General features: G+C 31.9%; 4 protein-coding genes across 9 annotated transcripts; 2 read left to right on the forward strand and 2 right to left on the reverse strand.

Moving 5' to 3' along the window:
* Positions 1-12,397: 12,397 nt before the first annotated feature.
* Positions 12,398-14,823, forward strand: LOC134707464 (myeloid differentiation primary response protein MyD88-like). 3 transcript variants are annotated; one of them, XM_063567218.1, is made up of 4 exons: positions 12,398-12,488; positions 12,803-12,997; positions 13,730-13,821; positions 14,234-14,823. In XM_063567218.1, the coding sequence occupies exons 2-4, from the start codon at positions 12,804-12,806 to the stop codon at positions 14,458-14,460; spliced, it is 513 nt and encodes a 170-aa protein (XP_063423288.1). In that variant the 5' UTR covers positions 12,398-12,488; position 12,803; the 3' UTR covers positions 14,461-14,823. The 3 variants fall into 3 exon arrangements, with proteins under 3 accessions (XP_063423288.1, XP_063423287.1, XP_063423289.1); XM_063567217.1 differs by having other exon boundaries at positions 12,425-12,563; XM_063567219.1 differs by having other exon boundaries at positions 12,486-12,521.
* Positions 14,824-21,693: 6,870 nt separating this feature from the next.
* Positions 21,694-39,826, reverse strand: LOC134707466 (C1q-related factor-like). Of its 2 annotated transcripts, none has more exons than XM_063567220.1 (4): positions 39,662-39,826; positions 23,987-24,260; positions 23,437-23,645; positions 21,694-22,373 (listed from the first exon to the last, which is right to left on the reverse strand). In XM_063567220.1, exons 2-4 carry the CDS (start codon positions 24,246-24,248, stop codon positions 22,164-22,166), a joined length of 681 nt encoding a protein of 226 aa, XP_063423290.1. In that variant the 5' UTR covers positions 24,249-24,260; positions 39,662-39,826; the 3' UTR covers positions 21,694-22,163. The 2 variants fall into 2 exon arrangements, with proteins under 2 accessions (XP_063423290.1, XP_063423291.1); XM_063567221.1 differs by lacking the exon at positions 39,662-39,826 and adding an exon at positions 32,645-32,774.
* Positions 28,267-32,354, forward strand: LOC134705823 (uncharacterized). The gene is made up of 2 exons (XM_063564538.1): positions 28,267-29,317; positions 32,207-32,354. The coding sequence occupies exon 1, from the start codon at positions 28,267-28,269 to the stop codon at positions 29,311-29,313; it is 1,047 nt and encodes a 348-aa protein (XP_063420608.1). The 3' UTR covers positions 29,314-29,317; positions 32,207-32,354.
* A 6,853-nt stretch (positions 39,827-46,679) lies between the features above and the next one.
* Positions 46,680-112,390, reverse strand: LOC134707467 (dual oxidase-like). 3 transcript variants are annotated; one of them, XM_063567223.1, is made up of 34 exons: positions 112,168-112,390; positions 100,328-100,431; positions 99,988-100,065; positions 96,255-96,425; positions 91,440-91,627; positions 87,402-87,606; positions 86,586-86,752; positions 86,155-86,215; positions 84,534-84,630; positions 83,126-83,201; positions 82,073-82,175; positions 81,357-81,529; positions 80,582-80,757; positions 77,925-78,043; positions 75,442-75,576; positions 71,821-71,943; positions 71,183-71,406; positions 70,557-70,742; positions 69,880-69,969; positions 68,637-68,772; positions 67,722-67,815; positions 66,845-67,020; positions 63,946-63,985; positions 63,011-63,127; positions 56,562-56,842; positions 55,071-55,301; positions 54,084-54,174; positions 53,319-53,368; positions 52,412-52,693; positions 51,638-51,867; positions 51,092-51,256; positions 49,802-49,957; positions 48,701-48,832; positions 46,680-47,002 (listed from the first exon to the last, which is right to left on the reverse strand). In XM_063567223.1, the coding sequence occupies exons 2-34, from the start codon at positions 100,374-100,376 to the stop codon at positions 46,880-46,882; spliced, it is 4,725 nt and encodes a 1,574-aa protein (XP_063423293.1). In that variant the 5' UTR covers positions 100,377-100,431; positions 112,168-112,390; the 3' UTR covers positions 46,680-46,879. The 3 variants fall into 3 exon arrangements, with proteins under 3 accessions (XP_063423293.1, XP_063423294.1, XP_063423295.1); XM_063567224.1 differs by lacking the exon at positions 63,011-63,127 and having other exon boundaries at positions 112,168-112,388; XM_063567225.1 differs by lacking the exons at positions 91,440-91,627; positions 96,255-96,425; positions 99,988-100,065; positions 100,328-100,431; positions 112,168-112,390 and adding an exon at positions 89,764-89,850.
* Positions 112,391-144,179: the final 31,789 nt, after the last annotated feature.

Below are 144,179 nucleotides of genomic sequence, written 5' to 3' on the forward strand. Positions count from 1 at the left end.
AATATTTCGCATATATTCGTACATTGTGTAAAATAGAAAGAAATACAATAACTGTTTTATCTGATTTAAGGTCATACGATACACTATGATTCTCCACGGTAAATGTTTGAACTAGGTATTGAAACAAGCAATTTTTCACTCAGAAAACTCAAATATGTAATAGAATAGGTACCTCATGTGTCTCTATTAGAAATAAATAGGGTGCAAATGTTTTGCTGTTTATTCATCCAATTTACCAAAAAAAATAATTGAAAATTTGTTAATTAAAATTGGTACAAATATTCTTCATATATAATCAAGCAAAATTTCTTTTTTTAAGGAAGGGTTCATGTACTCCTTTTTTTAAAATTACTCGAAAATACATCTTTTCCAATATGTCGCATTTTGACGCCGCGAAAAATTACATTTTATTACATTTTACGTTTGCATCGTCATAACCTCCTCTTTAACTGTAATATGGCCTTAAGAATCAAAGCAAAACAATATTCCATGTTAAGTTTGAAGTAATTGTGTCAGACCACATTTATATTGTTAGAAATATATTTTTGAAATTAATATATAACAACAGTGAGTACTGGTTGGTTGCTTATTGGTGTGACTTACACTCTTATGGTTTGGTGGAATTATAAAATTGGGGACATGTAAGGCATGGGAGAAGCAACTCTATACTGCTATTATGACATTAAGGACATGATAGATGAATATGTTGCTAAAGGATTACACATTGTTGGAAAAGCGCTGACAGTCGAACAAAATCGATACGTTATTATTAATCATTTCCTTAGGTGTAATCTGTGCAACAAAATTAGTTTTATTCAAATCATTTCCTTGTGTGATGTGTATGGGTTTAATATCATATCATCAGTCATTATATGTAATTTACGAAAGTGGTAGCTTTGTACACTGATTCGTTTTACTTTACCATGACCGATATGTCTTTATAAGATATCTAGTATCTGCCTCGCCAACTGATAAAGCAGGTTAAGTAACCACTGAACTGCGTCATTCCGTCTGTCCAAATAATCTTTGGTAAACAAATTTGATTTCTATGAAAGGGAGTGCTTCAATTTTATGTTTGGTATAAAGCTGAATTGTAGCTTGAAAGAATATTTGACATCTGCCTTATTAAGCTTGCAGCCACTTCCTGTTTGCCGATTCAAAATTTAAAAACACTAAGTGTGCAAGGAAATTATTTGTCAAATTTTGTTGGCTTTTAGCGAGATGTTTCATTGGCAATCAAATCACATCTTATTTTTATATTCAATACAAGTGATTGATTGTGTTTATAGTTAAATACCTTTCATTTAAAATAAGACTGCAAAGTTCTGTTATATAAAAATTACAAAACTATGGTCAACAACAGCCGATTGCAGTAATGGAAAATAAATGACTTTGGTTTATTTGTGAGACAATTTAAACAGTACTACAATTTATGTTAATTTTATCAACAGAAATAAGAGGATGTAGTGTAACGTGTTTGGCTTATGAACTATTTTGGGGCCCTTTATAGCTTGTTGTTTGGTGTGAGCCAAGGCTCCGTGTTGAAGGCCGTACTTTAACCTATAATGGTTTAATTTTTAAATTGTTATTTGGATGGAGAGTTGTCTCATTGGCACTCACACCACATCTTCCTATATCTATATGTTCGTATCCGTTTTCACAGAATCTGAGATACTCAAATATCAATCTTTTAATTAACTCAAAAACCTAACTACAACTTGGAGGCTTTCCTTAAAAACTACAAGACCAACTTTGAAACTTAATAAAGAAATAACAATATTTACACTTGTATCAAAAAGTAGTATGAAAACTAGAACCTCAATTTATCCTTGATCCTTTCACTGACTCCGAGGTCCCATACTGATTTGACAAACAATTATATTAAACAAGCTTCAAAATTCCTAGGTTCCTGAAACACCTAGTTCTGAGACACTGAGACAACTAGTTTTGAAGCATCTAGTCTCCGGAGCACCTAAGTGGCCAGATTATTACAAGCTATCTATTCGAGGGACTGCGACCATTCCCGAGAGAAATTACAGTTCGGAACAACGCGGTAGCTTGAAATAATTATAATTCTTAGTCTCCGAAGCACCAAAGTCACCAGACTTTTACAAACCACCTGTTCGAGGGACTGCGACCATTCCCGAGGGAAATTACAGTATCGGAACAACCCGGTAGCTTGCAACACTTGTAAAGACTCCAAAACACGCTTGCTTCAAAACCACAAGCTTTCAACTCATACTAGGTTTACAAACTTTCCTTTTAAACTAGTACTTTATTGGCTGGTATTCACTTTCCGATGTTTATCCGTCGACGGCCAATTAATAAATGAGTGAACTTGCAACAAATGACTGAACTTGCAACAAATGGAAGTTTCTAACGACCTTGACTGGCTATACAGCCCTTGCACGGTCGGATATGATCTTGCACTACGAATCAGTGTCTTTATATACAAAGAGCGCGGACCTCGAAGAGAGCACCCTAGCAACAATTAACGCGTTTCGTAACAACCAAGGATAAAAGGATGGTTTTATATGCATTTATCGTTAACGAATTGTTCAAATGGGTAATTTATCATAGATTACAATTAAACGATAAATTACAAATACTGTCTTATGTCTAACCTGCGTTTTTGTCACAGTAGTATGAGTGCAATGAGACAACCCTACATCAAAGTCAAAATGTGTGAAAAGTAAACCATTATAGCTCAAAATACGGCTTTCAACAACTAGCTGTGGCTTACTTTAAACAAATCTATTTATAGTGGATTGTGAAACTAGTTTTTCAACCTATATTGATCCCTTTCCACTTTGCGGGTGCGAGTGCTTTATTGTAGCGGTGTTAGCCTACTCTTTTTCGAAATCTAGAAGGGTGTATTTAACTTGCAAGAGATTTCGGAAAAGAGTAGGCTGACCCGCACCACATGAACAACCAAAAACCACTGAACAACAGGAGCCTTAGTACCCATGTACCCAGTCATTTAAGTATGAGTAAACAGTGATTAAGATAAGATTAATTATAAACCTGAACAAATAGAAACATGTCTTATCAAAAAGCACCCAATAACACTTGGAGGGAAAAACAATCATTTGTTCTCTATGACATTTATTTGCATTCATTTTATAGATTATTTGTTGACGCTTGAAGAAGGCAATTCGTTACCTTAGTCTTGCGTCCTTCAAATGTTAGTAGACATTTCATAGAGGAAGTCATTTATCTTGTAAATGATAATTGTTTACATTCTTCAATTATGATAGTCGATTTTAAAATGTATTTCTAACTTATCTTCCCTATTCGTATAACATTTGTAAATAATGTGTCCGGGTAAGAGATCCTAGCTGTAATTTCACACAGATGCTTGGTATGATAATCAATCAGCAGAAAAGAGAGATGAACAATTGAGAGTGTTATCAGTCTATTTTTGATTTATGAGTTTGACTGTCCCTCTGGTATCTTTCGTCCCTCTTTTAGAGGGAAAACAAAAGCAACAAAACATGACAAACACCTTATTGTGGCTAAATATCTTAAATAAAACTTTAATACTACATGTTTATGTAAACAGTTCATACTGACAGTACATGAATCAAGTCTACATAAAGTATGAATTACATGCATAATTAAATCCAAAAGTAAATTTGTACAATGTATAAAGATATTTTTAAACAATATTATCTTGTTAATAATTATTTTGCATTTGAATGCAATCTCAAGTGACCAATGAACATAACATATTATGTGGTTTAATACATCTTAACACTGCATAATACATGTAGTCGAAATTTAACTTAGATACATTGTGTTACACATGGTGGAAAATAATGTTAAATAAGTACAGTTATAAATGTATATACATTATGTTTATCAAATGCAAATGAACACATTTAGGTGTAAAAGTTTTTTCACGTAATGTTAGACTTTCATAATTTCTCTAAATCCTTTTATTTTGTACAAATGTACCAACAAATAGTTGCTATATTATCAATAGTAGCTTACTTACTTACGAATTTGACATACACGGTCATCAAAGTACCAGAATCTATGACAGACGAGACGAATTTATTTTTGAAATTATCAATTTCCCCCACCTGTGTAGAAAATAGACCAACTTCACCTCCATATGGGATATACATTTCTCAACTTAATCGGTATTCAAGGATCTGCACCTGCTACTCAGACTTTGTACAGTGTAACCAGTGTCTGAGCAGAGAGTTGATGAACCAGGGATATGCCAAAGAACGACTCGTCCTTTTTCTAAAAAAAAAATCATCAGAGGATCCCAAGACTTTGATGATATGGTTTTGCAGTATAGAGTCTGTGTACTGACACTGTTTATCATCTTTATCACGTTTTATAGAATTCTTTTATTTGTCTTTTTGAATATTATTTTACTGTTTTAATTATTCTATTTCTGGTGATATCAATGCGACGGGCCTCTGTACTTATACATCCCGTCATTGTGTTACTGTGCTATGATAAATTTTTGTATTCTTGTCTTTCCTTTTTTGCTAATGTGCTTTGTTTATATGCCTTTTTCTGTTTCTTTGTTACATATTTGTTTATTTTTGTAGTGACTGAGTGTAGTGATTAGGATTATATACTATGTTGACTGCTGCACCTCAAATTAGAACATTTTTACTTATTGCGTATGTTTGATTCACACATCGTTGTCAATATGATAGAATTTTTTGCGATGTCATACAAGTTATAAGTGTGAGAGCCGTGGTGTAGTGGTTAGTGCTTCGGACTACTATCACAAAGGTTCCTGGTTCGATTCCCGTATGGGATGAAAATTTCAGGGACTTAATTTTCGGCTCTCCCTCGACACCATTTGCGAGTATAGTCTTGAGGAAACGATGATAGTCCGTCGGACGGGGACGATAAATGGCTGACCCGTGTTAAGAGAGAGTCATATCTCTTGCACGATAAAGACACCCTTGAAGATTTCGAAAAAGAGCAAGCTAATGCCGCTACAAGGCAGCTATATAAGTTGCAAAACTTGTTTCCCAATCCACTATAAATAAATATGTTTAAACTAAGTTAAAGATTTGGCTTGCTATAGTACCAGGTTTAATCCGCCATTTTCTACATAAGAAAATGTCTCGGAATTAATTGTGATTATACATTTTACTTAACTGAAGTTAATATCATTCATTATTGTGTTTCTAAAGTGTTTGTATATATTCGGTTGAAAGCTGTTTTGAATCTATGTTTTGTAGTTCTGTCTAAATAGTAAGAAATAAGATAATTGTATTTGTGTGACCTAAGTCTCAAAGTAAACAAAACATTTCAAACGTAGTTTGAAACAATTTACTATATCATCAATTAAATATGTGCTGCAGTATCTGCGTACCATTCCGGAGCATCCCTAGTTTTTGGTTCGTGTTGCTTAGTCTTTAGTTTTCTGTGTTGTTTCCTTCTGTACTATTATTTGTCTGTTTGTCTTTAATAACATATAAGAAACGAAAATTGTAGCTTTGTACACTTATTCGTTTACACGGCCCTCACTGGTATGTCATTATTTGATATTTATGATTCTTGTTTGTTTTTTCGAAAGAGCTTGTCAGAGTAGGTAACTGTTTCAAAGATTTCTTAACTGATATGCAAGGGCGTGCCTTTAAATGTGGTCTGCTGCTTGATAATGATTATTGTAGCAATTTCCAAATACGTACTGCTTGCCGATAATTTGAAACTTACTGCACAAGGAAAATGTTCGTGAAACGTTTCGTATCGGCTATCGTACATGTAACGGGTGTCACCAATTCCTGTTTGCTGGTTTAATCTTAAGATTTATAACGATACTAATTGTGAAAGAATAGTTTTCGTCAAACTTGCTCACTTTACATATTATGAGAGCAGCTTGATCATGATAATGTTGAGTTTTAGCGTGTCAGAAATTTGTACGCCGACCGTGTTCCCTATTCCTGTTATCCGAAAGTTTGAAGTGACAACACTCGTTGTCCAAGAGAAATGTTCATCAACGTTTTCTTGGATTCAATGGATTAAGAGTATGATCATTAGTTAAATATGTACGATACAGCATATATTTACCTTAATCGATAACATGCATCGAGACAAAGCTGGACATGGTTTCAAATGCCTCTTTCAAAAAGTATAACGTCAACATAGTAGTAAATGTTAAATTTAAATTATTAATGTATGGATTACTCTCGCTGTGTAACTTAGACGAGGGCGATGTCAACAGTATCAATTGCTTTCATCGTACACAAAGAGTTCATAATAGAGAGTAAAGATAGTTAAGCTACTCAGTCAAAATGAAGGATGTTAAGTGTCAGTGTAATCAAAGAGATCGAATACAATCTCCTATGTTTAAAGTAACTATTATGTGACCCTCATAACGGATCATATTCTCTTGTCACATTTGATAGTTATAATGAAATCTAAATCATAAAAAGTATCTGAAAATTAGAAAAATAACAATTGTGTGAAGAAAAAGAAAAAGTATGGTTTTCTCTAAAAACTTTATCACAAAAACAAAAGATGACGTTAATTAAAAAAAATGCGAACCACTCCGTACATGTTTACATAGGCTAAACTTGTACACATTAGGTTTTGTGAAACCTCCCATGTTTATATTGCTATATACATGCATATATTGACATAACAAATGTATGTTTATGACCGTTAAACATTTCTAGGAAAGTGTTAAAAACAGTCAACAAGTAAAAGAACATCTTTTTCTATTTAATTTTATAAGTTGCTTATTCACTTCCTTATTGGAATTTAAGTCGGTCTTTAAAGGACATTCCGTTCACTAATATCATTTCACCTATTTTGATAATGTAAAAATTGGATCATTAACTAAATATAAAACCATATATAATAATTTATAATCTCTTTTATATGCAGATGTATGAATTCATTTCCGTAATATTCCTATATTATCTTTGCTCCCCTGAAGTGGTGATAATGGTTGTACAATTTATTGAATATTTATTATTTAAAGTTCGTATTGAAGGTATACGAACCTTTCAGCAATATATAATCATCCCTTCAACGTTTTTAACAATGTTGATCATTTTCAAATAGTGGCTTTCAGCATCACTAGAGAGAGATGTATTGTCGAAGTGCGTATTTGTTGCAGTAAAATTGTTACCGTTAATCTCATTTCTACCACTGCATTGAACCTTTGCTGTTAGTTCTTTAAGTTATCATCATACGAATATAAGGAACTTCGGTATTAGCATGAAAGTACGGGCATTTTTCGAGGGAAATTTGCCGTAATAAAACTTTGGAAATAATTTTGATTTAAGGAATGTATCTCCTTCATGCAGAGCTCTCTTTTCTTGTCCTGGTTTAGCAATCGTTTAGTCCTATTTGTTTTTATCAACTCTTCAATGTTCATATCAGGATTTAGATTATCAAATAGCCTAGCCTTAAGCACCACATCAAAGATATTACTGAGTAATTGTCTAATTGCGCATTGAAATAGGTATCTTAAATGTCACGAAAAAGCTTTAGAAATTACTAACTAAAAGAGAGGTGTTCCTCCTAAATGATTTACATATTTGTTTTCATGTCATTCCTAAAAGTTTCAACATTAATCTGCACCTTTTGTGCATAAATTGTTTAATCATTTATATATGAAAATAACATATCATAGTTAACAACGGAGGGTTAAACATAACTATCCCCAAAATAAAAATAAAAACATACATGTACGATTACGTTGATAATTTATGATAATGTTGAATAGGATCATAATTTTAAATCTTTGAATATTGATTTGAAATCAAGATGTTCATTCGTACCTTTTTTGGATTTTCAAAGGAGCAGACATGATGAGGTCATTAAGTTGGACCTCCAATCAGAACATAAAAAAGTACCTTAAGGGGACGACCATTAGACTCTAGCAGAGAGGGTTCGGGGAAGAATTTTTTTCTCGTATTTTTGTGCGGTTTTGCAAATTTGATTTGACTTTTGTTCATACTAATATCTTTGCTTTCAAGTTGATTAATTTAATGTTATTTTGTTTTTGCTGAATTTTCTTTGAAGCTTACAAGCACATGCCTTATTTTTAGGTCGTGTTATTGATATGAACGTTTAGGGTAGACAATTGTATCCGGCCTTGTCAATCAAACCATATCTCCTTTTTTATGACATTGTACGCTGAAAATTGGTCAAACGCCAAGTAAGAGGATGTTCAAAAGGGGAAAGATAATGTATTTGTTGCTATACATTAGGAGAATAAAACGGTTCGTAACAATGACAAATGGAACAAATCCACTGTCATCTTTGTCAAAAAAAATTCCACAGCTCTACCACAAAAATCCTTATTGCAATAGCATCATTCAAATACTCACTAGTAAATAAAATTTAGGCCTAAAACGATAATTTTGATATTAATGACTGATGAAAAGTCTGAACAATAATTTTTTCAGTCATAGTCATTTTTTCAGTCAATTTTAATACTTTCTCATAGCAGTATAAGCATTTGCTCTGACAATTTCAATTGCGGTAAATTCAGAACTGGGCAGTTGCTTTTTAGAAAATTCAGGATGATGTTTATTTGCACTAGTACGGGTAAATGAGAACTATGGAACTGTCCGAACAGATCTTAATCTAATTCATACGAATTATTGTCTGAACAAAACTGAATCTACCACAGTGGATGTCTGAAAATGGATTTGAAGTCTGAAAATTACCTTAAATCGATGTTTCAGGCTATCAAGTAGATATAGGAAGATGTGGTGTGAGTGCCAATGAGACAACTCTCCGTCCAAATAACAATTTAAAAAGTAAAAGCTGTTTAGATAAAAATAACCGCTTCCCATCCAAACTAGTTTACTTATGTGAATGTGAATGTAGACAAACAACAGTTAATACATAGAAACTAAAAGCTAAGCAAAAAACAACTGAAAGGATTGTCGTAATTTCTGTGAAAGGGTAAGCAGATCATTCTCATACGAGGCGTTTCTCCTGTTGTTTGTGGTATGTACAAATCGGTAAGCCTCATTTGTTGACGAACAATCGATGAAAAAAAGACGGAATTGTTGTAACAACAAATTGAACATATCCGTGAGCATATGTAATACAGATATAACATTATGATCAACTACTGGTAAAGATGTTCTAACAAAATATGTGCTTAGAATGTTTGTAGGAATTGAATTTTATGTTATGAAAAAAGTAAAATCACAAAAATACTAAACTCCTAGGACAATCCAATCGGAAAGTCCCTTATCACATGGCAAAATCAAATGACAAAAACACATCAAAGGAGTGGACAACAACTGCCATATTCCTGACTTGGTACAGGCATTTTCAAATGTAGAAAATGGTGGATTGAATCTGGTTTTATGGGTCTCACTATAACGACAGTCTCACCAAATTCCGTTATATAGTATGACGTTTCAACTTAATTCAGTAACTTTCAATACTTAAGATCTAGAGAAGCGAAAGATACCAAATAGACAGTAAAATGCGTCGAAGATAAACTGACAACGCCATTGCTAACAACGAACAAAGACCAAAAACCAGTACACAAAACATACAATATAAAACTCAAGATGGGCAACACGAACCCTATCTTAGTGCTATCTAATGGGGTGTTTCTTGAGGGTGAGCAAATCTTGCTTTGCAAGTAACAACCGTTGTGTTGCAAAAATTACAAACCCGTTGATGAATATAGGTCACATTTAGGATAAGAGAAACGGTATTGTAGTTACGACAATTGGAACATTCTCGTTGTCATCTGCAAATAATTGCTAATTCGTTTGTAAATCATACATGCTTAGCTTGCTTGTATTCTACACTTTTGTGCCCTTTTTCTGATCAAAAGTGATAAAAATAACACATTTGGATGTTGACAAAAACAATATTTGTAGTTTGTGTTTATCTATGAAAGAGGGGCGAATTATACCAGAGGAACAGTCAAACTCATAAACTGAGAATAAACTGACAATGCCAGGTCTACAAAATAAAAATAAAAAACCAAACAGACAAATATTAGTTCACAAGACATAACATAGAAAACTTAAAACTAAGCAACAACAAAAACCTGGGGTGATCTCAGGTGCTCCGGAAGCGTAAGCAGATCCTGCTCCACATGTGGCACCCGTCGTGTTACTTATGCTATTACAAATCCGGTAAATGGTCTTATTCGGTAGGTCACATCCGTGATTTATGAGTTGAACAAATTATCATTTATGGATACGTTGCCGTGTAGTTTCATTTTATTTCAGTTCCCTTCATTGCAAAGAGTTAGTAATATGGTTATAGGTTGTAAATATGGTGAGCATTGTTTTCATTACTTTTTGGGCCTTTTCAGTTGTTTTATTTCATCACATCGGTTGTTGCAAAACACATTGCAAAAGAGTATCATGGTTAAAACAAGCTTGGTAGAATTAGATTACCTTAGCCGTATTTGGCACAACTTTTTGGAATTTTGGGTCCTCAATGCCCTTCAACTTTGTATTTGTTTGGCTTTTTAACTGTTTTGATCTTAGCGTAATTGATAAGTCTTATGTAGACGAAACGCGTGTCTGGCGTATTAGATTATAATCCTGGTACCTTTGATAACTATCAACACCACTGGGTCAATGCCACTGCTGGTGGACGTTTCGTCCCCGAGGGTATCACCAGCCCAGTAGTCAGCATTTCGGTGTTGACATGAATATCAATTATATGGTCATTTTTATAAATTTCCTGTTTAAAAAACTTTTAATTTTTCGAAAAAAAACTAAGGATTTGTTAACAATCTAACTATTATGATTTGTGTTTATATCTTTAAAATAAAATGTGTCAAGGTTCAAAGCTCTTGTGTATTAGTTTCTTTTTCGAACTTGCCTCCTTTTCACAATAAAAGGAATACATTTTTTGTAATTTCTGGTACTTAAATACCAGAACAAAACCGTTAACAAGTTTTAAACATGAGATCATTAAAGCCTATAGAAGGAGTCAGTTATCAATGAGTAATAAAGAAGTATGATAAAACATAACGAACAACGTCAAATATACAATAACAATGAAATACTGGCATCAGCATTGATACATTCGGTGCTGAAATCGAATATGAAATAGGGAGGTACTGACACACCTAACCAAGAGGGTCTAAATGAAGATATCTACCGCAAGTACAATAATTCAGAGCTCTAACTTAAAAGCAATCATTAATTGGTGTCTGGAGTAATTAAGATAACATCGTGTGTACAAGACAAAATTCTGTTCAGGAATATAGCAAAAATATATCAGAAAGTAAGAGTAATAAAAAATTGAAAATGGGAAAGTGGAATGTGTAAAAGAGAAAACAAGCCCATCAACGAGCAGAAACAGCCGAAGGCCACCAATGAGTTTTCATCACAGCCAAAAAATCCTGCGATCGCAGTTGGTCCTTTATATAATGTACATAAGTTCAGCGAATATGGACGTCACATCAAACTCCGAAACATATACATTAAAAAAAAAAAAAAAAAAAAAAAAAAAAACATACAAGACTTACAAAGGCTAGAGGTTCTGTACTTTGGACAGACGCAAAAATGCGACGGTCTTCAACATGTTTTGTTAGATCTGAACCCTTCTCAAACCTCTAGGAAATGTCGATAAAACGAACACATAGAAATAAGCACAGTAAGACCAGATGAAAGAAGCCAGAGTTCGATATCAGAATAAGTAATAAGTGAAAAAAAGAAATTTAGCAAAAAACGACAATAATACATAGATAATTTTTTTAATTTATAATTCATATTTAATGTGTTATATGTTATAAATTTATTCAACAAATTAAAGATGTGTTTGAAAAAAATATATTTTAATTTTAATCTTAAATTTAATAATCATAAATAAACTGAATACAATTGCAATACGTACTTTTTTAATAAAAATGTACCAAAACTCTAAAATCCGGGAATTTTCGGAAACGAAAACTTACAGTACCAGTTTCACGTATGGTAAATTTCCATAGATTTCAAAAAAAGATTTTGACCAGGAACGAATTCACAACATTAATGACACAATTTATCCGGAATATGTGAAGAGGAGTTGATATGTCAATAGTCTGCTAACGAGAAGTTCCAGGTACGAAAGTTTCACGGAAGAATCCTTGATTAAAAAATAATAAGTATCGTACTATATGCTTAAACAAATAGTTCGTCTGTTTACATTTGAGTTCGTCGACCTCATGTACTCCAAGTAAACAACATGACATTCAATTGTTTCTGCTTATTCCTCATTTATTCGATAATCGATGTAAAAGTTATTAACATTGTTAGGAATGCACAGAAACATTCATAAAGATTTTTTGATCAATGAACAAAGGGATTTAATAATGTACTTGCATGGTAGAATATTTACTGGGACTTCCGTGTTTACCTTTTATCGGTAAACAACCAATGACATTTAATCTATTATATGATAATTGGTAACGCTATTTTGATTGGATCAAATGATCCATTTAAAGTCCTTGTTAAAAATACTTCGATAAAATACCAACAGTATTTATAAGCGAGTCTTTACATCAAATAGTATATATTGTAAGTAATATCTTCGGAAATCAAGTTAGAGAAGTACGATTTATCAAACGCTAAAGTTGAATTATTATTTTGCAGGTATGTTTTAAGTCATGAGTAAAAAGGATATCATATATATAAGTGTATCTCAAAAGAACATAATGCATAAAATAAATTTAATCCTAAAATTACCAGAGACAAAATTTAATTTTCTATTTATTTAAGAAGAAGAAAAAATCAGGTCTTAAGTGTGCGATTTGTTTTTTTTAATATTTAAGACAATATGTGCAATTCTTGTTTCAATTTTTCTATAACTGATATGTCTTTCTCTTGAACAGGATGGGTATAATGGTAGAATCTTATGACGCCTTTGTAATTCATAATGAAGAAGGAAAAGATCTGGAATTTGTTCAGGAAATGGCGAAAATTTTAGAAGGACCAAAATATAACTTGAGATTATTTTTACCATGGAGAGATTTACAAACTACTGAGGACAATGAAACTGAAGTTCTTGCTAAAATTATGGTCCAAAGGTATGTATTTACAAATATTTTTCTTACTCGTATTTCAAAAATAAAACAGGAAAGCTGATTCGGGCCCCTTTTGGTTCTTAGATTAAATGAACTTAAAAATCTCTTAAATCTCATTTTTTAAGATCTTGTTTTACATTGGGAGGAGGGAGGTGGGAGGGTTAACATTTGATTGCAAAATTATGCTTCACAAGTCCGTATGAATTTAAAGCTGATAAAAAAGTTTAGCCCTTGTCAAAAATAGGAAGAATGGAAAAATTTATTAGTTCATGTATCCTTATATGTTTAAACTGTGTTAATGGTAACGTTACTGGTCTATGTTAATTCTGCAAAATGCTCCTGAAATTAGTATTTTTTTCTTGAATTTGATTGGCTATTCTAATATGAAAGTTTTAATAATATTTTGAATTTATGATATGATTTAATAACCCGAATTTCTTAAGTAAATATGCAAATTAGCCAAATAAGAAAATTTTGTTGTGTTCCTTTTTTCCTATTTTTTATAAATTTGAATTCCTTTTATTTCTGATTTGCTAGTTACTTTTTTTATTGGATGATTGTTGAATCACATGATATTTACGACTGATACTTTTTTTTATAAAGTAGCTTGATTTAAGATTGATAGCTAAAATAAAAGTACATTATAGTATTTCATGTAGTCAACAAATTCATATTTGACGTCTATATGTTTCCTGCAAATGACATTATAATTACAAGTTATTTTACTTATTTCAGATGTAGGTGTGCTGTTGTCGTAATATCTCCAAACCTTCTACAATCCGACGTCACAAGTTTTTTGCTGTCGTTTGTACATTCCAAATATCCCTGTAAGTTTTTTAAATTGATATTTATTTGTTTATTAATTATCATTTTTGCTCGTCTGTTTTGTCCGTTTTCTCCCTTAATTTTTTCTAAATCGAAATCTGCATTACAAGAGTATATACAAATAGATCCAGTTCCACTGATTATATATACTTAAGGGTGTAACTTAAATTGATACAATCGAAACATCTATAATACTCGTTAACCGTAAAAAATGATATTATGTATGAATATGCGCAAAACATTTATTGAAGGGGAAGTTTTAATTAAGACACATACTTATATTATGAAGGAAAAACAGTAATTTATCAGATTACAATGTGAAGTCAATCCTCCAGTAGTTTTCATTTATAAGAAAGTACATGTATATATATCTTGTATAAAAATTATATTTACATTTGTTTATTCATCTTTCAGCTGGAAGAAACAGTAAACTGATTCCAATACTAATAGAAAATTGTGAATTGCCTACTATTTTACAATCAGTGACTGTATGTGACTTTACCAAAAAAGATATGCGATGCTGGGTATGGCCTAGAATTGCTTCGTCCATGAGATTGACACAGACAAGAACGGCATCGGGTAGAAGACAATTTATGCCTTGCTCAACTAGAAAATCTGTACTTCCGGATATATTGCATTGAACAGTCCAGCAACAACTGTTGTAGCTGAATGAATATCTAGTCATTTAATTATTCACTTTCCGTAATAGTCATGTTCAGAAGAGAGAATGGTTAGCGATCCAGTGTGAGTGTGTTTATAATTGTGATTATCATTTTACATAATCCTCATGTGGGACAATCAACGTATTCAAAACGGCGGTATCCAATGTTGTATTTAAAAGAAAATATCAAAGTCCCGTTGTAAACTTGTTGTCTATATACAATACATGTCAGATTCTTTATGATATATGTAACCTGTGATATGTTTTCTTTATTTTCTATATTTTACAATTGTTATATTTGAAATTGATAATTCTTTATCAATTAAAATACCGTTACATCAAATGATAGTTATTTTTTTTCTCTCAGCTTTGAAGACCTGAACAATACGGCCACGTACATTCACTATGATCGATCCTTAGTTTGAAAGTAACAAAGCGAAGTAATAAAAAGTTGCTTGCGTTTTTTTAATTTTGTTACTGAAACAATTAAGGCTATTTGGATTTAAAAAGAATCGAATGAGTCACTGCTAAAATCTTTTTGGCATACAACTTGGTATTGTACCCATTAACACATGTTAAATGTTCTTTACTATTGTGTATAACTTAAATGTAACAAATATACATTGGTTATACACAGTCAAGGCTAACCCATTCTATTGTAATATGTATTATAGTAAGTTATGTAATACAAATTAGAACTGCTCAAGGTCTCCGGAGAACAGGCTCCGTTTGCATCATACCCTCTTTTCAACTAAAACTAGCTTTTAACATTGAAAACGATAAATTGATTGATGAAATTTTGACATCCCTAAAGCAACACATACAGTATATTTCCAGGCGATGTACATGGACTAGATGCCACACAAAAAAAATAGTAAACAAAACGATGTCAAAGGTGATTATAAGAAAAATAATCAAATGTTTGTTACAAAAACATATGGGAACATTATACCGACTTAGGTAAGCGCAGGACATTTAAGCACTTTGTAGTGTTGGCCCCAAATACATACATAATATTATGCTTACTTTTTTTCGTAATCTAGAGGACCTTTACTTGACTAAAATGAAGGACACACTATTCACATACACGTCTAGTCATTGACTACGGTCAGGGCTTATATATATATTGATTAACGAACTACCCCGTGGAAAAGGTCGCAGATTTAAAATATAAAATGTGTGAGTGTTTTGTTAAATGTGATCAATTTTATTGATGCAATACATGTATAAATCATATAGCTTATAAATTTAGTATTACCGCCAGTATGAACTGCGTATGAACTGGTCATGTGTACGTCAATGTTTTAATTACTCGCGAACTCGGGGTATAACAGATACTTGAAGAAATTAAATAAGTTGAGAGTCACAATCACGTTATGTAAACAACGAATATAGGTATATATGAATGTTCTAATTAAAATAAATTGGGTACTTTTATTAAGACTCTTGATGTGGTTAGCTTTCCTTCAAGTCCATATCCTAATTGACAAAAACAAATTTATCACAACGCTGAATCACTTTATATAATATCATATATATTAAAGTACACTACTTTGAATAAGTGGGATATCCTGTTTCTTTACGTAGAAACGAGAAGATGACTTTTCGTTTGCATATATTATATATACGTAAGAATTATTAATTAGCCTATCGATCAATAGAATTACACTATGACGTGGTATGGTAGCTGACAAGAAATTCTAAGCTTCAAATTACGTGACAAAAGATCCGAGTGATGACAAGTACACCACAGTTGCAATATGATGCAGCACGCCTTATTGGTTGATAAAAAAGAGCTTCAAGTTACTCAACGTCCTGGTAATATCATTAATAAAATTTTAACTTTGCTACAATTGGAAAGTTTACAATTGGGAAGCTGAAATCATCTCTTATGTCGTTTAGTTTTGTTTTAAACCGACCCTCATTGTTAATTTCTAGATGTAAGTCAAGATATGAGGCAGACATAACTGTATCTGTTGTATCCTTTATCTCTGGTTCGATGGGATAAATGCGTTCAACATAGTCACCAAATGTTGAATTTTTTAGTGAGAGAACATCATCTATATAACATAAGACATTATTCTAATTGTTGAGAAACTTATGTACAATGAGAGATCATGATCTTCACGTATATTTTTGTCGCTTTGAAATTAGTGTAAAATGCTTTGAGTCTCAAATTTAAATCCAGTCATAAGACAGCAATTTAATTAGTAATTCCAGCAACAACATTTGATTTGAATAAATTGTTGAACTAAAAGTTTTTATACAAACATAAATATAAATTTCGTCACAGTATTATTTTAGTTATATTATATTCAACGACTGGTGAAACAGTATGCACAAGTATCAATTATAAATATTTCTGAAAACAGGAATCATTCATAAGTATAGAGGCATAACAGTAACACCAATAACTTGGAAAACCTTTGAATACTCATTTCTTAACAAACTGATGATAGAGCCAAAACAGACCTCCAATTTGGATTCACCAAAGGTCTATCACCAATCATGGCAAGCTTAATTATTTCAGAAGCTAGATATGAGAAGAAAAAGGGGAATGACAATTTCTATATAAATATTGTGGATGTAAAATCAGCGTTTGATGTAGTCCAACACAATATACTGATGAATAAAATGCTTAATCAAGAAATCCATCCAATATATTGGAAAATATTAACAGAACTATATGCTGATCTAACTACAAAAGTTAAATGGCTTGATGGTATAAGTAAACCTATCCAAATTAAACAAGTTGTAAGACAGGGAGGAAAATTATCAACCCATCTATACAATTTAAAATCTTTGTCCAAGATCTCCTAGTAGAATTGGAACAAAATGCAATAGGTCTGATACCAATTAGGAAATATATATGTAGGATTACCAACTTGCGCCGACGATATAGCCTTTTTTTTCGCTATTTTGTGCATTTTTCCTTCTATCTTTTTTTGTGATAGTTTTCATATCAAGCTTCTCGCTTGAGATGGAAAAATTATCGCTAGAAACTAAGGAGGCCACGTGGCGTTGCTAACGAAATTGACATGAAATTGCGATAAACAGATTATCATTGGTCATCTCAACTCGATTGCTCGAGAAAATCAATCTCGTTGAGATGATCAACGATAATCTATAAAAATCGAATGACAAGCATGAACTTCAACTATATAATGCTAAATGTGCTCGGAAGATATGCAAATGAACACCACTACAGCATACATCCAACAAAAACCCAAATCAAGGTATGTTCAAAAACAAAAAGTGATTACAAATGGACACTTGATGGAAATGTTGTAACAATTGCTAAATCAGGTGTACACCTTGGATTAACATGAGCTGAAAACAACGAATGTCATATAAATGTACAAGAGAGAATAAAACTAGAAAGAAGAACTAAATACGCTCTTATGTGATCAGGGTGTCACGGTACGAATGGTCTAAAACCACCAACCTCATTTCAAATTTACAAAACTTATGTCATTCCAAGGTTAATTTATGGATTAGAAGTGTTACCTCTAACCAGATCTGATATTGAACAGTTGGAAAAATTTCATAGAAAAAATCTTCGCCAGTTACAATCTCTTCCAGAAAGAACTGCTAATTCTGCAGTGTTACTACTGTTAGGTGATACCAACAGAAGCAGAAATTCATAAAAGAGCTTTGTCTCTCCTACTTGCACTACTAACATGTGAAAATGAAAAAATACATCAGCTTATGGAAAGACAAATAACAACAAATTTTGATAACAAAAATAGCTTCTATTCTAAAGTTATGGATATATTAGATCTGTATGAACTTCCAACCATTATACAACTTAAAAGCAATGTTCCAAAGAAAGAACAATGGAAAAGAACTATCAAACTGAAAGTAGACAAATTTTGGAAGAACAAGACCTTAATAGAATCTGAATGAAAATCTAGCTTAAAATTCATGAAAACGGAAAACCTAGAGATCAATAAACATCACCAAGTCTGGAAAATAAAGCATTTGCCTCGTTTTGAACTTAGAAAAGCAATAATCAAGACTAGAATGATAACCGGAACATGCATACTTCAAGCAGATCAACATAAATTCACTCCAGATACAGTAGATCCAACTTGCCAATTATGTAAAACTGTCAATGAAGACGTAACTCATTTCCTGACAAGTTTACCCATACTCAGTACTACGAGAGAAAAATATTTCCTTGAAATAAGAAAAGAGATCACTGATAAAATCACTGCAGCAAAATGGAACTGCACCATCATAAACAAAACTGCAATAGTACAATTGCTAATAGACTGTTAAAAACACAAGGAGTTGTTTGATAGCTGTGAAAAAATCAAGGAAAACATTGAAAACAAAACCAGAAACATGTTATTTCAAATGCACATAGAGAGACTGAAAATTTTAGACAACAAATAGAAACGCATAATGTGCATATATATAATTATATAAAGATACATATATCATTAAAGTGGAAGAATTGACAACCAAATGAGAATAATGATTATAATAAATAACATATATATAGTACCAACACAGAGTCTGTCATTTAATAATTGTAAGACGCTAAAATATTTAATGATCACTCCTATTCTTAACTGGCCTTTACATTTATTATATGGTGCTTTTCATTTATATAACCTTTTTTAAATCTATTGATGGTGACAACACAAGTTTTATAACTTATTAAAGATTTTTATAAACATTGATCATGAAGTACATATAACATTCCGCTGAGAAAATCTGCCTTTTTAGATTTTAATTATTAAATTCTTACATCTAAACCTATTATTATTTTAATACATGTAAAGATCATCTTATTAAATGAAACCTCCTTTTAATGTACATTTTATGAATATTGAAAAGCAAATTCAAATGAAACATAATTTTAAATATAAATAAAACTAAGTCACATACTTTAGTGAATATACTTGTATGGTAGAATATTTTGTAATAAAAAGGTCCATGTAAATATGCTGTGCATGACATTTCTATCGTTTCAAGTTATTGTTTATTTACAGTGTTGTACATATGTTGGAAATTTTGTTTTATCATTTTAAAATTTTTAAGTTAAGGGAAAACTCCATATATTTGGAGGTGCTCCTAAATAAAGGAGGCTTATACTAAGAAGAAGAAGAAGATAATAGGAGTTATCAAAAGGTAATATCACAAAAAATACTAAACTCCGATGAAAATTCACGAAGAAAAGTCCATAACCAAACGGCGAAATCAAAAGCTCAAGCACATCACACGAATCGATTCATTGCATTTTGATTTTACTTAAAAATCTTGAACTTTATATTGATCCAATGCTAAACATAATTATGAAAATTTTACAGAAAATCCAAAGCCTTTCCTCTTGTACTCTCACGTTTGGTAAATCGGTGACTGATAGATACTGGATTATAGCATGCAGTGCTAGCTAGCATTGATTTCCTTAAAACAAGTTTATTAAGGTTTATGACCCCTTCTGTATCTATTTTTGTACGAACTTTTCAAACTTCAATAGTATCAAAACTACAGTTATAATGAATAATAGAGATAGGCCATTTTGTACATATACCAAGGGGTAAATTGATGCAAAGCATTATTATTTACTGTTTCATTGCATTTAATAGAAAAAGAGGACTTTGTGTCAAATAAATCAAGATTTTATAGGAAATCCACAGCCTTTAATACAGTGATTTTTGTTTAAAAATTTAAAACATAGATTACTCACCTGTTTTTCTATGATGTGCTAGCGTTTATTTTTTACAGCAGGTTCTAAGAAACCTGTAAATTCAAAAACACCTCGTGCCGAGTGTACTTGATTTGGTCCATATTTATATTTTTTCTTAACCAATTACTACATTAATTAACTTCGTTTTAAGGTAATCAATGCTAGCACGGCGTGCAATAATCCTATATCTATCAGTCAACAAATTGCCAAATATGATAGTACAAGGATAAAGGCTGTGTATTTTCTATACAATTTTCTAAATTTTAGGGTGCACTCGACAGCAGTGACATATCACAAGGTATTTTTGAAATTGCAGGTTAGTCAGAATTTTTGGTAAAATATAAACACTAGCACATCATAGAAAAGCAAGTGAGTAATCTAGATTTTAAATTTTATAACAAAAATCGCTGTATTAAAGGCTGTGGATTTTCTATAAAAATCTTGATTTATTTGACACAAAGTACTTTTTTTCTATTAAATGCAATGGAATTGTAAATGATATTAATGCTTTGTATCAAGTTTTCCCTTGGTATATGTACACAATGGTTAATGTTTATTTTTCATTATATCTGTATTTTTGATACAATTGAAGTTTTAAAATTTTGTACAAAAATGGCTACAGAAGGGGTCATAAACCTTAATTAAGTTATTAATTAAGGTTCATCATAACCTTTTGGCTAATATGGCCGTATTCACTCCACAATTTTTTCTCCGAGTACAGACAAACCTATGCACCTGCAAAGGTTTTAAAGGATGATAGGAACTAGATACATAAATTTTAAATTCATTTTATGTTTCAGAAAATTATAAACTTTACTAGATTTTGCTATCCATTTTTTTTTCGTTCCTGCAGAAGGTGCCAACATAGACTTAGTTTGGAAAGAGGTTTGAGAATTTCCCCTCATATATTACATGTTGTGAGAAGTATTGATTTAATAAAATGGACAATTAACATCTGCAGACACTTAGTGATTTAAACTGTTTAAATGAGTGGACCGTATCAACAGAAACTCGGGTGTTTGTTTATTTTGCTATCTTCTGCTGATTGGAAAAAAACTGGACAACAAAATCCAGTTAAGTTTTTTTTTGTTTTCTAAAACTTATACTACATATAACTTTTATATATCTAGTTCCTGTCATGCCTTAAAACTTTCCTAGATGTACCAGTTTGTCTGTACTCATAGTAAATTTTGAGATGTAAACACGGCCATATTTTTCAATTCCTTATGATGAACTTTAAAACAAATATAAATATGGACCAAATCAAGTACACCTTTCAGGGTTCGTTCAACTTTAGTGACTCGGCACGAGTTTTTTGGGGAATTTAAAAGTTGTTTAGAACTTTTTGTAAACAATGATTGCTAGCACATCATAGGAAAGCAAGTGGTAATCTACGTTTTAAATCATATAACGAAAATCTCTGTATAAAAGGCTGTGGATTTTCTATAAAAATCTTGGTTTATTTTCTATTGAATGTAACAAAACAGAAACTAATTTTCTTTGCACGAAGTTTCCCCTTGGTATATGTACAAAATGGCCTATCGCTATTATTTATTATATGTGTTGTTAAGATACTACTGCAGTTTGAAAAGTTCGTATTTAACTGGCTACAGAAGGGGTCATAAACCTTAAAGTTAGCGAATGTAATGACAACACAAATTGCGATGATATGCATATGCGTATATTGAATTAGATTGTTTTCTAACTGCAGTTGTATTTGGGGTTTATATCTTAATGGGACAGGACTTCTTTAATAAGAAATGAACATGTACTACAACACACTTTAATGTAAATACAGTGTAAAACTAACCTTGTCTATTATTTTCAAAAATAATTAAAAAAAATCTACATTTTATATCTATTCTGTGCATATTTAGAATTTTTCAGAATAATTGATATAATAGTGTACTGAGATTCAAATTCAATTTCAATTATGGTCAATTGAATTGAAAACTATATCTTCATCGTTCAATAAATTTAGAAGTTTAATCATTATCGTCTTGATACAAGATAAAACCAGAGAAACTCGAATACATATAACCACTGAGTGCTGACGCCTTTTGTAGGGATTGCCAAACTTGTTGCCCTTGGTTGAGATGGATTATTGCGGTGTTTGATGCTGTTGCCCATATCGGTCGACTGTCCGCCCACACTGTAATGATCATATGACCTTCGGCCATCAGCATCACAGCAGCCTGAAATTGTGGAATTTCCAATGCTTTATAATAAAATTATTAGATTTATTAGATAATAGAAAAATGTCTCTTAATTAGATAAATACAGATATTACTTCAAAATAGATACCTGATCTTTTCCCATCGTAAAAATTTAGCCATTTGAAGGTGAATATATTTCTCAAACACCTTATTTAGAGCTTTTTTCCATCATGATATCATTAAGGCAATTTGTTGTTTACAAAGGAGCTACTGAACAAAAGTTTCCTTTGAGTAAATGGAATTAATCGCTTCTGAACTTTTAAAGCTATCATTTTGGTTCGGTTTATTTCTTACTGGGAATATTTTTGTTGACATAATACTTAATATGCCCTGCTTCGCTCGTTCGTGCATTGTCATCAAATATGACTGTCTTTTATCTATCGTGTTTGTCTTATCTGTTCAAATGTATTGTTTGTTCTGTCTTTTTTTCAACTGTTTTGTTCGTGCCGAAACTGCTGGATATGCTTCTGTTGATTAATCGTTTTATGTTGCCCTCTTGGTATCTTTTAGTTTCAAAGTTTGAGATGAAAATAATGTAAAAAAATAAGGGTATTAAAAACAAAAAATCACATGATCAAATTTATAAATGTGAACACAGATCATTGATGCTAGGAATTTTTGGAAGATAATTTGTTGCTTAATTTTTAAAAATACCATTAAGATAGTGTCACTCTAATGTTTTTTAAGATTATCCTTTTCTTCTCGTTTTCCCTTTCCGTTAGATTATGGTCTTGGATTGTTACTGAAAACTTTGAAGATAATATCAAACAAACAAAAACAAATATATGTTTGTAGTAATAGAGGTTTGATGTCAAAAGCATGTAAGAGGTAAAAAAAAAAAAGATCGGAACCACCAATGATACAAAACAATATCAGCTTAGTAATGTTTTGATCATAAATAATAGAATTAGTGTCATGGAATGATTAGTGACAATTTTTCATTATAAAAATAATAGGTCCGAAATAAATTAACCGTTTTGTATTTCAAAGTGTTAAGACTCTTCGAATGACGATTTAATATATATCCTTTTTTGCCATGTACCTTATGCCTTCCTTGTGCTGCAACGACAACCGTGAAATGGTAAGTCCCATTCACTGGAGCTGTAAAACGTCCAGTCATTATATCGTACGCATGTCCATCATTTGTTATAACTCTGTCATATTTAAGTTCTTCACTAGTCTTTTTAGGACCATGGTTTTTACTCAGTCCAACGAAGAAAGAAATTTTTGGTGTACGAGATGCTGACTTACCTGAAAAGAAAATTAGTATTTTATCACCTTAAGCCTCTTATGGACATAGATTGATGAAATATACATTTACGGCAAATTGTGACTACTAGTATATTGCGATGTATGGGAGATAAATCAAAATTTATTTTCAAGTTTTACATAGGTATACACGTGTTATTTCCCTTGTATTTATCTTTGCAGCGAAAAATGTATTTTTTAAGAAATCAAAGACCATTATTCCATTATCAAGATGTACACACACCCGCGAATTATTTGCTAGCCGAAATTTCATTTAAATAACATGACAATAGCTCTGTTATTATTGATAACTGCAAAAGATACAAAATGATGAAGAGACAAACCTGGCTTTCCAGGTACCCCCGGGTTACCAGGCAAACCATTGGATCCTTTTTCACCGGGAACTCCGGGTGGACCTCGAGGGCCTTTAATTGGAAGACGGACAGGAGAGTGCACATTTCCTTTGCATGAAATTTCCAGTTCGCATGTCCCTTGGTTACTATCTGTAAATTTATCTCTCAATCCTTTGCGATTTCGAATTCTTCTAGGGGAGGTAACTGTTACGAGCGTCACTATACATATAGACACCAACTGTATAAACTCCATGGAAATCAATGACTGAAAATGATAATAAAAAAGTAAGAATAAGTATTGAATGGACATACTCTTATCAATCAAAATCTGATACATTGTAGTAGTATTGTCAATATTATATTTTCCTGGTCAGAACTTTTGACTATTTTTATATATGAAATACTCTTATTAATCAAAATTAAAATTCATTGTCGCCAAAAATACTTCGGGAGATAATAATTCATTGAAAACAGTAACCCTTCATATTTTCTAATGACTGACTAAAGTTAATTTCCGATTTATATAATATGTTATATGGGTCTGATTATTTAAAAACTTAAGACTATTTTCAAATATGAAATCAATCAAATACATTGTCGAGTAAAATACTTTGGGAAATAATAATGCATTAAAAAAGGTAACCCTTCTTGTATCAAATGTTTGACAAAAGTTAATTTCCTAATCGGTCCATGCTTGCGATAAAAGAAGTATTTGGGACATGTCTTAAATAAAAAAAAAATATAGCGAGTTTAGTTTGTGGTAGTTTATTTGAGATTTTGTAGTGCTGTCTTATCATCAGTTGCTGAAAAACATTTATTCGTCAATACAACATTCAATCACAACCCTTCTCGATTTGGCTACTTATTCATACCATATAATAACACTCAACATAAGTGTACTTCAATTATAGCTCGCCATTCAGTGCGGCGCTTCGACATCGCTTAAAATATGTAATTATAGATAAGAAAATGTGGTTTGCTTGCAGATTATACAACTTTCCACCAGTAACCACATTACATAGAAGTTAGCACTTTAGGTCACTGTACGTCATTCAACAATTAGCAAAAAACCAATACCGCATACCAAGCTATAAAATTGAGGACCCAAAATTATAATGTAAAACCATTCAAACGAGAATAATAACGGCCGGATTTATTTACAAAACAATAAATGAAAAAAATATATGTCAATTTTCCGCGTTACAAGGTGCAACACTATACATTATGTATTAATTTTAACATTACAGAAAAATTGGTAAAAGGAAACAATTGAAATAATAATGGTTATCATTTAGTTATATATATCATACCCTGGCTATGTATAATAATGATGATGATTATAACAGGTAATATGTATTGCACCAAACAAGGACAAGAAAACGATTTACGAAACTGTGAACATGAAAATGCCAAGCATAGGTCCGGGGCTTTAGAAAAAAATGATACTAATATAGTGTAAAGAGAATGAAAATAGTAAACAGTTATCAATGTCAGAAGCGCTTTTTTGAATTTACCTCCACCAAAAACTTTCTAGGCTAAACATTTCAAAGCCTGGTGGATGATAGATCGTGGAAACTGTTTTGTAAAAAAAATCACCATTCCGTTGTATTGCTGATTAAATATTCAGAGAAAGAATGTATTGTCTTTCTAAATACAATATTCTTGTCATTTGCTTTGGCCTGACATATTCTGGTTGCACATAAACAGTATACGTATTAATCATGGTTTAAGTATCAGTTCTGCAACAATTACAACAAATAACGAAAGACTGGACAATTTAAATTTAACATTTGTTGTTTTGAAATTCAAAACTGATAATGTCAGATCTGACAAAAATAATCATGCTTCCGTGATCAAATATATGTTAACAAGTGAATACATATACAAAAACCAACGCTACTAATGAGTAGACTGTAACAAATGGTTATCAAGATAAGTTTTCACTACGCTTACAATTGAAAATATACATGTGAGTTAAAGTAGATGTCGGTAATATGTAACCAAAGGTAGCAATTCTACAACAAAAATAACTAAGATAATCTAGAAAATAACATAGTCATCAGCATATATGAACGAAATGTAATATTTCAAGCTCTTAATCGTCCTAAGTTGTTTGCGTTTATCTTATGAATGTGTTATTATTTAAATGTAGAATGACTTTTTTCATATTGACCGATAAAAATTTATATCGTTCATCCATGCAAGAAATATCAAGTCGGGAAAACAGATATCTTTCATATTGATAAAATGCCAAAAACAGACCGAATTTTCAAGCCTGTAGGAATTGCAAAATTAGAACAGAAATAGTATCAAATCGGTTTACAGTTGTTCAATGGCACTGTTATCATACTCAATATTCGGTGTATGATATAATTATCAAACTCGACATTCAGTACATGACACTACTATCACACTTTACATTTGGTGTAGGACACTATGCTTGGAATCGACATGTGTTTGGTTGAGCACAGTGACAGAATGACTTGATTATTACACCAAGCATCCGGTCTATTGACCACCGAGACTCCATAACATTATTATCAAAGTTGACATTCTATTTATTATTATAGATTTCTGAAGCTGAATGACATTATTATCACACTCGACATTAGGTTTATCGAGTAGTAAGGCTTAATTACATCATCATCAAAACCAACATTTGGTTTATAAATACTGAAAACTGATGTCTCAATACGTTTTATTACATTCGACTTTTGGTTTATTGAGCGATAATTCCATTGACTGTATTCATACTTTTTTGTATCGATGAAAACATTTATGACACCTATTTCGATACATAGACATAATGGAAAATGCTATCTGTGTACGGAACAATTACATATAATGAACTACATGTATTTGTCTGTATTTAACAGTTTTTAGACAAAGGTAACATTTCAATACAATTCTTTACTACAACCTTTCATTGTATAAACATATAAAAAAACGCGAATGTCTATAGCAGTAAAATCATTGTCAAGGGAAAACGGTAGTATTAATTTTCCCCAGCATTCGGTTGGCCTTTTGTGTACCCAAGGCAGGTGAAGGAAGTCAAATTAGGAGCGTTGTGATTGGATGTAAGGGTACAATTTAATTTTTATTTATCTATGAATAACTGAAGTGTGTATATTTACAATTTAAATTTAAAACCTATTGAAATATTTTCTAGAGAATTATTCGAAAAGACTTCAATAAGACTTTCATAAATTTGGTGCAAAATGACGGTGGGCATGGATAACATAAACAAGCTCCGTTGGAAGTTGGTCATGATACTATTTGGCTTTAATTTTTAAAACGTTATAATAAAGTACTAACACAACATATAACTGTTTTATCCAGGTTTTTTATCTTAAAAAGTGGTAAATTTAGAAAATGTTATCATTGCCGCCTATGGAAGAATAAATAGTACCGTTTTCCCTCAAAGTAGGGCGTTCTTTTTGAATTTGCTAGATATTTAAATTCACAGCAGCGTCTGGTCTGAATGAGAAATGCGAAACTTCGTGTTTACATGCTTGTAAGATCACCATAATTTCACGTTAAAGAACCCATGCATCGACTATTTTATGTACCCGTACAGGTAGACTATTGTAAGTCTAAATGTGTGTTACTATTCAATGCACCCTCACTTTCTAGTGACATTCCAAATTTCCAGACTTCATCCGGTCGACCTCTTTTACAGGACATACCCTATACATTAATTGATAATTAGATTTGTTTTCTCGTCCGGAACACGAATAAAATGTATACCAGTGATCGTAAATAAAAGTATTAAAATCAATCATTTATGTTTTAACCTCCTGTAATGTCTAATTGTTTGAGCTCATGGTCTTGCTTTAGAGTTTTAATCGATCTATTGGTGCTTAAAAGTTTTTAAATTATTGAAAGAGATATTTTTTTATATGTTGGACATATAAATCGGATATTTGAATTAATTCATATGACATAAGATGATTCTTCCGTGAATATCCATACACGGCAGTTAGCCAATACAAGTCCTACATATATTGATTTACTTACTGCATGGAATCAGTTAAATTATTATCAATGGAAGCGTAATATGGAGATTAATTTTATATCATAAATTAAGGTACTTACCTGACATATGTACTTTAGGATTTCAATCTCGTTGGTATTAGACTCGACCGGAAGTTCAAAACGCGCGGGAACCAGATGTTATGCTACATCCGGTTTCCCATGAACTTATCAGTTTTCTTTCTCGGCGGCTTGAAAGATAGTCGTGTATTACGTGCTCGTAATTTCTGCCGTTTGAGATGGCAGAAGAAAATAGAAACGGAGATATTTCTCCGGTGGAAGAAGATACTTTGGAGGATTCCTCTCGTGAAGGGCAGAAGCCACCTTCATCTTCGTCTGTAGTTACGAAGAAAAAGAGGAAGTCGAGGTCTAAGTATTCGGAGTTAGAAGATAAGTGGAACACAAAGTTCGGAAACTTAAATAGTAAGTTAGATAGCATGTTTGACTTGTTAAAGGGTGAACTAACAGCTAGACATGTACAGACAAGTACCGCAAATGGTGACAATATAAATACGTCTGATAATTCACTGTCACAAAGACAGTCCAGTTCAACTTCAAGTCTGTCACAAAGACAGACGAGTAAAAGTCAGTCACAAAGACCGACACTTAGGTCTAGAGATTCAGATAATGAATCAGCTGATGATCGTGATGATGTAATGTCTTTGCAACCAGGTCAAAACGAAGTTTTGGGTTCAGGGACAGAGTCTGACAATGAAGACTCTAATGATGAACAGTTGTCAAGTAAGGCAAAGAAATGTTTATTTGATATTTTTGGTGAGGATGCCATTGCCAAGAAAACAGAGAAAAAAATTGGCATTACAATGGATGATTCTCAAAAAGAGGTTCTAATGGGTCACTGGCGTGCACTCAAACCTAATTTAGTATCAGCATTTGCTGAAGAAACTAAAGAACTATTTCCTGTTGATGAGGAAACAGAAAAATTCCTTCAGGTACCAACTTTAGATGATTTCATTGGAAATTGTTTAGTTAAAAGAAAAGACAAAGATAAAACTCTTGATGATTTGTTGCCTGATATTTTCCCAAAAGACAGGAAAAGGAAAACACCTTCAACAGAGGATTCTAGTAAAGCTAAAAAGGCTAAAATAGAGAAATCAGATCAAAACAAAGACAAGTCATCTGAGAATTTTCGTATCCCAAAACTGTCTTCCAACACAGGACCTAGAAAGTTCACCAAAAAGACAGAGGATGGAAAATTCTCCAAACCAGATACTGGTTACAAGAAGACTCCCTTTCCGGCTAGAGGAGGGAAGTCCTTTAGAAAATGACAAGGTGAGAATAGTGTTGTTTCCGGAGATACCAGTAGGTGGTCGTCTTTTTCATTTTCTTCCAAAATGGGAAGAAATTACAAAGGACAAATGGGTTTTGGCTATAATTCAAAATGGTTACAAACTGGAATTTTTACAAAAACCTCGGTTTTTAGGAATCAAAAAGACATTTGTAAATGTCACAAATTTGGAAATTCTAAAACAAGAAGTAAAAAGTTTATTAGAAAAAGACGCTGTAGAAATTGTGCAAAAAACACATGTTCAGACAGGTTTCTACAGCACACTTTTCTTAGTAGAAAAGAAAAACGGAAAATTAAGACCCGTAATAAATTTACGACCACTGAACCAGTATCTCAAGAAACAACACTTCAAAATGGATACAATGACCAAGGTTTTAAATTTAGTCAAGAAAGGAGACTGGGCTTGTTCTCTCGATTTACAAGATGCTTATTTACATGTACCAATCTTTCCAAAACATCGAAAATATCTAAGGTTTGCAATAGACGAAACAGTGTATCAGTTCAAAGTACTATGTTTCGGTCCAACAAGCTCACCTCGGGTATTTACAAAGATAGTCTCAGTTGTAGCAGCACATCTGAGAAAACTAGGTATAAGATTAGCAGTGTACCTAGACGATTGGCTTTTAGTCGATCAACAAAAATCCGCACTTGTAAAAAATCGAGACACAACCATCAGTCTCCTTACTTCTCTAGGTTTTATAATAAACACAGAAAAGTCAGAATTAATTCCTACTCAAACAATAACATACATAGGAGGACTATTCAGACTAGATCTAGGACTAGTGTATCCAACTCCAGAGAGAATCAAAAACTTAAAAATAACAATTATTCAGTTAATGAGGGGTCAAATAACAGCAAGACATTATTTGAAACTGCTGGGCATAATAGCATCCTGCCTAGAATTGATTCCCAACAGTCGTTTGTTCATGAGACCAATTCAAATGCACTTGTTACAAGTTTGGAGACCCTCCAAAATGAGTCTGGAATATCAAATTCCTTGTACACAAGAGCTGAAAGCTCATCTAGCATGGTGGTTGTGCCAAGCAAACACTATGAAAGGGCGGTCTCTATATCAAGGGTCAACAAGTGTAACAATCACAACAGATGCCTCGATGACAGGTTGGGGGGTGGGGGGGTCATTTAGGGACTCAAACTGTTCAGGGTCTGTGGTCAACAAATCAATTGAGATTGCTCAAACACATAAACAATCTGGAGTTGGAAGCAGTATTTCTAACAGTCAAACATTTCCTGCCTGTTTTGAAAAACAAACATGTACTAATTCGGTCAGACAATACAACGGTAGTACAGTACATAAACAAACAGGGGGGAACAAAATCGATTCAGCTTTGCAGTCAGACATGGAATCTCTGGAATATGGTTTTGAGACACAAAATTGTAATCAAAGCAGCCCACATTGCGGGGGTAAAAAATGTTCTAGCAGATCAACTGAGCAGGATCAAAGTAAGACCAACAGAATGGTCTCTGAACAAGGCAGTGATAAACAAGATTTTCTTGGAATGGGGATCACCAACAATAGATCTGTTTGCCTCGGCTCAGAATCACAAGTGTCCAGTGTTTTGTGCTTGGGATCAAGATCCAACAGCACTGACACATGATGCCCTAGCAATCGGATGGGACAGGATGTTTGCTTATGCTTACCCTCCTCTATCCCTAATTCCGAAAGTGTTACAACACATGATAGATTATCAATGCGAGATGATTCTAATAGCACCTTTTTGGCCAAAACAATGGTGGTATCCACAGTTACTACAACTGTTGATAGCACAACCCCTACTATTACCTCAATGGGAAAATCTGCTAGAACAAGGTCAGGGAAGATTAAAAATAGTTCATCCAAATCCAGAGATATTCAACCTGACTGCATGGCGAATATCGACAAACAATTTAAAGCAAAAGGCTTTTCAGAAAACACTAGAAAATTATTATCTGCCTCATGGAGATCTGGTACGCACAAAGACTACAAATGTAAATTTAGACAATTCAGTAGCTGGTGTAATCAATGGAAAATTCATCCATATGTTGCAACTTTAGAAGAGTGTGCAAATTTTTTAGCATCTTTATTTGATAAGGGGTTAAAATATAGAACAATTGCAGGATACCGATCAATGTTATCCTCTGTGTTGCCTCCTGTTGATAAGACACCAGTAGGACAACATCCTTACATTATCAGACTTTTAAGAGGGGTGTTTAACAGTAGACCACCTGAGCGCAAATTGCTGCCAGAATGGGATTTACCACTTGTTTTGGACATGTTCAAGAAACCTCCTTTTACTCCGATGAGATTAGCTAGCCTTAAGCATCTTACATGGAAAACTGCCTTTTTAATAGCTATTACAACTTTTCGAAGGTGTAGTGACTTACAAGCTTTAAAACTAGGCGAAGGCTCTGTCAATATTCAAGAAAAAGGAGTTACTTTTTTGAGACATGGTTTAGCTAAACAAGATAGAGCTTATCATGACATTTCAAAAATTTTCATACCAGCTTTTCCAGAGAGCAAATTATTAGATCCATAAAGAACTCTTTACATGTATCTGAAAAGAACAGATGAACTGAGACAAAATGGGGAAAAACAAGAATTTAAATTGTTTTTATCAATTAACAAGCCTCATAAACCAGTAACAGCTCAAACAATATCACATTGGATAGTGAAAACTATCAAGATGGCTTACAAGCAGAATAAAAAGCAAATAGGCAAAGTAAGAGGTCATTCAACTAGGTCAATAGGACCATCATGGGCCCTTTTTAAGGGAGTTAGTATGAAAAATGTGTTGGATAGTGCAGATTGGGCAAAATCCACAACATTTACTAAGTTCTATTTAAAAGATGTTAATGTAAATTTTTTAAATTTGTAGGATGAAGAATGAGTTCTTCCTCGGCGAGTCGCTGAGGGAGAGTGTATATATGTTTTTCGTTATGTGGGAATGGTGGTGGATTTTAAATGCACATAGATGACAGTTTGCCTGAGTGTTTAAAAACACAGGTTTTTAACGGCCAATCTGTATGATCAGATGTTTTCAACGTTGTTGAAATAAATATAAACTACGGAACTACATAGTAAGTGTACGTATTTCCATGTATAATAAGTTGTATATACTAGAGTTTATAGTTTGTGATTTATTGGAAGAAGAAGTATTTTAAGAAAACTTTTTGTCAAAACTTCCTGCTACAAATTTTTGCTTTGTAATCAATAGAAATCCTAAAGTACATATGTCAGGTAAGTACCTTAATTTATGATATAAAATTCAAAAATTTGAACTCAAATTTAAATTTTATGAATAAATTATACTTACCTGACATATGTACTAACCACCCTTCCTCCCCAGGAAGTTTTTAAGTTTTCTTAACGGGGTCTTTCAAGCCGCCGTGAGAAAACTGATAAGTTCATGGGAAACCGGATGTAGCATAACATCTGGTTCCCGCGCGTTTTGAACTTCCGGTCGAGTCTAATACCAACGAGATTGAAATCCTAAAGTACATATGTCAGGTAAGTATAATTTATTCATAAAATTTGAATTTGAGTTCAAATTTTTGAATTTTAACGCGCATTGGACATCATTACAATACCGATGATAGCGCAGTGGAACGCGACCTTAAAATCGTTTGAATTGCAGTAACATTGTATACTAGTAACTTATATTTAATATATATAGAAATATTTTAATTGATAAATTCATGAAGTTAATCAGTCGAAGGCTATTTTCATAAATATATTTCTTTCAATAAAAGTTACTAATCAAACTCATTCAACTGACAATTCATTGTCCTTGACGCCACATTTAAAATGATTCAAATGTGCTATTTTAAACAAATGAATACCCGTTATACTAGTAGTCAAATGCGTTTCTAAATACAAGATTTGTTTTCTTATTCCCAGTGTCAAGCAATTTGTCGTACTGGATTTCTTCTATAAGCGAATAACACATTCATGTAATTTTGTATTTCAACTTCAGAACACTCGAAAGAGAATTACGAATGATTGTTTAACCTATTTTCATTAAAACCAAAATCATTTTAGTTCTCCTCCTTGAGAAACAATTATTTGATCAATAACCGTTTAGAATATTAATGCATTCGTTCGCCCTTGTTGCTATTCATCACTCAATATTTAGATTAAGACGACATTCACGTAAGCGTCGAGGTACAGATCTGCTTAAAAGCAATTTCTACAAGTGGACAACGTTGTTTGTTCTCGGGAACAATGCAGCTATTAATATCCACGTCTTCGGGAGTTCAAAAACACTTGTTTGTCCTTAAGCGACTTTGAAGAGAATTAACAGTGTAAGTAGCGTGTTTCAGGTGTCAGTTCTTTCAAATTTTCTGTCATGTTCACAAAATTCAGATGATTTTTGAAGTAAAGTAGATTTGAAACCAATTATTATTAAGTCGGAAGATAAACATAAAGTTATCAGTATAAGTATTAAAAGGTAAAAGAATTCGGGAATAATATATAGAACAAAAAACACTAACTACGAAAGTAGGAAAATGAGAATAATTGATTCAATGGTTCAAAATATGCGATTTAACAAAAGGTTAAGATACAATCAATGAAATTGAAAGTTTCTATGTATGATTAGGAGCTTACCTTTTTTCCCTGCAGGGGCGGGGCTGGTCAAAATGTAGGAAGGAATTTCAAGTTCTTTTTCTTGTAGTGGAAACATTGGGTTCGATTTATTTTAAATGTATGATTGTAAATGACCAGTTATCTCTCTCAGGTAAAACAAATATAAGTGTCTTATATTCTTTTAAAGACAAAAATAATTTTCCAGTATGTTGTCTTAACTCAAAATCAGAGTATTTAATAAATATTGAATATAACTGAGCATTTAAAATAAAAAAAATGAGTTGTTTATAAACAAATGTTTGGATCGTGTTAATATCTGCAACTTTTATGTTTCTGTTCAAGTATTCTGAAAATGGCGAGAGAAAAATGTAAATAAAAAAAAACGTACTTCGAGGAAAATTCTTAACGGAGAGTTCCAACGCAAATGACAAAAGTTCAAACACACTAAAAAAATTGATAGCTACTTTCATATTTTTGACTTGGTACAGGCATATTTTTCTGTAGAAAATAGGGTATTAAAGCTAGTTTATAGCTAGCTTAACCTCTCACTTGTATGGCATCGCAAACAATTTCATTATATTGGCAGAGTTGTGTGAACTATAAAAACAATTTTTTTTATTAACAACGAAAAACAAAAAGGCATATTTACAAAGCATATTAGTAAAAAGCTAAAGACAAGAAAAAAAAATTCCGTGGCACAATAACCAAATGACGGGATGTATTAGTACCGAGTCCCGTCAAATGAATATTACGAAGTCACCTAGCTTGTATCTTATATGCATTCATGTTATTTTACTTCTTATTGCGACACATTTTAATACATACCATGCCTTTCGATACAGTTTAGAAGATAAAGTTAACCCTTTACTATTCATTCAATGCCTAATGTTAAAAAGGATATTGGTAACAGCAAGACAATTTCGACGGATGAGTTTTGAAAATTTCTCAAACACTAACCACAAGTTTGACATCCTTCTTTTTATACAAAACTTAATAATATCATTATCCGACGAAATTATACCAAATTAAGACGACTTGAACATCACTTGTATAAATTTATAATAATAGTCAGCATGAACACTTATTATTAGTGTATAATATACATCTGTTGGTTCCTTATATTTATTTCGATAAAAACTGACAAACTGGGTAGGACAGGCATACAACTTATTTTCTTTGCGAGTAAAATACTATCGAAATGTCCTAACAAATTGTTTACAATCCAACCCTACTATTAGAAACAATCTATCAATATTACACAAGAATATTAAAACTGTTAACATAATATGCATTAAGTAAAATCACCAAAAAAAATCCGAGCTAAGTTCTAAACGGAGAGTCCCTAATCAAATGACAAAATCAAAAGCTCAAACACATCAAACGAACAGATAACAACTGTCATATTCATGACTTGGTACGGGCATTTTCATTTATGTTGAAAATGGTGAATTGAACCTCGTTTTATAGCTAGCTGAAGCTCTTAATTATATGGCAGTTGCATCCAATTACTTTCTATTGACAATGATGTCAGAACAAATCAAACAGACTTAATAGGTAAAAAGGACAAGAATATTTTGCCTTCGTCATAAATGATATAGAATGAAAAGATGCACTCAAATCAAGTCATGATTTTTAACTAAATGGAAAGAAGGATTTTGGACAATTTTCTCTTCTTTTATTTTTAATAAACTATGAACATTAGAAGGAACTACCCTTGAAATTGAAAATACAAAATGTTGATACACGTACAACAACAACCAAATCAACAACTTTTAAAGTTAAACAAACCTCTCAATCTATTTTTTTGATAAATCATTTAAACCACTAGGACATTAAGACTTAAAATAGTTATAGCTGTCTACCACTTTAATACCAGTACATTATGCAAAGCAACAAGGCGTTGAATTATTATTGATCTATACAACCCATAAAATTTTGAAAAGTTCCAAGTAACTAAGAGACAACATTGTATTTTTTCTGACTGGTCCTAAGAAGTAATTTGATTTTATAGTATTTTATTATTTCTTCGAGACAGTGTCTCATACAATTTCTTAGATCTTTAATCAAGAAGTCGAAAGTAAAAAAATTGTACCAATGGGGTTACATATATTTGATTTACATGTTATCACATACTGGTATGAAGTTCAAGAAATCTCACAAGGTTATCTGAAGAACATTTTTAAGAACTGGATTGGGCTATCCCTATACAGAGTATATAGAAATAGCTTGAACTAGCTTTCCATGAAGCTTCATCTAAAATCACAAAGCATTTAAGATTCCACATACATTGTTTGGATAATTTTTAAGTTTTCTAAATTCCACTGCAGGTGATAAATACCTCCCCGAGAGGATATGACTAACCCAGTAGTCGGCACTCTGTGTTGACATAAATTTAATTGATATTGTCATATTTATAAACTAACTGTTTACACACAAAAGTTTAAAGTGTTCGAAAATTTAATTATTTTCTACCCAAGAAATGAATTACTTATGTACTATGTCCTTAATTCTTTCTACTTTTTTTAATTTTAGTTTCACTGATGAGTCTTTAGTAGACAAAACGCCCGTCTGATGTACAAAATGTTAAGCTGGTATCTTTGATGAATTCCTTTTTCATCCACTTGGTCAATGTCACTGCTGATGGGTGTTTTATCCAAGAGAGTAGTCAGCACTGGCTATGTTTCATTATCACTAATATTGTGATATCTTAAGGTTAATCATTTATAGATTTCCAATTGTGAACTTTTCATTTATAAGTAACATCATTCCAACAGCACCTGCATACGGGGTTATATGTCCTAATTGATACGATATTTCCGTGCTTGTATTTCCTATCATGATTTTCTTGGTAGATGAAAATGGTAGAGGGTTGCTGCTCACAAGAAAGCTATTAAACCAAGAGTTCCAAAGTTGAAATCATCCCTTCGTAAATTTTATGGACGCCATCACGAGTTGATTGACCGTTATGGACTAACCGTTTCACTGATAATATCGGATATGTTCCTCACGTCGTAACTACAAACCCCTTCCCTTTCATTATTGTGACCAAACGAATTAGAGTATTTACCTGATTTGTTATAACATGAGCAACACGACGTGTGCCACATGTGGAGCAGGATCTGCTTACCCTTACAGAGCACCTAATATCACTCCTAGTTTTTGGTGGGGTGTCGTATTGCTTATTCTTTAGTTTTCTTTGTTGTGTCATGTGAACTATTGTTTTTCTGTTTGTCTTTTTTATTTTATCCATGGCGTTGTCAGTTTGTTTTCGATTTATAAGTTTGACTGTCCCTCTGGTATCTTTCGTTCCTCTTTTACAAAATTTGAAATGATAATGATGTTCTACCACAGGAAGCTTTATTTAAAAAAAAAAACTTTCGTAACTCTAGGCTCTCGATTCTCTTCTTTTTTTTTTTTTTTTGCTTTTTGATAGTTGTCAAAGGTACCATGATTATAATTAAGTTCGCCAGACGCGCGTTTCGTCTACATAAGCCTCATCAGTGACGCTCATATCAAAATATTTATAAAGCCAAACAAGTACAAAGTTGAAGAGCATTGAGGATAAAAAATTTGCAACATACGGCTAAGGTAATCTATGCCTGGGATAAGAAAATCCTTACTTTTTTGAAAATTTCAAAGTTTTGTAAACAGGAAATTTATGAAAATGACCACATTATTATTGATATGTGTTGACTACTGGGCTGGTGATACCCTCGGGGACGAAACGACCACCAGCAGTGACATCGACCCAGTGGTGTAAATAGTTATCAAATGTACCAGGATTATAATTTTGTACGCCAGACGCGCGTTTCCTCTACATAAGACTCATCAGTGACGCTCATATCAGAATATTTATAAAGCCAAACAAGTAACCTTCCCAATTTGAGCGTCAGTAATGATTATTTTATAGACAAAACACCCGTCTAGCGTACAACATTATATAATGGTATAAGATATTTGATGATTAATTTTTAAAGCTACTAGGTCGATGTCACTGCTTGAAGAAGGTTCATCCTCAAGAGTATCACCAACTATGTAGTCAGCATTTCTGTGTTGACATGAATTATCAATGGTACTGTACATGGCAGATCAATAAGTTAACTGTGTACCAAATTTTGATGTTTAACATTCCTTTTTCCAGTAATAGATTATCACAGCTGTTTTTGGCAAAACCTTACTCTTAAGGATGAAACTACTACCAGCAGTGACATCGACCTAGTAGCAATAAAAATTACTCACCAAAGATCCAACTTATACTATTTCATAATGTTGTACGCTAGACGGGTGTTAGTCTATAACATAATCATAACTGACGCTCAAATCGGAAAAATTATTTGTTTGGCTTAATTAATATCATCTCTGTGATCAAAATACAAGGTATACAAGGGCAGTAAGTCAATCTTCAGTTATAATAAATTGTAATCCTGGTACCTTTGATAACTATTATAATGATACACCTCTTGTTTGCTTTGAAATAGTTGCTTAAATCAATTTTGACACCAAGATATCCAAAGCCAGTAAGTGAGACGTCAGGTATATGGAACACATCTCTTGTATTATTTAGATTCCAATATTTGCTGCGAATTCCATTTTTTTTAAATATCGACCAAAAAAAAAAATCAGAAAAAAACGTCTAATTTTAGATAAAAAATACTTTAGAATTGAATGCTTTTATTTTGTTAAAATAAAGGGAAAGTAAGATACTATCACATCTTGCATGAGGCGCTACTTGCTAAAAATGAACACGTCACTTGCTTTCATTTCTTTCTTTAAAAATACTTAAATCCAACGATAAGCACACTATCTATATACTCTGTTATACAAATATCATACATCAATTATGCAAAACAATTTTTTTTTTAAATGCAACACTCTTCATATTTTAAAGAAATAGTGAATTCGAATGGTGTACTGTTCTATTTTATTACCATTCTAATTTTAAATACCCCCTTTTGTGCAACTAGAATGTTTTCAGAAAGTGTGAATGTCCATATCGCCTTTCTAGTTCCACTAACTTTTAAAAAAAATACATAATATACATTTTGTATCCATTTTGTATCCTTTCCAAATCGAAAGCAAATTAGTGGTTTGTGTTTTATTTTAGCTCATTTAACAAACAGTATTATCAGAATGTCAACTCACAGACAAAATTGTTAACAAAATCTGTCAAAGTTGTCTAATATGTTTTGACGGGAGTCTGGTCTATTACGCTATCTGTTAAATACCAGGAAGAGATGCTTGCAGTAACAGACACGTAGTAAATTTACTAGAGATTATTTTTAAGAAATTATTCATTCGTCATTTATTGTGAGAGTATCTTTGCATGAACAGAAGAGATAATATCAAAGTTTGAATGTAACTTGCTCAAGTATTATAAATGTAATATTTAAGAAAAAAAATATAATGAAAAATAGCGTAAATTCATTTTTTCATTTTGTATAAATGACCCCTCCCTCTTTTATCGGCCAAAATCTAAGAACATAATAAAGAACACAAAAAGGACAAATAAAGAATAGCCAAATCCATCTAAAGTCAACATAGCCTGTGGGAGTTGAAACAGTACTTTTTTTATAATATATTTTAAAATTTATATAGCAAAACAATAGAACAGAGACAAGAAAACGAAAAATTCCAACATTCAAGGACATGGTGTCCGTTGGAAATTATAAGAAAATATAAACGGAATCGAATTCGATATTATTTATTTCATTAAGATTAAGAATAATACTTTAATAAATTTACTTACCTGATATAAGTTATCAAATAATTTTGTCTGCCAGAATCATCATATAATGTAAGGTCAAAGCAATTTATGGGAGCAGTTTTCTATTCTGACTTTTAAGTAACATTAATGATTCTTCCACAGAGATGCAATAAATTGTCACAAATAGTCATTGATTGCTTTGGAACATGGATACGAGCTCAATTCGTCAAAAGACAAACTTCCGATATTTCTGCGACATTGAGTGTACTCTAGTTTATAACGAGATATATTACTTAAGAAAGAATCCAATTTTCAATCGTTTTTTATTTGATGATTGGGAAATTACTATGTTGTCTAATCCGATGTACTCAGTTGAACGGTTTATAGTGTCGAAAATTACTTTCAGCTATTAAATGAACGATGTTTTAAAAAATGTTTCTTGGAAAATTACTTTAATTGCAACACGTAGCAGTTTATTAGGGTCAGACGACAAAAGTTAATTATTTTATAGCTTAACACTTATCGCTGGGTTTCAATACTTTGGTCTATTTTAGATGATTTAGTTTATTCAATTTTATATTCACATACTAGTATGTATACAAAAATCATCTTTTTACATTTTGATTAGAATGAACAAGTTTGTGCTTCATTTTCTTTTCAGTGCACAATTTTTCACTTAATATACCATTTTCAATTTAGTCAGTGAGTCGTCCATTTGCTGATTATTGCATTTGATTGTGTTCTGGTTTTGGGGTTAGTATATTTTCTCTACTGTAAATTTTCTCAACTGTTGTTGAATTTTTATGACTTCTTTTTAGTTATCTATTGAGTTGATTCAAATTGATTTGGTCATGCAACCAGTATAATCAAAAAGTCTAAACAAAAAAACTGATGAACTGGTTCGATCAACAGGACCATGGCATGTCGACAGTGATTCGTTTATCCTATCCAGCTCATCATCACAAAGTTGACGCTGATACTCGAAACGTAAAAACTGTAAATGCTGTGAATAAAATTACATAATAAAAGCAAGATGTTTTTTCCTCGTGTTTTCCAATATTTTGCAGAAGAGTACAGTATTTTGTAAACAACCAACTGGATAGAAAAAAAAACCAAATAAATTCTTAAGAAATATGTTTATAAACAAAGATTTTTAATTTTAGCGTCCAAAAACATTATTTACTTGGCCAAAAGCTTAGGAAAAACTAAGCATGAAATTATATGCTATCAGCTGAAAAAAATCAAAGATCCAGAATCAAACCAGCCAAAACATCGTAAAATATCTGATATCAGGATGGTTTCCCTAAAACACTTTATTACATATGTTCATAAACTAAGTTTGAAAAGCCTTAAGGTCTGATAGAGCTATGACTGGCAAAGTTTATTTTCCAATTGCTAGAAAAAAGATGTTTTATTCTACATATTTTGTTTCTTTAATGAACAAACGTCAGGAAATTGCCATCAATTATTCGTCTATCGTAATATTGAAATTATTTGAGAGGTTAATGAATATAAAAATGAAAATGAAGTAAAGGATGAATGAAATGTGACATTAGCTCATTGCAATGAATCCATACACAAAATATTGTCGATATGTCATTCACAGTTGTTTGGAAAACGACACATTTCTCTACAATCAACACGACGATTGAACGTGAATATACAATTACAAAATACGTCAAACTGGTTTGATTAATCTTATATAATCGGAAAACAGTTAACAAAATGGAATGCAACTTCAGTGTTAGAGAAAAGTACAGACATTGTGCTCATAAAGTATCTGAGAAATGGACTTGGATGTGAATCAATGATGCCTACAATATAGACGAGAGAGATTACTTTTTGCTGAACGTTAGTTTACTTCCCTTGAATGTATCATTAAATCAAAACTGAACAGTATATGACTGTACACTCGGAGTAGGCATACAAATAAATTAAAATCACTAGTAAACAGATTGTCAGAGCTGTGTAAAAAAAATAAAACCACATATTTTAGTTTTCTTTAAAGATGTGGTGGTGAAAAACCACGATGTAGCACCACTTTGCATGGATTTTTGTTTTCAAACATTAACATGTAAAGAAGGAGAAGCACCACTTCTGCATAGATTTTTGTTTTTAAATATTAACATGTAAAGAAAAAGTAATGATCAGAGCCATAATGTTGCCTCTAAAATTGCAGAAATATTCAAATTACAGAAGCCTTGCAAAATATATGACTTTATATGAGTTAAAGAATATTGCTAACTTCTTATCTTTCTTCCTAAGAAGTTCCTGCATGAAGTCAGCCTCATAATAATAAAGAAATAGGTCGACAAGTAGAGGGGCACAGTTTGTTTCCATTGGAATGCCGACAGTCTGTTGAAAAACACGTCTTCCGAACGTAACAAATATTTTATTTATGTTGTCAATCAAAAAATCAAGCATCTTGATAACATCAGTTTCAGAGAATTTTTTGTTTGAATCAGAGTGATCCTTTACAAAGTAGGATTTATTCCTTCCTAAGACAAGATACTTGTATCTACGTTGACCATTCTCTTTTATGAATCAAAGCTATACCAACTCTTTCAATTTGTCTTTTAGTTTGGAATGTGGAAAACTTGTGTAAAGGGTAGAAAATGTTTTAATACTGTTACAAGATGAAAGAGAGTTAGATTGTATGGACTCTAAAAGATCTTTGGATTTTTTAAGTATCCACATCTGATTCACGCCACCTATAGAATATGCAGTTTCACAATAACTTTTAAGCCCGTCTTTGATTGCTGATAAAAAAGATGTTCATAATTTAGAAAGAGGTTTCGTGGAGCACTTGGAAGACCCAGCAATATACCGTTGTTTGTAAGGACACTTATGTAGTTTAGGTATCCAATACAGTGATGGAAGATCCAGTTCTTCATCTTTGGTTGAAATTCCAAAGGAACAAAGAACAGTCCTATGATTATCCATGATTTCCTCTTTGGTAAGTGTCGTGAGGGTATATGTTGAGTTTCCAAGTGAATTGTCAATACCTAATTCGTTTATCAAGTAGTTAATGTATGACTTTTACACACAAAAACGATGTTATTTGGGGCTTTGTCTGAGGGGACAACAACATATTTATCATGGAGGTCGGATAGGTGTTTAGCAACATTTAGGTCTTTAAAGATTGACGTAGCATGGGCATTGGTGGACCCATTCAGTTTCTTAATTCTGATTTGTATCAACGACCTCACTGCCTTAATACATTCGGAAAGAGTGTCTACGTCTTCCTTCTCGCGCTTAGCCCATTGCCTGGCATAATCCTCGACTGAATCCATCCAAATTTTATAATTGTATTTCCAATTGATGGATTTAGGCTCATGATATTTTGGACCTTTCGATAACACATTTTGTAGACTTTTATAGCTGACTATATGCGGTATGGGCTTTGCTCATTGTTGAAGGCCGTACGGGGACCTATAATTGTTAATGTTTGTGTCATTTTGGTCTTTTGTGGATAGTTGTCTCATTGGCAATCATACCAAATCTTCTTTTTTTATATTATTAACAATATTGAGGTCACCGGTAATAACGTGTCCAGCAGGAATATATGTGAATTGGGTTTAGACTTGAAGTCGTCAATATCCAGATCCTGCAAAACGTGTTAGTAATTGAAAATTTTAGTTGCAATAGGTTTGGTATAGGTATAAGAAAGGATTGGTACAGACTGGTCTTTGAAATAAGGAGGTATTTTCGATTGAACAAATTTATGATGAAGGATATTGCCTAAGTTGACGCCATCGAGACCTTTGTTGGCAAAGGAAAGATTAAGGAAAGATCTTTTCTCTTTTTCATCTTTTCCAATGCGGACAGGCTTGAAAAGTCTGTGACTTGCAATATCCGAAATTATAGCTTCAAGTTTGTATTGGTCTGAATGAGGGTTTGTAACAAAGGATTCCAAACATAAATTGAACAGACAAGAAGTTTTGTAAGGGGTAATGAATCGAGTTTCGTGCTAATGTGATGAATACCTAACGGCTTTTGTATGAATCGCAGCAGGTTATTAATAGAGACATCATGCAGAGAAGGTGATGTATAATGACGATGACCATGACTGTGTCTACGTACGATATTCATCACATTCACCGAGTTACACAAAGGACTAGATAGAATACCTATATCATCAATTTTGTCATTGCAACCATCAGTTGTCGCAGTTCCCAATTGTCTAATCCAGTAGTCTTCTTTTTGTCTACGGAGAGTCGTTGAAAGATTAGGATTGTTAGAGCTATGGTATATCTTTCTCGATAATGCGAACTGTCATAGAAACGATGGAATGATCGGGCTGATTGAAATGCTGGTATTGTAGATCTGGAGACCCTGTCACAGCACCCAAGACCACCAAGGTTTTAGACAGCATAATTTCTCCCTTTCCTCATTAAGTGAGTGTCACACAATTATTAATCCTAAAAAAAATCCTAACTTTCCCTATGAAGTTTAATAAGAGATTTTTGGAAACTGGTAAGTCAGAATCAAAGATTTCGCTGGTAGCATTATACTCATAAGGTGGAATGATGCTTGGTGCTATGCTTATAGACAGACAGCGATGGCAGTAGCCATTTCTGTCAAGTAAGCTCAAAATAAGAAATATCAAGGCAATCTATTGTTCTGTATCTAGAATTCAAGACTATTTTTGATTTCATATTCTATGACTTCATGTAATTCGGTTGCTTAGCCTTGGCTGTGAATCAGGACCATAAGGGAGGGTATCAGGACCATTCGCTTTAGGTTCGTTCGGTCTGAGTTTGTTTGCCCATAGTATGGGAGAGGCATAGAGTCCTACTATAAAAATATCAATATTCAGGACATTGAAGTTGAATAAACTTATTCAGATATTTCTATGGTATAAATATCATGTATATTCTTGAATTTTATGGAAACATTGTAATATTAAAAGTTTATGGCTTGTTTACGATCATTAATTGTTCAATGATAAAATAATTCGGATCACTGATAATTGTGAAACTTTTATAACTCCTCATCTGGAAATTAATTTCAATGAGAAGGTGTTCCATAATTGGAATTTAATACGTAAAGAAGAAGATACTTGTCTTTTGATGGATTAATAATAAAAACAAATGTATGTTTTTGATAAAATATTCAGCTTGAAATTAATAAAAACAATGATGTACATGATGTACAAACTTTAAATTATGAAACGGATTTACAAGTTCAATTATTTATACTCTAAGACTAGTCATGCTGCATACATTCCTGATTGACTGAATACAAATATTTTGTTAACAAATATCAATAAAGCTAAATACATTGTATTCCAGTATTCTACTCTGCAAATCAAAGGGAAAATGATTAATTGATTGGGGCAATATAAATATTCTGTAAATTTTTCAAAAAACTTCAACATATTTTGTTCAAATACTTAAAATAATGCGACTAGACAACAATTATAAAAAAATAAAAATCAGGGCAAATGGACCCTAAGCGAACAGGTATCAGGGCCAACACGTACTAGGGCGACCATGAATCAGGGCCAACGGACCCGGATTCATAAGGGAGTTCAGAAAGTTCTTCTATAGTTGATTGAAATATTCAGATATGTTTATTCATTGAATGCAAATAAATTGATTGATCTCATTACAGCTAACTAGTAATGTCTGCATATCACATGACAGATAAGTTGTCCTCTATTCCACAAAAACTGAATCATAACAACAAACAAGAATGTACATTTTTATTCAAAACAAAACTTCCATTTTATGGTGTATATAATATTTTGATATATGTCTATCAATATCATTTTGATTAAGAATTACTGAACTGTTCAACAACCATTAATCATAGCACTGAAATGTTTTTTGAGTATAATACAAAATTTATAATAAAATATTCTCTATTTTGGCACTTTTAAAAACAGCTTTCAAAATAAATTAAAATTGTATCTCTAACTTGTGACAAAAAACAATAACAAAGCCTCTATGTCTTTCTATCTGTTAATTTTCTCCATAACAACATGACAAAAACTGTCAACTTGAAAATCTTAATAAAAATAGTTTTAGTACAGATGACAGATGGTTAGGGATATAATTGATATTTCAATCTGAACAAGAGGTTCATACCATATTTGCTTTTAAAATCAAAATCATGTTAAGATTAAGAAGTGCATCAGATAACTGTATCTCAAAATCAGAAACGAAATTTATGCCCTTCAATTTTTCATGATTTTTTTGTCATTTTTGTTTTAATCAAATTAATGAACACCATTTCTATATCTTCTCAATTAATATCTACTTTGAGTCATATTTGGCACTATCATGAGATGCAGCATACATATATATCTTGAAAGACAATGGGTTGTTTATAAAGTGTTATTTTTATTTTCTATGAGACAACAGTTCCTTTGATGTTAATGCTTTTCAGATTTAATCCAATTTCATGATTAATTATAATAAAGGGATAAATTTTCCTACTAATATAACTAGTTTTCCTGGTTTTTAAACAATTTCTTAATTTTTAACTATTTTATGTACTTTTTTGTGTAATATATAAATATGTGTGTATCTTGGTGTACGTCACCTGTTAGATCAGTACTTGTGTAAATATCACTTTGAGGTGCAATTTGTAGAATTAACAATAACACTCATTTAAAAAAGAATGCACAGTGATAGAGTAGCTGAAAAGATGAATTTGTTTATCACCAACCTGAATTTGTCACTTTTTTTTATATTTCATTTCAAGTTCATTGTTATTTAACAAAGTATCAAAATACATTGAATATGAATTAATTTTAAAATTGTTAAATAGAATTTCGACAAAATAAACATTCATATGACATTCAAAGATTGACCAATAATTTAATCTAATTCAATGGTATTTGTAACAATTTGAACTAAGGGCTGTTCCAGAAAATACTATGTCCCCCCCAGGGAAGGCAATTTTTTTTAATATTATGTGGGTGGATGTATTTGAAATACCAAAATGCAAAGGGAGTGCTGTTCTAATTAAATTTTATTTCTGTGGGTGGTGGGGGTTAAAAAAAAGTGCCGTCCCTGGGGGGGGCATAGTATTTTCTGGAACAGCCCTAATCATGTATTTAATAATTTTAATCTATTCGCCAATTGTTTAGATGAGGTATCAATAGAATAAACAGCGTCTATTGACAATCTTCCCCTCATAACAGAATAAACCATTTTTTTTTCGTCAAATGTACATGAGAATAAAATAAAAAATTGATATACAACCAAATCATTTCTTAACTAAATTGTAAATCCCCACATATATTCCAAATTAAAAGTTCTCAAAGTGGTGTTCAAACAAAGCCTTTGTTGTATTGCTGGCATCTTTTGTTGCAACTTCCACACTTTTTGTCAAACCTGGTGGCCCACAACTGAAAACACCAACTTTACGTACCTACAAAAAAAACCAGCAAATCAAAATTATGTATAACAATAAACATAGCTGAAAAATTTAGTCCAGTAATAAAAACAAAAGCAAGAATTTTCATATTTTAATTACCAAATAAAAACTCAATTACATATCAAACATATGTAAAGAGTCTATCCTGATTTTTTTTTTAGCAAGATCAAGATGATATAGCCTTAATGAAAAAGAAAATTTTAAAATAACGAGTAAACAATTGAAGGTCAATAAGTTCAACCTAATATTCTTAAAATATGTGGGACAATATGAGACTATTCTCTAAATAATAATTTTATCTTAATTAGCTTCTAGATGTTGAACAGCCATGTACTGCAGTGGTATTTGCATTTTTTTTCATTTTTTGTAATACCTGTTTTGAACTTGCAGATAAAATGACTTCATTTAAAAATCTAGATCAAGTTTTATCTTTTGTTTCAAATGAAGAGGTTTTAATGTAGCAGATTTTTTAAATAATCAGCAGATTTTTCACTTATAGGTTCAAGTGTTTTTTGATCATGAAACCTTTCCTTGGTAAATAAGATTACTTAATATCTCAGAAATTACAGACAATTTCTCACTCAAATTGATCGTTGACATTTGTTTTCATACTCAAGATTTGTTCATATTTAAAATCAATTTTTCTTTGTTATCTAAGTGCAATCATCTTTAAAGTTTATTCGTAAGATGCAACTTTCATTTTGAAATCACAAAGGTAAGAAATTAGTTGTTCAGAGATAGGTAAAAACAATTATTGTTTTTTTAAAACGTTTAGAAATTTTAAGAGTTTTTTTTTATAATCTGGTTGGAATTGTCTTTATACAAAAACAAAATTATAAAGCAGATCTAGATGACTTTGTTTCAATTAAAAGTAGATCACTTTGTTTTAAGAAAGAAAACTTTTAGTAATGCAATCATGCATTCTAAAAAAAAAATCCAGTCAGATTTGAAAGATTGCATATTTTGGCGTTAATATTGATTCACTTATAGAGTCTATGCATCGGAACTAAACACATTTATTTAAAAACCAGATGTTGGCATGACATGGGTTATGTTCTTCTCATGTATTTTATGATGGTATGATACTAAACCCCTAACAGGAAGGGTTGTGCCTGATATTCATATGTTGAAGACATAATCTTTCAATCTGTTTAATTGAAATCTAGAGCTGGAATGTCAGTTAACTGCTAGTAGTCTGTTGTTATTTATGTATTATTGTCATTTTGTTTATTTTCTTTGGTTACATCTTTTGACATCAGACTCGGACTTCTCTTGAACTGGATTTTAATGTGTGTATTGTTATGCGTTAACTATTCTACATTGGCTAGAGGTATAGGGGGGGTTGATATCTCATAAACATGTTTAACCCCGCCGCATTTTTGCGCCTGTCCCAAGTCAGGAGCCTCTGGCCTTTGTTAGTCTTGTATTATTTTTAATTTTCGTTTCTTGTGTACAATTTGGATTTAAGTATGGCGTTCATTATCACTGAACTAGTATATACCGAGTATATTTTTTTAGGGACCAGCTGAAGGAAGCCTCCGGGTGCAGGAATTTCTGGCTGCATTAAAGACCTCTTGGTGACCTTCTGCTGTTGTCTGTTCTATGGTCCGGTTGTTGTCTCTTTGACACATTCCCCATTTCAATTCTCAATTTTATGTTTATTCACATGACATAAAACTACAAAGATATTACCATAGGATGTGTTTTATGTACTGCTTGAAACATAGTACTGAGTTGTGGTCTGCCAAAATGAGTGGTAGCTTTCAATCCAGTAAACAGACTACGACCACCTGACAACTTCTGGAAGTGCTCCTCACAAATATACTGAAAGGTCAAATATATACATACAAGTCAATAATTATGTTGGTAATATGTAACAATAAATGATAAAAAATGTAAACTAAAGCATCTAATACAAGCTGGTTAAGCTATCTTAATCACATTGACATAAAAGGAGACTGAAAATAAAAGATCATTGAGAATTTTTTAAATACAGCAACATAATTCAGTTTAAACAGTAATACGTAGGAAGTATTTTAGCTGATAATATTAATGGAAATAGTGATAAAATTGCAAAAAATATGAACCAGGTTACGAACTGTTCAGTTTAAACAAAAAATCTTTCACATTCCATGTAACAACTTAAGCGTATATCTTAACTTTTCTTCTTTTTTAATGTTGGTATTGTCATACATGTTACTAAAATTGGTGGTTTTTGTAAAAAAATATTTATTATCTAACAGTGAACTTGAATCAGAAATTAATAAGTAGTGCTTTTTAAGAAGCGTTGAGAGCTCCAATTTACAAAACTTTAAATACTCTTTCTAAAGCGATACACAATAAATATCAAAATATTTTTATGCCCCACCTACGATAGTAGAGGGGCATTATGTTTTCTGGTCTGTGCGTCCGTTCGTCCGTCCATCCGTTCGTCGGTCCGTCTGTCCCACTTCAGGTTAAAGTTTTTGGGCAAGGTAGTTTTTGATGAAGTTGAAGTCCAATAGACTTCAAACTTAGTACACATGTTCCCTATGATATAATCTTTCTAATTTTAATGCCAAATTAGAGTTTTTACCCCAATTTCACGGTCCACTGAACATGGAAAATGATAGTGCGAGTGGGGCATTCGTGTACTGAGGACACATTCTTGTTTCTGTTTATCTTAGTTTATAGATTTCAGAAGGTGAGCCAATGAAACAACTCTGCATCCAAGTTACATGTATAGGAAAGAATATGATCTACAATGAGTTAAAGGAGAGTTTCTACATAAATAGATATATAACTGTTAATTACCAGCATACAAGTTCTGAGATCAAAGTTCTGGAAGAACTGAGTGATAAATATATCAATAGAGACAATGCCCTTCTGGTCCACCTCTTCTACTTCTCTGATGATGTCCAATAACCATTCAAAATGTCTCTGGCTGCCCGTTACCCATATAAAGTATAACTGAAAATATAGTCAATGTTTTATTAATTTACTAGTAGACTATTAAATGTAAATGGTTGGTTTTGCATGATATTTTTATGAGAATTAAAGGTTTTGTAAGTTTACTTAAGTACATTTCTAGACAATACTGTAAAAGTAGAATTTTTATGTGCATATATCATGATTGTTGATCCATGGAAACAAATATTAGATTTACCATAACACTTTCTGGGAATGTTCATAAAAAAAAAGCTTTCAATTATCTTTGGGATGTCAAATGAGAAAACAACATTTAAAATATGCATAACATATACATGATATATTACTTCAGGAACTTGTTCATCGATCACTGGACTATTTCTCATTATGTTTTGTTCAAGGCTGTGTTAAAGTCCTTAAAATTGTGGAAACATTTGCCAATTCCACACAACTATCTTGCAATTTTTTTGTTGGCAGATATGTATAATACAATGTGCTCTAATGAGTTGAAATTCAAAATGAAAAGATAAATCAAACCGTTTTCACAAGGAAAATAAAGTAGGGTGAGTAATTAAAATAAAATATAATCAGACAGTAAATTGAACATTAAAAATGACTTGTCTGGTACCGTTCAATTGTATTGAATTTCAGTTAAGATAAAATCTTTGAATGTATTATTTAAATAAGGTTAAGGTTTAATGGCAGAAAAAACTCTATCATGTATGTTGCTATTGATAGACTGCTATCATTACTACTTTATTGCCTTTCTTTATTTCATGACCATTTAGATGGCATGAAAGAGTATGAAATGGTGTTTTTTTTTTATATCTGTTTTATTTTTTCAAACTCATTGAAAAAGATTATGAAAGGTATTGAGACATTTTAGGAAAATTCATGTTTAATAAACAGGCTTATGTTAAGGAATTAAGGGTAATTGTTTGGGATTTTTAATCAGTAAAACATGTCATCCAATAAAAGATGGACGTTTTTTAAGTGCTATTGTCAATTTAGCAGTATTTATTTTTTTTATCCTGAAAACCCTGCATACATTCTAGTATCCACTTACAGGAGCACAAAACGTAGGAGGCAATGGTATGACAGCTCTTTATTTATATAAAAACAAAATATGTATTGATTTCACATATTTTCTTAAAAATATTACAAGAAAAATATTACCTTCTGACACTTCATTTTGTATGTACTTCGCATTTGTGCCATGTGAACAAAATCCTTCAAAATGGATGCATATGGGGTAACTCCAATACCTGCTCCTACTAATACAGACACTTCATACTGGTACCAGTCTTGTTGTCCAGCTCCATAGGGACCATCCAAAAATAGCTGCAAATAAAAGCATTTATTATGAGACATATATAAGATCAGCAGTTGTGAAGTCATTTAGTTCAATACTGTAGATTCAATATTATTCATTGGATACTAATTTTAGTTGATTTTTCACTTTCTATTTCACTTCATGGCAATTTTATTTCCCAACTGTTAAAAACGCTTGACAAAGTTGTGAATAAGAAAATATCCAACTTTTACCTGTTGACAATGAATTATATTCACATTATTTTTCTATTCTCAAAAGTCACATAGATATATTTTTCTACTCTTAAATTAAATGCATAAATAAATTGCTCTTGAAATATTTAGTTGGATTACAATATTTTCATAAATAGCACTAACAACCAATTTCGAAGTTATTGAGCATTTAATTACCTTTGGATATGGTCCATCTTTGAGACTTTCAGGATCAAACAGGTTCCTAATATTCCAGGTCCATGGACCAAGAGCTCTTATGTGTAGAGACAGAGTATCCTCGTGAGGGGCAGACGTGATGGTAAATGGATGGAATTCATTTCTGCCATGCGACAGACAGGCAATCCTAACCCACTGACCAGATTTGTATTCAAATTTAGATGGTCTTTTGAATTGAAGGAAAGTGATGTCTGCAAAGTATAAATATTCATTAATTAAAAGAATGTTTCTTAGATACTTTTGCAAAATTTCTATTTTTTATTGATGAAAAAAGCAGCATAAAAATCTCCATGTACAAGCTTTACTCAAATGACTGAAATGAATGGTTGATAACTATCAGAATTAGAAGCCTACAGTGAAACATGTACAATTTGATCATATAACTGAAAATACAAATAAACGAACTTCATGACTCATTACCTAGATGTGCCAGAAATCAAAGACATAAAACAATTCATTTTAATAATACTTTTGCATACAATTTGATAATTATTTAGGACTGTTCCATAAAAATCTATGGGACAAAAGTAAAGCACTTTGAAGTGTCAACTATGGGTGGGAAGCAAATATCTCTATATTTATTAAAAATGTATGAAATTCTAAAATTAACATTATCGTTGGTAATCCCACTTTGAAAGCATCTTCCCTGGAAACCATACATGTTTCAATGGAACCACCCTTTCTAAAAATTTGCTTTTTTACAAGGATTATTTTAACTATTGGTGGCTTTCTTACCTGATGGTAACTTTTCTGCTCCTAGTACTGCTATTTCTGTTTTCTTCCTACTCAAGCTAATCATTTTATCCATGGCAAAAAGAATGGCCGGTACAATGAAGTAGACAAAGAACATGGGCTTCTGTACAATCACTGATGCACCATGCAGTATAGTCAAAACATACATGATGACGATGAGTTTGTGTGTCAGCCAAAAACCATTAAATATAAATTGTCTGGCTGTCTGGGTAGCAAACACATAGATGATACAGATTACAACCACTAGCAAAACACCAGTACAACCTAGAATAAAGTAAAATAGGTCAAAATTATCAATAGCAACAGAAAATCATAAGTAGCTGTGCCATAAGCGTATAATACACCTGTCGTCTTGTGTGCGAAGTTTTATGCATTATCATATAGAGTTTTGAGATACAGCGTGACATGTGAAACTAACCCCAGGCATATAAAGATTAATGTTAACTGTGTGTCTTAAAATCAAGGTTGGGACCTATTCCCTTTTAGGGTAGAGATTGAATCTTCTTTTCTGCAACAAAGAAAATCTCAATAATCTTCCTCACTATCAAAAAGGTTTTTTTTTTAATGCAATTTAAATTCTTGATTGCTGCCAACCTAACCACCTCAAAAGCAGCTAACCTAAAAAAAAAAAAAAAAACAATTTGCTTCAAATTTGTTTAAAAAAGATTTTTCCAGCCATTTTATTGTTTTCTTGTCTAAACCTTGATACTAATATGTTGTAGGCCCCCAAATAATAAAATCCTGACATACCTACCAAACCTTAAAAGGCATTGATATGGAACATCAAACTAAGGGTGACCTAGTCTGAATAACTTATTTCAGTACTTGTAATACCATCTTTCTTACTCAATATATATCTAGATAAATTTGCTTCAATTTAATAACTTACCAGTCATATTTCCAAAGAACCAAAACTCAAAACCTGGCAAAGCTTCAGTTCTGAAAAACAGTAAAACACTATTTATATCATGTGTGTACTTTAACCTAGCTATCAAAAATTGACCATTGGATACTACAATGTGCTACTATTTAAGATACCTCAGACCAAGGAACACTTAACTGAATGTTCATCTGTGTAACATGTTGTAGGTAAAACAAGAGGAAATGGTGGCAAGTAAAAAAAAATATTCTTGTGATAAATATCTCTCTGTTATTTGATTCTTATGACAAGTTATAAGTGTATAAATATGACTTCTGGCTAGTAATGAATTTTGAAATCTGTCTTTATTTGTTAAAATAATTACATATATCTATAAACATTTCTTTATGTCTTCTGCTAATTGTAACAAGGTAAGATAATTCATTATATACCTTTATTGTTTCTTTCATTGCATGTATAAACAGGGACATATAGCTAAATGAACTACTTTGAAATGAACATATATGAAAGAAGCAGTTCTTTTTTTGATAATTTTGCCTTCAAAAGGCAATTCATTTTAACTCTAAATATGAAAATTTCCTTTTGATAAAATAATTCTATTTATAGAGTCTTCAGTTTATGTACCATACTTTTGTAATCAGTGTCCTTTTTCCATGCATACAATTAATGTTGCTCAATTATTATCATAGGTGTTGCCAGTTTTTTTTAAAACAGACTGCATAGCAATTTTTTTTCAGTGGTGTCATTTTAAACAACATTTATCATTTTACATACCTGAGAACAACAGAGTCAAATACACACAAATGTTTAGTTGGTTGTGTGGCTAGCTGGTAGAAGTTAATACTATATCCAATCACATGTAATCCTTGAAAAATAGTTTAAAAATTGCATTATTTTTAGTTATGCTTTCAATACTTTTTAAACAGATAAAGTACAAATGTTAGGCTATGTATATTTGTACTTCAATGTTGTTTTTTAATTATTCTGCATCATTATACAACAATTTTACACTTTAAAATTACATATTTTGTTTGCGAAAGCAGGGGTTAATATAGTTTTTGTCTACTGATCAATGGTGATTCCATTTTTAAGGAACAAATAATTGACTTGACTGATAAACTGTAATAGTGAACCAATGATTTTACTTTGATAAAATTCAGATTGGTTTTTCAAAGGCTAGGACTTTAAGAAGACCATAACAAAAACTTTTCAAATGACTCTTTAAACAACTTCAAAACAATTTCATGTTTCTATCCTTACAAAATAAAGCACTTCCACCTCTTATACAACAAAGCACTTAGTAATAAACATTATAAAACAGAAAGTGAATATGCTATTTATTTTTTAGTGTAATTTTATTTGCTACATAAAACTTAACATTATACAACCATTTCACTAAAAACATGTCCAAATATGTTTTGAATTGAAGAAACGGATCAATATAGGCATTTTTCTACTTCGCTTGCTGCATTTTCATGCATTTTGGGTAATGAGTGACAATGATCAGTAGCAGGCAGGGAGTTCCTATATACCTTTAATGACCCAAATAAGAGCTTTAAGGTAAGTTACAGTTCAAATGAGGATTGTTTATTCAATAACTTAAACCCAATATGAAAAGCAGTGAAGGGATTTATTTGTTTTGATTATAAATTTTCCATTTACTTAAAATCCTGCAGCAAAATATAAAGGTTTTTTTTTCTTTCTTGGTTTGCTTTTTAAAAGCTATAATCAACTCTTCTTCAAAATTTTTAATGTCCTTACCAGTAAAAAATAAAGCTGACCATGCCACAACTTTATGGAATGCCACATGAGAATCGAAGGGAATGTAGAGATTCAGGAATGTTCCACGTAACCATGTGATCATGTTCCTACACATTGTAAGTAATAGCAATGAGAAGGTAAAACTCATTGCTGCAGCAGCTCCTCTAGTGGTACTTATACCGTAACTCATTAAGGCCCGTAATCCACTGTGTTCTCTTTCAACTGTGTAATCTGTAATGAAATAGGAGTACTGTATGTCAAATTTTTTTCATTTCAATGTTAAAAAAAAAAAATCTGTTTCAATACATCAAGTATATTACATTATTTTCTTTGTAATAACAATCTTGGGGGCTGCATTATGATTGAAAATCTGTAATTTTAAATAAATTTTTGTAGGTTTAACGGGAAAAAAAGAAACTAAAGAGGACCAATGGCAAAAATGTTGTACAAAATGGATTAGTTGCTACAAAAATGTAATTTTCAGAGCAACAATGAAAGATAACAAATTATAAAAATGAAGAACAAGAATGTGTCCCCAGTACACGAATGCCCCACTAACACTATCATTTTCCATGTTCAGTGGACCCTGACATTGGGGTAAAACCTCTAATTTGGCATTAAAATTAGAAAGATCATATAATAGGTAACATGTGTACCAAGTTTGAAGTCGATTGGACTTCAACTTCATCAAAAACTACCTTGACCAAAAACTTTAACCTGAAGCGGGACAGACTGACGGACGAACAGACGAACGGATGCATAGACCAGAAAACATAATGCCCCCCAACTATCATAGGTGGGGCATAAAAATATAGATTCCAACCCTGCATATCATGCATATTGTGTGTTATGATATTATAAGCTAATTAAATTATAATATTTAAAGCGCAAGACTTGCTAAGCTTTTCAAATAATTCAAATCTAACTGTTGAGAGTGAAGAACTATTCTTATACATGTTATACAGGAGTTATAGTGGTATACTCTTTTACTCTACTAATTTTTATCTTTTCTATTCGACATGTTCAAAGATTTGCAGAAAGTTGTGTTCTTTGTATGTGACATCATCAGACATAGTCGCCTTTTTTTCATGACGACACAATAGGAAATTCAGAAACCTTGAAAATTTGACGTCATAATTAAATTTCAACCAATCATTTTACGAGAACAGATATTTCACTATTGAGGAGAAATATCTTTCTCAAACTGATCAAGAAATGTGAAAATAGGTAATAATTAAGAGAATAAAAAATCTCTGATGTCAAAAAAGTAATGATTATGTTACATGATGACTATATGGACTGTGCTTTTACATCACAAAGCCCCAAAAGTCTGCAAATAGGCCATCAGACATCAGAGCTATCATAGACTATATATAGCACTGGACCGTTTTGATAACCGAGGCACATAATCAAATTTAAAAACATATAGTTGAACTTGTATCTTACTGTAAACCCTCTAAAAATTATTCAACTGAGTATTCTCAAACTTACAGTAGAACCTTTCTGTAAACAATCCAAGACATATTCCAAAAAACAGAACAAGAAAAAAGATATGTTGTCTGTTGTTTTCAATAAAGTGTGCTACTGTTTTCAGTTTTGACTTTAGCGGTGAATATTTTTCCCTGACAGCTACAAACTTGGCATCACTTAAGTTACTGGACTTAAGACTGTTTGATCTGCTATCATCACTGCATGTTGAAGGCTGAATACTGGATTTTCTACGATTTTCAATGTTGGGTGTGCTTGATTTTCGTCTTCCAATATCAATACTCCTAAGAAAATTAAAAATGTATTAAATACATTCATTTTAAGAGGCAAGTTTTTGCTGAGATCACTCTTAGCTTGTTATATACTATCTATACATACAAGCAGCTTTATCTAATCACTTTTAGCCGAATTACCCCTCGGACTGCAAATTTAGACAAAAAGTTAATTAAAGGGTACCGTTATGTGCTAAAAATCTTTTTTTTATCAAAAGATATTTCAAATAAAAGTACATTGCGACACCACAAATGAATAAGTATCATCAAAATATAAATTTTGCATTTAAACATTATAATTGTCCATGGTCTTTCATCTTTTAATTTTACTTTGACTTACTTTTCTTCAATAGACAGTCCATTCTTAAGGATGAGATAAATTAATTGTTATCAAAAATTTGCAACACAAACAAATATTTTTAAAAGATTTGCATATTAAAGAGTTATATCTGTAGCTCTGTAAATAATTGAAGTTGTACCAGAAAATTTAATGAAGATTTGATCTCAAATACAGGTACAATGTATTCATATTGACATATATTGAGGATTCATATTGACATATATTGAGGATTCATATTGACATATATTGAGGATTCATTATTATTCTTGGATACCAATTTTCGTGGATTTCATAGGAACAAGTGAATCAAAAAATAAATTGTTCAAAGCTGGACATATTTTCTGCAAGAAAGTACACAGACTTTGGCAGAACCACAAAAATAAATATCCACGGATATGCAAGTTTTCTGTCATCCACAAAAATTTATACCCTAAAAAAAATCATGAATCCACAGTATATTATTTCATGCATTAAAATCGCATTCCATATATATAGCTTTAGTTATTCAAGTTATTCAGTAATAATGTTTTTATTTGTTATTGATAATAAATTCACATGTTATGTTCAACCATTCGATCACATCTGTTTCAAGCTCGGTTTTTCCTGGACCTAAAAGATCAAACATCCTACTCAAGTTTAAGGGGTAACGTTGTAGGATTTGGTTAAAAATAAAACACTTAAGGGGTTAATAATCTTGTTTGTTACTTTTAGAGTTCAAATCTGAAACAAAACAAAAAAAATGTGATCATCAGTATTTTCATTATCATCTGAAAACTGAGGAAAACCAACTTATGAGGTAACTAAGGGAAATAACTCTTGAATGGTAAATCTCAAATCCATCAAAAACAAATTTGATCTTATAAAAGTTATTTTATGGTTCATTGCAATGTGATCAAAATAAAGCAATACTTTATCATTTGCTAAAAAACACTTGACGGAATCACAGATGGATTTGTGTATCACTATTCCACCCTCCTTTAAGATGCATTTAATTTCTTGTGGATAAGTGTCTGATTTGAAATAATCATACCACATTTCTTTATTTTCACATACATCTACATGTATATTACTACAATCAACTGTTTTAAAACTGATATCTAGAATGTTTGATCTTCAAAGTTTAATTGGTCCTTGACAATTACACTGGCAATGTATCTTGACACAAACTGATATCACTGGTCATTATGAATGTATACTAGCTTCAGACTGGTTTGGGGACATTTTATTATTATCCTAAAAAAAAATACTGAAATATAACTCAAAAATCAATATTTGTGGCAAAGTAAGATCTCCAAATTTAACCCTCCCAATTTTTACTAATTTTTAAATAATTTGTTTCAGATTCAGTCTCACTTCTCAAAAGTGGATCCCTTCAATTTAAGAAGCTCATTTCACTGTTGGTCAAAACTACAAAATGTCTAAAAACCAGTCTTTTTTCTAAAGGATTAAAAACCTCCATTGCTGAAAGGCAGAGATGTTTAGAATAAAAGTATGGAAATGATGTTGTTCAAGCATGTTTAACAAGTCAAATAAAGCAAAGTTTATATATTTTAACAATTACCAAAATCTTTTTTTACTGAAATGAAAGCAAACACTCATGATAATAAGATACATTTTCCATTTAACAACAGCATTGGGCATGTGTTTTTGTCATATAATTTGTTTACTGCATGCAATAATAGAAAAAAACGAAAAAAATCATAATCCTCACTTTTGTTAATGTTTGAATTGCTATCTAGTTATTAAACCAATATTTTCATAGGTAGGTTCACAACTTTGCAAAAATAAAATGTAAAATACCAATGGAAATTCATAATAAATACATATCACGGCTGGTAATCTACACACGCAGAACATTTGGTTCTGCAATGAAAACCGTGAGAGGATTTTCCGGTTGTGCTTGAGTGGAGTAATTGTCACCGCTTCAAAGTGTATAGACATTTCTAAATCGCAATTTTCTTATCAACTGATCAAAATATTGAAAATCGGAGAATGCTATGCTGTGGTGAATATTCGAACGAAGAGATACATGTATAATTTACTGTTGTACGTGGAGTTGAACTCCTACAAAATCAGTTGTCCCACGATAATTTGCCTAAAAAAGTGACATTTAGATTTTGAAATGGTTCTATTAACAGACCTACAAGTTCAAATTAACTTTTTATTCGGTCAATGGGTAGGAATGTCGTTTTTGGCGGCGTGGACGCTGTCCGGTGTTGATAGACATCTTAATAAATCTAAAAACCTCATATTTTCAATTTGTCATGCGTGAGGGAATCGGTTCTGATTGAGGACATCGTAAATGCGTGAGGGGACTTGAAATCATATCTTTAACTACAAGCTATCAGTCGTAGAAAGTTGCCTAAATATGGTTAGATTGTTTATGAAAAAAAAACAAATTTGTGTGCATAAATAAAAATTATGAGAAAGAATTTTGAAATAACAATCAATGACCATGTTTTCTTTTTATGAATAAAAGTCTAACCAATAAATTTCAAATATGTGTCCAACCAATAAATTTCAAATATGTGTCCAAATTCGTGGATTTGGGCAAATAATCGGTATTATAGTTTTACTACCACAATTTGATATCAATTAATATTGTAATTTTCAGTGTTATTGATAAATGTTATAATATCAGTATTGCAAATCTAATCCTGAATTCTGTCTATCCTATTTTAGGGATATTGTTAAAGAAATTCATATATTACGTCACTTTGTGCGTTTATGGTTTTGGATTACTCGGCTGTGAATTTTTATGTGCTGGTTTAGGTAGTTTTATGTATCCGTTTTTATTGTGTGGTTAGTCACCACTTCGATTTTATCATGTACATCAAATTGATAAATCTATTATATAGTCATTTTATAAAACATCACTGGTTGCAAAATTATGAATTATTCGAAATAACAAGGATGTTCTTATTCCAGGCAGAAACCCTAGCCGTATTAGGCGCAACTTTTTGGAACTTTTGGTCCTCAATATACTTTTCTTGGCTTTCGGACTTTTCATCTGAGAGTCACTGGTACGAAAGACGCGTCTGACGTATAAGTGTTTTTTAAACCTGGTTCCTTTTGTAAGCTATAATTGGAGTGTTTATCTGTCCTATATGTTCTACCATTTATTTGTATTGTAGTCCTGTCATGTAATGTTGTCTTTGAATGATATATTTACCATCGCCGTAGAAGTAGAAGCGGATTCATCCCACCATTTTTCTTTAAATTTCCTGTGCCAAGTCAGGAAAATGGCCATTGTTAAATTGTAATTCGTTTCTGTGTGTGTTAAAGTTTAATTTTGTGTTGCTGTTGTGTCGTAGGCCACGTTTTCTCTTATATTTGATGGGTTTCCCTCAGTTTTAGTTTGTAGTCTGAATTTGTTTTTTCTCAATCAATTTATGAATTTCGACAACGGTTAACTACTGTTGCCTTTAGTGGAGAAATATTTGCAATTTATTGATTAGACTGTATATTCATATACAGAAAACTTGTGATGTATTGTATAAATCAAAATATTCCAAAAATAAATCAAAATTTGTGTTTTCACGATCCATTTGTTTTTTAAAATACGAATTACAAGGGGAGTTTACTCTTTTCGTAAAAACATATACTGGGCTGATATAGAATTTTTCAACTTTTATTTGTAGCTAGAAACAAATCGTTGACAAAATTTGTCCCTTTATTGTTCGTAAAACCTATCTTCCCACAATGTATTTCAAAATTCTATCTCATTCATTTTTTTCATGCACACAAATGTGTCTTTTCATGAACAATCTGACCACATTAAGGCAACTTTCAAAGACTCATAGTTTGGATATAATATTATGATTTGGGTCCCCTCACGCATTCAAGATGTCCTCAATCAGAACCGATCTCCTCACGCATTTCATAATGAAAATATGAGGTTTTTGGATTTATTAAGATGTCGATCAACACCGGACAGCGTACACGCTGCCCAAAACAACATTCATACCCATTGACCGAAAAAAAAGTTAATTTGAACTTGAGGGTCTGTATTAAGAACCATTTTAAAATTCAAATGTAACTTTTTTAGGCAAATTCTCGTGCGGCAACTGATTTTGTAGGAGTTTAACTCCACGTACAAAAGTAAATGATACATGTATCTCTTCGTTCAAGTATTCACCAAAGCATAGCATTCTCCGATTTTCAATATTTTGATCAGTCGAATAAGAAAATTGCGTTTTAGAAATGTATATACCTTTCGAAGCGATGACAATTGCTCCACTCAAGCACAACCGGAAAATCCTCTCACGGTTTTCATTGCAGAACCAAATGTTCTGCGTGTTTAGATTACCAGCCGTGATGTAGAGGATAAAAACATAAAGAGTCTGACATTACATGTCTGACAACTATCAACATTTTAATTTGAAGACATTTCAATTTGGATTTTTTTCTAATGAATTCTGTTATATCAAAGTTTGAACAAACAATCCAGTGCAGGAGTTTCTCGCTACATTGAAGACCCATTGGTGGCCTTTGGCTGTTGTCTGCTCTATGGTCAGATTGTTGTCATTTTGACACATTCCCATTTCCTTTCCAAATTTTATTTTAATCATACACATTTTGAGTGTTTTATGAAAATAAAATACTTGTTGTTGACATCATTTGTCATCTTGTCATTAAATGGATAGGTGACACAATATATTTGAATATTTTATGAGAACATGAAATATTTCAATCTGACATTAAAACAAAACTCCTTTTTTGATGGTCCTAAACAAAATACTTACATAAAAAAAGAAAATTCTGTATATTCAAAAAACCCATCTTTTTTCAATTTCACGAGGTAAACATCTAAGAGTATAATTATTTGAATTGAGATTTGCCATTGCAACTATTTAAAAGAATTCATTAAAATCATTGTGTCTTCAATTTGTATATAATGTAACTACAAATTGTTTAGCTATTAAAATCACAAAGAGTGTACAGAAAATACAATGATTTCATCACCTGCTAAAAATAGTACCTACATTTTTGGTCATATGAAGTACAATATATACAGATATAATCAAAGTAGTGTAGATTTCAATAGCTGAAGTTAACAAATACATGGTCTCAATAAAATGAATTCTAAATTTGTTAATTAGATAAAATGATAAAATCTTGAGACCAATTTATTCTAAAACTATGAATACTTGTATCTGCTAATATACATACAATATCTAAATCTACATGCAAAAATACTGAGGATTCGTTATTTTTCATTGGAAACAAATTGTCATGTATTTCACAGGTAAACCACCACTACTGGTTTTTATACAGATTTTGGCAAAACAAGGAATCAAATATCCACCAAACTACATTTTTTTTCTCATTTCATAAAAATTACTATCCACAAAATAAAACGAATCTACAGTATTCTCATTAAAAGGAAGCATGTCTTTATGCAGAATATATTTTTTTTTATCATCTATTGGCAAACAAGGGCTACTACTTACATAATATCTGGTACATTTAAAGTGGTATTTTGTTCACTTTATAAAATTATTGAAGCCTTTCTATGTATACAAATTTAAAGTATTTTTGTTAAAGTTTTACATTGGGTATAGTAAAAAGATGGTAATTTTTTTAAGGTAACAATTTTTCTTTAAATTGGAAAATATGGAAATTAAGGATGAGTGGAGCTTTTTGACAGTTAACTCTTTTAAACTAGTTCAAACAGTTTTAAATTATTCAAAATTTAAGATAAACTGAAACAAAAATAATCTTACACGCTAAAATATTACCTAAACTAATAAAAATATGAAAATGAAATGAAGAGACTTTTAAAATATAGAAAAACTAAATTTTTAAAGAATGGGAATGCTGTGCAGTTTTATACTTACTTGTCTGGGTAAGGTGAATTTTTCGGAGATGAATTGGGAGAAAGTTTGGATAATTCATTCAGAGATGCTTTAGGTGAAACTTTCTTAGGTTTTGGTGATGCTTTAGGGGATTTTCCTCTGGAAATAAGTAGTTACTACATGTATTATCAATTTATATTCATATTTCTCTATTTCTGAAAGCAAATAATTGAAGGCCATTTCTCTTCATGTTGTTGAAATTATATGAAAATATCATAAAAATGTGATTCACTGTTTATCATTTCATAACAACTGTTCAAGAAAGTATGTAAAAACAAGAATGTGTCCCCAGTACACGGATGCCCCACTCCCACTATCATTTTCTATGTTCAGTGGACCATGAAATTGGGATCAGAACTCTAACTAGGCATTACAATTAGAAAGATCATATCATAAGGAACATGTATACCAAGTTTCAGGTTGATTGGACTTCAACTTCGTCAAAAACTACCTTGACCAAAAACTTTAACCTGAAGCGGGACAGACGAACGAACGAGCAAACGGACAGACCAGAAAACATAATGCCCTTTTACTGTTAAAAGTGGGGCATAAAAATTATTATTAAGAAAATTTAACATGCTTTATAGTCACATGTTTTTTACATCCATATATCACCAAAATATTGATGGTACAACTGTTTAAAACCTTTAAACATTCAGAAGTCACCAAAGTGTATCGAATTTAGTGCCCTACTTGTCTTTTCATTTCTATGCAAAATTTCTTTACCATCTAAAATAAGAATATGATAGTTTTCAACCTCAAATTAGGGTTAGAACGTAGACAACAAACAAACACTATTTTGGCCTAATCTAAAACAAGAGTAGAATAATGCATCATAACAGTATCTAATACTTAAATGTGTTTCTGTTTATCATTTACTACACACATGCAATCCCTAATATTGAGCAGTTACTTACATTCTTTTCTTGTCGTTTGATGGGTAACAATTCTTTCTACCTGTTAAAAAGAAAAAAGGCAAGTTAAACTGTGAGCAGTAACTGCTACTCACTTAGAATACCCTCTTTATTCAGTTATCAGGAAGTTGATTAGTGATTGATGTCAAAATTAATCTAGAAGTACAGAATGCTTTCATGAAGCTTGAAATTTTTTAAGAAAGCCTTGAATTGTTGTTGATGAGAAAATTTAAGAATGCAGTGTGAATTCAATACTTTTTTTTTGTGGGTACTAATTGTCTAGATTAAAGAAACTAGAGGCTCTAAAGAGCCTGTGTCGCTCACCTTGGTCTATGTGAATATTAAACAAAGGAAGCAGATTGAAAATTGACTACAAAGGTCAATAACTCCTACAGGGGTCAATTGACCATTTCGTTCATGTTGACTTATTTGTAGATCTTACTTTGCTGAAAATTATTGCTGTTTATAGTTTACCTATATCTATAATAATATTCAATATAATAACCAAAAACAGCAAAATGTCCTTAAAATTACCAATTCAGGGGCCGCAACCCAAAAACAGGTTGTCCAATTCATCTGAAAATTTCAGGGCAGATAGATCTTGACCTGATTAACAATTTTACTTCATGTCAGATTTTCTCTAAATTATTTGGTTTTTGAGTTATAAGCCCAAAACTGCATTTTACCCCTATGTTCTATTTTTAGCTGTGGCGGCCATCTTGGTTTGATGGCCAGGTCACCGGACACATTTTTTAAACAAGAAACCCCAAAGATGATTGTGGCCAAGTTTGGATCAATTTGGCACAGCAGTTTCAGAGAAGAAGATTTTAGTAAAAGATATATAAAATTTACGAAAAATGGTTAAAAATTGACTTTAAAGGGCAATAACTCCTAAAGAGGTCAACTGACCATTTTGGTCATGTTGACTTATTTGTAAATCTGACCTTGCTGAACATTATTGCTGTTTACAGTTTACCTATATCTATAATAAAATTCAATATAATAACCAAAAACAGCAAAATTTCCTTAAAATTACCAATTCAGGGGCTGCAACCCAAAAACAGGTTGTCCAATTCATCTGAAAATTTCAGGGCAGATAGATCTTCACCTGATTAACAATTTTACACATGTCAGATTTGCTCTAAATGCTTTGGTTTTTGAGTTATAAGCCAAAAACTGCATTTTACCCCTATGTTCTATTTATAGCCATGGCGGTCATCTTGGTTAGTTGGCGGGGTCACCGGACACAATTTTTAAACTAGATACCCCAATGATGATTGTGGCCAAGTTTCAAATAATTTGGCCCAGCAGTTTCAGAGGAGAAGATTTTTCTAAAAGATTACTAAGATTTACGAAAAATGGTTAAAAATTGACTATAAAGGGCAATAACTCCTAAAGTGGTCAACTGATCATTTTGGTCATGTTGACTTATTTGTAGATTTTACTTTGCTGAACATTATTGCTTTTTACAGTTTATCTCTATCTAAAATAATATTCAAGATAATAACCAAAAACAACAAAATTTCCTTAAAATTACCAATTCAGGGGCAGCAACCTAACAACGGAATGTCAGATTCATCTGAAAATTTCAGAGCAGATAGATCTTAACCTGATTAACAATATTACCCCATGTCAGATTTTCTCTAAATGCTTTGGTTTTTGAGTTATAAGCCAAAAACTGCATTTTACCCCTATGTTCTATTTATAGCCATGGCGGCCATCTTGGTTAGTTGGCGGGGTCACCGGACACAATTTTTAAACTAGATACCCCAATGATGATTGTGGCCAAGTTTGGTTAAATTTGGCCTAGTAGTTTCAGAGGAGAAGATTTTTGTAAAAGTTAACCCAGGACGACGACGACGGACGCCGACGCCGGACGCCGGACGCCAAGTGATGAGAAAAGCTCACTTGGCCCTTTGGGCCAGGTGAGCTAAAAATGTACTTGGGTGAATAATAACTTTGTGGTTTTGCCTAATTTTGCATATTTCTAAGCCTGTTTTGAATATATGTTTTTTGGAACATTCATATTTGTGGCTCACCTATGATATCAAAATCCACTTATCATTAGGAATACATTGTATAAAAGTATTCAGTAAAATGGAAGTTGATGAGCAATGACACTGAAATTATCCCATGGCAGAATCTCATTAAGACTCCCAAAAATATGTTTTTTCCCTATCAATCTTTGTATCAGAAGCTAAGACAAGATAATATATCAAATTAAAGAAAGATAAACTGTTATCACAGAGAATTGTCTTGCCTTTTTGTAATTTTGATAATGCAAAGTCAATAGAACATGACTGAGGGGTCAGAGCCAAATAATGTCCATGGCAATGAGATGTGGCAATGCTTATACAACTGCATACCAAATATCATTGAAGTACCACAAGTTGATCCCAATAAACTGACCTAATCAGAAACTAATACATGTAAAGTAAGCAAACCATTCAAAGTCAATAGACCATGACTGAAGGAGCAGAGCCAAATAATCTCCATGGCAATAAGATGTGGCAATGCTAATACATCTGCATACCAATTATCATTGACCTACCACTAGTGGTTCCCCAGCAAACTGAGCTAATCACAAACTAATACATTGTTGACGCCGGGGTCACCCCCGTTGCCAGAACAGCATACCTATGTCTCGCTTTTTAACACCGTCAAGGCGAGACAAAAATGAAACAGACATTTAGCTATTTTTAAAAATCATGTCAACATATCAGTCATATGACCTTCATTGTTCCTACTTCATCTGACTTGCCAAAATAAGCTATATCGCTTAAAAAAAAAACACTGAATTTTTCGGAATAAATTGTGGAAAATAGTATAAAACAAAACTGTGGAGAAAATATTTAAGATGTACTCACAGACACCTTGCTCAATTCATAAACCCCTTGATTACCTTTCCACTCTAATCCAGCATTCCAGATTTTGTCCATCTGTGGAGATAACAACTGGCAGAAATCCTCAAAGTTGTAAGATGATTGGTCATTTAGTCCATTCTCTGAGCACATAGACTCCACCAAACTCTCTAAATCTGGTTTACTGATGTTATTATTTGCCATTTCCAACAAAGAACTATTAACATAGAATACAAATTGTAATTTACATAAAAACATTCATTTTAACTAAAGAAATATAAATATAAGTGGTTTATTTATTGTGATACTAAAGGCAAAATTTTTCTAGAATTATACATGTCAAGATATTCCATAAAATTTTGTTCATTATCAAATTATTGTTGTAATATCTTTAGTAAAACTATGACAATTTGTTTACAATTGTTATGCTTGTCATTTGATCACACTTGCAAAAAACACTGCTTATAATTCTCACATAGGTTGTTTGAGGACTGTCAAATAGTTATCACTTGTCTGCTCAACATTCAGCACTAATAATATTGTATTAGTTTGCATTCACTGATTTTCATATCTGTGTTATTCATTATTAAGCTCTCTTTAGATTTTTAGATGTTGTATTTTTGTTGTTCTAAGCTATGGGACTTGAATGAAAGGTCAAAAGGTTAGACAATCATTCTCCATTGTATGCTTCTAGAGGATTTCAATTATTAAAGTTTGGCTTATCCTGAATATTTCTTTTCATCTTTAAATAGAAATGTATTTCATATTTCTTTTAAAGCAATGTTTCCCTGGATTTTTTTTAAAATTGAATGCCATGTCATGTAAAACTTCTCATTTATAGCAGGAGTGAAGTACTGAAGAATTTTTTTTTTCTGGTGTCAGAATAAAATCAATGGCAAACACAAAGTATGAACTAACCCAAACATTCTAGATAATTCTTCCTTTTGAAGGCATCCTTTTCCATCCATATCAAACATTCTAAAGAGTAAATGTAGTTTCTCCTGGCAAGTTCCTGGAAAAAATATATCAATTTTTAACATTTGGAGTGTTGTCTTTTTTTTAACCATGATTATAATGAGCAGACAGTTTTAAATGTAGTCTGTATCAAACTTAAAACATCAAGACAAGGAATCGTGTCTATTTTTGCCTCTTATTCTGTAATTCAATGAGCACATCTGATTCATGTAGTTGATGGTTATTTTCCTATCTGATCTTGTAATTCAATGACTGCATCATGTGTTTTTTGGTTATGTTTATACTAAGTTAAAGAATTTGGATTCTGTTGAATCATTAATGTTTGTGTTGAATACCAATTTTCATGGATTTCTTGGACACACAAGAACACCGATTTAAATGTTCAACCAATTACAAATTTCCTAAATGAATATACAATGTATACAGACTTTGTTGAACCCATGAAACTAAATATCCATGTAAAATAAGTTTTCATCAACTCACGAAAAATAAATTATTCCCTAGTAGTTGAACAACACCTTGTTTGGAAATGGTAAAAAGACCAAATCAGTTGTTTTGCTAGATGTTTTATTCGAAACCTCTGCCTATGTTACATCAAATGTATTTGGCACAGTTAATAATATTGGGAAACAATGATTTCAGGTTTTTTAATGCTACATGTAATTTTTAATAATGACCAGATTTTTTTAACTCCAAAGTTAATGGGACCAACAAAAATAGCTGTAAAAGTGAATGCTATTAGCTATCCTAATCTTGGAAGGTATGACTTTGTTCAGCAATTCTGTTGCAAAGCAAAATAATTAATAACAATAATGGTCTGTTTGCAAGATAAACAGCATATTATGAGAATGTTCTTACCTTTAGAAAACAATACAACAGCATTGAGGAAATCTCTGAATGAGATGTACCCATTTCTATCAGAATCTAACAAACTAAACATGTTTTCTACAAACTCTGAATCTGGTTTACATGCCAGAGCATGAGCAAATTCTTCCTGTAAAACAAATAAATATAATCAGCATGATTTCTACAAACTCCAAATTTAGATTACATATCAGAGCTTGAGCAAATTCTTCCTGTAAAACAAATAAATATAATCAGCAAGATTTCTACAAACTCCGAATTTAGATTACATGTCAGAGCATGAGCAAATTCTTCCTGTAAAACAAATAAATATAATAAGCATGTTTACTATAGACTCCGAATCTAGTCTTTATCTGTTCTGTTATATTTCAGACACAACAAAACAATCAGAAGTCGTCTTTTGTTTTAATTACATTTATCTTTGTGCGTGTTTTTTTTAAGGGTGGGAAGGGGTTACTGTTGCAGAACTAACCTCTGTTACTTAATACTAGTAAAAACAATTAACTTGGTAAAGACATTATCTATTGTTGAAGACAATTTATTGACATGAAAATGTCTTTTGGCAGGATAAGTCTAACTATTATTTTTCATTGTGTTAATGAGTAAGATTTGAAGGCACATGCATTACTTCTAATATAAGTTGAGTTTTCCAAATAGACAATTCTGAAAAAATAAAGACACCTCTCACACCATACATATAAACATATTAAAAGTATTTGCTTTCTAAGCACACTCCTAACTTATAAATCTGCCCAACTATATTTTTAACACTTATAAAAACAATCCATCATTCAACATTTCCAGAATTACCTTAAATTATTTTAATCTTCATGGTTAAACTATTATATTACAGGTATACAATGTATACTATAGCAAATGTATGTGCTTCTATAATAATATGAATGATGACATTAAGAACTAACAGCAGTTATTAATTCTAACTGTTAAGATTGGTGGGCGCATATTTTTTTTTTAAGACAACCATTTTTTTCTTCTTCATGAAGTATACCCCTGCTGTCGATTTAGCTTCTAGGCAAACTATTTATATTCATAATAATACCTTAGTGAGTTCAATTGATAACATTTCTTTAACTTGTGCTGTCTCTATCATAATAATACCTTAGTGAGTTCAATTGATAACATTTCTTTAACTTGTGCTGTCTCTATCATAATAATACCTTAGTGAGTTCAATTGATAACATTTCTTTAACTTGTGCTGTCTCTATCATAATAATACCTTAGTGAGTTCAATTGATAACATTTCTTTAACTTGTGCTGTCTCTACTCCGTGATTCTCTAAGTTTGGATCATAATCCATATCAAATGCCTGCAAATATATTATATATCAGAAAAACTAATAACAAGTTATCCTTAAGTGTATAAAAATTGTCTTAAATCGATTAATAAAAGTGCCATATCTCGAGATAAATTTTAAAATAAACAGGGAACTTTAGAATTGTTCACAAATTCACCAAAAAAAAAAAAATTTGGTGCAAATTGATCTACACATACTGAAATTTAAATTTGTTTAGACATTTTTTTAAATTGCATTAAATTAAAGTCTTATAACTCTTGAACGACATCAGAATACTCTCAAAATCAAAAAGAAGCATATTTCAATTACTCTCTTAAAAGTTTAAGTTAATATAAAAGTTTGTATATAGAAGGTTTTGAAAACCGCAGCATACCTCAGTATCAACTCTTGACTACTCTTTCAACTTGTTAGGCGAAAAGGTGTTGGTGTACTGACCTGTAATTGTTAATGTTTGTGTCATTTTGGTCTATTGTGGTCAGTTGTCTCATTGGCAATCATACCACATCTTCTTTTTTATATGATTTAAAGTTTACTAAAGTTTGTGACATATATGCAAATTTAAAGTATATCTTGTAATATCTAGGCTTCTATTAACATACCTCTGAGAATACAGATTTAAAGAACTTTTCTAACTGCATGTTTCTTTTTTTTTGGGTAACAGCTTGGTCATATATAGTTTTGAGCCTCATCTCCATAATGGTATACTTTTTACCATACCTCTTCAGAGTGGAAGTCAGACTTGTCAAGAAAGATGATCGCATGTTGTAATTTGGAAAAACTAGGATCTACAAAGGAAGAATTCGGACCATAAGAAAAGAAACAAATTTCTTTTTTCTTTTTTAAACTTTTTTTTAATTAATTTTAACAATTTCAGTCTATTTTGATGACTGTTATCAATTAAAATACTCTGAATCATAAAATTTTATAAAAAAAACAAAACATTGATACCAGATTTCACATATAAGAGTGCAACCTGTCAAAAGTGAATACTATATTGATAAAAGTTTTTTCCTGATTTAAAGACAGATCTTCACTTAAAGAAAGTTCAAATTAAGAAGACATATTTGTGTATGTTTCGATTTCACAGGTTTTACTGTATAACTATTTTTACAATTCTATAATCTCAGAAAATGGGACAACCCTGAAATCAAATTCCAGTAAATATTAATTTGCATTAATTTGTTAACCTCAATAACCTAAATTGCTTTCACAAAACTTAGTTTACCATGTCATATTCCTTTGGCATTTTCACAACAATGGTCTTCTGTCCTTTGTTGTTACTGATCCAGATTTGAACTTCTTCAATAAAATCCATATTTATGGTCCTCAGACGTGTTCCCCTTGCACTAAGGACACTAAGCTGACATTTCAATTTCAGTTGAACAGACACTAGACGGGAATCTTCTTTTGCACCTAACCATTCCTCTGCTTGATACTGAAATTCACTCTCTATAAAAGATGTATATACTATTGATATAATCAGATTCTTTTTTTTCTTGGTACATCTGTTTGGGAATTTTTGTACTTGTTTAATTAACTGTTATGGCCTGTAGCAGTCAATAACCATGAAATTCAATGTTGATAGATTGTGATGTTTTCTAAAAATTTTAAGAAATTGATGATAAAACTAAACTCTATGCGTGCAATGGAAACTGATATGAAAGGACTTTGGACACCTTCATAAATCTATTTTTGGATTGATCAATAGCATACATTTCTCAAACATTTATCTTTCTTACTCTGCAGCAGTCTTTGTTAAACTTGGTGGTGTACCATACTTATCACTAGTTGTATTGCACAAAGATTTTAGGGAAACATTAAATAATGAAATATGTTTAACTGTAGTTTATTTTTGATACCTACCTTTATTAGTAGACAAATCATTATTTCTTTGTTGATTGCCAATGTAATGTTGCTGACGTTTAACATGGCGACTATGTTTCCACTGACGACATTTAGCTGCTATGTACGCACACAGAATACAGACTGAATAAACAGAAATACAAAGTTATATCATAAACATTTGTAATTGATTACTTCTTGTTTCTCTGCTTACAATAAAACTTGAGGATAAATGTCAGCTTGTCTATTTGAAATATTTCCGGACTAAGCTTGCTTAATCCACACATATTTCATCTAAATCTAAAAGAAATTACTACAAAAGACTCCTTAAGCTTGGCAGTTTTTAAAATATTAATGCTTAACCAATCATATTTCATTATTTCATGTTTATCCAACTCTTTCTATAAACAGACATTTATAGCAAAAGAATGATTTTGTATAAATTTCAAAAACAAACAATAATATAATCCTTATATATTTTTTTTTCTAATGGAATACATTGGCTAACTTATTTTTATAATCATGAAAAACATCCATGCCAACAGAAATAAAAGTTCATTGCTTGTAGTATCATATCTAAAAGGCACTTGTGTCATTAAGGGGGCTCGCGGGTCTAAATCATTTTTTAAAATTTAATATAGGATTTCGCTATATTTTTCTATAAATGAACTTTATCTTATACGTAATAGAAAGATGAAATAAAAAATGGGGTCACCATTCATTTACGCTCACAATCTGCCTTCTAAGCATACATTTTTGTTAATATCCTTTTTTTCTGTTGAACTAATAGGAGAAATAGCGGTAATATCGAAATAAAAAAAGAACTAAATTACAGAAATCGCTTAAATTTTAGAATTATTTAGTTTATGTTCAGCTTATTCGAAAACAACTATAAACTAGAGGCTCTCAAGAGCCTGTATCGCTCACCTGATTCTACTTGGGTTTTTGAAATCATATAAAAAAATATAAAATTTGGCTAAAAGTGACAACACAACCTCATTTATAAGAAAAGGAACATGTTTAATTTCATTCAAAAGTCCCCCACTGGCGGCCATCTTGGATGACGGATCGGCTACAAAGTAACAACACTTGGTCAGCACCTCATAAGGAACATTCATGCCATGTTTGGTTTTATTCCATTCAGTGGTTCTCTAAAAGAAGTCATTTGTATGCATTTCTCATAGGGTCCTATGTTAAACTAAGTTCCCTGCTGGCGGCCATCTTGGATGATGGATCAGCTACAAAGTAACAACACTTGGTCAGCACCTCATAAAGAACATTCATGCAATGTTTGGTTTTATTCCATTCAGTGGTTCTCTAAAAGAAGTCATTTGTATGCATTTCCTTATAGGGTCCTATGTTAAACTAAGTCCCCGCTGGCGGCAATCTTGGATAATGGATCGGCTACAAAGTAACAACACTTGGTCAGCACCACATTAGGAACATTCATGCCATGTTTGATTTCATTCCATTCAGTGGTTCTCTAAAAGAAGTCATTTGTATGCATTTCCCATAGGGTCCTATGTTAAACTAAGTCCCACGCTGGCGGCCATCTTGGATGATGGATCAGCTACAAAGTAACAACACTTGGTCAGCACCACATAAGGAACATTCATGCCATGTTTGGTTTCATTCCATTCAGTGGTTCACTAGAAGAAGTGATTTGTATGCATTTCCAATAGGGTCCTATGTTAAACTAAGTCCCCCGCTGGCTGCCTTCTTGGATAATGGATCAGCTACAAAGTAACAACACTTGGTCAGCACTCCATAAGGAACATTCATGCTATGTTTGGTTTCATTCCATTTAGTGGTTCTCTAGAAGAAGTCATTTGTATGCATTTCCCATAGGGTCCTATGTTAAACTAAGTCCCCCGCTGGCGGCCATCTTGGATGATGGATCGGCTAAAAAGTAACAACACTTGGTCAGCATCCCATAAGGAACATTCATGCTATGTTTGGTTTTATTCCATTCAGTGGTTCTCTAAAAGAAGTCATTTGTATGCATTTCCCATAGGGTCCTATGTTAAACTAAGTCCCCGGCTGGCGGCTATCTTGGATGATGGATCAGCAACAAAGTAACAACACTTGGTCAGCACCTCATAAGGAACATTCATGCCATGTTTGGTTTCATTCCATTCAGTGGTTCTCTAAAAGAAGTCATTTGTATGCATTTCCCATAGGGTCCTATGTTAAACTAAGTCCCCCGCTGGCGGCCATCTTGGATGATGGATCGGCTACAAAGTAACAACACTTGGTCAGCACCCCATAAGGAACATTCATGCTATGTTTGGTTTTATTCCATTCAGTGGTTCTCTAAAAGAAGTCATTTGTATGCATTTCCCATAGGGTCCTGTGTTAAACTAAGTCCCCTGCTGGCGGCCATCTTTGATGATGGATCGGCTACAAAGTAACAACACTTGGTCAGCACCACATAAGGAACATTCATGCCATGTTTGGTTTCATTCCATTCAGTGGTTCACTAAAAGAAGTCATTTGTATGCATTTCCCATAGGGTCCTATGTTAAACTAAGTCCCCGCTGGTGGCCATCTTGGATAATGGATCGGCTACAAAGTAACAACACTTGGTCAGCACTCCATAAGGAATGAATATTCATGCTATGTTTGGTTTCATTCCATTTAGTGGTTCTCTAGAAGAAGTCATTTGTATGCATTTCCCATAGGGTCCTATGTTAAACTAAGTCCCCCGCTGGCGGCCATCTTGGATGATGGATCGGCTACAAAGTAACAACACTTGGTCAGCACCCCATTAGGATAATTCATGCTATGTTTGGTTTAATTCCATTCAGTGGTTCTCTAAAAGAAGTCATTTGTATGCATTTCCCATAGGGTCCTATGTTAAACTAAGTCCCCGGCTGGCGGCCATCTTGGATGATGGATCGGCAACAAAGTAACAACACTTGGTCAGCACCTCATAAGGAACATTCATGCCATGTTTGGTTTCATTCCATTCAATGGTTCTCTAAAAGAAGTCATTTGTATGCATTTCCCATAGTGTCCTATGTTAAACTAAGTCCCCCGCTGGCGGCCATCTTGGATGATGGATCGGCTACAAAGTAACAACACTTGGTCAGCACCTCATAAGGAACATTCATGCCATGTTTGGTTCCATTCCATTCAGTGGTTCTCTAGAAGAAGTTCAAAATGTAAATTGTTAACGACGACGACGACGGACGCCGACGACGACGGACGCCAAGTGGTGAGAAAAGCTCACTTGGCCCTTCGGGCCAGGTGAGCTAAAAATATAGGTCACCTATGATTCAAAAAAGATATTTCAATTTAATGCCAAAAATAAAATGGCATTTTTGTACCAAAGGGAGATAATTTGGAGCTTTTTTTTAATGATATCTACATTTTAAAAGTCACCTAGGGCCAACACAGAATGATTTTTGTACCATATGATAAAATAACAACTACTGAAGGTAATTAATAAAATTTGTAATGAAAAATAAATGTTTCATTTTTTTCTGAAAATCTTATACCCGCGAGCCTCCTTAATTGAAAGAAATCTAAACATGACACAAATTTTTCAATGTAATATATACTTACCTGGAGGTATTAGTCCATATGACCATATAATGATTTTTGTTACTTCACTACCAGAATATTATAATACATACTTACCCAAAGGTATAAGTCCAAAACATGTCCATATAATAATGTATGTTACTTCACTACCAGCAAAATAATCGTAACCATGGTGACTTCCACAAGGTTCAAGTTCACTGGTACTGATTCTCAATGGTTTACATGGCATTTCTGAGGAATAAAATCTCACTTGTACAACTCCTATCTTTTTATTTTTGGTAAATTTTTAACTTATCTATACTATTAAACGAGAAGACCTCATTTTTGGTGTCGCTTCTCCTCCTTCCACAATAAATTGATCATTGTGAATGTATGTCCTATAGGTACCATGCATAGTCGCATTTGTCATCCATTCTTATGATTATTCAGTTTCGGTTATTTTGGGAGAAAAACGGAAAAAAAGAAGTCCGGATATGTGTCCGTCATCACCCCGGCTTTTATTCATAGACAACTTCCTCTTCCGTTTATATTTCCCAAAGTTTATAATTAGCAAATTTACATTACATACCCTATATTATCATGTTTTATTTAAAGATTCATTGCCTGAATCGTTATATAAGAATGTTGTCCCAAGTGTAAACAACAACCCAGGCCATGTGAAAATAAACATAATCATTTTTGTCATTCACTTATCGTAACGTAAATAACGACACATGCATAGCCTATATTATCTATACTATTAAACGAGAAGACCTCATTTTTGGTGTCGCTTCTCCTCCTTCCACAATAAATTGATCATTGTGAATGTATGTCCTATAGGTACCATGCATAGTCGCATTTGTCATCCATTCTTATGATTATTCAGTTTCGGTTATTTTGGGAGAAAAACGGAAAAAAAGAAGTCCGGATATGTGTCCGTCATCACCCCGGCTTTTATTCATAGACAACTTCCTCTTCCGTTTATATTTCCCAAAGTTTATAATTAGCAAATTTACATTACATACCCTATATTATCATGTTTTATTTAAAGATTCATTGCCTGAATCGTTATATAAGAATGTTGTCCCAAGTGTAAACAACAACCCAGGCCATGTGAAAATAAACATAATCATTTTTGTCATTCACTTATCGTAACGTAAATAACGACACATGCATAGCCTATATTATCATGTTTTATTTAAGATTCATGCAAGCCATTTTCACATTGACTGAATCGTTATATGTTGTCACAAGTGTAAGCAACGACCCAGGCTGTGTGAAAAAACACATTCATTTTTGTCATTCATTTATCGTCACGTAAATAGTCTATATTATCTATACTATACATATAAACTACAATTATATCATACTACTTTAATATATATAGATTCTCTATATTCTCTCTACTGTTTTCTTTAGTATGTTTAATATGTAAGGGGTCATACCACTTGCATATATATATAAATAAGTAAAACATGCTCAACTTCGTCTAAAACTATACATTGACCAAAAACTTTAACCTGAAGCCAGACGGACGGACGGACGGATGCACTGACTAGAAATTTAATGCCCATAAATGGGGCATACAAATTTATTGTTGAAACGGAAAATAGTGATTTTGCAAAAAAAGGAAGTAAGGTAGAGATTAGAGACAGGCAGGACCTTTTTCGAGGGCGTCGGGATCGGGTGTTTTTTAGCTCGGGATTTGGGGATTGATCCTTACGGGATCCGGGAATATATTTTTCGATTTCGGAATTTCGGGATCAGGACCCCTCCGACCACCCCTCAAATTAGCCTTAGACGGTCTGAGTCATTTATACATGATTCATATCCTACCATTGGCATGTTAATAAGGCTCTAAAAAGAAAAAGCACTGATAGGATTGTCCTAGAAGCATATTTTATTAGACTAATAATGGTCTATATATAAGCAGTTACATTTATTTCATGTTTGAAACGGTGCAAATTTTTAATTTGATTTGACTTTTACCAAAAGTAACATTGTAGCAAAGGAGAAGAATAATTGCGGGAGTCTGAGGCCAGACACGAAAATAATTGATTTTAATAGAAAGGAAACAAATATCGGACTTTGAAAAAAGGGAGTAAGCTTTTGATACCTTTTACATACATACATACATAATAACATTTACAAATAATAATCCTACAACAGTTCACAAGCTGTATATGCCCGCGATTTCGCGGGTGTGTTCTAGTAATAAATAAACTGTTGACACAGGTTTATCTCCCCTTAATGTACTTTTGACCATTCTGCTGTTGTCTGTCTATGGTCGGGTTGTTGTCTCTTTGACACATTCCCCATATCCATTCTCAATTTTATTTTGATGTTTATCTCCCCTTAATGAACATTTAATAGCTTAATGCAAATTTTTACTTCAAAATTAAAATAGTTTAAAGGGAAACTATGCATAACATTTAAGCTTAATAAACCATGAACAAAGGTGCCTGTGCCAAAACTGTTCTCCTGAGAAAATGAGAAATGCAAACATACAATTACAATGCAATCAATCCTTAATTTCTCTAGAAAAGTATTACCATCAACATGATCAACTGTATCTTATTCTAGTATTGTAAACCAATTACCTTGAGAAACAGTAAAAACATCTCTCTGTATATGGTCTGTATCTAACTTTGTAGAATTAACAATGATATCATACAAAGTTATGTTCTTTATTTGTTCAACTTGTTCCTCTGTAAACAATCTGTAATACAAGGGGTATCATAAATTCCTATGCATGTGAAGCATGAATATCTAAATAAGTACCCTTCATTTCATTATTTTGTTCCTCTGATTAGTCCATTCATCTCTTAATCATAGCGCTATTAGACACAATTATAAGAAATATGCAGCCAGTATGGTATATGTTAAAATTTGTAAAATTCTTTGAAATTTAGAGTTATTTATTTCTATTAAAAACTTTAACCACAATCTAAACTTAAATGTTGGCCACTATAGAATCTATGATCAATATGTCTCACAGTGCAATTTAGTTTTGGTTAATTCTTTATAAATATCTTTCATGAACAACTTACATTTTTCAAAGGCTTCAAAAATATATACAAAACTAGAGGCTCTTAAGAGCCCGTGTCGCTCACCTTGGTCTATGTGCATAGGCCAAAATAAAAAACATGTTTGTTTCCCCCTCGCCCCGACCGGGTCAAAAATAAGTCCCCGAGTCAAAAAATTATTTGCCCCAAAAAAATCGGATTTTTTTTTATTCCCCGAAAATAATTCGTTTCCATTCCGACATCGGAAGTCTTTCTGGAACTCTCTGGAGTTACCTATCAATTTAGCGGTATGTAACGAGGGTTGACTGTCTGCTTGAAAGATTGGCAACAAGATTGCATTGTCGTATTCTGTACTAATTAAGTACAAGGACGCGTCAAAGGTGTTCCCCATCGTGGTAAATAGATTATACAGCTTTTCAAAAAGGTGCACATGGAACGACGTGTTGAACAATTTTAACTACAGATGATGGTCACAACATAGATAAATTAGATGAAGTGACAGTTTCTGTGTCTGATAAGATGGCTAACGGTGTGACTTTTTAGCTCGATTTTGCTGAAGAAATAAGAGTTGTTCATGATTTTGACAAGAGACTCAAATATGTCCAATTTGACATGATAAGGGACCCACCACCTTCAAATGACAAAAACAATAATCAGACTAATAGTAATGCACAAAATGCATTTGACGTCCTACTGAGAAAAGCTAATACTCAGGCAAACTCAAAAGTGCCTTCCAAACTTGATGAAACAGCACCAAGATTTACTGGTAAGTATGTTAAAATTATTTAAGGTAAGAATTTTCTTTATTTTCTTGAAGGCTTGAGATGGTGTATGGTTTATGTCATTATAAATTAATCTGCCCCACACAAACTCAATTTCTATCTACATCCCAAACTTTTGGCCTTGAAAATGGTGTGGGAGGGGCTAAAATTTAACTTCCTAAGCGAAATGCTGCCTTAATTTTTTACAGGTGTGGACTTTGTCATTTTTTATACCCCGCCACACGTAGCGGCGAGGTATTGTGTGACACCCTCTGAAAAATTTGTAGGTGAAAAGGGGAAATATTATATACCAAACATGATAGTGATTAATTTTTTAGCTCATCTATGTGGGCTATTGCTATTCACTATATGTCCATCGTTGAGCACTTACAACTGATAAGTGGCCTCCAGTGGACAAGTCAAACCATCCATGACATCCAGTTGGGAAAAAAAAATTACCTGCCTGCCTGGTCTGTTTACAAAGAGAAGACCCGGGGGAGGGGAACCAGACATTCTTTTAAATGTGGCCATACATGTATTAAACAAAGGACACAGATGAATTCATGACAAAATTGTGTTTTGATGATGGTGATGTCTTTGAAGATCTTACTTTACTGAACATTCTAGCTACTTACAATGTTCTTTATCTATAATAAACTTGGCCCTTTAGAGTTTAAACAGAAAGGAAAATATTTTGTAAAAATTTACAAAACTTTACCAAATCTTAAAATGAAAATTGTTAAAAATTTACCATAAAGGTTTGGCCTAGTAGTTTCAAAGGAGAAGATTTTTGTAAAAGATTACAAAATTTACGAAAAAATTGGTAAAAAATGACTATAAAGGGCAATAACTCCTTAAGGGGTCAACTGATCATTTTGGTCATGTTGACTTATTTGTAGATCTTACTTTGCTGAACATTATTGCTGTTTACAGTTTATCTCTATCTATAATAGTATTCAAGGTAATTACCAAAAATGGCAAAATTTCCTTAAAATTACCAATTCATGGTCAGCAACCCAACAACCAGTTGTCCAATTGATCTACAAATTTCAGGGCAGATAGATCTTGACCTGATTTTACAGTTTTACCCTATGTTAGATTTGCTATAAATGCTTTGGTTGCAGAGTTATAAGCCAAAATCTACATTTTTAGTCATGGCGGCCATCTTGGTTGGTTGGCCAGGACACCGGACAAATTTTTTAAACTAGATACCTTACTGATGATTGTGGCAAAGTTTGGTTAAATTGGCCCAGTAGTTTCAGATGAGAAGATTTTTGTAAAATTTAACGACGACGCCGGACGCCAAGTGATGAGAAAAGCTCACTTGGCCCCTTGGGTCAGGTGAGCTAAAAAGTTGAGATATTTCAGCTGAGCTTAAATTTTATGAGCAATGAACTAATTCAATTCATCTTCCAAAACTTCTGCACACTTTAGGTGTTGTTTTATTAATTTATTTTAATATAGCTGTACCCATTGTCTTTGTTTTCGAACCAAAATCTGTCTCCATCTCTTATTCTATAAAACTGATCTAAGATGATAATTCTGAAAAGTTCCCCTGGTCCTGATGGTGTTGTTTCCAGCATCCCTCCAACAAATACATCCAGATGTTTCAACTCTTTATAGATATTCTCTACAGTAACAAATATCTGAAATAAAGAAACATAGCATTATGGGATATATTCTAAAACAAAGATATATCTTTACCACTGAAAATTAAAATTTAATACTCAATTATTACTGTCAGAATGATAAGTATAGATTTTTTAACTTACACCATCAAATATCAAGGCTTGGGAAATCAATACAGGAACTTAATCAGTAACTCAATATTCTACACTTATAAACCAGAAATGGATCAAAAACTTGGCAGGGTTGTGCAGAATGTTACCAAAACAAAGAATATGAATCTTTAATGAAAATGATATGATTGAATAAAAATTTAAAATTATGAGAAAAAAATTATGGAAAAAAAATTAACATCTCATTAATGGGAGGTGCACTTTAAAGATTTATCATTTATGGGATGAACACTTTATGATTTCTCATATCAATTGTTGGTACATGTTTATACTCACATATTGTTAAAACTTGCTGAAGATTGCACGCTGCCGTCCACATTTTAGTCAACTTTTATTTTCATTTTTTTGCTCAAATTTTCCACTTTTCAGTTTACAAAATTTCACATTTTGATATCTACAAACTTTTTTTTTTTAAACTTTTTTAAGTATCTATATATCAGCCTTACCTCAGGATTAGTTTTATTCAATTCTACATTGATTTCAGCCCAGGTTGACACAGGTTTCAAGCCTACAGCCTTTCTTACAGAATTGTAGTCTGGAAGACCATAATCGCGTCCTCTCATTATTGTTTGGGCTACAAAGTCATGGCGTGAGAAGTGAAGTGGACCATAAAACTTGCCTATAAAAAAGAAAAAAAGAAAATTTTATTAACAATATAAAGTTATAAATTTCGGGAACTCAAAAAGTGTGTGTATGTGACTGGAAGTTTATGAACATATAGTGACCCAATGTTCATGGGTGGGTAGACAGGGAGTCCAGTTAACAAGATGTTTTATATTCTGCTTTCATTCAGACTCCTCAGACTGATAAGGGTATAGAAATATGATAATCCCTAACAGTCAAACCCTTGATAATGTAGGATGTCAATTTGGACACAAGGGTCATTGACTGTAAGAAAGTCCTGTTACACCACAAAAAAACTGCCCTTATCTAACATCATTTTTTGACATGACATTGTTTTCCATTGGTGAGTCCAATCCTCCTGCCTTTCACCTTGCTGTCCAATCATTTAGAACCTTTCTATTGAAACTGTTGTAAAGATTAATCGTTTCCTTAGTATGCATGAAATATTTGAAACTGTACATAAAGCAAGCAATAATCACATTGAAATTGTCATTCATATTCATTTAGAGGCTTATGACATTTTACAGCTAACACATACTCTGTATATCTTCAACTATATTCAAATCTTCTTTCTCTGCTGACTCTGATACCATTCCCATTATCATTTCTTCCACTCCATCTTCTCTACTCAGTAATATGTTCTAGAAAGAAATACAATTATACTTATCGATACCCTTATTAAATATTAGTACTAAAACTTTGGGTCTAGGAAGAGAACAAGAAGAACATTTTATCTTTTTAGAGCTAGATGTTTTAGTTTAATACCCAATATTTGTTACCTCATCAAAATTATATGCAGGATGTTTCAAAAACATATACTGGACCAACAGATAAAGCACTTGAAAATCAAGGGTGTTAAATATTATTGTATACAATGAAAATATAAGTAAAATTCTAATATTGTTTCCATAGACATTGCCTAAAGTTTCAAAATGTTTTTTAGTGCCACACATTTATATGTTTTTATGACAAAGCCTAGAATCCCTTCACCTGCTGTGTGAAGACATCCATTTTTGTTGAACAAGTATATATGTCAATAAAATTGAGAAAGGAAATGGTGAATATGTCAAAGCGACAACCACCCGACCATAGAGCAGACAACAACCAAGGGCAACCAATGGGTCTTCAATGTAGCGAGAATTCCCGCACCCGTAGGTGTCCTTCAGCTGGCCCCTAAAAATATGCATAATAGTACAGTGATAATGGACGTCATACTAAACTCTGAATTATACACAAGAAACTAAAATTTAAAATCATACAAGACTAACAAAGGCCAGCATGTCTCTGAGTTTTCTAGCCGTGTTGAAGATCAATTGGTGGCCTTGAGCTGTTTTCTGCTCTTTGTTAAGGTTGTTGTTTCTTTGACACATTCCCTGTTTCCAATCTATATTCTATGCTGATATAGTTGGTAAGACAAAAGTGTATTTTGGGCAGTAAAGATCATCAATATGCATACATTTAGATCTGCAGGAAATGTACATGTACATGTACTTTAGTATACTTATTGGCTGGGGATACACCATCCATGCCATCATATCATCAAACAGGTTAATGCAAAATAAGAAACTAAATTTTTCTGTTATAAACTTACCTGTGAATTGAAATAAGAATTACACAGCCTAACTGCTTTATGATCGTCCCAACTAATAGATTTACAATTATTGTTTCTGAAATATAAAAATTAAGATTTATTTTTAGAGAGTCCATATATTTAGTTGAATATTTTACTATTGTAATAACTATACTAACTTTCAACGATTATTCTTTGAATTTTTCAATTCAAAAATAAATTAATGTTCATCTAAAAAAAATTATAAAAATCTGGAAAAAAATGTATCTATGAGAGTATTAAGAGGCCATTACCATAAATCTTATATTTCCAAGGGGCATAACTCTTTTAAAATCAAAGTGTTTATAAGCAATGAAGGGGTAAAGATTGCTTTAATTTATCAGTGGAAAGTCAAGTTAATATTGCTTTGCATATAGCTTTGTTTGTAGTTGATTAAATTACCATTATGGATAAAGGAAAACTCCAATCTTAAAGATAACTTTAACAATTTAAGACATTATTGATATTTTTAGAAAAGTATTAGATTTCTGCACCTTGTACAAATTATATAATTTTGTGCCATGTATAACCTCATTTTGTAACATGAATATCTGATCATATTTCATTGACAAATTTCTGGAAATGTTCATTGATAGAAAGTATAGAATGTCAGAATCTAAATTCCATGCACTATATTTTGTGTATATCATAGGTAGTGAAAAACCTTGCACGATCTAGATATCAAGTCAATACCATAGGGTTTTGATTGTATTTCATGCAATCTTTATATATTACCTTAACAGTTGTTCAGTAACCATTACAGAACTATTCCCAGATATTGCTGATGTTGACCTATAGTATATTTGTTTTATAGAAATCTGACAAAAATTGTACTGATGAGAGCACTTACAAGACAAAAAGGACAGAGAGACACAAGAATGTCTGGTATTTACATACTCCTTACAACACGTAACGCAGAGGAAATTAAAATCAAAATTAAGATCAATAGTGGTATACAGAATCCCTCAGACATGAACTGTATCTGCTCAATGTAGATCAAATTTTAGTCAGGTCTTTTAAAACATTTCTTTCAAAGACTAGCTGAACATTTTATTTATTTTAGAATCTACACCTCCCTTAACCAATGCATTGTAGCATAGGGGCATCAGGGATGCTTTCCACTGCTGGCCTCTTTAACATTACTTTTGGAAGACATTTTTTCTATTTTATGTCAATACAGAGAACAGCAAGCGCTTTCAAGATTGTGATTTGAAATAAGTAAAGCCAGATAAAACTTGCATATTTGATTAAATTCCGTCACAATTTTTTTTTTTTTTTAACAAAATTAGGTAATGCAAATAAAATTATTCCAGCAGCAAGTTTTTAAGTGGGTCTTGTGGCAATGCCAAAAAAAAATTGTTTAAGGCCATGATATTAAAAATAAAGTTACCTCCTGGTGATAGCTGATGGAACTAAAGTCATAATATACTTTATAGCTGCTGCATCAAATACTGATGATATTCCTGGCTCTAAAGAGGACCTGTATCCTGAAATAGTCAATTAAATGATTGATAACATTTTAAAATAACTAATTCATTAATTAAATCTGGATCCACCAACAAAATGACAACAGAAATAAATGCTCAAAGTTCTATAGTATTAAAGTATCATGATGCTGATATTTAATTTTCCTCATAAAATGAAAATCTGCAGGTTTCTTTTTTTAAAGTATGAATTTATGTGGCCTGATTATATTTGTTCTGTAACAAGCTACTTTTATGTATTTCAAAATATCTTCAGTTTTTGAGAGAAACTGTGCATAAAATTATGACATTATTAGTGCTTCATTTTACAACACATTCAGATACATGTACCAGTACTTAGGGGAGCTTAGTATACATAATAAATACTTCACAGTTCAGCTAGCAAGCAAGCTCACCAAAGATATATCCGGCGTTTTACGTTTCCGCAAATTGGCATTACTTTTCCGCGAAAAAAAGATGACGTTTCCGAAAAAAAAAGTTTACGTTTCCGCAAATAAATATCTTACTTTTCCGGAAAAAAAGTTACTATTCCGGAAAAAATAAATTACTACTTTTCCGCAAATAATTAAGGAATACCTATTGATCGAAAGCAAAGCTATAATAAAAAATGAATATGTATTAAGTTAAAGGTCATCATAACATGTAAGTAAAATACATTATTAAAATGTATGAAAACGTATGTTCAAAAATATCTTGATATGAGTTCATAAGTCAGTTCTGGCAGAATATTTGCAGCCAACACGTCGTACAAAGTTCATAGTAGCACATTCACAGTTTACAAATTTTGTATTTTGTTCAGGAAGGAAGTCCATCTTCTCCTTTTCATATTTCCAAACGGGTGCTTTTACAGTTAGAGTTCTCATTTGTATGTAAGATGTTGTCTTCAGTTTCAATAACACATCGAAAAAGACAAATGTGGCTAGCGTAAAACTGCTCGTTCAGGTAGGCAGGAAAAGACTCAACACCATTCGTTGTTCTCTTTTTCTCGGGGTCCAGGGTGATGCCCAAATGGTTGGTGGAAATCTCAATTGCCATCTATATAAAATTCCAATACATAATCGGCAGACCTCATGCATGTATCGTCAGATGGAGCATCGGTAATTAATTCAACAGAGCATTCTTCAATCATGTCAGTTGGCAAGTAAGCCAAACCAAAGATTTCTCAATGAAGTTTAACTCATCCTTACCTGAGTCAGTAGTTATATCCACAGGCACTTGTCTCAGAAAAAAAAATCCTATATACCTTATTATAAGTGCCTGTGGTTATATCTAGTAAATTGTAGCTATACTGAGATCAGAACATTTTCTTTATTAAAAATAAAAAATAAATAATTTATCATATATGTACATTCAAATCTTTATAATTTACCAGGTAAATTTGCGGAAACGTAATAAATACAAATTGCGGAAACGTATATTTTAAATTTGCGGAAACGTAGTATTGGGACTTTGAAAAATTAGCGGAAATCCAATACGCCCGATATATCCTCTACCTACACACTCAATGCATTTGGATGTTAAACTTACCTGTATATGGCTTGATACCCACTCCAAGAAGATCAGGAAGCCAATCATACATTATTATTTTCTGTGAAAGGAATAAAGTAATTAACTTTCTATTGGAAAAATTATGCAGAAAAGGTTTCCATAAAAGCATGAAATAAAACTTTTAAATTTTAAAAATATTATTTGGGTGGAAATTGCAACATTTCCTGAAATGCCACTACAGTAACTAATCTTGCCTTGTAGTCCATTGTTTAATAATCTTAATAATTTTGTTTAATCGACATTTTCCCTGCTCATGTGCTATTTTTTTTTTTAATTAAATCTTGTCTCAAATATTCACAAACAAGCATGTACATGGTGTAAGTGATGTTAAGTCATTTTAAAAAAATTATAAATGAATCTTAATGAAATTGCTGGATAAATATCTCTTCACCTATGAATTGTTAAGATACCTGTAGTGAAGCAATGACGTTCCTCCTTGTATTGTAGAAAACCTTTCTGTAATGCCAGTTTGTATGCTCTCGGTGCAGCTTGGTGGCAAGATAGTTGTGATATCTGAAGAACAGGATTCCTAAAGACAATATAGCTGGATTCTCATGGACATGATTGTCTCCCATTTCTAAAATTTATACATGGAATATATTAAAACCATCATGTGTAAAAACATATTCATCATGTTCATTATCACACAGTTGAGTAGTCACATAGAAAACAATCCCCCACTATAACTATGTTTTAATGTCAAACCGCAACATTGCCATGTCATGAACTTGCCGGATCACAAACAATTTCATAAGTATCACAACTATTAACATGATTAACTTGTATATTTTTTAGTCAGACACAAAAAAGTGGCATGATTATAATTTGTATATTTTTAAGTCAGACTCGATCCAACAAATACCATGATTATAATCTGTCATTTGTTTTTATGTCAGACCCTTAATGATGCCACGAGTACAATCGTTTTCAATCTAAATGTCAGAACATCAGCACTGGCAGGGGGACATCATTTTAAAATTTCAATTACTATAATCAAATAACCTTTCTATGAATAGAGTTTACAATGAATTAAAAATAAAATATCAACTCAGTATCTGCAGTAGCAACAAAAAGTGCATGAATAGTACATTATGGATAGACAGAATTAATGACAATTTGTGCAAATGATTTTTCCATCATTCTTATGTCTATCTATTGCTTTAGGGTAAGAGACATATATAAACATAACATTTCTGTAAACCAGCATAAGCATGAGCAAAACTTACTCCACAGTTTATCTACATTGCTCATTTTCCCATCAATACTGGGATACATCATGTATGGTAATCTATCAACATTTGGCTCTGGATATTTTCCCCAACTATCTCCAGATGCCAAGTGTCCTGTCCTATCTTGTCGCAGAAAATTGGTCCGCACAATACTTGGCCCATAGACAAAACTTCCATCAATAAAACTAGTCGCACTATTAACCTGTAAATGTGAAGAAGTTTTTTAGTCAACACACCCAGCATTCCTAATACAATCAAATTATGTGTATGCAGACCAACAAATATTTTTAAAATGATAAAAGTTATATATCGTAACAATAGCATGAAGTAACAGTAGTTATAAATATTATTGTTGAGTTTGTAACTTATTGGTTCCTATCCCAACTTAGCATTGCAGCAAATGAGTGTCCAATTATTGTAACAATTACAAGTACTAGTATACATATATGCACGTACATGTATTTTATCATTGTTACATACAAGGTAATCATAGCCTACAATGTATGCCATGTATGGCTTTCAGTAATGTCAGAAGGTAATTTGTTCCATTCTTTAATCAGTGAAGGGACTTATTTACCAAGGTAAGTAGCAAATTTGAAGTAAAGATAATATTTTCTCATTAATAAATTTGAAAAAAATGGATTTTTTTTCCTCTTTTAGTGATTAATTTGTGTTACTTATAAATAGGTGATTATTAAAGAAAGACAACTCTTTCTTCCAACCTTTATGGACATAACGTTACTTGAAACAGTGATTTAGAAAATCACTCATTAAGTATTAAAGTTCCCTGACTGTTGATGGTTGGGTCCTACTAAAATGCGCCCGGGGAAAAGAAAAAGGGCCCAGGGAAGAACAAATAGCGCCAGGGGGAAAGAAAATGCGCCCGGGGAAAATATATAAATATTTTATTGGCATGAGAGAACTTTGTGTCGATGAAATAAGTTATGTACAATGATATTTTTTTTTTAATTTTAGACAAGTAATTTGCAAATTCAGATAATAGACATTTATAATAAAGTACAACAAGAATGTGTCCAAAGTACAAAATGTACACGGATGCCCCACTGGCACTATCATTTTCCATGTTCCATGAACTGTGAAATTGGGTCAAAAGTCTAATTTGGCTTTAAAATTAGAAAGATCATATCAGAAGCAGCAAGTGTACTAAGTTTCAAGTTGATTGGACTTCAGCTTCATCAAAATTTACCTTGACCAAAAACTTTAACCTGAAACTCCCATTTTCACTTTCTGTGTTCAGTTGACCGTGAAATTGGGGTCAAAAGTCTAATTTGGCTTTAAAATTAGAAAGATCATATCATAAGCAACAAGTGTACTAAGTTTCTAGTTGATTGGAAATCAGCTTCATCAAAAACTACTTTGACCAAAAACTTTAACCTGCGGACGATTGAACGGAGCCACAGACCAGAAAACATAATGCCCCTCTTCTATCGTAGGTGGGACATAAACACAAGTATGAATGTTTCATTTTTAACAATAATATATGAATACTTTTTCGAAAGACAGATAATAATAGATCACAGTTTATGCGGAAGATTTATAAAATGTAAAACTTCAAAAGACATGTTTTTCAAAAACAATATTAAAATGAAAAATGTAATAAACAACTTGTTCACAGATAAATATTTAACAAAATATCTGATGCAACAATGGAAAAGTGATTGTTGTATGCGTCAAAAGTTCAAGCTGCTGGGTCAGCCGGCCGAGAAGGCTGATAGTGATAAGGTGTATTGTAGCTTATTTAACATTTAAACAATTTTCAACTATAAACAAATGTTACTTTATACAAATATAAGGACTTTGTTAACTAAATCTAAAAATTTTATTAGAAAATATGAATTTTTATTACAATAGATAAATATGCTACCTAATGCCTAATGGTTTGACATTTAAAACAAAAAATTGTAGCTATCTTTGGGGAGCTACCATTTGATTTTCGTAATGCCTAATGGTTTGACATAAAACAAAAAATTGTAGCTATCTTTAGGGAGCTACCATTTGATTTTATTTTATTTTTTTTTTGGGGGGGGGCTTTTTTTTTTAGTTTATCATGACTTTTTTTTTGTAAGTGTCTCATTCTGCCTTTTTTTTCTCAAAACTCCTGTCCTGCCTATTTTTTTCAAATTTCATCCTAGTTCAATGTAGTGGACTGACTCTGTTGTTATATAAAGCTTTAGTAGAGCAACTTATAGATATATAGATACAAGAATGAAAAGGGGGTGTGACTCGGGCGGCCCCACTTTTAAAACTGTTTCTGTTCGGGGGGTTACTATCCACACTGGTACTACAGTGTTTTTTCGTACGAGATTGTATATGAGCACCAACACAGAATAAGACCTACAAAAAGTCCTGTTGATATTCCACTATGCAAGTGATGGACGGCATATCAAAATGTTTTAAAAAAGAACATTTCCCGCGTTAAAGTATGATATAAACAAATATGACTAATAACCACAAAACGAAAAAAGATAATGTAAGCAAATCTAAAAGACCCTGCCTCTTTTGCCAAGTTTGTTATAAAATTAAAATTCCGATTTATACATAAAAAAACTAATAGCTGTTCTAAATTCCAAAACGGTGACAGTAGTAGAAGAACTTGTATAAGCTAGATAATGGGGCTCATGAGAGTAGACGGAAAGACAAACAACATACAAAAAAAATGGAGGCCGATACGGTGAAAGACAGAACTTGCCATGTACATTTACTGATAATCATTTGACGTTAGTATACTTAGTTTCCCAGGATTATATTAAAATATCCAATAAAAATAATATAACTTAATTTCTGGTTTAATCTACTTTCCTCTCATGTGTATTCGTATATATGCTATCATTATCATGTTATAACAGGACTAGTTACCGTTGATACTGATTGCAATTTCCAGGTTATTCAGTCAAGTATGAGTCAACTTGAGCCAGGCTTTAATTAAAACAACATCCTCCTACGTCTATAACAAATCAATTACCAGAACACCTCTAAGAGGGGATGAAGCGTTGGTGTTTATTACCGGCCAAATCCCCATGTTCCCATACTGTCCCCTTTTTCCCGGCCCAGATCCCACTTACTTTAAATAAAAAATCCTATATTCCAAGTTTTTTGCCAACTATATCACACTTCTTAAAAGCGTGTCACCACCCTTACTTGGTATAAAAACAAGGAAATCTGGTATATTGAATGTCGAAGAGACAACTGTCTACCGGAGACCAAAGAACGGTATAAGGTTCTTGAACACGAAAATGTATAATTCATATCTGTTAACAGTTTTGATTTTTTTTATACATTTATCAAAAGAAATAAAGATGCTATGTTCATGTATATGCGTATTCAAAAGAAAAGTCATTTCAAGATTCATGAAAAAATCGATGAACCTTTATGATATCTATTTATTGTCAAATGACTTGCTTGCGTTTTTTAAAGGAAAAAAAATAACAGTTTTCCATACTTCATCATATGCTTTGAAATATAGGTAGTCATAAATGATATGTATTCATCTCGGATTGATGTGAATAACCTTAAGGTGCAGTCAGAGACATACAATACAATTAGATGGTTTATATGTCTTTGTTGCAGTTAATACAAAAACCACACCTGTCTGGGACCTTCAAGGAATTTTACAACTTGATTATTGTCAATTCTAGTGGATGTTTCATTAATGCGGTCATTATTACATGTTTTAAAGTATTCGAAATACTATGGATTTTCTACCCAAGGCATACATGGAATGCCCTTTCATTTCGTATTGATTTAATTTCTTACTTTTATCTTGAGCAACATGCACTAACCAGTTCTATTTAGACCAAACAAGCGTTTGGCGCACCAAATTCTAAGCCAAGTTTCTTTCGTGAGTTTTCATTGCACGATTATCAGTTACTTACATTCATCTGACTGTATAATGTGTGTCCAAAACGAAAATAGAATCTAAGCTTACTTTGGAATTTCACTACCATGACAACATACGAAAACTCAGATTTTGGGTCATTTAAAGGAACTTTTGAGCTGATCATGTTTGAAACTAACCTGCTGTCGTGGCGTGTTAGGAGATTGTCCTGTGTGTTTGTCATACTTTATTCTCTCATATGGCATCTTTCTCGTACCAGTACATTGTGCATCGAAATCTGGATCACATTTAGGGACTGGGATTTCCAGCAATTCAATAGGACAAGTTGTGTCATCTGTATCGGAAACTTCGAACGATACAAGTTGTCCTAAAAAGTATTCATAATTGCAATATTCATTTTATATTTAAACAATATTTAATATGTCAGGTGCTACTCCAATGCAAGTGGCTGTATTTTAGTCCACTGAAGCATTGATACGTCTGGTAATACTAAAAAAATCATTTACCAAGAGCGGAATTAAATTATTGTTGTTTGCCTAAAACGTCCAGTAGCAAATATTTCATGCGTGTTCCAGAACTTGATACATATATATCATTAATGAAATATGGCGCTAAAGTCAAATATTTTGCTTGTGAGTTAATCAGGACACTGATGTATTGCTTTATGAAATATCATAAACGTTTAATAATATATCGTTTTCTGTATCAAGTACATCTGTTCTAAAATCCAGGAAAATTGATGGCTTATGTATATTGTGTAAGAATAATGTATAGGCTAGACAATACGGCTATATATAATACTGGTAATGTACTTTAATAATGTATGACCGAAATAAATATATGATAATCTTATACGCCTCTTTTTTTAATAGAATACCAAACAATTTATGAATCAATTGCTATCCTTATAGTCTTAATGCATACACAGTTTTGTTAATTATTTTACAGTCTCTCATAATCCTTAACAGAATGGTACGTGAATTTTCTTTTTGTAAATTGTCTGTTTTATATTGCGTATATACTCTGTATGTACTGTTTATATATGTTTTGCAAGTAGTGAGACTATAATAAAATATTGAATCTGAATCTGTAAAAAAAACTAGAGGCTCTACTTGACAGAGCCTGTGTCGCTCACCTTGGTATATGTGAATATTAAACAAAGGAAGCAGATGGATTCATGACAAAATTGTGTTTTGGTGATAGTGATGTGTTTGTAAATCTTACTTTACTCAACATTCTTGCTGCTTACAATTATCTCTATCTATAATGAACTTGGCCCAGTGGTATCAGTGGAAATGTTAATAAAAATTTACAAATTTTATGAAAATTGTTAAAAATTGACTATAAAGGACAATAAATCCTTAGGGGGTCAATTGACCATTTTGGTCATGTTGACTTATTTGTTAATCTTACTTTGCTGAACATTATTGCTGTTTACAGTTTATCTTTATCTATAATAATATTCAAGATAATAACCAAAAACAGCAAAATTTCCTTAAAATTACCGATTCACAGGCAGCAACCCAACATCGGGTTGTCAGATTCATCTGAAAATTACAGGGCAGATAAATATTGATTTGATTAATATTGTAATCCCCATGCCAGATTTGCTCTAAATGCTTTGGTTTTTGAGTTATAAGCCAAAAACTGCATTTTACCCCTATGTTCTATTTTTAGCCGTAGTGGCCATCTTGGTTGGTTGACCGGGTCACGCCACACATTTATAAAACAAGTTACCCCAAAGATGATTGTTGCCAAGTTTGGATTAATTTGGCCCAGTAGTATCAGAGGAGAAGATTTTTGTAAAAAATAACTAAGATTTACGAAAAATGGTTAAAAATTGACTATAAAGGGCAATAACTCCTTAAGGGGTCAACTGACCATTTCAGTCATGTTGACTTATTTGTAAATCTTACTTTGCTGAACATTATTGCTGTTTACAGTTTATCTCTATCTATAATAATATTCAAAATAATAACCAAAAACAGCAAAATTTCCTTTAAATTACCAATTCAGGGGCATCAACCCAACAACGGGTTGTCCGATTCATCTGAAAATTTTAGGGCAGATAGATCTTGACCTAATAAACATTTATACCCATGTCAGATTTGCTCTAAATGCTTTGGTTTTTGAGTTGAAAGCCAAAAACTTCATTTTACCCCTATGTTCTATTTTTAGCCATGGCGGCCATCTTGGTTGGTTTGGCGGGTCACGCCACACATTTTTTAAACAAGATACCCCAATGATGATTGTGGCCAAGTTTGGTTTGATTTGGCTCAGTAGTTTCAGAGGAGAAGATTTTGGTAAAAGCTAACGACGACGGACGACGACGGACGACGACGCCGGATGCCGGACGCCAAGTGATGGGAAAAGCTCACTTGGCCCTTTGGGCCAGGTGAGCTAAAAATCAAATCAAATCAGGATTAATTTTCTTTTACTAATTAATTTATTGTAGCAGCGCCAAGTAAGACGTGTGTCGAAATATAGTTAACTGGGTTTTCATTAACCGACAGTATAATTATTACTTATACAGCATTGCTTTCAATTTGGCTGTGCGCGATATATCATAAATACGCAGCTCCAGTTTGTCGATTCACTAAATCTCTCTCCATCTCTCTATTCCAAAGAGGAGTTCATAGGCGGATCCAGGGGGGCCGGGGGCGGACCCGGGCTCCCCCTTTCGTGGGAAAAATTTGGTTTATTATATAGGGAATCACTGATGCTTGACTGGAGCGGGCCCCCTTACAAAAGGTTCTGGATCCACCACTGGAGTTCATAAGTGTAGAAATTCCTTGACTTTATAAGTAATGTTATTGACATCATTGGCAGTCCTTCCTTCCCTCCGTTCTATTTTGGTTGACCCAACTACCTTTTTTGGCATTCTCATTTCAAATATAAGTGGAATAGTTCCATCTATACGTTAAAAAAATAACAATCAATCCCCGATTTTGAACGCAACAATTTCTATTTGATATATTTACAATCGTTTATATGATGTTTGAAAATTTGTCAGAGAAAATAATATAATCTCAACCTACAAATTTTGCGAGGTCTTTAAATACGAAATACACAATCGAAAAGTACATGTACAATTCTGATTGATATGATAGCAAGGTCAATTATGATTTATTGCATAATTATAAATATTTTTAATGCAAGGAATTTGCTCATCATTCCATTTTCGTATGCAGTGTTTTTCTCTCAATATTTATGAATAATTAAAACTTTTTTGACTACATACATTTCATGCAAAAACACTCAATAAACAATCAATGTCAAAGCTGTATAAATCTTTCGATGTTATATAAGTAGACGTGACTTGCAAATTTTACCAATAGCAATACTGAAATACGTACAATGATTGCACTTAATATTCCTCGCTATATCCGATTTTTTGGGAGTACTTTATTTGAAGCCCGAGACTGTTCAAAATATTTCTTTAGTGAGCATTCGAAATTTCTCGTGAGGTGTTGGGTTTTTTTTTCGTTGTAATCTCGAACTACATAAGTCGAGTATATAATATTCATAATTGATTCCATTGTACAGGTATTTCTGGGTTTTTGTTTTGTTTTGCTTGAAAACAATGCGGTTTGGATGGGATGAAAAGAGTTCTTCCCGTTCTAAAGCCAGGTTTTTCACACTTTGTAGAACGCGTGGATACACATCGAAATAAGCACTTAATTTTATATACACATTAGTTTTTCAAAGGTTATTCAGATGGCGAAACTGGATAATTTATAACAATTACTGTATGATACTAATTTCCGTATCGTCCTGAACACGCAAAATATTTGCCACTGGACGTTAAGGAACCAACAATCCATCAATCTGATTTCTGCATTACACCTGATTTGAAAAAAACCAGCATTTATTTGTTTTGTTTGTTTGGAAGCCTGTCCAAAGCAAAAAAAATCCATGTATTACAGCTAATTTCCAAAAGCAGGTAGAGCAAGATTTTGGTTAGCTTGCTTGCTTTGTTTTTATATTGCACAATAATTAGGATAACACCAAACTAAATTCAAATATTATATATACAGGTTAACCTATGCCAATATATATTGTTTAAAGATGTCAATCTTATTTACCAAGCTTGTATAAACAATACAAACAAAGCAAAAAGCAAGTAAACCAAAGTTTTGCTTTACATGCATTAGAAAATTAGCTGTAAAGGTCTCATAATGTGTAATAAATCCCATGAAGAGATTTCAATAAGAGCATACAACCATAACGTTTGTATATGTATAACCATGACAATGGCGATGTGCACATAACCAAGTTTACACATTCGGAAGATTTTGAGATGGCGAAACTTTGTAGTCTTCGAAGAAATTTTCAAAGATACTCTTAAAAAAAACATTGAAGATAATATGAGTAAATAAAACATGATTTCCTTTAATATTTTAAGCTTACACCAACCTTTGGTTTCAAACAACTCATAAACATTTGTGGGACATTGCCAGGTGCCGAAACGACCGCCACATATGAATTAGTCTTATTCCGTTAAAATAAAGAAATGAAACAGGTCAATTAAATATATAAAATTTGTAAGACAAGATATGTTCGTGATTTATAGACTTCTAGTTCAATATATAGACTATCAATTGATGATTAACTGCTTTCTCTTCATCTTTATGCATGCTAATAGTCTTTAAATCATATGAACAAAGAGAGAGGAGATGATTAAGACAAAGTCATATGCAGACAAGAACCACCCATCATAAATAACATATTAAGTTAAACATGAAATCCTTGCATTTAAATTTTCAAAGCATTTGCCTTTTATTCATTGCCAACATTTCTGAATACTAAGCTATAATTTAAGCCACGTCAACTGAAATTAATTGATCTGCGACAGTTTAATAAATGCCATATTAATTCTTACCTATAAATATTATCACAAGAATCAACGTAACAGACAACAATCAAGCTAAATCAAAGGGTTAACTCTGAGCTTTGAAAGTATTTCTGGTCGTATTTCACTTTTTAAAACCTACCAAAGAAAGCAAAGAAAGCTGTCCTGTTGTTATATGATCCTCCTGAATCTGTACTTGTGTTCTGTCTAAACAGAGCATTGCTCACTAGTCTGGCACTAGGTCGTCCGGAACAAGTCGGCTGATATGTATAATCTTCATAAACAGAAGATATGTTATGAACCAATTTTTCTCCTGAAATGAAAAACACGACATAAGATAAGGGTTTTGAATTAATATTTTAACATGCATTAGCAAAAGGCAGGAAATTTCTGAAAAGTGTCATTACTCGTCTGAATATGTTGTCTGTCGGGCAGATGATACTATTTGGAAAGACACAACCATCAGTTGTGATACCGACCCAGTGGTTGGTTGAACAATTAAATACAATAGGCTTACAATTTACTAAAATTTCTGCATAAAAATAATTTTTCGTCGGAATTTATAAATATGTTGATTACTTGAGCTCAGTAAAAGGAATCATCTGTATGAAATAAAAAAAAACATATTTATTAATTGTCTTCAAAATGTCGCACCATCAGAGAAACCTTTCGATTGTGTGGTCACTTTCAACAACGTTATTTTGACTCTTGAAATATTTGAATACCAAATTTTAAGAACTTTTTGACCATGTGAGTAAGAAATCTTAATGGGAAATTGACCCATCCTCTTAATGGTGTATTTTCATCTGACAATATGTAACACAGTGTTAATTTCAATGAGACTCTATATACAACGCACCAAAAGACGTCTTATGAAAAAAACAAGTTCTATAAATTCCATGCATCCAAAAAAGCTCTTCTGAATGTACCTTTATGCAACAAGAATGCATAAAGTCGAGCATTTGAAAGACAAAGATGTATCAGAACGAGACAGTCAAAGAGCTATATATGTCATCTTTATATTTATAATGAGCAGAAGCAGATCGAGTAATTTTTAAAAGGAGGGTTTTCAATTTAGGATATATGTGACGGGTTCCAACAGAATATGTTCCCACTCAAAAAGCGTATTCTAACCCAAGGCCCCAACCTCATGGATCTATGATGATAATATTTTCGCAGAATGAACTTACTTTACAAGAAGATAATTTTGTGTAAGTGGGGGTAGGACGCATTTTTAACTTGCACCTACATTTTTGTGTGCTATAGTTGTTAAAGACACATTTGATGCACATACTGTATATGATGCACAAAATGTACCACCTTTTATGGGAGTTTGACATTCTGAATCTATACATATTCATATACATGAGGTCATAAGAAACTAAGTCTTTCTGTATAATTATGCACAACTTCCGTCAGTTAAATAACCTTTAATGATACTTTATTGTACAGATTGTCACTTGAAATTGTTTGGTTTCGCACGAATATTTCTGTAGTCTTTCTTTTTAAATATAAGATATTTTTTTCTTCTTGAACCGACCACAAAAAAGGAAAGATAAGTTATTAATGTTGTAGTTAATTAAATCAAAGTTTGATATATTTTGTTTTATTAAAATGTGTTTGATGCATGTCAAGTTCAAGTTCAAAGCATTTATTTCAATTTTTGTTCTCTCTAACACGTTAAGTATCAAAATCAAAGGCTTCTATTTATTTTTTTGTTGGATAATAAAAGCGTTGATCGAGCACATTTGAATGAAGCGCCAAAGTACTTCATATTTAAATAAAAATGTGAGCGCGACCAACCCCCAACAATGATCTTTTAATTCTTATAACTTAATTATTATAATTAAACTTTTATATAAACTCATCAAATATACCAGGATTGAAAAAAATATTTACGCCAGTCGCGCGTTTCGTCTACAAAAGACTCATCAGTGACGCTCGAATAAAAAAATGTTCAAAAGGTCAAATAAAGTCCGAAGTTGCAGAGCATTGAGGACCAGAAACTCCTAAAAGTTTTGCCAAATACAGCTAAGGTAATATATTATTCCTGAGGTAGAAAAAGCCTAAGTATTAAAATTATCTTACAACCATGAAATTAAAGTGTTGTGTCAAGGTTTTTGTCAGTTTTTAAATGCCGCTGTGATTTTTAAATATTATCACGTGCCGTCATAGGCTGTTGTATTTTTTTTAACGAAAATCAAGTGCCACGCCAATGTTAATAGCAAATCAAAATTGTTGATTTTAAAAAAGCATAAAACATTTTCAGTTATTTCAAAACCTGAGAAAAGTAAGTATAATAGTCTCTGGCAAAACTAAAGAACAAGATAGTAGACGATCATTGTCCATAAAAAAGTCAATAAACGGAACAGGCAAACATCCACATTGAGCAAGTAAAAAGAATTTCTAAAGAAAAATCCTTAACTTGTTCTTCCATTTTCTATTGCCTGATTCACACGATAGGCTGAAAAGCACATTCTGTATAAATGAAATACAGACTTATCTTGAATAAGTCTTAGAGTTCATCCCCATCTTATTGATGTTTATTTGGTATGACTTGTGTTGATGGGTTAAATATAGTCGTATTTACAATTATTTCATCATCGTGTGGTTTTAGTATAAACATAATTATATTGTTATTCAGAATGACAAATGCATCAGACACAAGTTTTGCAACTATAAGTAATGTGACTTTGTCTTTATTTGTGGTTTTGTATTAATCATAGGTTAAACAATGATTGAATTCAGAAATTGTAGGAGTATCAATAAACATGTATTCCACACGCACATATATTCATAATTATATAAATTGTTATGTTTCTATTTTTTTTTAACATCTAAAAAGATTTGAACAGTCATATTGTTTTTCTATTAATTTACACCCTGCTTTTGAAATAGAAAGAATCAGAGTTATCTTTCTTTGCATGACGATTATTTTTGTTGGTGTGTTTATTTTTCTCTATTATCTAGTTCATTTCCGTACTAAAAACCTTTAAAATTGATACAGTAGCGTAATTATTCTAGTACTTTTACAGGGGTTTCCCACTTTAAAGAACATGCTATTTAAGTCAACGAACTTCATAAACACTTAAAATATTTTGCACGGAGAGATACAGCTTAGTCATACCTTTGTGTATAACTACCACCCCTTTATAAATGACCTCGTAGTTGACCCTTTGTTCAAAGAGAATTAAGTACTATGGGGATACCGTTATGATTATATGTAAAGTACTTGAAGTGCACTATACAAGTGGTGATTTGCGATGAAATATATCTGGAAAGTTCACATTACGTGACAGCCAATGTTTAATAGTTATTTTTTTGAGATAATTTGAAGTCAAGAACTTTATTTACATGTAGGTGTAACAGTAAGTGCACGTAACAATAATTTTGAAAACAGACACTCAAAAAAATTTCTATGATGTCAGCAAGACATAAAAACACGGATGCAATGTTATCAGTCTGGTATGTTCCTCTGAAATGATTACATTCCACGTATTTATCAATTCTAAAAAGTATAGATTTTTTACACACCTTAAAATATATGCTAACGTTACAAAAAACATTTGACCTTTATTCATAGTTTCGTTACAACATTCCATACTTGCATATGAACTGAAAATATAAACATCGTATCCCCATATTACTCTACTATCATGACTAGTATATATAAACTTACAATGACAATCAACAATGGATTCATTAATTTTTGTGGATACCAATTTTTATGGTTTGAGAAAAACTTGCATATTCGTGGATAAAATTTGTAATTCGTTGAACTTTTAAATTCGTGATTCCCCTGTAACAACTGAATCCACGAAAATTGGTATCCAACGAATATTAATGAATCCACAGTATACAATATAATTACATACCTGCCGTTCCCCACCTTGGAAATGCTAGATTGTTATACCAACCATCAAATCTTTGAATTGAGGAATCTTCACAATTTACTACAATTAAAAAAAAATGTATACAAAAACGAGACATATGCACTATATGTCTATCTACTTTATAAGAACAGCAAAAACTATGAGTAATTTATATCTAAAACATATGACAATAAATCTTCATTATTCAGCGTATGTCGTAAAACAGATAGATGTAGTTCTTATATATATAGTAATACATTTACTTGCAAATTATTTCAAAACTTCTAAAAAAAATTTAGAATCAGTTCAATCTTTCAAACCTACGTATAGTTTATACACTTACCCCAGTAAAAGGACAATAGTGCCAACAGTCTAGGTAAACAATACTTCATCTTATGTCCCACCTGATTCAATTTAGAAGTAGTCACCTTTACCACTTTATATCGCCTGTTATAAAAATGAATACTTTAATAATAATCTAGACTATTTAACATGTACTATCATATTCATCTTTCAGAAAATCGCTTAATAAAGAAACTTTTAATCTTAATATTTTGATTTTTTATATCATTTTTACTATGCGTTTTAAGAATGTGTTTACATCTTTTCCTCCCGATTAATTGATCAATTCATGTTTGCGTAATATCCAGAGTTTAATATTTCTCGAGTATTCAGGACAAGAAAAATAACTATAAATCCAATAGACACGTTCTTCAAAGTTGTCGGCTGGAAAAAAGGGGACAAAATATTTGTCATAGTTCTTCAGCGTGGTGAGGGAATGGCATATACGAGATATCAGATTCGATGAATTCATTCCAACCTATATGGATATCTTATATCCCCAAACGGACACCACTTGAGAAAGAAGAGCCAAGACGAATATCCCTAAAGTGCATGGGTCCTACTTTATCATTGTGCCTTTTTGTGAGTGTGTGTGGGAGAAGCTATTAATATTTATACTTAATTATCTTGAGTGTATAAGTCTAAACAATGTCCTGCTTATACCTTGCATATTATTTCTGTTTTCTAAATGTAAAATGAAAAACAGCTAGTCAACTTCTTCAACTGACGCGGATAACAGGGTAACAAGAAATTTTGTTTTACAAGTTACACGCTAACGTATTTGTTATTCATACATTATCATGAGTCTTCTGCACTTGAATGAAGTGGCATCAACCTTCGGAATGATAACAACTTATTCCAAGCACTTACACCAGAGTACATTAATTGTTACCGTGCACTTTTGCAAATAAACGGGGACCTGATGAAAGGTTTATCAATGGTATTATTTAAAACATTAATGTTTATAGTATGTGTGCTCTCTGTCGATAAGTATAATATAAACGACTTCCGTTTAAAATACAGGCTAATTGGTGTTTTTGTCGCAGATCAAAAAGAGCAACGAGAACAAAAAAGGAACGGAAGGTGTCTAAATCAATAATAAAAAAGGAACGGAAGGTGTCTGATTGTAATACATGTAATGTGTCATACAACAGCTTGTCATATCTTTTTGGCCTTTGAACCGACGGTTTGAAAAACACAAGTTAATAAGTAAATTAACTGCAAAAAATTGAATGCTAGAATAATCAATGATTAAAAAACCATGATATTGTTCTTCCGAAATTAAATTTGATGGCAAAGAAGTCGACTTAAAGCAAACAAAAAAAATACGCTTGATGCGTTTCGATTATATTATAGGGAAGAGAGAAGCATCAGATACCAAAGGGACATTCAAACTTATTAGACGAAAAAAACTGACAATAGCATATGCAATGGCAAAAAACGCAAAAAAAACCCGAAGGCTTTTAATTAATATGTTCATCAGACGAGCGTTTCGTCGAAAAAGGACTTATCAGTGACGCTCGTATCTAAAAAGTTAAAATGCCAATTGATAAAGTACGATGATGAAGAGCGTTGAGGTCCAAACATTTTGCAAAAACAACACAACATAGAAAACCAAAGAATGAGCAACATTATTCCCGCCAAATACCGCGGGTGATACCAGGTACTCCAGAAGGGTATACATATCGTTTTAGTACAACCTGGTGGGGAGATTAACTCGGTATGTTACATTTGAGGGGAAGAGGACGTGATGGTGGATACGGTAATTGGAACATATACGTCGTCTTCTGTAAAAAAAATATTCCATAAAAGTCAACCAATGAGATGATTCAAACTACATTCCTTGGAACTCTTGGTTTAATAGCTTCTTTGTAAGCAACATCCGTATATCTATCAAATGTAAGCTCTGAAATATCGTATAGAATATACTCCGTAAGCAGGCACTGTTGGAATTTTGCCACATAGAAATGGAAAGTTCATAATTTGCAAGCTGAAATCATCGTTTTTGTCGTAAAGGTTTGTGTTCAACCGACTCTCGTTGTCAATTTATCAAATCTTGACTTAACTGTATCTTATGAATCCTTAATCTTACGTTCAATAGATTAGATGATTTCAACATAGTGATAGTCACCAAATGTTGAATTATTTAGTGAAGGAACATCCTCTATATAGCGGAAAGTAAAGTTTTAAAGGATACTGCTAACTTCTTTTCCTTTTTCCTGATAAAATTCAGTCTCATCTGAATAAAGTAAAAATGGACAAGAAGAGAGGTTTTGTTGGTTCCCATGAAAATGCCGATTGGTAGTTGAAAAACACGACCTCCATTCGTACCAAATATGTTGCTGATCAAGAAATCATCCGTAGTTTCAGAGAATTTTTTGTTTGAATCGGAGTTATTTTCTACAAAGATACTACACATATTATCTACCTAGGTATATTATTTTTATGAAATAAAGCAGGAACATCTCTTTTCGTTTTTTTTTTTTTTTAGTTTAGAATGGGGAATATTTGTGTACAGTGTGGACAAGGCAAATGTGTTATTACTACATGTATATTACTATTGCAAGATGAAAGAGTCTGAGATTGTATGAACTCTAAAAGATCCTTGGATTTTTTTAGTATCCAGATCTGATTCATGTCTAGAATATTTAGTTCCACAATAACTTTGAAGCGCGGCTTTGATGCTAATAATTTATAAAGGGTTTCGCGGATCAATTGGAAGACCCAGCGATAAGGACACATTTGTAGTTAAAGTATCTATGGAAGATCCGGATAAAGTGTTCTGAAAAATTTCAATATAACGTCAGGTGAGTTCTAAATTGAGCTAGTCGTGATCACTCATGAACTCGATTGAACACATACTAATGATATGTTTATAAATCATGAAGCATGCAATATCGCGCGAACGAGGGAGCTGATGGCAAATGGCACCGGAAACAATTCAACGCATACGACAAAAAATGTGAAAAATGTGAATAAATATTGAACAAGCACTGATATAGGTCTCAAATGTTTGACTTGCATAAGCAAGTTTTGTTTAGAGATTATATATATATGTCTAATATGTCAGAAAATGACAGTACTCTGATGAGTTCAAAGCGTTCTTTAAAGAGTGCTTCTTGTACAGAGTAAACATGTATTTTGAATTATTTATACTTCATAACCCGAACTACTAGATCGATAAGATCGATTACCTATCCAAAAAATCAACAGACGTCTGATTTTAATTAATTCTGGCATTACAAATATGACAAACGGTTCTGAAACTTATAGAAAATCTGTGTTTCGAATAATTGAACATTTTAATTATCATTAATTTTATAATTATAGGTTAATACGATGCAGTGTTAGATATTTAAAATTCCATCGGTAAACCCATTGCATATTATTTGCAGATATTTATAATTTATTTAATTAAGATTTTTAGTTACTCATATTTTATATTTGCACTAAAGTACCAAATGGGTTATATCACTATGTGTCAGCTCATTCAGTTTGAATGTGGTTTTCCGCGTGATGACAAAATATCAGAAAAATATAAGATACAAACTGAAAAAAAATGACAACGCCATGGCTAAAAGAAAGAGCCCAATGTTACTGTACACAAAACACAACATAGAAAACTAAAGACTTGGCAACACTATCCCCACTATTAAGTACTGGGAGTAATCTCATGTGCTCTGGAAGATTAAACAAATCCTGCTCCGCATCACAAAGGTTACCTTTATGATCGCATTTATACTGACTAAAATAAGGCTGAGAAAATATCTTGCAATTAAGACAATAATATTATATCAGTGAAGTTTAAATGGACTATTTGGACATAATTGAACCAAACTGATGGTCTATTAGGAATGATTAAAAATTTGTTTGTGAAAATCGTTGAAACCAAAACACTATACGTTTTTTTCCCAATTAAAACTGTCAAGATCTTTCATAATGTCGCTTTAATCTAAGACAAATATATTATTAAAAGGATACATTTATGCTGAGTTCACACGTAATTCGAATTCGATTCGCATTAACTAATTCGAATTAGAATGCGCGCCAAATTCGCTTTACTGTCATAACAACGTTAACTTTAATGCGGATTATGCCCGCGTCACACTGTCCCGATTTTTACGCCGATGGATACACGATTATGGAAATTTTCAAAATCGGGACTGATCGTATCCAGATCGGGCTATTCGTAGTGCCATTTTTAATCGTCGTAGAACCATCGGCAACTTTTTCTAGCCTTCGGGGACAACTTCGGGAAGGGTTCTAAATTTTTTAACATGTTAAAAAATCCCCGAAGGTGCGTCCGATGTTGAGGGTTCGTATTGAGTTCGTATCACCATCCTCACCATCGTAATGTCACCGGGAATGAATCTTTGAACATCGTATTGCATAAAAGTACGAAGGCGACAAGATGGAACTACGACGGCAATAAATCCAGCTAAATGTAAGTTAATTTTCGCGCTAAAATACATTTAAAGTGCCATGCGCGATATGCACTGGTCAGTCTAATACGACAGTAAAGAAAGACGTTCACAAAACATGGAGCTCATATCATATAATTCTATGAGAACAAGAAAGGCGACAGCGTTGTTTCTATTAATTCAAATGGAACAAGAAAAGCAGCTATTACAGGCTCAGGATTTACTTTTCAAAGTAAAATATTATTTTTTGTCAATTTTTCATATCAAGTAACATAATGAAAATCATAAACGCGCCTCGTACACCAACACTGCAGGTAAACGTATATAGGGAAACCATTTTTTTCTTCATTATTCTGATTTTTTATGTATCGTCTGAGTTGTTGTCACACGAATGTTTACTCCATAACCATTTTGTTTTCTATATGTCATATTTTGCCGCATTTGTTGCTTTCCATACATCCTTCCTTTTGTCTTTATTATTATGATATTCTCCTGGAAAGAGCTCTTTTTGAGTAAAAGGGATCAACTACCTTACCTTTAAGATAAGATAGATCAGTAAACATGGGCATAATTATGGGTGATTATTCAGACTAGTGCACACATTTTTAAATTAGTTCAAACAAGGCAATGCCGAGCATGGCATCCCCTCTTATGTAACATATTGGGGACTAATATGGACACTATATTTGTATATGACACATGCAGAAAATGGGAAATTGAATATGCATATTTGATACATATACTATTTTTTTAGAAATCAACCAAAACATTCAGTAACTGGAAATACCTTTAATATTGTCTTAAGAACCAGCAGTTAAAAAATGGGCAACCAATTTCCTGTGTATTATGCTATTTCAAGGAGAAAAAACAAGTCCATCTGCATGACATTGACCTTTGGCCTTGAACGTTAAAAATGTCAGATCATTACAAGGAGAAACAATATACCAAATGTGGTTAAAATCTTTTGAAGCATATTGGTTTTAGAGTGTCCACAAGGGTGATATTGCCTTGTATTACAACTGCCACTGAGACCTTGACCTTTGAACTTTAAAGTTAATAGTGCTTAAGATAATCTTAACGAGTAACACCATACCAAGTTTTGAGCATTTTGGTTCTAGAGTGTCCATAACAATTTTATCTACACGCAACTTACATGTAGTAGGCGAGGGGATAATAAACTAAGTTTTATAAGAATTAAACAAAAACACGTGATGCCTTCTGCATATAATTTAAATGCATCGTAAGCTGTACACAACGTCTTTTAGACATCGTATGGCCATCGCGCCATCATCGTAATCCATCGTGTAGCCTTCGTAATCCACCGTGTAGCCTTCGTGATCCATTGTGTAGGCTTCGGCTGAGATATGAAGCTTAAATACCCGTCTTCGGTTAACCTTTGTCTGTCCATCTTTTGCTATCGTATATAATTTCGGCACCATCGTATAGACTTCGTTGTTCATCGTACTTGCTGCGGTCACTTTTTGATATTTTAACGAGATCGGGACCAACTCCGTACGATTTTACAATTTTCGCATTCGGGTGTCCATCGTATAAAAAAATCGGGACAGTGTGACGCGGGCATTAACAAAAACGTATTTCTCATGCGAATCAATTCGAATTAAAAAAGAAGAGTGTGTGAACGCGATTAGCGAATTCGATTCGCATTCGAATTAAAGGTACGTATGAACGAGGATTGGATAGGATAGCTTGAAATAAAACTTTAATAAAAAAATCAGTTTTCAAAAAGGCCAGATTACTTTCTGTCAGCATTCATGCATAATTTGTTAAGAGGATTGCATTCTTTTAATCTGTGTTTTAATTATGACTTTATTTTATTTCTAATATTCCATTGAATTAAAAACATAACGTTTATTTTCAATTGTAATTTTATTAATTCGTTAACTCTTCTTTTATTCCAAGCGCGATAAAGAGAAATGACTGGTTAACCGCCTCTTTTTTTTTTGGATCGACCAATCTATCAGAAGAATTAATTACTTTCAGCAATTAATTTACAATAAGTGGTTAACACGTCTGTCAATTCAGCTATGGAAAATGTGTATAGAATGCGTTCGAAATGTCAAAAATGTGTGTAGAATTCGCCACATATGTTTAAATGTGTTACTGGAAGATTTTAATAAATTTAAAGACGAACGAAACTGGAAAAACAACAAGATATATAGTTAAAAACAAATTTTAAAAACAAAACTCAATTCCTTTTCGTTTTGGTTACGCACATAACACTTCACTGATTGGCAAAACTCAAGTATCAAATAAACTTAAACCTCTGCTTTGTTTTCAGAAAAAATAGTAAATGCCTGGGTAAAAGATATAAACACAGCAACCATCGTGACCATGACCTTTCCATGCTTACCCTCACATAGCCCCTTGAAAACAATATAATCAGCTGTCTTTCATATAAGTAATTTGTTATAAAAATCATATAAAGGTTGTAAATGAACTTGTTAGATAGATCAAAGGGGTCAAATGGTGTCATGACTTATGGTGAACGTGATTCACTTGGCATATATATAACCAAAAAAACAAGAAGATCCCTGATCAAAATCTCTATTATTTTTAGTGTATATGGTAATTCATAATTTTAATTAATTGGAAATAAAATATCTTTTACAATTGAACTACATGAACATGTTAATAAAATCATTCGTTATACTATCGATCTTTAGAGTTATTAAAAACTTAAAACAAGTTTGTTTTAGTCTTTTTGCACTTGTAACAGAGTCGGGTTCTTTTGTCCCTCCCCACTCCAAATTCAACTCGGATAGATAAAAGAAGATGTTGACAACTTGTATGAGTGCAAATGAGACAACTCTCCATCCAAGTCACAATTTATAAAAGTAAACCATTATAGGTAAAAGTACGGTCTTCAACACGGAGGCATGGCTCACACCGAACAGCATGCTATAAAAGGCCCCAAAAAATACAAGTAAAAACCAAACGGGAAAACAAACGATCTAATCTATATACAAAACGAGAAGCGAGAAACACTTATGGACCACATCAACAAACGACAACTACAGAACGCAGATTCCTAACTTAGGACAGGTGCAAACAATTGAAGCGGGTTTAAACGTTGTATTTATTTGGCTTTTTAACTATTTCGATCTGAGCGTCACTGATGAGTCTTATGTAGACGAAACGCGCGTCTGGCGTATTAAATTATAATCCTGGTACTTTTGATAACTATTTAATGGTACCAAACATTGAACCTGTTTCCAAAGAACTCCCAATTGTGACTAAATTCATGTCAAAGATCACACCACCACATTTTCAAAACATTTGTGGTCAAACGTACGTAGTTTCAATGAGGTAAAATAAGAAGGTATGATTGCCAATGAGACCACGATCCACCTGAGTCGAAATGACATGCTTCGTTCTTTCAGAGGTGACGCAAAAAAATCAAATCTGAGTATGCAGACGGTTTTTATGATGGAAATTCTGACATAGACTGGTTATTTTTTAAGGATATATATACTAAGTGTACAGATGTACTTATATGATTGATGGTATATACTTTTATATTGTTCATCCAAAATTTTCAATCAATAATCTTAGGAATGGAAATCGGGACTGTGTAAAAGAGACAACAACCCGACCAAAGAGCAGAGAACAGTCAACAATTGGTCTTCAACACAGCGATAAATCCCGCATCCTGAGACGTGTACTATGTATATATACAGTGAAAATATACGTCACACTAAACTGTCAATTTTCAATTATTGTTGAATTTGAGTACATAAAGTAGATCATAACTGAAATATGTTACGACGCAGTTGAGTACAACAATTTAGCAAGTGAATACTAAAAAATCAATCTTAAAATCTAGTAAATTAATCTTTGATGTCAAAAATATTAATCTACTTAAGTCGTTTAAGGGTTCAACAGAGCTAATGTTTACTGTGTTAATTTGTACGTATCATGCCCAACTCGTAATAAAATGAACTTACATACTTACTAACTTTGAAGTTAGATGCGACAGTGAATACAGGAGAAATTACAAAAATATAGCAGAAGATGCTAACTATATGTATATGTAGGCACGTTCAATCATAAATCGTTCATTTATTTTCTTTTTTAGTGACATTAGAATTTACTTAATGCAAAGTTGACTACATAAATGTATTACTACATGCATGTTTAATTTAACAACTATATTATTCATGTTACGTATATTGTTAGAACCCTTCATTCCATAATAAATTGCACATAAATATAATTATATTAAGACAAACCTAATGTTTCTGGGTACTAGTATTTTTATTTGTTTTGTTTCGTTGCTGTCTCATTGACATTTAACCCCACTTCTTTTATTCATACGTATGACATAAAACCTGTATGCCACCAAATTACAAATGAGAGAAATCATGATTTGTTATACGTCTCTCTAACCTCTTTCCATTTAGTGATTCCTTTTTTTACTAATTTATCTGTATTTTATCTAGTATATGTTCAAGTTCAAGTTTAAATGTGTTATAAGTTGTAAATACAAGTGAGACTACAATAAAATGTGTCTGTCTACAATTTAACATGTATAAAAGAGCCCTTAAAATCGACACGAATTAGCGATTTTCCAACAGACAAATATGAAACGGAATAACAACTTACCATGCATTGAGGCATGTACAAAAAAAAAGATATTTAAGGCAAGCCCTGTTCCTGTTCAGAGTTGCACATCATCTCGTCTAAAACATTGTAAAGCCCATCCTTTTCTGTTTTTATTAATTAATATACATATTACTATTGTTGTTAAATATTCTTTGATTGTTTTTGACATACACAAAAAAACTCAGAAATATAGAATGATGATCTATCTTTTCCGTTTTAGGGTGTACGGTAATACCCTATACCCCCTTAATTGTTAACATTTAAAGAGATCAAGAGATCGTTTTGGGGTGTACGGTCATACCCTATATACCCTTAATTGTTAACATTAAAAGATATCTTTTAAGGTGTACGGTCATACCCTATATACCCTTAATTGTTAACATTGAAAGAGATCGTTTCAGGGTGTACGGTCATACCCTATATACCTTTAATTGTTAACATTTAAAGAGATCGTGTTAGGGTGTACGGTCATACCCTATATACCCTTAATTGTTAACATTGAAAGAGTTCGTTTTAGGGTGTACGGTCATACCCTATATACCCTTAATTGTTAACATTTAAAGAGATCGTGTTAGGGTGTACGGTCATACCCTATATACCCTTATTTGTTAACATTGAAAGAGTTCGTTTTAGGGTGTACGGTCATACCCTATATACCCCTAACTGTTAACATTTATAGAGATCGTTTTAGGGTGTACGGTAATACCCTATATACACCCTTAATTGTTAACATTGAAAGAGATCGTTTTCGATTAGAGACATGCTTGTGGTTAAATTTTCGAATAAATATATTTATTTTACTCTTATAACTTTGTTAGCGTCCAATGAAAATAGTCCAAATCATAACCAAGCATTTATAATGGTTTAGATTTAATATGTCATACACTTTAAATCTTAAAGTTCATTCGAGTGAGAAATAGCTAGATCTTTAAAATGAAATAAATAAATACAGTTATGAGATGATAAAACGGAACTGATACCCGTCTTTTGGTAATATACAAAAAAATCAATGGTTTATTAAAGTTGTGATTTTTATATCTAATGTGTAAACGACGGTTCTGGATACAGACCAAAAGCAGTAGATTAATCAGTTGTAAGAATAAAAAGCTTACATTTACCTTGAAAGACTATATACTAATGCATGAACTATACACCTTCAAGTATACTTCAACCAATCGTCCATATCAAACAATAAATTTTCTTTTAAAAATTAATATATATGATTTATGTCTTCATTTATCATAAAAAGAGTCAAATCATAAACCTTGCATTGGAAAACTCCCACAAATGATAGTGACCGTCCAAACAAATGTAATAGAAGATTGGTGTGCTTTGCACCTTTCAGTGGCGGATCCAGGAATTTTCATAAGTGGGGGCCCACTGACTGCCATAAGAGGGGGCCCGCTCCAGTCACGATTCAGTGATTCCATATATAAGCAACCAAATTTTTTTCCGAAAGGGGGGGGGGGGGCCGGGCCCCCCGCCCCCTAAATCCGCCTCTGCCTTTGACATTTGATATTTGATTAAACACATATATGTTAATATTTTGGCAACATTTCATATTTTCCAAATCGAACTCTTTCCAAGTTTTTGTGAAAATTGAGAAGAATCAGAAAACAGTTTTCTAATAGTTTTGCAACAATGCATTTATTAGTTTCTGTACTTTCTTTCCCAAATACATCGTAGATCCGTCAGTTTTACAAATAATTAACGGGATATTAAGGTTGAAAAAATGTTCAAAGTGAAGTTTTTCTCACCTTTTTCTTAATAAATGATTTATTAATAGCGATGTTTTGTGAATGACAAGTACAATTTGTTACAATAAAGTATTATAATGACTACATAATTACTATGTTATATGACATTATCATTGTCACCCAAGGCCAATGTCCAGTACATGGTCATTGTTTCTATTTATTTACCGTTATTTTAAAAACAGATTAGTGACCTTCAATAGCCTTTGTATATTTTGAGAATGATTTATGAAACATACAGAAGTTTTATTTTTCCGGCGTTTAAATGTATTTTGATATTTTAGTACTTAATAAAATTGTATGTGCGTTATGAGAGGGATAAATTAACCTTAAATTTAGAGGTATCATATCAACATGGTGTTACATGTACTATAGTACGTTCATGACGAACGAAACATTATTACAATCACGGTGAAATTTTGGTTTAAAAAAAACCTTGAAAGCTTTAATACGGAAGCTGAAAGTGTTAAAAAAATATGCGCTAACCTAATTACATAAAGTTCAATTAAATATATGATATAAAAGCGAAAACAAGATACGAAAATAATTTATTTTCCAATTACAATCTAATAAGTGTATTTCATGTAGTTCCCACCACATAAGGTATTATAACAACAAAATAACGAAGAATAAATTATATGAACTGGCGGAGGACATTTTAACGCATTGAACGGACATTTTAGCGAAACAAATCGGACGTTTTAGCGCATTAGTAAAACCCATTTTAGCAAAAGATTTTTAACCTACATGAGCGAAAATTGAAATAATCAATGCTTATTTTAGTGATATGAACATCTTAGAAGAGAATGTGAAAGGTAAACAATCGCTTGAATTACATGTAACTAGGGTAGCAAGACCGAACTAATTTCATAAAACTATAAGATTCTGAACCGTTTACAAATATGTTGAGTCTACATGTATATGTATAGCCTTTTCCCTTGTTATAAATAATTTCATTAACATTTCAAAAAAATGAACATACTGAGTTAATTATACATGTATTACTATCTATTAATTAATTAAACCATGTCATGTAGACTTACCTGTCAGCCTTCTTCTGTGTTTCCTTATTTTAACCGACGTCAGTTAGAGATGTTATTTTTAAATGATTTTTAAACTCTGCAATGTCTTTGTTCTGCAGCGCATAATTAGGTTCCAGAATCGGGAATGTTTCTATCTCCATGAATCCGGGTTCGACTCCATCTTGATTAAAGTGACATACGTATTGACAGGGATCGTATACTACGGAAATACTTTTACCTGTAAAAGGTGAACAAAGGTAAAACTTAGTTAATGACTATGTTTATGACTTGAAGATAGTTATAATGACAATTTTACTGTATAATGTTGAAGAGGAAACATTTTTCATCCGTACAAGATTAACGAATTTGATTGGATATTTGTTGATAATAAATAAATAACAGATTATTTTGTAGTTTGAATTTTGATTTTCAATTTACTACCTTTAATTAGAAATCCTTAAGAAAATTGTAATTACTCCTTCAATTGAAACTTTGAAATTGGGGAAATTTGACTTTTATGTCCTACCATCTATCTAAAAGGCACCCGACATCAAAAAGGATAACTTTTTGTTGGGCTTTTAATAGTCTTCCAATATATCGTATTCCGAAAACTATTAAAGCATATAAGCAAAAATGAAATTCAACGTTTCCTTGTGAAGGAACTTTCCTCAGTAAATGGTATATGAAAAGACTTAAGTATTCTAATTTGTTTTAATTTAAAACTATTCGTTCACTTAAAGGGCACATGGGTTATATAGGATTCAGATGGTTCTAGTCAGCGGTCCTTTGTGGTTAAAAACTTATGTAAAGGTTTTGCATTTTTCAGAATATAGATTAATAAAATAAGAATGGTTTCTTATCGTCACGAGGCAACTATGCTAAGATATACTATTTCTTTGGAAGTTGTTCGCCGGTATAATCCTTCTTCATTTAATAAAAGGACAATTGAATGCGAACTTGTGTTTTTGTGCTTTTCCAACATTTTGAGAATCTGATACTATTTTAATTGCCCTTTTTAGCCCATTTGTTTGCACAGCGCTATGTATCTATCTCACAAATGTACATTCAATTTTGCCTCTTTTTGTTGCAAACAAAAGAGGACCCATTAATATTAAACAATGTCTATGTTAAGTCAGGGGAAGTGTTGTTTGCTGGGTGCAGAACTCGATCATCAATCACGAATGATTTAAGGCAAACTTGTTGCGTTTATCAATGAAAAATTTCGAATTGAAGAATATTTAGAATATTAAAAAACATATATTTTCGCCAAAACACTGTAGCACCTACTACAAATGATGCAATTGATTTTACTGGTGCTTTCAAGATTTGCTCAAAGCAAGCTAAATATATTTATTCCTAAATAATTTCCATGGTCATGTTCTGTTGCAGTTTTGAGTTTGTGAAGAAGGGATTAAACAATTGTGATATGAAATAACCAATTATATATTAATTTACTAGTAAACCTTTAAATTCAGGATACTAAAATACGGATTGTAGATTTTATCTAAAATTTTGATCATTTTCAAGTATACGTTGATATAGTTTACACCTACTCGTAAAATAAGACTTTCATTGATATCCTAAACGAGCTGAACGGAAATATAGAGTATTAAAAAATAACATGACGGGCAATGCAAGAGCCAATTGAAAACATTCTCTAATCTGCTAAAGAATAAAACCATCCTGAATCCAGAGCAAATTTAGTGAGGTTTTTCTTGCTTAAAAAAATGTAAAATTAAAATTAAGAATTTACTAGTACAACAAATTTCACCCATTGATGATTGTTTAGACACGTCATTAGTTTTTTTAAATATATTTTGTATTGCTATGTTTATTGTGTTGTTCATAATTACTGTCTATCTATCCGTTTGCCCAAGATAAAAGCAGATGAGTTCAAATTGTCCAAAATCTCATTTAAAGGAAAATCACTCCTGCACGAAGCCATGAGGTGGTTTCAGTCATGTCAGTCGGGATATTTGAAAGCCAAGTGTATTTCTAATCAAAGTTGTTGGTTATTGTTTTTAAAGGTCTATTATATAGTTTTAAAGATTATAAGCTAAAACGCTGAAATTTGAAGAAAAACATCATTGCATGTAAGTAAAAACTCCCATATGAGTCGATTGATAGTATCAACTACATACACAGTATTGTAGATATTGTTTAAAGTTTGTGTCTTACTATTTAAGTTCAAAGGAACTCATTTAGTGCCACAATGAGGCTTTTTTTTTTTTTTTTACTTTTTGATCGAATTAAAAATGATGTCATTGTAAACATTCTAAAGAGTTTTGCTCCTATCAGATTTGTCAATCCATTGCATGTTTATAACTGTTATCAAGATAAAAGTATCCAAATTTTGGATATATAAGGCAAATACGTTCAAGAAGACTTAAATAATGCCCTGGATTTTTAATGGGATAATATATTTTTTTACTTTTAACAGGTGTGTGCGTATGTAATGTAATTTTTAAAATTTGCTTAAATGGCGATTTATTATTTCATTCTAACAACTGTATACATGTAGCCAGATTATTTTCTTCTTTCGGTATTTCAAACTTATGAACCAGGAAGACTACATCATATATTTCTCTGAAATCGTAAAACTTGGGAAAAAACCAGATGTCAGTAATAGTCAATCATCCACCTACGTTGAAATAATGAAATAAAGTTATGCAGTGCAAAGTCAATGTTAAAGATTTTATGGATTTCAAATCCAAGGTATAAATTGTCATAAAAGCATAAAACAAATAGCATAAATACATGCATGTAGTGCATGCATTTAAAAATGTTTTCAATGCTTCAATTTTTTGTATACTTTTTCAAACTTCCTAGTTTCGTACATCAAGAATTTCTATGTACTCAATTCACAAATAGCCAACTAATCAGTATGGGGTTTTCTCATTGTAAAAGACTGTACGATGACCATTGAGTATACATATATCCACCTATTTAACCTCAGGTGAATAGAGGGTGACTGCTAATAATGAAGTTATTAAACCAAAAGTTCCAAATGGTGAAGTTGAAATCATCCCTTCGAAAGTTTTACTAACGCCATCACGAGTTGGTTAATCGTTATTGAATATCCGTCCTTCACCTTTGATAACGGATATGTTTCGTCGGTTGTTGTAACTACAATCCCGTTCCCCTTTCACGAATGTGACCTACCGAATTAGAATTTTAAAATACCGGCTCTGTACTGTCATGAGCAACACGACGAATGCAACATTTATGTGGAGCAGAATCTGCTTACCCTTCTGGAGCACAGGAGATCACCCCAGTTTTTGATGGGGTTCGTGTTGTTAAGTCTTATTATTTTATGTTGTGTTTTGTGTACTATTGTTTGTCTGTACCCATTGCGTTGTCAGTTTATATTGTTTATGTTGTGTTTTGTGTACTATTGTTTGTCTGTACCCATTGCGTTGTCAGTTTATATTTTCGAATTATGAGTTTGAATATCACTCTGGTATCTTTTGTCCTTTTTTTTTTTGTCTCATTGGCAATCATACCAAATAGCCTTGTTTTTAAGTTTTGAAAAATAGCAGAAATATTTCGTACTTTTCAAATTAATTTAAATTAAACAAATGAGAATATAAAACAGAGTTCTCTGAGTCAGTATTAAACGAAAAAAGGAGCAATTGTTTCACTTCAGAATAAGGATATGTCTAAAAGAGTTTTAGTAAACTTTGTTGGTTGCTTTCTAATTTTATTCATTGTTAAAACTCCCATACGTAAATATTGTGGTAATATTTTCTAAAGAATTTTGAAATGACTTCAACGAAAGGAAATCGTAAACTATAGGCCAATGCAACGTTCAAACAGAAAGCTGTTGTCTACAAGAAAAAGATCACCGAGTGAAAATCTTCTCTGAGCATTCAAAGGCACAACGTTAACACTTAACATCGAACTTCAAGAAATGTTACGATTATGAAGTCGGAGATACTGTGTAAGATGTAGAGCATACTATGGACTTAGGCTTTAGCATACGATAGTAAGCACAACTCGTACGTATTAGTGAAAGTAAAATGTAAAATTATAGCATTTACGAAGTGACGTATAGTGTATCGTACTTGTAGACCAGTATGGTCCAACAAGACGTTATGTATAGGTAATGAAACCCTTGTTATAATAGACGACACCAAGTCTGATAAAACCCTGACGGAACAGTTCACTAAATGCAACGGCATGCATTCTATCAAGTTTACGAACAAAAAAATAAGATATTTAAAAGAATTAATTGTGAATTGTAAACATAATATGTATTTAGCAGGTATTCCACAAAACGTGCGGGATGTACAAGTACTCAGCCACGTCCGGTCAGAATGGGGACGTTATCTCCGATGTCTTGTGTAGAAAGAGTAAAGCGCTCTCTGCACGTTAAAATCCCTTGTAACAACTCTTTGACGGGTCCGTATATGGCATATTGCAAGATACAATTTCTGTCCCTATTAAACAAAAATAAAATCATTATTTTCCAGTTGAAGTAGAAACTTGCCCGACCTTCATCTCGTACGGCCTTTACCGCAGAACCAGCCTGTTGTATTTATTCTTTCATTTGTTTATTGTTCTCGTTCTGAATATAATACATGAAATATTTGTCATTCAACGGAACTTTATGTAGACAAAAATCAATCAGCTAATCGAATTTTGTTCTAATTCGTTGATGACTGACGAATCTACTCAAAGGAACTAAACACTTCTATCCCTATAAGGTATCCAGCAGTTCGACAAGATGTACTGCAAATTTTATTGTGATAAAGTTATGAAATGTAATGTCAAATTACTGGTTCTACAAAAGATAAAAGATACTCCTATTATATATTTTCAACAATCAAATTAACATTTTCATAACAACATACTATTATAATGAATATACTGTCTTGCGGTCATAATTCCTCCAATCGACGAGCAAAGATGGCTTATATTTGATACTTGTGCTGTCCTTACTTCATCGCCCAATCAAAATCCATTAGCCTACATACTCACATGTATCATTACATGTAGTAAACAACAACACTAGTTCGGTCACCTTTAATAACTTCATGATTTATTAATAACACATATCAACGATGTACGGTATAAAAAAAAAGTTTAATAAATACACCATAACAACATAGCTGTATAATTTATGCAATTCTGAAAGTGCATTTCTCTGGAAGGTCCCATGACTCTTATTCTTGCCATGTAACATAAAATGCGGATATATTTTTCTATGCATGTATTTTTATTGAACTGTATATTTTGCACGTTATATATTTTTTTAATCAATTGCCTCTGACTTTACTTGCGCTGACAAATCTGTTAAAAGTGCAGTACGATAATAAGAATGACACAACTCCTTTTTTTTTATTTTAAATTGTCACGTGATTTTAATTTTTACCACATGATGAATGTGATGATTTTCAAACATTCAATGACGTAGTATTAAGATTTTAATTACAATACATGTACTTCTTACTTCTACTATTTGTTCATTAGCAGTTTAAGAAAGAAACAAAATAAATTCGTAATTTATTACACATAAATTTACACCTGGTCCATATGCAGTTAAAAAGAGGCGGACGATACCAAAGGGACATTCAAAAGTCGAAAAGCAGATAAGCACAAATGATGAAAAGATGAAAAGTCAACAAAAAACTGCATGGAAAATTAAAGACTAGCAACACGAACCCCACCAAACAAACGGTTGATGAACTCAGGTTCTCCAGAAGGGTAAACAATTCATGCACATCTTTCAACAGTCGATGTAGCTGAATGAAAGATGTTTTGATTTATGGATGTGTTTCTGTTTGCCTGACACTGCAGTGATAAACAATTACGATACCAATACTCACAAGACGAAGAAAACGGATAACGCCATGGCAAAATAAAAATGATGAAGTCCACAAAACATTGTATAGAAAACTGAAAACTGAAAACATTTAAAAAAGGCTACCCGTCGCGGCATCTGTCATGGAGTGTACCAATTAAGGGGTATTAATCATGGTAATAAGGCTATAAGCATAAATTTAGGAATGTCTTTCTTGGTTTTTTATAATACTCCCGTCTTTTACCCCAAAAAAATGTTTACCTGTTTATTTTCGTAAACTGCTTGGATCCGATTTATGGTATTTAAAAGATAAAGATATTATTATCACATGCAAAACGAAATTCATACATTAATAAAAAGACAAAGACGAGTCAATAAAACATAAGACAGGTAACTTAAAATTAAGCAGCAAGAAATCCTAAAAAATATGAATTCGGTTGTTCTTGAAGAATGCATCAGAGGTGAGGAACCGATACACCTGATATATTGGTAGCTTTTGATGGCGATGGCCACGACTACGCCAGTGCTGGTGTGAATAGTTGACAATGCATTATCCATCGCAATAATGAAAGTTAACTACTGGAAGGACTTCGCGGAATAATTCATTTTAGCCATCAGAAAGGTGTTACTATGTGTTGCTATTTGTTGTGCGTGAATTCAAATGAGATAGCAACCTAATATACGTTCATAAAAGACACCAATAGGGCCACATGCGATCGTCAATGAAATAAAATAGTTATTATTATCACATTCCATCAATTTCGTGCATTGACATACAAAATAAATTATATTCCGACTAAAATTATAAAAAAAAGAGAGAGTGAGAGAGAAAGAGACAATTCAGGAATTGTTTTGGTCACATGGTCTCTATGCGTACTTAAAATAATAAATAACTTAAGTGGAAATACAAAAAATAAAATAAAATAAACACCGAACTGAAAGGAAATTTCAAAACTGAAAGTCCCTGACCAAATCAAAAAATCAAAAGCTCAAATTAAACATATGAAACCAATATATAATTACCAAAAACCTAGTAGTTTTATAGTTTAGCTCCTTGGATGAAAAAGTTATTGGTGATTAATAAGACAACTGTTATATGAGGGGAATATCATTATCATTTCTTATTTTAGTTACATATTTATGTGTCATCATGAACATTTTTTGTTTTAAGTTTGATTATTTCTAAGAAAGTAGTTTACAAGTATAAAATTGATGTGAAATGAAAAAAAATCACGATCTTGTACATTTGTTGTAAAACCAGATTTTTATACTTGTCGAGACGTTACATGATTAACATAACGAAAACTATAACCTTCGATCTTATCTGTAAGTAATATCATAACGAGAACAAAATGTTCAAAATCAAATGTAAAGATACATAGATTGATATTATTCTAATTATGAATCATATTTGAAATACGTATTATATTTCATTAAATAAAGCAAAGAGAAAGTTGATCAAATTATCACAGATTGAGATGCCTGCTCAAGAATTTATTTTAAAGGAAGGTTACATAGATTATCATATACTAGTATTTGCTTGAAGAATCCAAAAGATCTTGTAGCCGTTCTTGATTCAAAGTCTATAACAGATTGATCATGAGTTACAAAATAAGTTTTGGTACCACTATTTAGTTCTATAACTTAACTAAACAGAAGGAATATATCATTTTGAATATTTCAAAAAGTGAAGTTCTGAAAAAAACCCAGGGAAGATGTCCACTCGGCGAGTAAAAGAACATCAACAAAAACAAAAAATGTACGACACAGATCATCTCAGTGGAAGAAACTTCAGATGGTGGAAGATCAAAGGCTGGGAAAGGCAAACACATCCAGATTTAGGGAAGCATCAGTACCAAAGACAGAGAAAAAAAAATGCTGGAAGATAACAAAAAAAAAATAATTTCGGCACCATGGCAATAAGGTTTAAAGTTTCAAAAATAGTCAAATCAATTTATGATTCCGTAAAATCAACAGGTCTGTTTTATGAGGCTTGTGGAATCCAAACAATGAAAAACTGCATTTGAACAAAAATTTTAAATTGTGTGATGGTTTTATCAATCAAAGTCACAAGTAAACTTATTATGTAGTTTAAGGTGTACACCCATATACACTGTATGCTCCTGAAAAGTTGCATAAAACCCATGAATGAAATATCCCCGATACGACAACTCACTGGATTTATCATGTATATAAATATATTGCAATGGAATTTAAAAAACAATAACAATCAAAAGTAACATGTTTTTAATTGTTTTTGCTTGTGGATCATCAAATATCTATTAATTTTACTATTTTGTAAAAAAAATATACAAAAAGGTTATATAGCATGTGTTTGAAAATATTTTTGGTTAATGAACAAAAAGGAAACCGGGATAAAATGGACAGTATAAAAAAACCACAACAATCCCCACATCCTACTTTGAGAAAATTGACGCACAAACAATGACAAACTCAAACAATTGCTAGTTATACATTGCCCAGAAATCTTGGTACTATAAAGGCACACCTTGTGGATTTTAAGGCATACGAACATCCTTAAACTGTTTTCATTCAAACGTCAATGATGACTAGGTTGTAGCCGAAACGCAAATCTAGCATACAAAATTATAAGCTGGCATTTTAATAAGTTTGTATAGACCATATGTAAAAGTAAAATACACGTTCAGATAGCGCAGCTGAAAGAACAGAAACAACACGTCTAACCAATTTTAAGGTCACCAAAGTACAGAACAGATTTGATAGAACTAGTTAGCATTATTGCGTATGCTACTTTAAGTTTCAGATAAAAAAAATGTGTTTGCTTTTCCGATCCCTTCGATCGTTTATGCTTTCCTTGGATCTGTATAAATAAGATGTTAAATTTTTACTTCATATCTTTTTATTCACTCTTTGCGCTGTTCACTGGACACTTCTTCTCTTTGTTTTCTATTTAGCTGAACTTTTCAAATCTGCGGCAAAATTAAATCTATTTTACGGTTCCTCGTGTATTGCTCTCATGTTTCTACAATCTGTATACATGACAATTCAATTCTTACTCGTTCTTTTTATAGATGTTTTTTAATGTTTTTTGTTTGTAATATTGTTGTGACATTTTCGTTGTTAGTTTTGAGGTTTATATATATTTTTTTTCATCATAAATATGCCATGACCTGAAATCCTGACGACGAGATTTAAAAATAAGTTTTAATCTAAAAAAGAACTCAATGTAAATTACAAGGTAAATTCAGAAAGGGGAAGCTCATAAAACTTGACAAAATCTAACACTCAAGATGATCCACCAATGGAACGGATAGAAAATACCTGGTAAATTCTTGTTATGGTATAGGCATTTTTGGAACTGATCTAGATAAAAGACGAACCCCATTTTCATGAACTGTTTAATGGACGGGTAAATAGACGATCAGCAAAGAAAGCAATGAGCTCATCTGTTGTCAAATTTGATAGAAAATAAAACTAAAACAAAAACAAAAAAAATGAGGATTGCGGGAAATAAAAGTTATTGCTAGGCTCCTTTTGAATCTATATATCAATAAGTTTATGTTTATAAGATAAATTAAGGAATTTTTTGACGATCTTATGAGTTTTCTATACAAAAATAACTGTTTTTTAAATAAATAAGGCAACAGTAGTATACTGGTGTTCAAAAGTTATATATCAAATAATTTGAGTTAAAAGAGGAGATACATGTATTATGTTTTAGATGTTCACGTTCATGTCCAACGTTTCCTTGCTGTATGCAATCTTTTACTAAATTTTGTGTCATAGCTCATTTACTTTACCTTGACCTTAGATTATAGATTTGATACCTTCATCAGTTTATATTATTCTACTTGTGTTTTCAGTTCAATGTCCTGTTGAGGTTAAAATTTCGAGAGTTGAAAAGGTACTTATACATTAAAAGAAAGATTCCCAATGTTTGCACGTCTGCAAATATTGCGTCAAAAGAATTTCTTGATCTTCTTTAAAGTGTAAATAAATGGATTGCTTTTGAAAAAGTTGTTAATATGGATTTCTTTATTCTAAACACTTCCTAGTTTGTTCACTTTAATAAAAAAAAAAAGGTTATCAAGTAAAAAGATTCATTTATTGCCTAACTATAAACCGTGCATGTGGATGATGAGTGTAAAGAAGTTATAACCATAGTTCCGTTACATTGAAAATTGTCTGAGCAAACTATACCGACATTACGGATAACGTGGCAATAATTGGGATCCAGCAGTCACATACATCAGCGATGTATAACATAACTAGATTAAATAATAAAAAACAACAAGAAAATCAATCGTCAAGGACTGCGTTGAAATCTAAAAAAAAAGATGACAGATGATCGTATAATATAATATACTCTAAGTAAAAAGTAAAATCACAAAAATACTGAACTCCGAGGAAAATTCAAAACGGAAAGTCCCTCATCAAATGAAAATATCAAAAGCCAGTAAATAGCGCAGGGGCACCAAAACAGCGAACTATTTTGACAAAAACACACTCACTTTTAAAGCGACATTTTAATATTTAAAATGCATTTCAAGGACAACAGAAATAAGCACAAAAACAAAAAACAAAAATTTAAGAATAAAATATTAATTCACAATGAATAAAGGTACCGTTATACATAAAAAAAAACAACAACAAAAAAAACAAACAAAAAAACTATCTGATCATCTAGCAATACTAATATGCAACTCTTGTACCATTGAGTGAAGTCATTGCATATATACAGTTAACAAATGTTCTTCCATACAATTTCAAAAGGTTTAAATTTTGATCAGACGTTAAGTGCTTTAAAACGATTAACAAAACTGTATTGTCGTCACAAATTGATTCATATAAAATGAATCAACACGCAAGTACATTAACTGTTTGCTACCAATAAAAGTCACACAAAAAGAATATAACCATTTTATTACAATTTGTGGCAATCTAAACGCTGTACTGTTTCTGTATTATCTTTAATCCTCGTTAAAACTGACATTCAATTGGTTTCAGGTAACCCCTATACCTAGTTACTGAAATTGTGAAATTCAATTAATTTGAAGTGGGGACCAGCAAATGGCCATTATAATACCTTATCCTTTCGTTTGTAAAATTATTTGCTCTAACAGTAACTCTCTCTTTCCCAAAAAAAATGACTGAGTTCCACAACTGCTAATCTTGTTTAAATCATGATAAAAACGCATGGCCATCTCCAGTTCACTGTTTATGTATAAGTATTCTACAAAATAATAAGGTTCTATCTTATGAGATGTATAAGAGAAGTTTTTGTCAGACAAAGACCGTGTTAGTAAGTAAAAATTACATACAAAATCTGCGTTTAAGAACCAATATCTTTATTTAAATGAAAAAAGTCAACAGCAAAAAATAACATGCATCTTTAGCAGCTTCATGAACAACTGTTCTACATACAGAATTATGTTTACCTGTGAATTAATATAAAAAAAAGTCGGACATATAAACTCATTGCCTTATATGACTGACAATGTATCCCGACAATTTTTTGAGTTTAATGACACCAAAACAGCGACTGTTCCCATATGATGAGCAAGATGTGAATATGTGTTTTTTTCTATATGCCAGTGGCGAGATTACATTAACTCTTAGTAATCTAATCTGACAGATCAGTTTCCAAAGCCGGAAAAGTATAAAAGTGTGGTTTAGCCTTTCCTTGAATGATCTTTTGATAATGATGTGAAGTTTTCAGAAGGCCAGCATGCGTAAAATTATTCTCAATAACTATTGGTTGTTTGATATTGCAAGTCACTTATATCTAAGGAAGTGGTTATGTATATTTGATTTCAATTCAATTGCTGATTAGGCTGCAAACGATTAAGTTGCACATGAAACAGTCTATAATACTTTATTCAGGTAGAACGTATACTTCTCTTGATAGCGTATACGCCTTTAATTAGGTGGACGTCGATAAAACCTCTGATACGGATATGCTTTCTATTCTAATTGTGACTTTTTATTAATCCTTTTAGTTTCTTTATTGATTCCTTACAGTTATGTAATATATAATGACTTGCAAACGCCTAATCAGCATTTGCATTAAAACTAAATGTTCAAAAAACTGTTTGCTTCTACAAAATCATTCAAGTTAAAAGTTTATATAGTTTTATTAACGAATGCAACTCTGCTGACAAAGACGATCAGGCGAAAGGCGGGGTGTATTGGGTATTGGAAAAGGACAGGAACTTTGCATTGCAACTGACCACATAACAACCCCCAAAGAGTTGTTGCAAGGTATTTAAGGAGTCATCTGAATCAACGTCACCATTCTGACGGGATATGACTGCGTATTTATTATACATCGCCCACAGTCAAACGGTGACCTAAATTAGGGAAGGATTTAACTGTCGCTCGAAGGAATACAAAAGGTGATCATCAACCACTATTGTGGTAATTGTGTTATACATGTATGTGAGTTAATCAAGGGGGTTCAAATCCTACCAAAGCATAGAGTGTTGCGTAAAATAAATCATTTTCATTTGAATTATTGCAACATTTGCATTTTTAACTCGTTTAATTTTTGAAACACAAACTGCATGGAAGAAAAACACTAAAATTAGACTACTGGAGTAATCCCAATAGATACGTTAACACCAATAAAATATTTCACAAATGCGAAAATCTGTAAAAGACATTTCTCGTTTTGTTTATATAGATTAGACCGTTGGATTTCCCGTTTGAATGGTTTTACACTAGTAATTTTGGGGCCCTTTATAGCTTGTTGTTCGGTGTGAGCCAAGGCTCCGTGTTGAAGGCCGTACTTTAACCTATAATGGTTTACTTTTTAAATTGTTATTTGGATGGAGAGTTGTCTCATTGGCACTCACACCACATCTTCCTATATCTATATATGTTTTCTCATAAATTTACGCAACCATGTACATTCAAACAACACAGTCCGAAGATCGTTGTTTGATTCTATTATTTTCAATAAAAATATTTTACCCACAAAAAGAACAATCATCTTATTCATATAACATGATATCAAAACCAAAGTGGCTTGTAAACCAGACCCATTTCGTAGTTTGGATTGGGAAAACGGATCTTCCTTGTATGATATTTGTTGTTTTAACAAGCAAACAGACAAAAGAATCCCCTTTCTTTGTTGTAGGTGTTTACTTTTACTTGTCAATAAACTTTGTACATTCTCATATTTGTAGTTTTTAAACAACTTGGTAATACAAATTTTCCGATTCGAAATTCCCCCAAAACACTACAAATTTGTTAAAACAATGTCGTTTTAGTGCTATCTTAATCAAATATACTTCTCATCTCTACATTGATAATTGAAATAAATGGTATTAAATATAATATCTGAAATAAATGTAAACTAATTGTGTGAAATAATTAATGAACAGAATTAATTTTAAAAAATATGCTTTTTATACCCCAAGGATTATGAGATTACAATGCAACAGCATGCACAATGTCATTGCTCTAGTATAAATGCTTCTCTTTAAATTCACTTGATTAGGAACTGATTACAGTAAAATACATATCTTATTGCATGAAACTTAGGTCTAAACCTGATTTTCTGATTGAAATTGATAATGACAAGATCCTTGCGAAATATAACGAATACCAATGGTATAATATGATTTCATGTATAGATTCTAGCACTGCATCGAGTGTAATACGATATTTATCCACTCGAGACAGTTAAATTTTGGCAATATATACTTTACTTTATCTGTTGCTGTAAAAGAATTGTCTTACCTACTTTCGTTTTGTATTATAGAATAGTTCATTATAATTAAAACTTGAATTACAGTAGATTTGCTTCTTTTCATTTTAAATTAACTTAAGTTTTATTCTGATTCTTTTCTGAGTTAAAAGTCTACACAAATTGACTTTGATTATTAGCTGACGTCTTTCCTTTTCATACAACATCTCATGTATAATTATGGAGAATAGTAGTACAAATAAAGGAAACAGTACTATACTACTGTTGAAAAATAAACAAATATCTACAATCTGTCATAAGCACTTATCAAAGTGGAATAGGTCCTGATTTCTAAATAATTGTTGTCTCCTTGGTAATCATTTCATATCTTATTATTTTGAAGGTAATAACAGTTGCAAAATTTCATTTGACTTTGCCTTTCATTAGTTCTTTAACGAGCGACACTGACGAATCTGGTGTGCACAAAACGTGCATCTTACGTTCTGTTATAATTTTTTTGATTAGTTTGAAAGTAAATGTAGGTGCGACGTGCATATATGCAATGGTTTAAAATTTTATCATTGATTATACCAGATCCTGCTTATAATCTGCATATAATCTTCAAAATCGGGCAACAAACTTTGTCGAATTCTCAATCGATTGTATAACGACTATACGTATAATTTGCTAAATTTAAATCGCTTAGCTAAGTAAATTCTCATTATTTGTTTTAACGTTGTAAACGTCATAAGATTTAAAGTGAAGTAAGTGTATAAGTCTCAATAGATCTAAATACTAGGAAGGGAAATCGGTACATTTTTGACAATCTTCAAGTTCATTGTCAGTTCAGTGTGACAAAAATCTTTTTTTATATTTCAAAATAACCGAAAATAGATAAAACTTCTATAGAAAATTGATAAACTCTCCGATTTCATTATTTTACCTTCTTACAAATGTCTTTAACTCATCTTATTAAAAATACAAAATTTTAGTCATACTACATGATTTGGCAATACCATTTGAATATATAGCCTTTTTAAATATCGGAAAGGGGTATCTTACTAGTGAAATATGTCATTATTACTGTCTTAGAACTGGCCCAAGTATCGGTTTTGAACAGGATTTTGATTTTACAAATTAGTGCTATACAATTTTTTAAACGTTGCAGTCATGGACAGACACAACATTCTTAGGTCCATTGAGACGTATTTCAAATGGTAATAGATACATATTTAATTTATCTGTTGCTGTATAAAAATTGTCTTACACACTTTCGTTTTGGATAATATATTATTTCACCATAATAAAAACTTGTATTTTTGGATTAAAGTAGATTTGCTTCTTTTCATTTGAAAACAAAACTTAATTTTTATTCTGATTTCTTCTGTATTAAAAACTTATCACAAAATTGAATTAATTAACTGCTGACGACTTTTCTTTTAATGCAACGTCCAGTGACAAATGTTTCATGTATAAACATGGAGAAAAGTTAAATAAAATGAATATTCTGACCTGCTTATAGCATTGTATTTAAAGGAAACAAATAACTCTTCCCAAGACATGATGAAAACGAATATTCTGTCCAACAAAATACAGTATAATGCATGAAAATTAAACTATTTTTTAAAAAGTCGTTCCCCTAAATAAATGGGAATATTCCATCCGCAAAAAATACACTTTATTGAACTTGGTAGGAAGCGCTTTTTTTTAAATTTACCTTCACTCAAAACCAAACATTTGAAAGCCATGACCGTATTCATACTTTTGAATAATCGAGATGTACAAAAATGGATATAATAAAAAAAAAAATACATAAAATAAAAATGAATTTCGAAACCAGCTATTCATATTTCAGTAAAAGAGCTTTCGGGTAACATTTATTTAAGTTATTTATGTTAAACCATCCGATTATTAAGCATCATGTATAAAGAAAACTTATATTTGTTTTTGTAAATTTATCATCGATAATTCAGTGTCAATAATTTAAATTTGAATCGTGCATTACGCTGAAGTTAAATTTTGGGTTTAATTTAAAGGTTCCATAATTTATGTGAAAATCTTCATAAAATTATATTTATGAATGCAGAAAATCTTCCTATAATTATATTTATGAATACACATTATTTTTAAACCACCTGCAAGTATCACAACCAGGTGTAATTGACTAATAAAATAATGATCATTTTCATAATTAGAAATTGATGCATTTTATTTGAATTATAATTTCCTGTAAAAATGGGACACATGTACTTTTTAAAATTATGTGTAATATTTAAGGATTTCCGCATTCAGATAAATCACATTTATATACATGCAGTTTTTACCAATAAAAGATTATGTGGGGTAACGATAAATTATAAATGCAACATAATGTGGTATGTATATCGACTTCTGTATATTGAAAAAATAGTGGTATCATACTTTACTCTTTATGTTCAAACTTTGTTACCCATGACGAGAAAAAAAAAGTTATTTCAAAGTCACTATCTAAAAATTCTGTTAGTAGTGCGTTGTAGGTTATTCTATTGTCTTGTTTTAAATCGCGTAGTTGGCACAACTATTTGGAGTTTTGGGTCCTTAATGCTCTTTAAATTTGTACTTGTTTGGCTTTATAATTATTTTGATCTGAGCGTCACTAAATAGTCTTGTGTAGACGAAATGCGCGTCTGGCGTATTACATTATAATCCTTGATAACTATTGATTTTGAAAATATTTTTTAAATGCTGAATTATGATTTTATGCCAACACCCTTTCCGTACTTACATGTACATATACATTATTTACATATGGTACGTTGAAGGGTTTTAAGTAGTTTTATTTGATGACAATACTTTAAAACAAAAACTATTGAATTAGTTACGTTACAGTTATTGTATAATAATAAACAGTACTGAGATAACAGAAAGTATAACATAACAAGTTCCTAGTCTTGAGGACAGTATTGTAAGTGGGTAGAAATTTACAAAAAAACGTGGGCAAAATATTGGTAGCGTAGAAATAAAAACAAACATATTTATATAGTATTACGTTATTGAATACCGATAAAATGTATATAAAGTCTAGTCTCAATTTTGAATTAAAAGAAATTGACAACCTGAGTTAAGAATAAAACAATTTGAGTACGAAATAGCACGAAAGCCATATAAAAGTATATTTCGTTTTTTTTTTTTAACTATTTTTGAATTTTACTTATTACAATTTTAGTTCATTAGCGGTTTATTTTATTTTATTTTTAACTTTCATTGAATCATTTTTAATAAATTCGCTATAACCTTTATAAATTCGTTATAAGGAAATCTATCTAATCTAGGATATAAAAAGCATTTTAAAACTAATGCAGTATAAATGTTAACACTTTCTATCATAAGTTCACTTAGCTACTGAAATTACATAATCAGCAATTATAATTATAAAACCTCTAAAAAAAATGAATTGTTTAGTCAAATTCAAGAATGGATAATAATGATTTCTTCGTGGGGTACATGATACGATTAAAAAGAAATGCAATCTTTAATGACGTCGTGTTTGAAAGACTGATATAAAACTAATGAAGAATAAACTGCAACACTTTTTATCATAAGTTCACAGTGCTACTGAAATTAAATAATCAGCAATTATAATTACAAAACCTTAAAAAAATGAATTGTTTATTTAAATTCAAGAATGGATAATAATGATTTTCTTCGTGGGGTATATGCTACGATTAAAAAGAAATGCAATCTTTAATGACGTCATGTTTGAAAGACTGATATAAAACTAGTGAAGAATAAACTGTAACACTTTTTATCATAAGTTCACTATGCTACTGAAATTTAATAATCAGCAAATATAATTATAAAACCTTAAAAAAATGAATGAAAAAAGACTGATACATGTAAGTCTATAGCAAAATTCAGACTAATATATTTTAGCAATGACTGGAAGCGAAATTTTAAGAGGAGGTATGATAAAAGCCATGGCATGTTCCTTACAATGTAATCTTTTTTTTTATTTTTCAAGCCTTTCAAAATTTTGACAATTCAATTGATAAATGATTACGATGGTGCACACTTAGTACCCATTAGAATTGAAAATACTTATCGGAGCAGATGATTGCAGAAACGTACAGAAATGTTCTCAAGGAGAAACAATTATAATCAATCTAACAATTAACGTTACAGTATATTGCACACTTATTATTAACGAATAAGGGCAGAAATTTATTGTATAGTTGATGTGGTTCCCTCGGTTTTAGTTTGAAACCTGGATTTGTTTTCTTTCAATCGATTTATGACTATCGAGCAGCGGTATACTACAGTTGCTTATATTTTTAATAAGATTAGAATTTGTCCCGGAAGCAGACCAAATACAGTACTCTTAAAGAATTGTTACAAAACGTTTTACCGTCCAGAAAGATTGTCAGTTTCTGTAAACGAGGGGTCTCATTTTAATCCAACACATGACTGGTTCTGTATTTATACGTTCACGCGCAGCAACAAACCTAAAAAAAACAACGAATGTTCAAAATAGCAAAGTGGTACTTGGATGTCTACAAAAAAGGTTACAAATGAGAAACCTACTTACGTTAACTTTAAATTCAACCAAAATCTTATAGCAATGAAGTTAATAAATTATTTTAAATCTTTTGCATCAGATATTATTTGATATCTATGATTGTCATTACTTATACATAATGTGTTTTTAAGTATTCATCCTCATTTGCTTTCTTAATCTGAAGATTTGATTTTTATCTTCAAAGAAATACAAACACAATTAGACATGGAATTCTTCTTGAGATAATTTACCTCCCAAAAAGAATCAGGAAATGTTGTTCCCTATTTCCCCATATTTAAAATGACATACATATTTTGTCCAATAAAAATTACTTCTTTGCTTGAAGATGTATCTATACTTTAAGTTTAAATCATTAATTATTTCGGTCTAGATACGGTAAAAACGAGTTACTAAATCTATTTTGTATTTAAAAATGCAGTAGAGTTTATATCTGACAAACTAGACATACTTAAACGAACAAAACATATTTTGTCCTTGAAACAGGCGACATATAAGTAGAACCGTAATATTGCCTGCGCCATAGGGATAATGATGAACTCTTTCTAACAGAGAACCAGAACATACATAAACATTTAACTGAAGTAAATGTTCTTACATTTTGATATTCACAATTAAATGTAAATGTGCATGCTAACCGTTTACTTTTCTGCTTTATACACATACGGCACTTGTAAGGTTTATGCCCTTTATGATGCAGTGAATACTCAATGTTCAAAATATCATTTTTCATTTATATGTAAATAGGTATCAAAGGTATCCGGATTATAATAAAATTGTTTCACATTTTCTACACGTTAATTATTGGCCAGCTTCCGAAAATGAAAATAGTTGATATATAAGGTTACAAAAAAGAGCAACACATTTCCTGGAAAGTAAATACTACCGGTCCAGCTATAATGCATCTTTCTGAGAATTGTAGCATCAAGTATTTGAGTGGAGTGGGCATAATACTTTCTCAATACGGATAACGATTTCAAAGTTCCCATTCCAACGGAACGAGGTTGTCCAACAATATAGCCAATATAACTATAAAGATGCTACTTCTGGGACTTAATGAAGGGCGAGAGACGCAATAGTTTAGGGTACCATATTTTTTTTTACCCCAGTCAGCCTTGCTTCAAAGTTGTTTGATAAAGTGAATGTCTGAAACTTCGAACTTGTGTAATATTCTATTTCAAAGATTACAGTCCAACCTTTCTTAAACAGACTTGTAAATGATTACACAATAATTTCTATAAACAGTTATGAAATTGGAGAAAGAAATTAATTCTGTGTTTGTTTAGCTTCTGAAAACAACAAGCAACATAATTGGCATAACATTGTTAGAACGCATAGACATAGTACTCTACTACCGCATAGACAAGTGTTGAACTGCATTTGTAATATTTTTGGGATATTCTAATGTGTTATACACGTATGCATTAAAAAGAGTATGTCATTCGAATAATGCCAATATCAAATTTGGGTGATATGTCAAAATATATAGTCTGTTCAACTTTTCGTGTCACTGATAATTCAAATATGACCATAGCAATGATAATTCATGTTAGAAGTGCTGACTACTGGGCTGGTATCGACCCAGTAAATGTAAATACACTTATCATAGATACCAGGATTAAACTTTGTATTTACACCAGACGCAAGTTTCGTCTTCACAAGACTCATCGGTGACGCTCGAATAAAAAAAGGTTTCTTATAAGCCAAATAAAGTACGAAAATCATGAGCATTGAGGACCAAAAAAACAACTTATTTTTCTTCTCTTAGTATAAACTTAATATGCCAGGGGGATGAGGGGATAGAGGGGGGGAATATAGTTATTCATCCTGTTGTAAAACAAATTGGAGACATTAGATAAAAACTTTCTTTATTTTTAGTTAAATAAAGGAATTGTTTAGAAATGAAGCAGGTTAATAATACATCAATGTTTCTTTGAAAATAAAATAAAAACAAAACAAAAATACCAAACTCTGAGGAAAATTAAATTAAATAATTACTATTTAAACCTGTTATCTATAATGAGTTTATTTACAACGAATTGGTCGATGCCATTGGCAGCAGCCCTTTTGAGCTAATTTTTTTTTCACATGTATCATTTGCGCCAATTTACCTGTACACATATCTATCATAAATATGAAAGATTAATATTTATTCATATTTTTGTCTTAAAAAGTAGCATATGATCGGAGATATTTCACCATGAAGATGAGCATCTGAAGATAAATGACTTGAAATGCAGTAGAAAGTCCATGTTCAGAGAGAGAATAAAACTATTGCTTTGCTAAATAATTAATACAAGATATGCCAAAAAGAGAAGAAAATATAAGATTTTGCTGATTATATTTTAACCACATATGTTGATGACTGTGCTTTGCTTCCACCATCCGTATGGGCTGAAACTCTATCTACCGCAAGACGTACTAGTTATGGAGCAGAAGCATTTCACATGGAATTATTATGAACTGTTTTATGTATTTTATCCTTCAATGTTTGTCTTTTTGGAAAGTGAAGTTACAAGCTACTACATACATTTAATTAGGAAGTACCTGCTGGTGGAGTTTTAATTCCCCGAGGGTATCACCAGCCCAGTAGTCAGCACTTCTGTGCAAACATGAATTAACATAGATATGGTCATACTTATAAATTTTCTGTTTACAAAACTTTTGAAATACTAAGGTTTTTCTACCATAGTAATAGAATAACTTGTATTTGGCAAAATTTGTAGGAATTTAGTCCTCAATGCTCATCAAATTCGAACTTTATTTGGCCTTTTTAACTTTTTTTTGGATTCGAGCAGCGCTGATGTTTCTTTTGTAGACAAAACGCGCGTGTGGCGTAAATACAAAATTTAATCCTGGTATCTATGATGAGTCTATTTATTTGCAAACTACACTGAAGGTTTTGAGAATTAAATTTGAATTAATTATTTTATATTCAAAACCAAATGCACGCTTCACGGTGAGTTACACAGTAAACAATTATGTCGTTTGTATATCTCAGTTTAGTGCCTCCCCTGATCAGTTGAAATATTTTCTATCAATTGACTACCAATAAAAAAAAATACATTAACCATCGTTTCATTTCGGCGTGAAATAAGGTTCCAAATTCATATTGTTTTCATTTTAACCAATTCCCTGATTACTAATAAATATAAGAAAGAAGAAGTTGTATGATTGCCAATGAGACAATTGTCCACAAGAGACCAAAATGACACAGACTTTAACAAGTATAGGTCACCGCTCGGCCTTCAACAATGAGCAAAGCCCATATCGCATAGTCAGCTAGAAAAGGCCCCGATATAACAATGTAAAACAATTCAAACGAGAAAACTAGCGGTCTTATTTATATAAAAGAATGAACGAAAATTAAATACGTCACACATAATCAAACGACAACCACTGAAATACAGGCTCCTGACTTGGTCCAGACACATACATAAATAATGTGGCGGGGTCAAACATGTTAGCGGGATCCCAACCCTCCCCTCAACCTGGGACAGTGGTATAACAGTAAAACATAAGAAAGACTGTCATGAGTATCTCTATTAAAAAGAAGGTATTGTCATGGATAAACGAAAATTATTATAAAATAATTCAGAAATTTATTGAAAATTAAGGCATATGTCTCTCGACCAGTTTTCTCTTTTTTTTTTCCTGGTTTACAAGCACTTCATTTAAAAAAAACACCCTTTGAATTTTTGTATCGAGCTCACTAAAGAGATATTTATTGTCGATATACACATCTATTGCAGAAAAATTGGTAACTTATTGCAATTTTGCGAAAGAGCATCTAAAGAATGGAAATAAATACTTTTGGAGTGCAAAACAAACGCTCTTTGAATATTTAGAATCACAAACTTTTAATGGCCCTTCCAACTTGATTTACATTGATAACTTTTCGAATCTCGACTACACTTCTTCACAATTTCATTTAAAGTAAAGTTAAATGATCATATATTATGAACCCGGCCAATGCATCTAGGCGTGGCCTAGTAACGGAATCATATATGTTATTTTTATCCAGTAATCTATATAAAGACATATTTATTTATAAAAATCAATGTAGCTTTCCTTTTTAAAATGTATGAAATATGACCCGTTTTATCAACACGTATTTTACCTGTAACTGTTCATCTTTTCCTCATTTCATATATTTCTACCTATTTAGTAGATTACTTTTTTTCTATTTATCGTTTATTTTGTTTTCGTCAATATACACGAAACATTCGCTTTTAGACGTTAAGAAAACAACAATAGTAAATATTTATAGAGTAACACTACACATTTGAAATTTTATGTGTTATTTTGATAAAAACAGGATAATAAAAATGACCTCTAAATATGTACAGTATTTGATAAAAAAAAAATACAATCCAAATATATGACCCCACTTTCTAAGTGAAAAGCATTACACAATATAAAGTTAAGAAAACATAACAAGATTTTATTTGACTTTTTGCTGTCGACAGATAAAGGTGATGTTCATGCGTTTATCAATTACTAGAAACTGTGATTTATTCTATATAATAAAAGAGAAATTTTAGTAGTTAATTTGAATTTTGATTTTATTTATTTTTCTTTAAAGATAAAAAAACTCATCATGCTGTCAATCGAAACCACAAATTATGTTTATTGTGATTTATTTTTGACAGATTTTGTCGACAAGATATTTATATATATTTTCAACCATTTGATAATAATCAGCTAACTTAAAAAAAATCACAAGTCATATCTGAACAGTTAAATTTTCAATACATCAACTTTATATTAAGTTTTCGAATTAAGGTTTTCTGGGGTTATTTCAGATATGGGAATACATACCAATTCATTGTTACTTTGACATATATCATGTATTTATAGTATGATAATTAACATATGGAAGTGTATTGTATTTACCCATTATTGAAAGCCATTCGATGACCTATTAAATCGTAGAACGTATTTAAATGAAATAGTTCCCTTTTCCTTTCCTAAACTGATGAATTACTATTGTATTACACAAGTTTGGAATATTTGTAACATTAATGTCTATATGATGACGTTATTTTTCTTTTCTTTTTCATATTTACCTCTATTCTTTATATAATTTTGGCAGAATGGACTTGGTCTCTTTACACTGTACAGGCGACGTTTCCACAATGTCATTAAAGCAAGGGTTCAAATCGCTGAGCAGACGAACATTTTTTAATGCAAAGTTGCAGCTCTAACATTGATTGTGTAATGTGGTGTCAGTCGTAGAGTGGTAGCCTATTAAGAAAGTTCTATGTTTGAAGTATATGATGTCTATATTTAGTCATGATGTAAATGCTGCTTAAAAAATATTATTCTATGGCCTTTTTTAACACGATGAGGATAATATGTAAATGCACCTTATTAAATCAATTCAGTAGGGTCTATCACATACCAGTAGATCAAGTTTTCTGTGTTTTACGTTTCGGTGATGTGTCTCTATTGTGACACAGTCCTCTTATATTTGATACGTTTCCCTCAGTTTTAGTTTGTAACCCGGATTTGTTTTTTTCTCTATCAATATATGAATTTTGAACAGCGGTATACTACTGTTGCCTTTATTTATTTTATTTTTATTTTAGAAAACCACTATCAAAGTCCTTGTTTTTGGGATAGGCCCCACATTTTCTCTGTGTCATGTATAATGTATAATGCTTTTACTTTCTCAACACCTTGAATCTTAATATTGATAGGGCAAATAGGTAAGAAAAGGTTTATCGATTTTTTTTATGCCCCACCTACGATAGTAGAGGGGCATTATGTTTTCTGATCTGTGGCTCCATTCGTTCGTTCGTCCGTCCTTCCGTCCTTCCGTCCGTCCGTCCGTTCGTTCGTTCGTTCGTTCGTCCTGCTTCAGGTTAAAGTTTTTGGTAAAGGTTGTTTTTGATGAAGCTGAAGTCCAATCAACTTATAACTTGTTACACTTGTTAATTATGCTATGATATTTCTAATTTTTAAGCCAAATTATACTTTTGACCCCAATTTCACGGTCCATTGGACATAGAAAATGAAAGAGGAAGTTTCAGGTTAAAGTTTTTGGTCAAGGTAGTTTTTGATGAAGCTGAAGTCCAATCAACTTATAACTTGGTACACTTGTTAATTATGCTATGATCTTTCTAATTTTAAAGCCAAATTATACTTTTGACCCCAATTTCACGGTCCATTGGACATAGAAAATGAAAGAGGGAGTTTCAGGTTAAAGTTTTTGGTCAAGGTAGTTTTTGATGAAGCTGAAGTCCAATCAACTTGAAACTTAGTACACTTGTTGCTTATGGTATGATCTTTCTAATTTTAAAGCCAAATTAGACTTTTGACCCCAATTTCACGGTCCACTTAACATAGAAAATGAAAATGGAAGTTTCAGGTTAAAGTTTTTGGGCAAGGTAGTTTTTGATGAAATTGAAGTCAAATCAACTTGAAATTGAGTACATGTACATGCACAGTGTAATCCTTCTAATTTTAATGCCAAATTAGATTTTTACCCTATTTCACGGTCCATGGAACATAGAAATGATTGAGTTGGGCATCCGTGTACTTTGGACACATTCTTGTTTTATTTGCAGACACATTACATGTCATTCGTTTAAAAACAGGGTTTTAACCATAGTAATATGCAGGTTGCAGATTTATGAATTGGTCTTATAATCGTAATATCTCAAGAAGTATTTGTTCATTTAAGGTATAAGAAAACTTTAACATTTTGAACTATGTGCAAAGTTCACTGACAATTAACATGTATGCATTTGTTAGATATCATGATGTTCTTTGATGTTTCCCTGTTAATTATGAATAACAAAACTTCAGATAATTAAACTTCAGTTCATCGCCCTGTATTGCCAATGTAAAAAACTTTATGTTTTGAATCACGACACCTTGTTTTGGCACAGAGGTCAAACAATATATAGTATTAAACAATACAACAAACACTTTATAAAAAAGTTGAGAAACCTGTGAAATGATTGATTTAGAATTTTAGAATTCGAAATTAATATTTCGATATATACCATCTTTATTCTCACTCCGTTTGAGTTCATACAATCCACAGTTGATTTATGAGATTCGAACATCGGTAAACTATTATTGTCTATGTGCTATACAATTTACAATTCAGAATTTGTAATATACTGCCACATCTGTATTTTAGTCGAGTCAGACGAGTTCAAGTCGACCACAATGTCATGAAATATAAGTTAATTTATAACTTAAGTTCCAAATGACAAAATGTTACCCTGAATGAACTTTTGCAGGAATCTTTCCTATTCTGACATAATAATAGTTATCAAAGGTAACAAGGTTATAATTTAGTAAACCAGACGCGCGTTTCGTCTTCATAAGACTCATCAGTGACGCTCATATCAAAATATTTATAAAGCCAAACAAGTACAAAGTTGAAGAGCATTATGATCCAAAATTCCAAAAAGTTGTGCCAAATACGGCTAAGGTAATCTATGCCTGGGATAAGAAAATCTTTATGTTTTTTGAAAAATTCAAAGTTTTGTAAACAGGAAATTTATAAAAAAAAATGACAGCATTATTGATATTCATGTCAACACCGAAGTGTTGACTACTGGGCTGGTGATACCCTCGGGGACGAAACGTCCACCAGCAGTGGCATCGACCCAGTGGTGTAAATAGTTATCAAAGATACCAGGATTATAATTTAGTCTTCATAAGACTCACCAGTGACGCTCATATCAAAATATTTATAAAGCCAAACAAGTACAAAGTTGAAGAGCAAAATTCCACACAGTTTGTGCTTTCATGAGCAACATCACTAGTGTCAAATGTAGCGCACAATCTACTTACCATCCCAGAAAACCGGCAATTACCCTAGTTTATGGTGGAGTTCTTGTTGAAAAGTTTTTAGTTTTATATGTTGTTTTGTGTTTTCTTGTTCATCAGTTTTTTTTTTTCATTTTTATATATCTGTATTTATGCATCCAACATTTATATATCAGATATGATGCTTCTTTGTAAATCTTAATTGATTTTGTGTTATGTCTTATCGTTCTTGTGTTGATGTTAACGGCATATCATGCATTTACCGTTATAAAAATTAAGATAATTCATCAGCTAGTTTATTTGTATGCTTTTTAGTTTACAGCAACTACATTGTATATGTATGTACATGATTTATTTGTTATGCACTGTTTTGATTTGGAAGAACATGTTAGAAAATAGATATAATCACACTTTTACTAACACAAATCTATATTAATATTCTTGTAATGGTAAGAACATACATTAAATAAGACTTTAAAAAAAAAAATGTTATCTTCTATTTTTCGAAACTTACTTGTGACGTAAACGTTTTGTGGCGTTGATAAATTCGTGTGACGCAGAGTTCATAACTATGTTGTGATTTGTTGTTGTATTGTTGCAAATGAATTGATTTTTTCCGTTATTCTGTGGTTTACATGTTGTAATGTACTATTATATTATTTATTTATATATTTTTCTATCCTGAGTGTTCTTGTTTATTTATACTATATTGTAAAGTAATGTTGTCATATTAGTGGTAATATCCATATGAGGGGGATGTTTGGCTAGTCATAACATCCGTCGGTTATGGTATGTGTCCCGGATTTGTTTAGGCTTTATCGATTGATGACTTTAACAGCGGTATACCACTGTTGCCTTAATTAAGTCATGACGTTTTTCGTTTTATTTTTGACTTACGAGTTTGAACGCGAAATGGTATCGTTCGGTTTATTTTACATCTTTTTAATGTGCCTAATATACTTTTTGTTCGTCTAATTAATTTACACTGACTTATTAAAAATTTAAAAACAAAACCAAAAGATATTGTCATACACATACAACGTTATTCTGAGTTAAAAAAAAATCGAAGTAAACAAATTCGTGACGTGCAGTTACTTGTAGATTAATGATTCAAGTTAGAACCTCAACCTTTAATCTGCAAGCCAGTTAACATTTTGTGCGTTCGAATATATGTTACTAGTATTTCAGAAAGATTGTTTAAAGTGTAATTTTACGTATATTAAGTTGATAAGAACTATGTTTACAAATGTCTGTATGAAGATCAGATATTGTATTTTGTTTCATTTTGAATGTTAAAATATGTTTTTCTAATCTAATATGCTAACTAATGTGGGGTAGATTTATCTTAAATAATAACTTAGAAATATCAATTTTGGAGTACTCTCTTATACCTTATCATTTTGTCATCAGCAGTGTTTTGGTTATACCAAATGATCGGTTATATTCACTGTTGATAAAATAGTTGAACTACTGGTACAATTAGATTTTTATCCCAAAGGCATAGATTGCTCTAGGCATATGTGGGTTAACTTTTCTTTGAATGTTCGGGTTTTATCACTCTTCAACTTCGGATTTTACATGGCGATCCAACTGCTTTGTTTCTAGCCCAACAGACGAGAGATGTGTAGAAAAAACACGCGTCTGGCGTATCAAATTATAAGCATGGTATCTTTAATGAGAACCCTTGATTCATGACACTAGTGGATGTCGTTTCGTCTCAGAAGGAATCATCGGCAAAGAAACCAGCATGTGTGTGCTGAGAGGCAATATTTCCAAATGTTTTGATTGGACAATCTTAGAAAGGTATTGCTCACTGAGATGATATAACACTCCGGTACGTTGAATATGGAAATATTTTAAATTGAACAGAACAGACAAATTCACGAATTATTAATTATTCAGTGCTAGGGAAACTGTGATATCAAGTTTACTGAGTAAGAACCATTCGTAAAACTTAAGAAATGTCACGAAATCATTGGAAAAAGATAATTCGAGATATTGAATCTGCTTTACAAAAATCTCACTTTAAGGAATGACTGTAATATTTGTTCTGTCTAGTAAGAAATAACATAAAAAATTGGTGCACAGTGAATATTTCAAAGGGTGCACTAGACTTGCTATGTTATTTCGACTTTACAGAAACAATGTAAGAGTCTTTCCTGATAATTCAATTCTAAATTCCATTTTAAGCTTGCATAAATCATGAAAAAATCGTTGATGACGTCGTGGTCACATCTGAACGACAACATACTATCGGCTAATCAGAAAACGCATTACGTCCAAAATAAAATTATAAAACTACAAACCTAACCCTAAAACACGACGAAGGAAGAACACATGCAAAGAAAGAAATGTGATTAACGTAAATGTTCTTTGATAGATTCAAATTTAACTCATTCAGTGCGTATATCATCAAAATGGTTAACACTAAGAACGGTGGATATCTCTTTGTCAATATTTAAAGTTATATAACATTTCTGTAGACGCAAAGTATTAAATTGGTGTAAGTTATGACGTCTAATGATAAAAAATCTTTGCATTTTAGATTAGAATTGTCAAAAAAGAAGATTTACTCAATTTCAAATCATGCATTCTATTAAAGGTTATAAGCACTTTAACAAGCTGTTAGACGAAGGAATCAACAAATAAAGGCAATAGTAGTATACCGCTGTTCGAAATTCTTAAATCGATTGAGAAAAAAAAACCAAATCCTGGTTACAAACTAAATCCGAGGGAAACACATCAAATATTAGAGGAAAACTACGTCACAACCATTGACAACTCGACATTAAAGCAATTAAAAAGAAAATACTTGAAAAAGAATCATGAAATAATTATAATTGAGTTTAACGTTCCTGTAAATTTAAACCTAAAAGACAGTAGAATATCGGATTCAAAATATTTATAGTCAATTTTATTTTAAACAAACTTCTATTTCTTGAATGTGTACTAAAAGCTATGGTTTGTGCAACGTGTTTCACAAAACCGCTTTTCACATCTGTAACATCTATTACATGAGAAATTAAAAATCACGCTTCAGAACTACCATGGGACTTTCTATTGTAGAGGTAATTTGGATAAAGTGAGGATTCTTGATAATCCTAATATCTATGGAAGTACATAAAGTCGAAATCTCTCTCTACGTGGAACATTATTAAAACATATACATAACTTTTACATAGATACTCTCTATTCAAAACTTCTTTTTTTTAGTTCAATTAACTTTATTAAAAAGAAAGGCAAACGCAAATGGAAATGATTGTTTTAGGAAGAGATGAATCTTAATTTGGACAAAACCAAATGAAGATTATTCGGTTTATAAGCTGTTCAGTGTCGTTTGAAAACCGACCCTACGGTGTACAGATAAACCTAGTATGGCAATGTATGTATTTAATCTTTCACAACTGAACGGTGTAAATAGTGTAGGCACTAGGCTTCATGGATTCAAATGATGCATTTCGTTTTCCAGTTTCTGTAAATCCTACAAAATATGATTAATTTATGAGAAGTGATTCATTTTCGTTTCTTTGGATATATCATTTCTCAGAATAACAGTATATAAATATGTCACAATAACGCAAATAATGATAATGGCTTTTTTAACCTTTCATTCGACAAATTATGTCACATTTACATATGAACGCCCCCCAGTCAGTAAAGGTCATGCTAGCGGACGGAAGAGGGTAGTTACATATGCATCATAAGTAAATAAATTAATCAAATTATAAGTTCATTTCAAACAAAATGCATCTAATAAATCAACACATTATTAAAAACAAATATGTCCCTCCAACGACATTTCAAGGCAAAAGCAATGACATTGATTTATAAAGATTCTATAGTTATAAATAGATTTTTTTTATTTCAAGTGTTCAGGTCATATAAAAAGCACAATTATGCAATTTTTCACAACCTGTGACTAAATACACTAAACACAGAGTCGATATGCATAAATTTAAAATTGTAAGAGTGACGTCTTTCTGTGACTATAATCAAATTTTTTTTAATCCTATTGCATTCTATTTAATATCTGGTTTTACTCAGAGAAACATGCTTTCGTTTAAAAATGGGTTCATTTGTTAACCCTATCAAATTTTAAAAGTCTGCATTTACACCAGATAAGCATAAAATGGATCGATAAGTTAAGACGACAGAAAGAAAGCGTCGCTGGTTTCCAAAAATTTGTTAATTCCATTTTTTTCCCAAAAAAAACACCCAAACTGTCGTAAGTGAACCTGAATAATTTTGTAAATGGCAAAGAAATAAAAACTACGACGATTGTGCTTTACATTAAAACTTATTTCAACAGAAATAAAGATATAAACAAGTATTTAATTGCAAAAACCATTATACAACACTTTACAAGTTCACATACAACATTTTGGATGATGCCAACTTCACAAGCAATTGAGATTGGCGACACATTGACACAAGGCTTTTTTTAAATGTTTTGATTGGTCTAACGGTATGCTATTTTGAGGTATCAAAGATTGGCTTTCGCCAAGACCGATTTGTGAGAATAAAAAAAATTAGCCAAAAAAGTCATATACGACATTCTGTAAGCCCAGCGACGATAAGCAACTTAATGTTTTCATAACAGCAAAACAATAAAAGGAAGGACAATTTTGACTGCCGCAGTCTAATGAATCACAGGTTAGACGTCACACAGCCGGTTAGTGTCTCCGGCTATTTTGGCATCACCCGCTTTGCGAATTTATAGTCGTTTGTCACTATCAAGAACGAACAGGACACGGAAAGTAAATTTACAGATTAAAAACTTTTCCTGTTATCTAAAGATTCTAGACGAGGGAAAAATCGTGGTTTAACAAACGTATCATGTCGGGCAACAAATTTGTGATGGTGACTGAAAAACTTACGAACTGGGATTTTTCTGTCGTTATTCCTATAATCTCTGTACAATCATTTTTATAGCAATATCAACATTGTAAAGGGAGACTAAAAAGGGTGGACATTCACAAGTGTTTACACCATATGATGAAGCAGATGGCATGGTAATTCTAAGAAAGATAAATTAACAATAGTAACGTAGAAAAGTTCGTGTTTCTAAAAGATTCTAATATGAAATTCTTTATTTTGCGGAAATATGACGGAAAAGAATACAAATATGAAGATCAACTGTAATGAAGAATATTTATTGACATCTTTAAAATATCTTTCTGTATCAATTCTGCTTCACTTTAAAATTACAAGAAAGCACTATCCGAGTAACAAGAGTACACACTGAAATGAATCATCTTCTTTTCATTGGATGTTTATTGGTGCGTTTCTTAACAAATTAAAATTGTTCATGGCTTTACTGAAGATTTAGTTATTACAATTCAATTTTGCGACCAAAGTTCACGTTCAATGTGTCACGGCATGTAGTGTTTGGTGTTGTACCCACGTGCCAAAAAAAACTTTTGTAAAAAGCTAAAATTTACGACCCGGAAATAATCGTGTTACTTCAAAGTGTGTGATAAGTTAAAAGATAAAGTCATCATAGTTTGTACGCGACACAAAGTCACGAGGTGATATTACCACACGACAAATAGCAAAACCCTCTGTCAAAACTTGAGAAGTCCTGGCTATTGTTAGATAGGTTAATATGTTTAATATGAATTGATTAATTTGCTTACTTTCTGATACTTTTATTTGGGTTATTATTACAGAGCGATTTTACAGGACCAACCATGTAAAGCAAAAATATTGATGACTAGAATAAAAGAACAAACAGCCAAAAACAAATTTATTATAGCGTGGCTTTTTGAAAACGACGTACTTTTTTGTACAAAACTTTTTAGACCAATATTCTTTCTGAAATATATATATCAACATAGTTTATCGGCAATTTGTACATTTCGGCGATTTTAAAGACAATATAAGGCGGCATTGTAAAAAAACCAACACTGCAGCAATGAAACGCCTCCATGTTCATCAGCGCCAGTTAATCAATGAGAGGCACAAATCTTCATGTTTTCAACCAAACAACTACCGTAACCTATTTTACGAATAAAAGCAGTTTTACGTACTATTTCAGGTGGCACGGTAGTATTTGCATTCCGGAATTTAGGTTACTCTTTTGTGTACCCTACTTAGGTTAATGTATCTAAACAGTGTAATTGGACAAAAAAACAGTATCAACTGAACATACTTTCCCAACCTGAGGGATGAATCAGGTGTAGAAAAATATGAAATAAGTTTACATACAGATGAAC

This window comes from Mytilus trossulus, chromosome 2 (genome assembly GCF_036588685.1).
Source record: "Mytilus trossulus isolate FHL-02 chromosome 2, PNRI_Mtr1.1.1.hap1, whole genome shotgun sequence".
Lineage (NCBI taxonomy): Eukaryota > Metazoa > Mollusca > Bivalvia > Mytilida > Mytilidae > Mytilus > Mytilus trossulus.

Coding starts and splice junctions, on each gene's coding strand:
- LOC134707464 (XM_063567218.1), top strand. CDS start 12,804: ATGGGTATAATGGTAGAATCTTATGACGCCTTTGTAATTCATAATGAA. Junction 12,998..13,729: donor GCTAAAATTATGGTCCAAAG/GTATGTATTTAC, acceptor TACTTATTTCAG/ATGTAGGTGTGCTGTTGTCG. Junction 13,822..14,233: donor TGTACATTCCAAATATCCCT/GTAAGTTTTTTA, acceptor TTCATCTTTCAG/CTGGAAGAAACAGTAAACTG.
- LOC134707466 (XM_063567220.1), bottom strand. CDS start 24,248: ATGGAGTTTATACAGTTGGTGTCTATATGTATAGTGACGCTCGTAACA. Junction 23,646..23,986: donor GGGGGTACCTGGAAAGCCAG/GTTTGTCTCTTC, acceptor TTTTCTTTTCAG/GTAAGTCAGCATCTCGTACA. Junction 22,374..23,436: donor CAGCACAAGGAAGGCATAAG/GTACATGGCAAA, acceptor CCACAATTTCAG/GCTGCTGTGATGCTGATGGC.
- LOC134705823 (XM_063564538.1), top strand. CDS start 28,267: ATGGCAGAAGAAAATAGAAACGGAGATATTTCTCCGGTGGAAGAAGAT.
- LOC134707467 (XM_063567223.1), bottom strand. CDS start 100,376: ATGAAGTATTGTTTACCTAGACTGTTGGCACTATTGTCCTTTTACTGG. Junction 51,868..52,411: donor AGCAGAAAAGTTACCATCAG/GTAAGAAAGCCA, acceptor TATACTTTGCAG/ACATCACTTTCCTTCAATTC. Junction 49,958..51,091: donor ACAAAATGAAGTGTCAGAAG/GTAATATTTTTC, acceptor CTATATTTTCAG/TTATACTTTATATGGGTAAC.